The 144,179-nt window shown below is 38.3% G+C and overlaps 1 long non-coding RNA gene across 4 annotated transcripts, besides 4 other annotated features; it reads right to left on the bottom strand.

The window, feature by feature from the left end:
- Positions 25,015-25,309: an enhancer, noted in NCBI's record as "tiled region #11207; HepG2 Activating DNase matched - State 9:DNaseU". NCBI's record gives its function as "activates a minimal TATA promoter and a strong SV40 promoter by Sharpr-MPRA in HepG2 cells {active_cell/tissue: HepG2}" and the evidence as "EXISTENCE:reporter gene assay evidence [ECO:0000049][PMID:27701403]".
- Positions 37,921-102,553, bottom strand: LOC105377918 (uncharacterized). Of its 4 annotated transcripts, none has more exons than XR_001744272.2 (5): positions 102,355-102,553; positions 87,373-87,440; positions 78,586-78,682; positions 76,387-77,229; positions 37,921-38,204 (listed from the first exon to the last, which is right to left on the bottom strand). It is a non-coding gene; the product is annotated as an uncharacterized LOC105377918 (long non-coding RNA). The 4 variants fall into 4 exon arrangements; XR_001744273.2 differs by lacking the exon at positions 37,921-38,204 and adding an exon at positions 47,014-47,867; XR_942828.3 differs by lacking the exon at positions 37,921-38,204 and having other exon boundaries at positions 75,980-76,690; positions 76,992-77,229.
- Positions 38,002-38,202: a silencer, noted in NCBI's record as "peak5987 fragment used in MPRA reporter construct". NCBI's record gives its function as "represses an SCP1 promoter by STARR-seq MPRAs in K562 erythroleukemia cells {active_cell/tissue: K562}" and the evidence as "EXISTENCE:reporter gene assay evidence [ECO:0000049][PMID:32103011]".
- Positions 47,117-47,690: an enhancer, noted in NCBI's record as "NANOG-H3K27ac-H3K4me1 hESC enhancer chr6:104919911-104920484 (GRCh37/hg19 assembly coordinates)". NCBI's record gives its function as "activates a minimal SCP1, AML or CMV promoter by ChIP-STARR-seq in naive H9 embryonic stem cells {active_cell/tissue: H9 hESC(naive)}" and the evidence as "EXISTENCE:reporter gene assay evidence [ECO:0000049][PMID:30033119]".
- Positions 64,723-65,329: an enhancer, noted in NCBI's record as "H3K27ac-H3K4me1 hESC enhancer chr6:104937517-104938123 (GRCh37/hg19 assembly coordinates)". NCBI's record gives its function as "activates a minimal SCP1, AML or CMV promoter by ChIP-STARR-seq in primed H9 embryonic stem cells {active_cell/tissue: H9 hESC(primed)}" and the evidence as "EXISTENCE:reporter gene assay evidence [ECO:0000049][PMID:30033119]".
- Positions 102,554-144,179: the final 41,626 nt, after the last annotated feature.

Here is a 144,179-nt window from a genome sequence, read left to right on the forward strand (position 1 = left end):
AGCCTTAGGCAACTACCATTTCGTTCACACTTCGACCACATGCAACAGTCTGAATTCCTACCACTAATTCAACTCTACTGCAAGGACAGTACTGGTACCACTTCTGACAGAGACTAAGTTTTGCAGGCACCACTGTGTGCAAAACTCCAATGCTGTTGCTTTCTCCTTTGCCAGCAAAATGGATGCACATAAACCTCTTCCTCAGCATTGCTTACTTCAGAACTGAAATCTCATACAAGTGCAATTGATTAGTGAACCCAATAGCTTCTCAGTGAAAATCAGGTGAATAACAAAAAGTATGTACCAATTACAAGAATTATAAATTAGAATCATTATTATTAACTCCTGACACACAGAGCAACTTAGACTTTCTTTGCCTCCATTTGAATTACAGTCACACCCAGAGCCCAACATGTCTATGGCTCTATTACTGTTGTATACTTCCTGGATGAGCAGAGAAAATTCTATCAGCTACCAACTGGCACATATAGATTGGAATTTGTTTTTTAAACTTACGCCCAAGTCAGCTTCCTCCATGCTATGCCCATATGCTACCCCAGATGTTGTGCCTGTTTCATTTTAGAGGTTATTATGCTTGCCTTGTCTTTGCTTGCAGAACATCTATGCCTACACAATAATAATTCCTGCAGTCAGAAACATTTGAAAAGTTCTATAATAGTGAAGTGATAGTTTTTAAAATTTGCATAAGTCATATCCATTCATGGCTCATGTTTTCCTTAACATACATTCTATATTAGCATCAAACCAATGCAATAAAAACTCATTAATCCAAGCCCCTCTCATTTGAAACTCAGTCCCCACTAATGACTCCTTGTTTCTGCTTCTGTTTTTTTTCTCTCACCTAGAATGCCTTTTTCATTCAACTCAAATTTATGTCTATCAGCTCCTTCCAAACTGAATTCAAGATTACCTATTCCAAAAGCCTTCTTCGATTAAACCCACCTGATTCTGATCTCTCCAGGGTGCTGTACCCTATCAAGACTCATGAACTCTGTCTGTCCTTCACTTTTGCAGTTGTGAATGTGATGCTTTTATTGGTTTTATGTCATTTTCTATGTGTATGTTTTCTCCCCAGCTAGGGAATGAGCTCCTAGGGAGAAGGGGCCACATCTTCTGCTTCCTGTATTTCCCACCCCTAGAGCCTACCTCTGAACTACCCCTTGAAGAGGTGCCCTGGACATGCCTTCAGAGAGCAAAGATATACTCAGGGTAAAGGCAGAAAGTGCAAAATGCAATCCATTCTCTTGATAATGATTTCAAACCTTAATCTTACCAACAGTAGAAATATGCCACAGGGAACTAACAATATCTCCAATGTCATCTTTAAAGATGATGAGAAGCGATGAAGCCATATATGCAGCAGGCAACAACTAAATTATTTAAACAGAAAGAAACTATGTGTAGGGATTTCAGCAGTGAATCTCTGTTGTGATCGCTGACAGGAAACTTACTACACATCTTGATGAATTGTCATAACCCAAGTTGCTAAGAGAATAACATGTGGAATCTTTCATTCCACCAATACAAAGAAACAATGCCTCCACTTTGTGGGGCTGAAATTTTTAAAAAGCTACTTTTTTGTAAATTATCTGTTTGGCAATTTTTTATTATATATAATTTATAACTTTTTTCCAAAATAAACTCATAAAATGACATTTTTGTGAGACAACATGAAATTTAAACTCTGAGAAGATACTTGATTTTAAGAATTTTTTTGTCAATTTGAGGGACTGTCGTAATGGTATCATGGTTGTATTTTAGCAAAAGTTCTCATCTTTTAGTAACACACAACTGAAATTCTTACAGATGAAATAATGGCTGTGATTTACTTCATATAATTAAAAATTCCTATATATACATAAGTTTAATTATTAGAACACCCTGTAAATAGATGTTGTTTTGCTTAGTTTATAAATGAAGAAATAGGTTTAGAGAAGTTGTTTCTTGCCTGAGGTCACACAGCTAGTAATTGGCAAAGTAGGAATTCAGACTGAGAACTTATTGACATTAAATACTTCTTCTTCCTGTAGGAGACCATAGGGGAGGGTCTAGGGCTAGCAGAGAAACTCCATCTTCCTAACTCATGAATTCCATGGTTGCTCCAGACTTTGACATTTTTCAGCCAGAAGGAAGGAGGAAATAGAAGTCCACAGCAAACAATCCTCTCTAAGTGGCAAAGTTAAAGATGTACTGTTACTTCTACTCACACCCCATAATCTATAGTTTATTTGCATGGCTGTTCCTAGCTGCAAGGGAGGCTGGCAGAGGTAGTCTCTCTATCTGTGCAACCACGTGCCCAGCAAAAACACAGACAGTTCCATATTCAAGAGGAAAAAGTGGAGAACTGACACTGAATAGTACTCAATAAACCTCTGGCCAATCAAGTTTCCATGTTAACCCTTGTTCCTGCATACAGAACACACTCACCCCCTGACCCAAAGAGGTAACTCAAAACCCATTCTGACATTGCAGCCAGTTGAGAGCCCACATTCTGGGGGTGATATGCTGTCCTTCTCGTAATGTTTAGATGTACCTTGTCAATCTCTAGGGACCTATAAACCAAATGACAAGGTATCTGCTTCCCAACATCTAATAAGCAAATAAAGAGCAATGGAATAGAAAAACCATACTAATCACTCCCATATGGAAAAGGGAAGAATAGAGGATCAACCAATCATGGCAACTATCAAATCCTCCTTGATAGGAACCACAGATACTCTCTGCAACATCCATGACCTAAGTTCCTCGATTGTTCCTTTCCACAGTCCCTTGTTTTGTTCTCTTGAAGTAACTAATTGGTCATTGCCCAGGGTCCTTGGCTTTGTTCTCTAGGACAGGGGTTGCTAAACTTTATTTGTTTTTACAGGGCCATAAAAGAAATATTTTAGACTTCATGAGCTCCATATAGTATCTGCTGCATATCTTTCCTTTCTTATTATTTTCTTTTATCTTTTATAATTTTTTCAAACTGTAAAAACCATTCTTAGCTCCCAGGCCACAGAAAATAAGACCCAGATCTATTTATAATTTATTTTTATTTTTATTTTTATTTTTATTTTATCTAGTTTGAGGGCCACAGTTGGCCAACATCTGCTCTGAAGATTTTCTTTCTCCACTTTCACCATGGCCCTATACACACTGGGTGTTGGAGAATATGCTCTGCTTGAGAACTACACAATTTTTAGACTATTTCCTCTTCATACAGTTTAGGAAACCCATTAGTTGTGTTAGGTATTGAAACATCACAGAATTTCCAGGCCCATCATTGGTTACTTTGGCAATACAGTTTCCCCCAAAACATACTAGCTTTCTAATCTATTTGCTTTTCAGTCAGTTCTGTGCAAAAGTAAACACAGGCAGAGCTCTCTTCTGGGTTTTAAGCTTACACTCTCCTCTGTCAGTCACTGACTTCTGTGTTTATTCCATCGTTCTCTTCCTCAGTTTCATGGAAGCTGTCCCATAACCATCTGAAACAATAGGCTGGCCAGTACCTTTAACCTGATCTTTCCTGCTAGAAATCCCTAGGCAACAATCTGTTTGCTTGCTGTTTGGTGGACAAAAGAAGTTGGCTTGTTTAAAACTGCTGAGCTCCCACTCCTTTTAGATTGTAGGCCATAGGGAGAGAGAGCCTCTCTTAACAAATTTCTATTGCTTCCCATCTCCACCTGCAAAATGGCCAGCCCTTACTTGAACTGAGCCTTCTTATGCAGTAGTTTCTACAAAAACCAAAAAGCAGCCAAAACGCAACATACTACCTTTTCTAGTCACTTCTCCTAGAACCATCAGCTGCAGAGGCAGGTGATCTGCCTTCCAAAGTACCACGGGAGAGTTTTGCCTTTCAAAAAAAAAATAGTTCTATAATTAAAAGAGCAGTTAAAAAGGATTCCATTGATGTGCATCACAAAACACCTGAAGATCAGGTAACTTCCTGGTAGAAGACTTGGAGTTTCATAGAGTGAAGAGAAGAGAGGCTATGTGTAGGCTATGTGTTCTTGTGATTTGGTTCAGATAAAAGTGTTTCTCTGTCAGTGCTACAGAATTAATGGTTTGAATGTTTGTGTTTACCCCAAAATTTATGTTGAAACTTAATCCCCAATGCAAAAGTATAAGAAAAGAGGCCTTTAGGAGATAATTAGGCCATGAGGACTTTATTCTAATCAACGAAGTTAGTGCCTTATAAAAGGGCTGGAGGTAAATAGCTAGACCCTTTTATGCCCTTCTGTCCCTTCTACCATGTAAGGACACAGCATCCATCTTCTTCTCCAAAGGACACAGCAACAAGTCACCATCTTAAAAGCAGAGAGACACTGAACCTCTTGGCACTTTGATCCTGGACTTCCATCCCCCAGTTCCTCCAGAACTGTGAGAAATAAATTTCTATTATTTATAAATTGCTCAGTCTTAGGTATTTTGTTATTGCAACAGGGACAGACTGAAATAGATTGGAAGTCTGTTGTTTTTTGTTTTTTCACGCCTCTTGTTCAGGATCATTGGTGCAAACCCATTCCTACAACTCTAAGAACAGTACTTACCCATTTTTGCAAGACTTTTAGTTGTTCTTTAGGTGAGCTTCCTGAGTCATGGAAGATAACCTAAAGAGAGAAGCAGAGAAGGGGGCAAGGTTCAAGACCAAGGGAGAAACTGCAGACCACTTATCATGCCTGCTTTAGTTCCTTTATATACCGAATGTTTTGCCACAGCTTAGCAAGCACTTGTAGCCACACATTATGAATGTTATATGTCTGGCCTACTATTAACACTTGTTCCAGGAAAAAGTGGAAGGACCACAAGGTTTTTGTACAGGATATAATATCATGAGATCCATCCCTTAGCAAAATAAGTGTGGACCCTGGGAAGAGGATAAACAGAAATGGAGAAAGAAGAATTTTCAAAAAACACCTGAAATAAGATGAAGGCAGGAGGAACAGAAAAGAGAGAGATGGGGCCAGGCGCAGTGGCTCAAGCCTGTAATCCCAGCACTTTGGGAGGCCGAGGCGGGCGGATCACGAAATCAGGAGATCGAGACCATCCTGGCTAACACAGTGAAACCCCGACTCTACTAAAAATACAAAAAAATTAGCCGGGCGTGGTGGCGGGCACCTGTAGTCCCAGCTACTCGGGAGGCTGAGGCAGAAGAATGGCATGAACCCAGGAGGCAGAGCTTACAGTGAGCCAAGATCGCGCCACTGCACTCCAGCCTGGGCGACAGAGCAAGACTCTGTCTTAAAAAAAAAAAAAAAAGAAAAGAGAGAGATGGATATGAGATAACAAAAAACAGAACAAGCAGAGTTTGAAAGTCAAGTCAATTTTTTAGGCAAAGTGGACATACTTTGCCTGGGTAACAGAAAGGACAAGGTACCATTAAGAGAAACAATAAGGGCAAGGTACCAGATAGAAATTACTTTACGGAAAAGAAAAGGAGTTCTAGTTTGGAAACAGTAAGGTTAAATTGCTAGTGAGCAACCTAGAAACAGATGTTGAGCACACAGCTTTAAATAAAATTCTAAAATTCATGAAGTAAGCAAAGGTGAGCAATAGAGATTGAGAAGCCATATGAAAGGAGATGATGTCTGCTGTTATGAAAGTAAATAAGATTTCTGAAAGAAAGATAAGTGAAAGAAGATGGCCCTGAAAAACGCTTACATTTGGATAAAAAATTATTGTGGTATATGGATAGAATAGAATACCACTAGGTAGTAAAAAGGAATGAACTACTAACACACGGGATAACTTAGATGAATTGCAAAATAAGTATGCTGACTGGAAGAATCCAAAGAAAAAAAGAGTACATAGGTATGATTCCATTTATATAAAATTCTACAAAAGGCACACAAATCTGTAGTGACAGAAAGCAGATCTGTGCTTGGCCAGGGTGGGGGAAAATGGACCACAAAAGGCACAAGGGAAACTTTTGAGATGATGGACATGTTCCCTATCACTTCTTGACCTTTTGGCTAAGATCAAGTGTGAAAATGTTCTCTAGTGGGATTGTAGTGGTGGCTACCCAGGTATACACATTTGCCAAAACTCATAGAACTGTACAATTTAAACAGGAACACTTCGTTATATGTAATTTATACCTCAACAAAATTCACTTAAAAGAAATAAAAGCTTATATTTAGTGGTTACAAGGAGGAAAAAAAGGACAGAAAGGATTTCAAAAGGAAGTGTTCTGTTGAATTAAGTTTAGCCTAAAGCTGTTTCCTTACATATTTTAAGTTCAACCTAAAGATCTCTCCCTACATAATGAACCGTACCTAACTGGATGTGTAAACAGACTGTAACCTACTCTTGTGCCAATCATCGAGTTTCAACCACTCACAAGTGGCCATCTGTTCAAACTGTGTTCAAATAAGGCAAACACTGAGCTGTCACCTATATGGCAGTTTCTGTTCCTCAATTCCACTTTCTGTACATCACTTTTCTTTTTCTGTCCATAAATCTTCTTCCACCGTGATATGGTTTAGCTGTGTCCTCACCCAAATCTCATCTTGAATTGTAGCTCCCACAATTCCCATGTGTCATGGGAGGGACCCAGTGAGAGGCAAAGGAATCACAGTGGGGAGTCTTTCCCATGCTGTTCTAATGATAGTGAGTGAGTCTCACGAGATCTGATGGTTTTATAAAAGGGAGATCCCCTGCACAAGTTCTCTCTTGCCTGCCACCATATAAGACATGCCTTTCACCTTCTGCCATGATTGTGAGGCCTCCCCAGCCATGTGGAACTGTGAGTCCATTGAACCTCTTTTTCTTTATAAATTACCCAAGCTCAAGTATGTCTTTATCAGCAGCCTGAGAACAGACTAATATACCCCACATGGCTGCACTGGAGTGTCTCTGAGCCTACTCTGGCTCAGGAGGCTGCCAGATTCATGAATCTTTCTTTGCTCAATTAAACTCTGTTAAATTTAATTTGTCTAAGGTTGTTCTTTTATCAATTCAGAGAGGCAAGGGGTCAGGTTGGCTTTGATAGATGCCAAAGAAAAGATACAGCCGGGCATGGTGGCTCACACCTCTAATCCCAGCACTTTGGGAGGCTGAGGTGGGTGTATCACCTGAGGTCAGGAGTTTGAGACTAGCCTGGCAAACATGGTGAAACCCCATCTCTACAAAAAATACAAAAATTAGCTGGAAGTGGTGGTGCATGCCTGTAATCCCAGCTACTAGGGAGGCCGAGACAGGAGAATTGCTTGAACCTGGGAGGTGGAGGTTGCAGTGAGCCAAGACTGCACCACTGCTCTCCAGCCTAGGAAACAGAGTGAGACTCTGTCTCAAAAAAAAAAAAAAAAGTGTAAGCAGCTTCATTGAAGGTGATCCCACATAGGGAGGAGGAGATGAGAATCAAGAACCAGATGGGGCAATCAGAGGTCCACTTTTGACTGCCAGAAGATTTGTTTTAATAGAGAGGGTAGAGGAAGAATCTAGATTTCAAGGAGCTAAAAGTTAATTGGTGGTGAAGAAATAAAGGAAATGATGCAAGACTTCTCTCATAGTGAAGAGCAATGCAGATATGGAATCATAGCTTGAAGAGTAGAAGGATCAAGGGAAGATTTTCAGTGTGAGAGAAAGGTGTCCTATCTAGAAGACAAGGAGCGACAGCTTTGAAGAATGGAGAAATGGCAAATGTAGGTAAAGAAAATGAGTAACTTTTTCTTACAATGAGTAAGTTTGTGACAAAGCAAAGAGGAAATAACAACAAGAGGTCAAAGAGAACATTTGCCTATGCAAGAGGCAGACCATGAGTTAAGAAGGTAAGAAGGGGAAGTCACAATATAGACAGAGCTCTTCAGGTAAACAGGAGGAAAGTGAAGGAACTCATACCAAAGGGTTTGAAACATCTTGTCAGCATAAAAAGCAGGGTCCTCCATTAAAATTAAGAAAGTAATCTCAGTAAAAGCCTGAAAGAAGTGGAGAACTATGAGAATCTTTGCTAAGGGGATTTCCATCAAAAAGTGTTTCTCCAACTCCAATATGCATAAAAATCACCTTAGTTTTTTAATAAGGTGCAGATATCTATTCAGTACCAGACCTAACACTGCATTTCTTTAATCAAGTTCTCTGGGAATGCTGTTAACCATAATCTAGATGGAGGCCAGAGGAAACCTTCTAGCTATAAGCAAAAGGACTGTGGAGTAGCAGTAGGGTTTCAGGGTGGGAGTAGTCACATGAATATATAGTAATCTCCCCACTAAATGTTAAACTTCAAGAACGCAGAAATTCTTGCTACTATGTTCTAACATCGGGCACCATGTTTGGCACATAGAAGGATCTGAATAAATACGTACTGAATGAATGAAAGAATGAGTAGGTTCTCTCTCAGGGAAAGTGGGCAGTGGCAATTACCCAGAGTTGGAGAATCAAAGACAGAATTGACAGAAGAACAAGGAGGAAGGGAAAGATATAAGAGCAAATACAAAGGAAATGGCTGCCCATGGGATCCAGGTAGAGAGAAGAGGTAATTGCTGTCAATACAGGGGAATTAACTGAGAGATGTGGAAAGAGCTGCAAAATTGGAGATTCCAATAAGATAAAAGTCAGGTAAGAGGAAATTAAAGAGATAGATATTTGAAAGAATAAAATTTGCAATCCAAGAGAGCTATATTTCAGTGCATAAGAACTTGACAATAAAGAAGTTTCAAATGAGGGTTAAAGCCTGGCTGAAAGACAGCTTATCATGAACTGATGAGGCTGAGAAATTTTTTAATAAATTTTCTTAGATCACATGTCTAAAAGGACATGAAGGTTAAGCGTAGCAGCCAGCATCTTTAATAACTAAACTCTCAGCAACAAATAGTTCCCACCCAGTTTAATTAGAATGCAGAAATACAATTTTAAAAATCTTATGCTATCAGCATAAGCATTGACTTGACTTAACTTGGGTAACATGTTCCTAGGTTTTACCAAAAATAATATCTGCTTAGGTGATAAGAACTTATATAGATGAGATCTGGTAATATTTCATGTCATCTTGAGGCAAATTTATATGGCTCCATTAAAAACCTTCAAGGTTAAAAATCAGAATGCATAATGAAAATGCTAAAATGAAGAATGGCTATTGGCAAAAGTATTAGGACACTGTGTTCTGTGAGAAAGGCATATGTGGGACAAATATTCAAAGAATCTTGATTTTCAAAATAATTCTTGATGCTTCCCCAAAAATTATTTTGCATCCCAAACGGTACTATAAATTAGTGAACTTTCCAGCTAATGTTGAAGTTAGTGTTGAAATCCTGTTATAAATGTTATCAAAAGGATGCAAGGTGGAAATAGTCTCTGTAACAAAGTGCATGGAAAAGTGCCTTTGTGTATATGTGTGTGTGCACAGACCCACAGACAAGCATTGCAGATATGTACCTGGTCCTTATCCTTGCACACTAATGAAAAAAACAGAATCTCAAGCCTTTCTGGGGATGGGAAGGAGGAAGGAACAAAGGAGAAGAAAATGTCACTGTGTGCTGAAATTCTGGTATCTTCACCTCTGTTCCTTCATGTAATCCCTATATTTCATTCCCATCTAACTTGGTGAGAATTATTACTCTCATTTTGAATACACAGAAACTAAGGTTCAGATAAGTTAAATAACTTCCAAGGTCATACAGATACGAACCTACATAGCCAGTGTATCCCATCATTCCAAGGTTCTTTCTTCTCTGCCACACAACCTCCCAGTGTGATTTTAATTATTCTCACCCATTCCATAAATATACATTAACGTACTTAGACTCCAGGCACTGGAAACAAAGTGCCTTCATTTGAATAACACATGGTCCATGAATAACACATGGTTCACACCATGATCTTATATGCAAATAATGACAGCACAGTGCAGAGTGGGCAGGTAGAAAGTGGTGTGGGAGTCTGTGGGAAGACTGCCCAGCTACAGGCAGAGGGGTGATGAAAGCCTGAAGACAAATGTCAGATATTTAAGCTGACACATAAAGGATTAGTTCACCTTGTGGGCTACAGGGAAAAGGGACTGACAGCCAGAGGAAACAAACTGGGTTTGTGTTCTGGGAGAAGCATACAGTTGAGATCGTTCAGAAAACAAGGCTCAAAGATGATGACAATATCTAAGTACAAACTTATGGCCATTATTTACTATTCCTGAGCCTGAAGTGCCCCAGGTACATCTACGTCCCTGGGTATGCTGACCATGAGGTTGTTCCACTTCTGAAATCTTTTACACGCTGGTGCCTATCATCCCAATACTTTTATTTTCGGAATTCCTAACAAGAGTCAGCATTGTGAACTCTTCTGGCGCAAGGTTTCTTGGTGGATAGCAAATTGTGATATCTTGTCAGTCTCTGAGCCCAGTAACTCAGGAGAAATTGGCTATCTATCCCTCAATTTTTGGATTCCTGAAAAATTACAGGAAGCTCACAACTGTAATGATCTGTAAAACAAAGTTTAAATTTGGTAAAAGAATTTAAAACTCTTAGGTGTATTAAACTAAGAAATCGAATGCAAACTTTTAAGACATGGTACCTGATCTCCAGGGGTTTAGTTGCAGTTACATTACAAAAGTACCTATTATGCATTTTTTCTGAGAAGTGTATTTCTCTAAATTTTGTGTGAGATATAATAATATTGCCTTTTTAACAATGTTAAATAATAACATCTCTCTCTGTTGTCTTTACTAATAAGATTAATAAAATTTTGGCTGCTCTAACTTTTTATCTGACTAATGCTAGCCCTCTTAAATTATCAAGCCCAGAGAAGCATTGAAATGTGACAGCAATCATGTCTCATTCCCCTCTTGAGCTAAGTAATTATCTCTTGAAGCCACTTGCTATGTGCACTCTAGACTGGTGCCAAGCATCTATAAAACTAACCTAACAACACCATGCTCTGGACACCATAACTCATACCCTAGAGTTCAACAATGTACAGACAACTACTAATCAATACTTTCCCTACAAGCCAGTGAGAAAGCCTGTCAAATAATTTAATATCAGCCCACTCCTTTTTCCTTTTTGCCTTTAAAAACCTGCTTGTATTCCTTTGGGTATATACCCAGTGATGGGATTGCTAGATCTAATGGTATTTCTGTCTTAAGGTCTTTGAGGAATCACCACACTATCTTCAACAATGGTAGAACTAATTTACACTCCCACCAACAGTGTATAAGCATTCCTTTTCTTTTTTTCCACAACCTCGCCAGCATCTGTTATTTTTTGACTTTTTAATAATAGTCATTCTGACTGGTGTGAGATGGTATCTCATTGTGGTTTGGGTTTGGGTTTGCACTTCTCTAATAATCAGTGATGTTGAGATTTTTTCATACGCTTGTCAGCCACATGTATGTCTTCTTTTGAGAAGTATCTGTTCATGTCCTTTACCCATTTTTAATGGGATTTTTTTCTTGTAAATTTAAGTTCCTTATAGATGCTAGATATTAGACCTTTGTCAGATGGACAGTTTGCAAAAAATTTTCTCCCACTCTATAGGTTTTCTGTGTACTCTGTTGATAGTTTCTTTTGCTGTGCTGTGCTATGCAGAAGCTCTTTAGTTTAATTGGATCCCATTTGTCAACTTTTGGTTGCAATCGCTTTTGGCATCTTGTCATGAAATCTTTGTCCATGCCTATGTCCTGAATGACATTGCCTAGGCTGTCTTCCAGGGTTTTTATGGTTTTGAGTTTTTACATTTAAATCTTGAATCCATCTTAGACACATACATGCATATGTTCATTGCAGCACTATTTGCAATAGCAAAGACATGGAATCAACCTCAATGACAGACTGAATAAAGAAAGTGTGGTACAGACACACCATGGAATACTATGCAGCCGCACAAAAGAATGAGATTATGTCCTTTGCAGGGACATGGATGGAGCTGGAGGCCATTATCCTTAGCAAACTAACACAGGAAGACAAAACCAAATACCACATGTTCTCACATAAAATAAGTGGGGGCTAAATGATGAGAACACATGGACACATAGAGGGGAACATCACACACTGGGGCCTGTTAGAGGGTGGAGAGTGGGAGGAAGGAGAAGATAGGGAAAAATAACTAATGGATACTAGGCTTAAGACATGGGTGATGCAATAATCTGCACAACAACCCCCATGATACACTCTTACCTATGTAACAAACCTGCACATGTACCCATGAACTTAAAAGTTTGAAAAAAATTACAAATAAAAATAAAATAAAAACCTGCTTGTGAGAGAGGCCAAGTGGAGCACTTTCTAAGGCAACTTGGAAATGTGCCCTGGGCAGCTATCCTCACTTTGCCTTAAGTAAACTATTTAAAATTATATTTTGTGCCTCAGCTTCTCTATTTAGGTAAATATTTTGGACATCTTTTTGATATGTTCATTGATTACTGGATTTCCACTTTTTTGAAATTTCATTTCCTGCCCCTTACCAACTTCAAGTTTGAGGCACTAATGCATTTCTTATCAGTTTTTGTTACCTATTGGTACTTGAATTATATAAAGCCTTTATTATATCAGTTAGGAATATTTTGTGAAACAAGAGAAGGTAAAGTTGATATTTGCCTATCTAAGTCCAACTAATTCATTCCGTATCATTTGAAACATTGCATCTTTTTTCTCTACTTTTTTTGATTGAGGTATAACATGCATATAGTAAAGTACACAAACATTAAGTGAAATTTTAGATATGCATACATCATGTACCCATGACCCGGATCTAGACACAGAACATTTCCAACACCCAGAAGCTTCACTTGGCCCTCCTGTTCGTGCACGCCCTCTCCCAAGAAATTCACTCTTCTAACTTCAATCACCATTGTCTATTTTTACCATTATAAGCAATACTTTCATAACATCTCATTTCAAATGTTAACAAGTTAATAAAAACTTTCAGTAAAAGTAGCCTTTGCATCATTCTTTTTTTTTTTTTTTTTAAATGGAGTTTCACTCTTGTTGCCCAGGCTGGAATGCAATGGCACAATCACTGCGACCTCCGCCTCCCGGGTTCAAGCTTTTCTCCTGCCTCAGCCTCCCAAGTAGCTGGGATTACAGGCATGCACCACCACACCCAGCTAATTTTGTATTTTTAGTACAGACAGGGTTTCTCCATGTTGGTCAGGCTGGTCTTGAACTCCCGACCTCAGGTGATCCACCTGCCTCAGCCTTCCGAAGTGCTGGGATTACAGGCATGAGCCACCGCGCCTGGCCCGCCTTTGTATCATTCTAAAAAATTAATTGGAGTATGCATTTAATAGATACTATAATAAAATTTTTTTAAAAAAACTATAAAAGTACATTCTGCTAACAGGTAGAAATTATTGAATGACAAAGGTTTTTTTTCTGATATGCCAGGATAAATGCCTACAAATAGGAACTTCTAAAGCACTTACCTGTGAACAATACACAATACCAGAATCATATAACACGAATCTAATCTCAAGATCATTGCTGGTTTTCCCATGACTCTTTTTCTAACTAAATTGAGATTACCCTTATTCCTCCTATGAATAAGATGTGGTTTTTCTTGTTCAGACAGAAAATTTACAAAGCGAAAAATTAAACCAAAGCTAACAGTCGAGGAAGGTGTTTACAAACAAAATTATTATAACATATCCAAGTAAACAGTGATACATTACCCCCAGGAATCAAGAAACAGGTCAGAAATAAGATTTTCCTATCAATTACTACGAATCTTTCATATATAACTAAATCTCCATTTAGAAAAGTTGTGTTTGTTGCTTGTTTGTTTGTTTGTTTGTTTTTTACTGCTATGGGGCCAATTTTCTTTGATAATATGTTTAGGGAAGAAGAAGATGCACATGTTAAGAGCTAGCAGTAAGTCCCAACATTTCAGTTTGTAGTCTCAACATTTGAAAATAGGACTTTACGTTACTTGCTTCTTTTTTTCATTCTAGAATATGCTAGCAAGCAAGTGGCCCAGAACACCAAGTCCAATAGAGAGAGAGAGAGAGAGAGAGAGAATGCAAAAGCAAGTAAGAAGCCAATGCATTTAACCAGGTGCCAAACCTGGCAGTTAAATGAGGGTTCTGGGAGGCTGCACATTCACCTGAGCCTGAGAACAACAACAAAAAAAAATTGAAAATGTCAAATAAAAGGTAGCCAAACATGAAAATGACACCTGATCCCAAGGAGTTTAGTAGTAAAAAGCACCTATTCCCCTTGTATCTCACTGGGTATTTCTGAAAAGCAATTTTATCTAAATTTTTTAATGTGGGAAATATAAATAACATTGCCTTTTTTAATATTAACACATAGAAAATCTTTCCCCCAGAAGAGGTTTGATTGCAGGGTTAGCAATGGAAGGTTCCAGCTGTGAACCTGCTTCCTAGTCCAGACTAGGCTTGACCAAAGGCATTATATTTCTTCTTCCCAAGCTGGAGGCAGAGGCAGAGGCAGCTTAGGCCCCAGCCTGCAGAAGTCACCAATTCAGTGGCTGCAGGTAGAGCAGAGAGATGATTATTGGTGGGATACACAGTCTTAAAGCTCTCCTTAAATATATATATTTATATATAATGTATATGATCAAATTTTCATCAGATTTAACTGGGAGGTTGTCAAATAAGAGTAAACATAATTTCAAAAACAGTCTACAGATCTGAGTAACTTATAAAAGTCAAAGCCAGATAGAAAAACTAGGAAAACGAGACCCATATTGGGCAGGAGACATAAAATACTCAAAAAAGTTACTATATGAGAGCTAGTGGGTCTTTGCCTTTTTATTACCTTTGCAAATATTGTTTTTATATATTTTACAATATTAGCCAATCCATAGGAGCTTTATCATTACCAATGCCATACTCTAGATAGTCTAGACAGTTTAGAAAATATTCAGTGAAGGTCCACAAAGACAATGGCAGTCATGATCTTCCCTTCCCTCCTGTACCTGCCAATCCCTGCAAGAAGACACAATTTTTTCCAGCTCTAAGAGGCATCTAGATGTGGGAGGCTATAGGGTACATAGATGCAGAAAGAGAGGCATTTTTAATTCCCCTAGAACAGATTTAAGAATTGAAGCTAATATGGCCCATCATAGTGGCTCACGCCTGTAATCCCAGCACTTTGGGAGGCCAAGGCAGGTGGATTACCCGAGATCAGGAGTTCAAGACCAGCTTGGTCAACATGTACAACTAATATAAAATATTAGTTGGGTGTGGTGGTGTGCGCCTGTATTCCCAGTTACCTAGGAGGCTGAGGCATGAGAATTGCTTGAACCCAGGAGGCAGAGGTTGCAGTGAGCCAAGATCGCAACACTGCACTCCAGCCTGTGCAACAGAGCAAGACCAGTCTCAAAAAATAATAATAATAATAAAAGAATTGAAGCTAGCATAATCTAAGTTGTGAGAATCAATTTTTAGAACAAGAAGAATATATATAAAGTAATTTTACATGGGAAGTTTTATTGCTTTGTGGAATGAATGCATTCTATTAAATTTGGCTCAAATGAGCCTACAGAATAGGTGAGAAATGCATGGAATTTAGAGTCTCTATTATAGTGTCTCCACTTCAGGAGTAAATAAATAACCTCTCTAATCCTTAACTTCTTCATCTGTGGAGTGGAGATACATATTTATATCACAAAGGAATGTTATCAAAATAAAATGCAGCATTATACTTAATGGTGATGTGTAAATTGAAAAGCACTAAATGGCAGTTATTATTATTTGTAAAAAGCACGCCCTTTCTTTATGTTTTCCCTGTGGTGTCACAGACATCTGAGTCATTCACTTTTCTTTGGTAGCACTTGTCTGGTTTCTGGATCTCCACTTAAACATGGCCAACTTTTACTTCTCCACTCTCTCCATGGAGCTCAGGAATTTATTCTGTTCCTGGTTTTTTTTCCTGATTCCATACTAGCTGAGCAAATAACTTTGCTCCTGCTGCTTCTCCTCAGGTCTGAGATTTGTAATATCTACTAAAGCTGGGTTGCAGTTCACACATTTCCCTAAAACAGGCCTCTGTCTGAAATATTGTGTACTGACCAGAAATCTCCACTCCCAGCCTGCAAATTGTACCTTATTTTATCATCCTTTTACGTTCTCTCCTACTTTTGAATTCACTCCAACTGAAAACTAGTCATAGCTTACAAGAAAATTAATTTCTTTACTAGAATTTGAGAAAATTTATCCACAAAGAAACAGAGGCAAAGTCACAAAACCGTCATCATCATTATCATCATCATCCAAACCTTGCAAGACAGCAGTTATCAATCAGTTGGAAGCAAAAATCAGAAACTTAGCTGTTAGATGTGGGAAGTAATTTAGAGACCACCATCTCACCTTCTTCAAATGGAAGATAAAGCAATTGGCCCAAGATTGGGCAAGAGAGTACTGAGTGTCCTAAACCAGACATATTTTCACTCTGTGCTGTGACTCAAATGCAGCAAGCTCCCTATTTCATGAAGATTCTCCTACTGGCAAGCATCAAATGAGACTGGACCAAATATTTGAGTTTTTGTGAAGTCATCATGCCTATTTTTCACATGCAGTGGACAATAAATGGTGGGGATGCTACCTCTTTGTGCTATTTTGCAAGTCACAAAATATGTCATGTCATAATTTCATTTGAACTTCACAACGTCAACATGCAGACAAGAGCAGAGCAAATAGAATCTCTGCTTTCAAATGAGGTGTCTGGAACTACAAGATTTTCTCAGGGTTAAATATAAGACTCAGGCCTTGAACCCACATCAGACTTAAAAGTTTATGCTCATCTTCATTTCATTCCATAGAAAAGGGTTTTTTAATCACTATTCAATATTTTATAATAGAGTAGTGATTAACAGTACAAGTTTTAGAGGCAACAACCAACCAAAGTCTGAATGCAGCCTTTACTGCTTTATTAACTCTGTGGCCTCACACAGTTATGGAGCCATTGCTTTATGCCTTGGTTTACTTATCATACATGTAAATAATAAACTAGGACTCTCATCATGGATATGAGAATTAAATAACATAATATATGTAAAGACCTTAGCACAGTGCCTGGCGTAGACTAAATCATCAAGTACAGCTGTTATTCATTTTGTCTTCCTTATTTAAAAATACTGAGTGCAAGCTTTCCATTAAAAAAAAAATTAACCTAAATTCTTCTCTTTATATAGGTAAAGTATATGTAAACGTAGCCAGACTTCCCATATAGAATCCTTAACAAGATTATACTTTCAAAGATTAAAATTTCTACACCCTTGCTACTCAAAAGACAGACCAAAGACCAGCAGTGCCAGCATCACCTGGGAGCTTGTTAGAAATCCACATGGTGGCTCACGCCTGTTATCCCAGCAATTTGGGAGGCTGAGGTGGGTGGATCATGTGGTCAAAAGATCGAGACTGTCTTGGCCAACATGGTGAAACCTCATCTCTACTAAAATACAAAAAACTTAGCCGGGCATGGTGGCGTGTGCCTGTAATCCCAGCTACTTGGGAAGCTGAGGCAGGAGAATTGCTTGAACCCGGGAGGTGGAGGTTGCAGTGAGCTGAGATGGTGCCACTGCACTCCAGCCTGGCGGCGACAAAGCAAGCAAGACTCCATCAAATAGAAAGAGAGAAAGAGAGAAGAGAGGAGAGACAGAGAGAGAGAGAGAGAGAGAGAGAAGAAAAAAGAAAAGAAAAGAAAAAAGAAAACCACAATCTCAAGCCCCACCCCAGACCTGATGTGCAGAGCATATCTGCATTTTAACAACAATCCCAGGTGATTTGAATGCATATAAAATTTTGGGAAGCACTGTCTCTGGCACCATGCTAGGGAGCTGAGTGAAGGTGTAACACACAGGCACTAATATACATCAACTGCAAAGCAAAAGGTTTCTATTTCATTCAGTAACAGCTTATTTAAATCACTTGTTTCAAAAATAGCTAGGATACTTTTTATGGTGTTTGGTTTTATTAACTCCTCATCAATTTGTTATTCTTCTTCAACCCTACCATTGTATCCACACATTTATACATGCTTAATAAACTGACACAACTCTGGAAGCTTGTACTAGTATGAGCTAAAGAAATGGCATGTTGCAGAAACTTTCTTTCCACATCTTTTTTTCCTCCCTCCCAATCCAACTCAACCCAAAAGGGAAGCAGCTGCGGAAAGTAAATGGGGAGGCTTCTAAAATTAAATCAGGAAAAAACTTACATTTATTACTGAGGTTGAGAGGGAAGGTGACATTTTTAAATGTTACATTAGGTAAATTAATTGAAAACAGAAAAAGTAAAAAGCAATCCTCCTTGCTGACAGTAAACAACCACTATTTTTCAGTTGTTTGATTTTTGTATGTCCTTTTATAGCTCTCCCTAAGGTAGAAGATCGCTTTGTGAATGATGGAAACTTCATTATTTTTCTTTAATTCCATCAGTGCCAAGGCTATATGGCCCCATTGCCTAGCAGAGCTATAATGTTAGAACAGACTAGAACCATGTAAAGAGGAGCTAAATGAGTCCAATCAACAACTTCAGCCAAAAGAACTTCAATATTGAGGACTGTGGACTAAGCAACAAGCTTTCTAAAGCAAGGAAAGGTCATTTCTTAGCAACAATGAGAATGTTCTTATAAAAAAGGGATTTAAGGATTTACAGAAAAGAATCATTCCTGGATTTCACTCATGGGCTTTGGAAGCATAATTGTGTTTGATACCTGGCTCCTCTATTTTCTAGGTGTGTGACTGTGAGTAAACTCTTATAACTCTCTGAACTTCAGTCTCTTAAACCATGGAAATATGATACTAATACTTAACACACTAGATTTATGTGAAAATGGATTGAATTTGGATGTATGTAAAACACTGTATTCTGTGGTACCATTCAGCAGAAGCTTAACAACTACTAGCTCCCTTTACCCCATGACATCATGTCTAGGTATAAAGATTTGATTATCACTAAACATGTTGGAAGAAAAGGTTTTGATTATGGACACAGACTTCAGGGAATTGATAATATCTGATTTATGTTCTCTGTGGTTATAAGCTACAGGTGGAGTCCAGCACTCAATTTGCAGAACTTCCTCATTATAACAACCTTTTGGGTTGTATACCACTTGTCACATCACACTTGCTCAAATACTTGATAGTCGCGACTGACCAAATTACACAGATGTTGCCCTTTTTCCCTAGAAATTTTGCTGCAATAGTTAGGTACCTTAAAAACACACAGTCTTCAGCAAACTAACACAAGAACAGAAAACCAAACACCACATGTTCTCACTCATAAGTGGGAGTTGAACAGTGAGAACACATGGACACAGGGAGGGGAACATCACACACCGGGGCCTGTCGGGGGATGGGGAGCTAGGGGAGGGATAGCATTAGGAGAAATACCTAATGTAGATGACAGGTTGATGGATGCAGCAAACCACCATGACACGTGTATACCTACGTAACAAACCTGAGAGTTCTGCACATGTACCCCAGAACTTAAAGTATAATAAAAAAAAAATACACAGTCTTGTTGGGAGGTGATACAAAGCAGAAATTTCTGCTACTGGCCGGGTGTGGTGGCTCATGCCTGTAATCCCAGCACTTTGGGAGGCCAAGGCAGGCGGATCACGAGGTCAGGAGATCGAGACCATCCTGGCTAACATAGTGAAACCCCGTCTCTACTAAAAATACAAAAAATTATCCAGGAGTGGTGGCGGGCGCCTGTAGTCCCAGCTACTCAGGAGGCTGAGGCAGGAGAATGGCATGAACCCGGGAGGCGGAGCTGGCAGTGAGCCGAGATAGTGCCACTGCACTCCAGCCAGGGTGACAGAGTGAGACTCTGTCTCAAAAAAAGAAAAAAAAAAAGTCTGCTACTGCAATATAAAATAACACTTTCCCTCTATTCGTATGCCTGCAGTAACCACATCAGAGACCATATGCAGTTACATTATTGTAACTGGGGTATTTGTGTTCAATGTGTTTGAGCTGCTAAATTTCCCATGTGAGGTGACTAAAATGTGCATATTTTACTCTTTTACTCTTGACCAATAAGAGCCAAATTCCCACTGGGTAGTAGAAACAAGCATGTTTGTCTTTTTGTTTCAAACACCTACACACACACACACACACACACACACACACACACACACAGTCTTGGAAAAATTAGATATCAATATGCAAAAAAAAATGAATCTCATCCCACACTGCACATTTTATACAAAATATTAATTCAAAACATATCATAGATATAAGTATAAAATGTAAAACTATAAAACTTCAGAAGAAAACATGGAGAAAATTTTTGCAATGCTGAATTAGGCAAAGATTTCTTAGATCTGACCCCAAAAGCATGAAATAGAAAAGAAAGTAATAATAACTTGGACTTAATCAAAATTAAAAATATTTCACTCTACAAAAGACACTATTAAGAAAGAAAAACCTTGAACTAGCAGAAAATGTTTGCAAATTACATATCTGATAAAAGGCTTGTATTCAGAACATGTTAAACCCTTAAAACTCAAGCATAATAAATGAAAAAAGTAAGAACATCTTTTTGTACTAACAAAGATGCAACGTAACTGAACTCTGGTGACAATGGAAATGGTGCAGACACTTTGGAAAACAGTTTAGCTGTTTCTTAGAAAGTTAAACATACATTCATAGGAATTTCCTAAGAGGAAAAACAACAACTATTCACCCACAGTGAAATTCCATTTTTGCAACATTCTAAAAAAGGCAAAACTCAGGGATGAAAAACAAATCAGTGGCTGCCAGAGTTTGTGGGAGAGGAGAAGAACTGCACACAAGTGTGTGGCACAGAGGAGTTCTGGATGATGATGAAACTATTCTTTATTTTGCTTGTAGTGGTAAACAGATGATTTCATGCATTTGCTGAAAGTAATAGAACTTTGTGCAACACAAAGAATAAATTTCACCATATGTAATTTTAAAATTAATCTTTAAAAAACATAAGCACAATAACAATAAAAATTATTATCTTTACAAATGATATAACTGCATACATACTAATAAAATACCCAAGAGAATCTCCAGAAAGAGTATTAAAAATAGAGTTTAACAAGTTAGATAAATCAATCCATATATAAAAATCAACTGTACTTCCCTACACCAAGAGGTGTTACTGCTAGAAAACATAAATTAAAAAGTAGACCAGTAGAGAGAAAATTGGTTTATAAAAAGGCATTCAATATGGAAAAATAAATATAAATAAATGGAGAAACCTACCAAGTTTGTGACAAGTGTGATGGTCAGTTTTATGTGCCAAATTGTGTCAGTTATTTCATCAAATATTATTCTAGGTGTTGCTGTTACCAGTGGAGGGTGTCCAGGTGAGAGGTGACAGCATGCTGGCAGCCCTCAGCCCTCGCTCGCTCTCCGTGCCTCCTCGGCCTTGGCGCCCACTCTGGCCGCGCTTGAGGAGCCCTTCAGCCCGCCGCTGCACTGTGGGAGCCGCTTCCTGGGCTGGCCCAGGCCGGAGCCGGCTCCCTCAGCTTGCCGGGAGGTGTGGAGGGAGAGGTGCGGGCCAGAACCGGGGCTGCACGGGCCGCTTGCAGGCCAGCGTGAGTTCCGGGTGGGCGTGGGCTCTGCCACCCCGCACTCGCAGCGGCCAGTCGGCCCCGCCACCCAGGCAGTGAGGGGCTTAGCGCCTAGGCCAGCAGCTGCTGTGCTCCACTTCCCGCCCGGCCTTAGCTGCCTCCCCGCAGGGCAGAGCTCCGGACCTGCAGCCGCCATGCCTGAGCCTCCCCCCTGCCGTGGGCTCCTGCGCGGGCCCAGCCTCCCCGACGAGCGCCACCCCCTGCTCCACAGCGCCCAGTCCCATCACCACCCAAGGGCAGAGGAGTGCCGGCCCACAGCGCAGGACTGGCAGGCAGCTCCACGGGCGGCCCACTGCAGGATCCACTGGGTGAAGCCAGCTGGGCTCCTCAGTCTGGTGGGGACTTGGAGAACCTTTATGTCTAGCTAAGGGATTGTAAATACACCAATCAGCACTCTGTATCTAGCTCAAGGTTTGTAAACACACCAATCAGCACCCTGTGTCCAGCAAACACACCAATCAGCACCCTGTGTCTAGCGAACACACCAATCAGCACCCTGTGTCTAGCTCAGGGTTTGTGAATGCACCAATCGACACTCTGTATCTAGCTACTCTGGTGGGGACTTGGAAAACCTTTGTGTCCACACTCTGTATCTAGCTAATCTAGTGGGGAGGTGGAGAACTTTTGTGTCTAGCTCAGGGATTGTAAATGCGCCAATCAGCACCCTGTCAAAAACGGACCAATCAGCTCTCTGTAAAATGGGCCAATCGGCTCTCTGTAAAATGGACCAATCAGCAGGTTGTGGGTGGGGCCAGATAAGAAAATAAAAGCAGGCTGCCCTACCCAGCCAGCTATGGCAACCAGCTGGGGTCCCCTTCCATACTGTGGAAGTTTTGCTGTTTCGCTCTTTGCAGTAAATCTTGCTACTGCACGCTCTTTGGGTCCACACTGCCTTTATGAGCTGTAACACTCACCACAAAGGTATGCAGCTTCACTCCTGAAGCCAGCGAGACCACTAAACCCACCGGGAGGAATGAACAACTCCAGACGCGCCGCCTTAAGAGCTGTGATACTCACCAGGAAGGTCTGCAGCTTCACTCATGAGCCAGCGAGACCACGAACCCACCAAAAGGAAGAAACTCCGAACACATCTCAACATCAGAAGGAACAAACTCCGGACACGCCACCTTTAAGAACTGTAACACTCACCGTGAGGGTTCGCAGCTTCATTCTTGAAGTCAGGGAGACGAAGAACCCACCAATTCTGGACACACGTGTTGCTGGTGTTTTGAACAAAGAATTGGACAAAACACACAAAGCAAGGAAAGAATGAAGGAATGAAGCAACAAAAGCAGAGATTTATTGAAAACGAAAGTGTAGTTCACAGGGTGGGAGTAGCTGGAGCAGTGGCTAAGGGGCCCCCTTACAGAATTTTTTGGGTCCAAATACCCCTTAGAGGTTTCCCGTTGACCACTTGGTTTTCATCCCATATCAATGAAGTGGTGGCCCACGATCAGTTTGGTTGCAGAAAGCAACCAATTAGAGGGTGAAGTTATAAATTTACACTCCTATGCAAATGTCTCATTGGTTGTACCAATCAGATGTACTTTCAATTTCCCATCAGAAAAGGTGGGAGTTTGCAAAGGGAGTAGTGGCCTCTGGTCCTTTTGTTACTTACGTGTAGAAAGTTAGGGTTTGCCTTTCAATTTAGTTCTCGGAAGTAAGTGTGAAATGGCCTTAGGTTCCCTGTCTCCAGACCCTATTCTCCTGCCTCATTGCTATAAAGGTATTTTTGTAAAGTCTAAATTCAGTTGACTTTAAATAAGGGAGATTATCCTACATAACCTTGGTGGGCATGATTCAATCAGTTATAAGGCCTTAACAGCAAAGCTGAAACTTCCTTGAAGTAGAAATTCCATATACGGACAATAGTTTCAGCATGTCCCAGAAGTTCCAGCCTGTTCTTCCTGACAGCATGTCCTAGATAGCCCCACAGTCATGTAAGCCAATTCCTTGCCATAAATCTCTTGACAGATATCTCCTGCTGGCTCTGTTTGTTTTGTTGTTGTTTTTTTTTTTTCTCTGATTGAATGCTGGCTGCTACAAAGAAGGCTGAAGTTTACAAAGCATTAATTTTCTTCAAAATTATTTTTGGAATGAGTACATTTTAATTAAATCCCAACTTTTTTCAAGTTACTTGAAAAACTCATACTAAAAATTTTGTAGAATAACAGAAGCTCAAGAATTGCCAAGATGTTCCTGAGGAATATGCACAAAATGGGAGTTTTGCCCTAGTGGATATCAACACTTATTACAAAGGACAATTACAACAATGTGTTATTAAAGTAGGGAATTTCGAAAGAAACTTTGACCCAATGCAACAGAATAGACAGCCCAGAAACAGGCTCCTAGATGTAAGAAAATGTAGTTTATGGCAGAAGTGGCATTGCAGAGTGCTGTGAAAAAGAATTAGCTACTGCACAAAACAGACTCTCTCAGACTGAGAGACAAAATACTGAGTGAAAATGTCAAGCATTATACAAATGTGTATAGGATTATATGATTTTTATAAAACCCAAAACAAGAAAGCAAAATATCTTGTTTAGAGACATACTCTTTTGTTGCAAAACTTTAAAAAAAAAAGGGAATAAATGAAATACACACAACTCAGGATAGTGGTCAAAGGCAGCAAAAAGATACATTCAGCAGTACTGATAATGCCCTTGTTCAAAACTTGGATGGTGATGGGGGAAATATCCAAAATGTTTAACCAATGGTGGGACATAATCCCAAAGTAATTAGAACAGAAAGAGCCAGAAATGACCTCAACAGCCACTAAGGTGAACACCTACTCACCGTCAGCCCAGGTAGGCATGTTCCCAGCTGCAGTCTATTATGCTTCATAATATACAAAAGTTTTACACATTTCAGTAGATCTTAAATAATATATAATAAAAATTATACATAGACAAATGAATTAGTCAATTCACAGAGGACAACTTTAAAAATCATTTAAATGCAACATTATTGTGGATTCAGAATGCATGAAGAAATTCAGGAAAACAGTTCTTTATCCACTGCCAGAAAAACTTTGTTAGCATTGTTTTGCAAGGCCCCATGAAAATAAAATACAATTTTTTCTCTCTAAAATGAACAATACAGAAATAATCTCTGTGTGATTTCATAGAGTATACTAAAATTTCAAACTTTGTTGTCTTTGAAACTCCATGACTCTGTGATTGACAATGTGAACAGAGAAGAAAAAAATATGCAAATTTAATATATTATTTCCAAAAATGGTGGCAAAGAATAAAATATACTAAACAGGTATTTCCACAGGATCTGTCAAAATTTCAAATGAAAATGACCTCCTGCAAGCAATGGTCCTATGATTTCCCTAGTCTTCATGACCTATACCCAAAGGAACAAAACTAAGGGTAGTCCTGTCAGATTATAATCATGCCTCCCTTTTCATTAAAGTATTCCTAGCACTTGAACAGTGATTTATTTATAGTAGATCTTCAATAAATATTTTTAAATTAATAAACAATGTCTCCATAACAGCTCTTCATAAATAAAAATACTATGTTTAATCAGGGCAGCCACAAGATCAACAAAGAGGTGCTATGAGGATAAATCTCTATGTTAGTTTCCCTGTGGCTCCTCAGTGCCTCTCCTAGAGAGGTCAGACAACATGCTCATATTTAGTTCTGTTACAGAAAAGATCAAAGGTCAAGGCTAAATGGGGAGACAGAAAACGTGTGCTGAATGTACACCACAAGCACAATCACTGTGGCTATTGTTCATGGGGTCACCAAAGAGCCAGAACCTACAGACTTGCCTCTCATCTCTAGGCCTTCCAGAGAGTCATGATTTCACAACTTTACTAAAAATTGGTTCCATCTTTGAACTCCAAAATGCATTTTACTAAACTCATTAATGTCTAACATAGAGAAGTTCAAATTCTCATAAAACATACTCTCCTTCCCTAACTGCACCCACACACCATAGTTGGATGTGATGCACATACACAAAAGAAGTTCAAATATATAGTATATAATGATATCTTACAGAAAAAATGGAAAGTTCAAATATACCAATGTCCATAAAAGAAAATTTAAAACCATCCTTAAGGACGCTAACGATGACCCTGACAATGAAGAAGGCAACGAGCACATAGGCAGTACAATATTCATAGGGAAACCTCATAGCTTCAAATGGTAAAAGTAAGGCAAAAAAAAAAAAACCAGGAAGCAAAGTGGTTGAGAAAAACAAGAGGAAGAAAACATAGGCATTGCAAAGAAGCATTATTAGAGTGTGGAAAAAAATGACAGAAAAAAAGGTTCTGAAACTAATTCAGATACTTGTAATATCAATGAAATAAATATCTATAACATCTTAAAGTTCAAAATGTTTTATGTGTATTATTTTATCTTTATAGATATTTATATTATGTTGTTCTGCTCTTACTTTACAGATAGGAAACTTGGGGTTTGAAATTCAGCCAAGATCTTCCAGAAAACTAAACAATCAGGAGAAAAATTCAATATTCAGCTTGATATTTCTTCTACTGTACACCATCCTGACTCTTTTTAAAGAAGCCCAAAAATTGAATAAAAATGATACTAAATCAATCAAGTCAAAAATAATTCAGTCATTTAATGAATAATTTGTAGATGGCTCCATCTCATCTATTCAAGGATTTTGCTTTTTACTGAATCAAATGGTGATGACTATTGCACCTTTAAAGAATACAGAGCAATCAAGTGATTTAGCCAACTGGAGTGAATTAAATTTTAAAAATGATGACTTTCCAAGTGGTTCAGTGGTAAAAAATTTCAAACTACTTAATCTAATTCAAAATAAAACAATATCTTGTGGGTGCTTTATAAATATGACTGCTCTTATAGTTTTAAGATATTTTTAGAATTATTCCTGAAACCATTCACTTTGTGACCCTCCTTTCCTAATGTTTACCTTCTGTTTTCAATTCTTTTAATGCAAAATACTTATTAATGCCCCAGGTGGCCTATATTAATTAAGGATATGATGTGTCTTGGGAAAAGAACAGTTCTCTCCTATATATGTATATATATATATATATATATATATATATATATATATATATATGAATGAGATTATTATATATAGGAGAGATTATTATGTATAATTATGCATTATATACAATTATATAATCATATATTTAATTAATATAATTATATATAAAATTATGGCCTCAGCAGGTGTTAGCAGAAAGAACACCATATATATATATATGATCATATATATATAATTATGGTTGTCTGTTAGTCACCTTAAATAAAAGAAGGCTGTTTTATTCTTTCTTTTTCTTTTTAATTCAACCAAGAAAGAAAATTCTATAAATATAGAAGGAATAAGGAAGGTTGTTCAGGTCACATAATGGATGGACAGGCTCAAGAGGGAATGAGTCTTAGAATAATGTTTGGCATTAGTAACATAAATAAAAATTGAACCCACTCAAAAACCTTAAAAGGTAGTCCATTATATCTCTTAGCCTTAATTTGAGTTGTAAAAAATAACATTACAATTTATAAGTGTACACATTGATAAGTGAAATTGAATTTTGCATTGTCTCTCAGGTTTTCCACATTAGCATGAGAACATATATTTCAGTTGCTAGGTGCCCATGGGGCCACTGTACCAAAGGAGGTCACTGTCTCCTGTGCATAAATTCATCCCTGTGCATTTATGAATGATTTGGAGCTTCCCCTTTTTCAGTGTGGGGTGGGGGAGCTTATTAATCATTTTCCAAACCACTAATGGACAGACAAGCACATTGCCAGCTGCTAGAAAATGGTAGCAGCAGCAGAATGTAAAGCACCTTTGACATGAATATGGAAGCCAGCCAGGGCTAGGAGCCACGGAAGAAAGAACATATCTTCAGTGACTTTGTCAATCAGTGGGATTAAAAGGTCAACATATGTCAATAAAGAAAATGTAAAAATAATTTTTCTTTGCTCTGATGATAGCCTTCAGACCGCTTAAGAATATCACTAACGACAGCTCCAGTCTCCAGCAATGGAACAAAGCTGGATGGAGAATGATTTTGACGAGCTGAGAGAGGAAGGCTTCAGACAATCAAATTACTCTGAGCTACGGGAGGACATTCAAACCAAAGGCAAAGAAGTTGAAAACTTTGAAAAAAATTTAGAAGAATGTATAACTAGAATAACCAATACAGAGAAGTGCTTAAAGGAGCTGATGGAGCTGAAAACCAAGGCTCGAGAACTACGTGAAGAATGCAGAAGCCTCAGGAGCCGATGCGATCAACTGGAAGAAAGGGTATCAGCAATGGAAGATGAAATGAATGGAATGAAATTAAGTGAGAAGGGAAGGTTAGAGAAAAAAGAATAAAAAGAAATGAGCAAAGCCTCCAAGAAATATGGGACTATGTGAAAAGACCTAATCTACGTCTGATTGGTGTACCTGAAAGTGATGCGGAGAATGGAACCAAGTTGGAAAACACTCTGCAGGATATTATCCAGGAGAACTTCCCCAATCTAGCAAGGCAGGCCAACGTTCAGATTCAGGAAATACAGAGAACGCCACAAAGATACTCCTCGAGAAGAGCAACTCCAAGACACATAATTGTCAGATTCACCAAAGTTGAAATGAAGGAAAAAATGTTAAGGGCAGCCAGAGAGAAAGGTCGGGTTACCCTCAAAGGGAAGCCCATCAGACTAACAGCGGATCTCTCGGCAGAAACCCTACAAGCCAGAAGAGAGTGGGGGCCAATATTCAACATTCTTAAAGAAAAGAATTTTCAACGCAGAATTTCATATCCAGCCAAACTAAGCTTCATAAGTGAAGGAGAAATAAAATACTTTACAGACAAGCAAATGCTGAGAGATTTTTGTCACCACCAGGCCTGCCCTAAAAGAGCTCCTGAAGGAAGTGCTAAACATGGAAAGGAACAACCGGTACCAGCCGCTGCAAAATCATGCCAAAATGTAAAGACCATCGAGACTAGGAAGAAACTGCATCAACTAACGAGCAAAATCACCAGCTAACATCATAATGACAGGATCAAATTCACACATAACAATATTAACTTTAAGTGTAAATGGACTAAATGCTCCAATTAAAAGACACAGACTGGCAAGTTGGATAAAGAGTCAAGACCCATCAGTGTGCTGTATTCAGGAAACCCATCTCACGTGCAGAGACACACATAGGCTCAAAATAAAAGGATGGAGGAAGATCTACCAAGCAAATGGAAAACAAAAAAAGGCAGGGGTTGCAATCCTAGTCTCTGATAAAACAGACTTTAAACCAACAAAGATCAAAAGAGACAAAGAAGGCCATTACATAATGGTAAAGGGATCAATTCAACAAGAGGAGCTAACTATCCTAAATATATATGCACCCAATACAGGAGCACCCAGATTCATAAAGCAAGTCCTGAGTGACCTACAAAGAGACTTAGACTCCCACACATTAATAATGGGAGACTTTAACACCCCACTGTCAACATTAGACAGATCAACGAGACAGAAAGTCAACAAGGATACCCAGGAATTGAACTCAGCTCTGCACCAAGTGGACCTAATAGACATCTACAGAACTCTCCACCCCAAATCAACAGAATATACATTGTTTTCAGCACCACACCACACCTATTCCAAAATTGACCACATACTTGGAAGTAAAGCTCTCCTCAGCAAATGTAAAAGAACAGAAATTATTACAAACTATCTCTCAGACCACAGTGCAATCAAACTAGAACTCAGGATTAAGAATCTCACTCAAAGCCGCTCAACTACATGGAAACTGAACAACCTGCTCCTGAATGACTACTGGGTACATAACGAAATGAAGGCAGAAATAAAGATGTTCTTTGAAACCAACGAGAACAAAGACACAACATACCAGAATCTCTGGGACGCATTCAAAGCAGTGTGTAGAGGGAAATTTATAGCACTAAATGCCCACAAGAGAAAGCAGGAAAGATCCAAAATTGACACCCTAACATCACAATTAAAAGAACTAGAAAAGCAAGAGCAAACACATTCAAAAGCTAGCAGAAGGCAAGAAATAACTAAAATCAGAGCAGAACTGAAGGAAATAGAGACACAAAAAACCCTTCAAAAAATCAATGAATCCAGGAGCTGGTTTTTTGAAAGGATCAACAAAATTGATAGAACACTAGCAAGACTAATAAAGAAAAAAAGAGAGAAGAATCAAATAGACACAATAAAAAATGATAAAGGGGATATCACCACCAATCCCACAGAAATACAAACTACCATCAGAGAATACTACAAACACCTCTACGCAAATAAACTAGAAAATCTAGAAGAAATGGATACATTCCTCGACACATACACTCTCCCAAGACTAAACCAGGAAGAAGTTGAATCTCTGAATAGACCAATAACAGGAGCTGAAATTGGGGCAATAATCAATAGTTTACCAACCAAAAAGAGTCCAGGACCAGATGGATTCACAGCCGAATTCTACCAGAGGTACAAGGAGGAACTGGTACCATTCCTTCTGAAACTATTCCAATCAATAGAAAAAGAGGGAATCCTCCCTAACTCATTTTATGAGGCCAGCATCATTCTGATACCAAAGCCGGGCAGAGACACAACCAAAAAAGAGAATTTTAGACCAATATCCTTGATGAACATTGATGCAAAAATCCTCAATAAAATACTGGCAAACCGAATCCAGCAGCACATCAAAAAGCTTATCCACCATGATCAAGTGGGCTTCATCCCTGGGATGCAAGGCTGGTTCAATATACGCAAATCAATAAATGTAATCCAGCATATAAACAGAGCCAAAGACAAAAACCACATGATTATCTCAATAGATGCAGAAAAAGCCTTTGACAAAATTCAACAACCCTTCATGCTAAAAACTCTCAATAAATTAGGTATTGATGGGACGTATTTCAAAATAATAAGAGCTGTCTATGACAGACCCACAGACAATATCATACTGAATGGGCAAAAACTGGAAGCATTCCCTTTGAAAACTGGCACAAGACAGGGATGCCCTCTCTCACCGCTCCTATTCAACATAGTGTTGGAAGTTCTGGCCAGGGCAATCAGGCAGGAGAAGGAAATAAAGGCTATTCAATTAGGAAAAGAGGAAGTCAAATTGTCCCTGTTTGCAGACGACATGATTGTTTATCTAGAAAACCCCATCGTCTCAGCCCAAAATCTCCTTAAGCTGATAAGCAACTTCAGCAAAGTCTCAGGATACAAAATCAATGTACAAAAATCACAAGCATTCTTATACACCAACAACAGACAAACAGAGAGCCAAATCATGAGTGAACTCCCATTCACAATTGCTTCAAAGAGAATAAAATACCTAGGAATCCAACTTACAAGGGATGTGAAGGACCTCTTCAAGGAGAACTACAAACCACTGCTCAAGGAAATAAAAGAGGATACAAACAAATGGAAGAACATTCCATGCTCATGGGTAGGAAGAATCAATATCGTGAAAATGGCCATACTGCCCAAGGTAATTTACAGATTCAATGCCATCCCCATCAAGCTACCAATGACTTTCTTCACAGAATTGGAAAAAACTACTTTAAAGTTCATATGGAACCAAAAAAGAGCCCGCATCGCCAAGTCAATCCTAAGCCAAAAGAACAAAGCTGGAGGCATCACACTACCTGACTTCAAACTATACTACAAGGCTACAGTAACCAAAACAGCATGGTACTGGTACCAAAACAGAGATATAGATCAATGGAACAGAACAGAGCCCTCAGAAATAACGCCGCATACCTACAACTATCTGATCTTTGACAAACCTGAGAAAAACAAGCAATGGGGAAAGGATTCCCTATTTAATAAATGGTGCTGGGAAAACTGGCTAGCCATATGGAGAAAGCTGAAACTGGATCCCTTCCTTACACCTTATACAAAAATCAATTCAAGATGGATTAAAGATTTAAACATTAGACTTAAAGCCATAAAAACCCTAGAAGAAAACCTAGGCATTACCATTCAGGACATAGGCGTGGGCAAGGACTTCATGTCCAAAACACCAAAAGCAATGGCAACCAAAGCCAAAATTGACAAATGGGATCTAATTAAACTAAAGAGCTTCTGCACAGCAAAAGAAACTACCATCAGAGTGAACAGGCAATCTACAACATGGGAGAAAATTTTCGCAACCTACTCATCTGACAAAGGGCTAATATCCAGAATCTACAATGAACTCAAACAAATTTACAAGAAAAAAACAAACAACCCCATCAAAAAGTGGGCGAGGGACATGAACAGACACTTCTCAAAAGAAGACATCTATGCAGCCAAAAAACACATGAAAAAATGCTCATCATCACTGGCCATCAGAGAAATGCAAATCAAAACCACTATGAGATATCATCTCACACCAGTTAGAATGGCAATCATTAAAAAGTCAGGAAACAACAGGTGCTGGAGAGGATGTGGAGAAATAGGAACACTTTTACACTGTTGTTGGGACTGTAAACTAGTTCAACCATTGTGGAAGTCAGTGTGGCGATTCCTCAGGGATCTAGAACTAGAAATACCATTTGACCCAGCCATCCCATTACTGGGTATATACCCAAAGGACTATAAATCATGCTGCTATAAAGACACATGCACACGTATGTTTATTGCGGCACTATTCACAATAGCAAAGACTTGGAACCAACCCAAATGTCCAACAATGATAGACTGGATTAAGAAAATGTGGCACATATACACCATGGAATACTATGCAGCCATAAAAAAGGATGAGTTCGTGTCCTTTGTAGGGACATGGATGAAATTGGAAACCATCATTCTCAGTAAACTATCACAAGAACAAAAAACCAAACACTGCATATTCTCACTCATAGGTGGGAATTGAACAATGAGATCACATGGACACAGGAAGGGGAATATCACACTCTGGGGACTGTGGTGGGGAGGGGGGAGGGGGGAGGGATGGCATTGGGAGATATACCTAATGCTAGATGACGAGTTAGTGGGTGCAGCGCACCAGCATGGCACATGTATACATATGTAACTAACCTGCACTATGTGCACATGTACCCTAAAACTTAAAGTATAATTAAAAATATATATATAATAATAATAGTAATAATAATAATAAATAAATAAATAAATATGTAAAAAAATAAATAAATAAATGCCAAAGTGTAATGAAATTAAAAAAAAAAAAAAAGAATATCACTAACGACACAAGGAACTTTTCACCCCCGAGTAATCTCAATGGATTTAATGCATAAACACCTATGATCAGCAATTGCTTGTAAATTTCATCAGACTTGTTTTCCAAGGATGGTAACCAGTAAATTTCAAAAAATTGGTTCAAAAGTACGAAAGAAGGCTTTAAAAACAGGATCAAAATTGTCATTTCATTTTATTTCATACAAAAAACTCAGGCGATGTTAGCAAAAATAACACCAGCCTAGAATCAAGGGATCTGACTTTTATCCCCATCCTAGGATTGACAAGATGGGTAACCTTCATCATTAACTTCATCTCTTTAAATCTCACACGTGAAATGAGAAGTTGACATATATTTAAGGTCATTTCTAATCTTAAAATATTGAGACCAGAATTTTCTTCATTTTAACTTCAGCATTGCCAAACATATATATTTATCTACCACACAATGTGGCAATCCCAACAAAAATAAATATGAAACTTTCAGAATTCAGGACTGTATTTCTATCAGTTTGAAACCAAAATAAACATTTTGCACTCTTCGCCAACCGTCTCCGCTCCTTTGTCTGTATACATATTCCTCGCACCTTGCATCTCTCGCCAAAATGTTTTCATCTCAACTCTCCTCCCAAGTCTTGCTTATTTTGCAAACCCAAATAAACCATAGTTTCTAAGAAGCCCTCTCCAGCAAATCATACTAATACCCCTTTTCTTGTCAAATTCTATGTCTCTTATAATCAATAGCCACATCACTTTATTTTATCGTTAATTTTTTAATGCCTGGTATGTCTTCCATGAGTAGGTTGCAAACTTCTTCTGCAACAAAGACCGCTAAGACTTTTCTGAACCCCATGTAATACCTGGCAAAGTGCCCATGTATTAGCCTTCCATAAACGTACTATTAACTAATGAGTAGTTCAGCTTATGGATGTCAGAAACAATTACCATATATTTACCTCATAAAAACTCTACATCACTTAACAATTTCAACCCAATTGACCCTTTTCCAAACTTTAACATCTATGATATGCTTTTATAAACTTATTTCCTTTAGCCACATGACTTTAAAAGCATATGAAACAAGATGAAGCACAACATCCGAGTAACTTTCTGACTGGTGTCAAGATAGATTGTTTTCAGGCCCATCTCTTTCTCTTCTGTCCTTAATGTAAGCTAGGAATATACTGGATTTGTTTTTTCACAACAGCTCACCAATGATGACTATAACTTGTACTTACACTCACAAATCTATTATTTGACTTTTTAATCTAGTAAATCTAAAAAGAGTCAAACACATTCATATATCTGAACATACTTTTTGGTCGATTATAGCAGCCAATTCTTTTTGTATCATGCTCATTCCTAGCCAGGCATCCTGCATTTTTATTTTTGCTTTTTATCCTTGAGTCTATTAACTTCTGCTTATTTTTTTAAGCCAATGTCGTTCAATCCTTGTAGGAACATTTTTTTCCATGATCAACATAAATCATTAAAGTGTTTCTTCTTTCTTTATTTCTTTCTGAACAAAGCTTCCCCTTACAAGCAATTTATTAGCATGTTATCATTAACTTCGTAAATGACTGATGTGGTTAAAAACTCTGCGCCTGGCTTCAAGGTAATTTCTATATTAATAAACCCAAATCTCAACTCCACTTGAGGGCAGAGATTCCTTTCAAGTCAAATTTATTTTATACATAAGAATCTCATTCTCATCAATTTTGTATTTAGAACATTCTCCTCCAAAAGGAGAAAAAAAACTGAATATCTTAATTTGTGATGTAGCTTCAAGATATTCCGAAGTACTTTGCTAAACAGCTTGTCTATATTTCCTATTTAAATAGAATGTATTTTATAAACAATGCAAAAACATCAGTTTGGTGAACTCAAAACCATCTATCAAACAAATAACTTACCACAATCTAGGGCAAGAGGTCATCTGTCTGCTTGTTTTGTGTTGGGTTGGCATTTATGTGTTCTGACATATGACCAGAACCTAAACTGCTTTTCCCCTTTTTGCTCTATTTTTTATTTAATAATTACATATGAAATAGAAGCTTATTTTCAGAAAGGAAATGGACTCAGCGAAGTCACTTTATATTACAGTGTGGTTCTCCATTTAAAGCTGCACTCCCACCTTTACCTTGTTTGTATTTTCACTTTTCCTTTTCCATTCTCAGTTTCAGTTGTCATGATTTTCTTTTCAAGCCATTGCAGATAGTTCAAGTAGTGTTCATAGTTAAATTCACAGGTGAGTTTTCAAGTTCCATTTACATATCCTCTAACACAATACACCATCACACTTTTCTTGCAAGAAAGCTAAAGTCAACTGCATACCATTTCTCTGCTTTGAAGAGAAGAAATTTTTTACATAATGAAAAAAGAGGTTAATATCCCCTTACCAGCTAAAAGTCCATTGAAAGATATAGTCTCCTGACAAGTGTAAGGCTGGACACAGGTATAACTTGGGGAAAGAGATCATTTGCCAAAAACTGCTTATGAAACAGCAGGGACATTTCTCCATTCAGTGCTTAACCATTTAACAAATGTGTTATGAAATGTCAACTATCTAATTGTTCCAAGGACTTTTCCTAATGTTTTGAAGGATTTTAAAATATTGTCTGTATGTTATTAAGATATAGTTTTATCTTTCTGCTAATTCCTTTACTTTCACAGTCTGAGGCATTCACTAACAATATCCTCAAAGGAGATAATTCAGTCAGTCAAGAGATACTTAGCTGCATTTAGAAAAAGTCACAATGCAAGTGCAACTATATATATTCTTATTATATATAAACTCAGCATTTACCCAGAAGAGACTAGAGAAAATACAACAATTGATTTTATATACACTACTTGATTGACTGGCAGAAGGCAGTCCTCATGTCTACTTCTTCAGAAGAACTGTTAAAGTTTTCATGTATTCTACATACAGTAAAATTAAAACAATATCATATTTGACTGTGCAAAGCATACATTTTAAGACAAAAAATGCACATAATTTTAGAAAAATAAGCAGAAACATCACTTCTTTCTCTGTGTGCCTTTGAAAGAACCTTGAACCAGACCATCTGTACTCCACAATGAAACTCAACAGGCAGCCACTGAGCTTCTTCTCCATAGGTATGAAATGAGAAACACAGAATGTTATTGAACATTTTCTCAGTGGAACAGCACACACATATTTAGTACAAGGGGTTCTGCCACTGAGACACACTGAGGGAATTCAGAGTGTTCAATGACTTCAACTTCCCACCCCATGGCACAGTGTCACTCATGCTGCTGCACTTAGCTCTGCATGTTCCATAAAACAAGAAAAAGCACTTTTAAAAAACCAGCAAAATGATAATGATTGGGGCTGAGTCGCTTCACTCTCAGACATGTGAAAAAACAAACAGAAACTATCACTTTCAGATGCTTGTCTACATACTGTCTGTTCTTTGCTCTGAGTCTCCAAAATTAGAGCAAGAAACACAAAAAAATTATCCAAATAATGTCCATTATAAATATGTTTGCCTTCACATTGTAGTTTTATAGCATTGAATATTTCTGTTGGCAGTTATATTAAACGTTCCCTATATTCCAGGCTACCACTTATTTTATCTGTTTATTTTAGCTAGAGCAAGTTCAGGCCTACAATAGCACACTCAGCATTTTGGCTCTATATCATTTGCAAACAAGATGCAAACCTGGCAGCTTAGGGCTTGACATTTTGCATACATGCAACAGTACCTCCTCTTAGCATCATCATATGTCTGGCATGATCTTATATTTCCACTGGTCTCAGACTGCAAACAACAGGAGGGAAAAACCCAGCAGAAAAGAGGAAGACAATACAAGATGACTTGGAAGTCATTTTGCTCCATCTTCACCATGGGAGTTAATTGTAAAGAAACATTTTTCTAAAGGGTGCCATCAGTAGGTCTACAACTACAGGAACGAATTACATAGTAGAGTATTTTGCAAGCATTACTTAGAAATAACTGTTCAGCATAGCAGCCATAACTACTGGCACATAATTTGATACTTATAAGAATGTATTGCTGCATCTAGGTAACAAATGATTTCAAAAATGTTTCATGTGAAAACCTAGCCATTTCACTACAAAAGAAAACAATTCTAAAAGAAAGTAAAAAATCAAAGTTCATTGTAACCTCAAGTTAAATCAATGTAATTAATGTATCTCTGCCTTGTCTGGTAAAACTCCCTGTTTTCTATGGTTCCTGGAACTTTTGCTCTTATATTTCCATTATTCTTTATTTTACAATGTACATTTATGCTTGTACATAGAATAGCAAAATCCAAAATCACATAATCCATATGATCTCTATAGTCCCTTTTCTAGTACCATTGAATAACTTTCCAAATAGGGAGGCCTTTGTGTGTATGTTTATGTTCATATGGGTGAGAGTCTATACAAAATTCCTATGGCCTAGCTGATTAGAGCATATTGTCTACAGGTTTGGGTAACATAAGATCAAGGTAGCAGATCTGAATGCCTGGTAAGCCACTTAGCTTGAAGCTGTTTCATGACCACATGCTTCAGACTTTAGTCTAGCTCACCATATAACAAATACTAGTTATTGATTATAAAGGACTATGCAAAATAAAGACTTCAGACATATACAGTAGTAGCTCTCGGCAGTCAAAGTAGTGTAGATGCTATCAATAGGCTGGCCATGGCAAAAAATGGCATAAGTAATGCTTACTATAATATCTCATAATATCTGCAATTTTAAATAGTAACCAACCATAAACTACTGAGATGCCCATCACAGGAAGCATTCATTTCTTAGCCAAAATTACTGTTGTTAAGACTATTTTTTCCCCCGGGGTAGTGGGTAAGACTCAGTCACCTCTATGTTGTGTAACACTTAAAGTCTAAGGTTTCACTGATTTCATTTTTTTTTTTTTTTTGAGAAGGAGTCTTGCTCTGTCACCCAGGCTGGAGTGCAGTGGCACAATCTCCGCTCACTGCAAGCTCCGCTTCCCGGGCTCACACCATTCTCCTGCCTCAGCCTCCGGAGTAACTGGGACTACAGGTGCCGCCACCACGCCCGGATAATTTTTTGTATTTTTAGTGGAGACGGAGTTTCACCGTGTTAGCCAGGATGTTCTCGATCTCCTGACCTCGTGATCCACCCGCCTCGGCCTCCCAAAGTGCTGGGCCTTATTTTAACAGACACCAATGTGATCAGAAAAAGTATAACATGTGCTGAAAACTGTTTATTGTGTGGACATTGTGTGGGAACCAATAAAAGACAAAGAGCTATAGAATAAATCATTTTTATTTAATTTTATTTACTTTTAAAGTTAGACTCGTATTCATTCTGGTCTCTCTGAGTTGTTTGCTCCCACCTGTTTGGTCTCACTTTTCTCTCTGTATCTCAGGAGCCAGAACTACAAGCTTCAGAAGTCAGTTCAGATGGTTATCTGCAATTTCTCTTTGTAGTGCTATTCGAGGTCAAATCCATTACAGCATATGTTCAGACTGACTTTGCACACTTAACTCCACTGGGCTTTCAGTGACATACTTGGCGCTTCACCTGAGAACCTGTTATCCATAGATACATGAGATGTTAAAAGTGATACATACAAAAAAAGAAAGAAAGAAAAACTGATTCATGCCTACATAGTACATTTATGGCTGACTAATCTATAGCTCTTAAAATGATCTAATAAACACCATGCCACCTTTTTTAAAGATTAAAATCATTTTGCCACTAAATGGTGCTATTATGTTCCCAAGCCACCTTAGATTCCAGTCAGAGATGCATGAAGTGTTGGCTCCACAGACTTCCCGGGGAGGACAGCAACATAATCTTGTCATTGCGTAATTTGCCACTCACTAAGGAAATGTGTGTCAGGAAACAAAGTGCACCAAACATTGGCAACTGATTCAGAAATAGCAAACACTGAGAAATCTTCTTTTCCCTTAAGGAATACGATAGAGTGAGCTTTGCAACTGTGCCCCTCAGATTTCATCAATGTGGATTCTCTTGGAGGATTTATTGTTCCAAAAATACAACCTAATATGATTTTCTGTACTGATAATTAATTAAAGCAGAGGAGCCTCGGCGATGATAATACACAAATAGATGGAATGTATTTGCCTTTCCTTTAATGTGTCTTTTATTGCTTCTTAGGAAACTCCCCCTCAAAATATTATATAGACAACAAAGGTAAAAATATTTAAATTGTTGCCTTTATTTTATTTTATTTTATTTTTTGAGATGGAGTCTCGCTCTGTCACCCAGGCTGGAGTGTAGTGGCACGATCTTGGCTCACTGTAACTTCTGCCTCCCAGGTTCAAGCAATTCTCCTGCTTCAGCCTCCCAAGTAGCTGGGATTAAAGGTGCGTGCCACCACGCCTAGATAAGTTTTTGTATTTTTAGTAGAGACGGGGTTTCACCATGTTAGCCAGGATGGTCTCAATCTCCTGACCTCGTCATCCAACCACCTCAGCCTCCCAAAGTGCTGGGATTATAGGCATGAGCCACTGCGCCCAGCCAAATTGTTGACATTATAAGGAATAGTAAATGACATTTTGTGCTTTCATTTAAAAAAAAAAAAAAGTTCATCCAAGTTTTTTTATTTAAAAAAAAGTTCACAGTTAAGAAAACAAGGCCGGGCGCGGTGGCTCACGCCTGTAATCCCAGCACTTTGGGAGGCCGAGGCGGGTGGATCATGAGGTCAGGAGATCGAGACCATCCTGGCTAACAAGGTGAAACCCCGTCTCTACTAAAAATACAAAAAATTAGCCGGGCGCGGTGGCGGGCGCCTGTAGTCCCAGCTACTCGGGAGGCTGAGGCAGGAGAATGGCGTGAACCCGGGAAGCGGAGCTTGCAGTGAGCCGAGATTGCGCCACTGCAGTCCGCAGTCCGGCCTGGGCGACAGAGCGAGACTCCGTCTCAAAAAAAAAAAAAAAAAAAAAAAGAAAACAAAGCAGGCCAGGTACGGTGGCTCACGCCTGTATCCCAGCACTTTGAGAGGCTGAGGCAGGAGGACTGCTTGAGCTCAGGAGTTCAAGACCAGCCTGGGAACATGGTGAAACCCTGTCTCTACAAAAACAATACAAAAATTAGCTGTACATGATGGCATGCACCTGTAGTCTCAGCTACTTGGGAAGCTGAGGTGGGAGGATTGCTTGACCCCAGGAGGTGGTGGTTGCAGTGAGCCGAGATCGCGCCACTGTATCCCAGCCTGGGCAAAAGAGTGAGAAGCTGTTAAAATTAAAAAAACAGAGAAAAATTTAAAAAGTAAAGCATTCACCCAGCATAGCTTCAGTGGTGTTTTTGCCAAAAAAAAAAAAAAAAAAAAACACACAAAAAAAACAGTGCTTAGGAGCCAAGCGCTCTCCTTAGGAGTGAGACACAGCCTACAGCCAGCCTGAGAATGTCTTGACATGGCCTCAAAAGCACCTGGGCCATTGCCCCAACCACTCTCTTCTCTTCCCCTCTGCAACCTCACACACACACAGATGCCAACCATAAGCAGCTACTTTCCAGGTCCTCTCAACAGCTCTAACTCACAGATTTGAGAATAAGTGAGGAAAGGGGAGATCTAGTTGATATATTTTATGCATGTTTTCTCTGTTAAAATCCTATGCAGAGAATTTTTAAATATCCAGTTTTTAACTTCAGAGAAGTAAAATTCTAAAAGCACAAAACAAGCTGCCACCCATTCTTCCAAGAACCAGTTTATTAATTTCCGTATTCATCTCTCAAGCTCAGAATTTTCATATCTCCTTTAACCTTATAATTTCTGACCACTTCTTACCCAACACTCCATCCCAAAATATTCTGTCCAAACCTTGTTTTGTCCTTTCTATTTCTTCCTTTGTACTTCTAGCATCAATTTTGTTCCTTTCAAACCATTCTAGTACAGGCCCTTGTCACCTAATAGTTGATTTCTGAAGCGTTTTAAGGTTGTTTCACCATTTAAGTTAAGAACTATGAATGGTCTGAGAAATTAGCCTATTTGCAAGTTAACAAGTTGGTTTGCCACAGTTTCATAAATACTAGAAGATACAAAACTCCTAGGTCAGAGACAAAGTATTTTGTTACTTATAGCAATAGCAGTAAGTACCTGAAGTGTGACCACTCACACCACTTCCCCAAGCCTCAGTTTCCACAGGGCAATGTAAAAGGGTCAGGTGACTCCTATACACACATACAGTAGGTAACACTATAGGAGAGGAACCCTGTATTCAGGCAAACTGAATCTTTTATAATGGACAGTAAGCCTGCTCATACTTGGCTCTAGATGGACACATTATCTCATGATGCCAAACTATAAATAAACCTGCCTTTTGCTTCAGAAGGAGACATGATCTCTATCTTTCAAAGCTATTTTCTATGCAAATATCCATGAAAAATGTGGTCCAGAACAAATGCAGTCAGTGGCCCTGCTGTCAAGATGTACAGAAATGCAAGAAACCCAGGAAGAATTGTCTCCCAAAACTTTAGCCTTGGGAAGACTATTTAACCTCTCTAAATTTAAGTTGCCTCATCTGTAAAATGTGATTGATAATACGTACTTCACTGGATTGTTGTCAAGATTAAATTCAATAATGTATGTCAAAAAATGTTTTAGCTCATTGCCTGACCCAAAGTATGCAATAAACAAATTTATGTTTAATGATTACTGTATTATTCAAGGTCTGCCCCTTCTTACCTAGTCTAGGCTGAGCATCTAAACTTACTTTCCAATTATTTCTCATCCACATACTGCAGTTTGTGTTCAATGGCCTATTCACTTCCCATTAAAGAGGATAGGTGCATTTCCATCTCTACAACTTTGTACCTCTTCTCCATCTAAAATCCCTCCCCACTTTTTGCCTTCATTCCAACTACTTTTCATAGCCAGTTAAAGCTCTGCCAATTCTTCAAAATTCCCCCAAGTCACTGCAGAATGCAAAGAACTTCCCTTCTGGCAACTTACTACATTTGCATATACCCCTCAATAAATGCCAGTTTCCCTTCCCTTTATTATATTTGCATATTGATGGATTTAATTTCTCTCAGCTGATCTCTCACTTGGCTTCTTTTTAACATTTCCATGTGGCTTTCTTGCTTCCAAAGTAAAAGTCAATTATATGTACAAAATAAATTACATAGCAATGTAGTACCATGATACAATTGTCAGCAAGAACCCTTCTTTTTCTCCAAGGTGATTAAGGAAACCTTTATTTACTTATTTATTTTAATTTACCAACCAAGTTTTACACCTTCAATCCTCCAAACAGTCCCCCTAAATTTTTTAATCTTGAAAATAACTGTTTCATAGTAAAAGAACCTGTACTTATAAGTTCAGCTATAACTCCCTGAGCAAAACTCAAGTTAAGTAGAAACTGGAAGTTAATATACTCTTTCTGGGAAAGTGATCTAAGTTGAATTGAATTGAAAATTCAGTACAGGTGTCTACCTGTCACCAGAAATGGCCATCATCCCTGATGTTCTGGGTTACAAAACCTTAGTAAAGGGAACAGGATGAATTAAGCTGTTATTTGAAATGGCATGAGTCACTCCTACAGGCAATCTCATAGCGAATACAGGTCACATCCCAGGGTAAGTTATCCGGGGAAACATGTGTGTCTCAGGTCTGGAGCAGTTTTCCAGCCATGTCCAATAAAACCAAGTATAATTCCAACCCTAGAGTCAGGGAGCCAGGGTAGGCAGCATGGCCTCAAGAGAGAGCTGAGGGTGGCATGTGCATGACAGCACAGAGCTGTATACGAGCTCTTGACTGACATCTCAGAGGGAAACTCAGTTTTGATCTGAGCCCATTTCCAAGTATTATTTTAAAGAATAACTTTTTAATATAATACAACATAGCACATACTATCAACAGATTAACTACATCAGTTAAGATGCTGATGCTTTCAGGAAGACAAGGAAACATCCTTCTAGAGCAGTGTTGTTTAATAGAATTCTCTGTGATGTCAATGTTCCCTATCAGGGCTTTCAAGTATGACAGCCACTAGCTACATATGGCTATTGTGCACTTGAAATGTAGCTAGCACATACCAGAAAGCCACTCTTTAAATTTTATTTAATTTTAATTAATTTAGGAAGCCACATGTGACTAGTGACTCTTGTGTTAGATGACATAGCTCTAAAACCTACCATGCAGCTGTCTGTACTGTCATGAGCACTGTCTCATGTAGCCCTCATACTAACCCTGCAAGCTAGGTGTTATGTTTATTTTTACAGACAATGAACAGAGACTGTGCTAGTTCTAATCATTAGCACAATATTATATAATGAGTAAGTGGCAGAGCTAGAATTCTATCAGGTTTTTCTAACCACAAAGTTCAAGTATTTCTTTTTTTTCATTTACCCCACCTTAGCTTCTCAGAATCAAATTCAAATTCTCTAACGTGTCACAAAGATGTTTTATACTATAATCCCAACCTATGCTTCCAGCCTCACCTCCACCACCATCCCCTCTACTTCCTCTATTTCAAAAATACATTTGCTCTCCAAACCCTGATGCATTTTCCTAACTCCCTGACTTTGAATTCATGGTGTTCATAGGCTTGAAAGGCCCTCCGTCTACTTCTCATCTCTCCATGCCTGGTAAGCTCCTGTATTGTGTGCTGATTATCTGTGTATGTGTCCATTTGCTTGTCTAGAATGTGAGCTGAAGGAATAGAGTCTTACTCAGCTTGTGCTCCCAGGATGTAGTATAGTACACAGTAGATACTCCAGAAGTATTCAGTAAAAAACAAATAAAGGGGAAATGAAGATGTGACATCATTAAATTCATCACACATTCAGAAAGCCTTACAGGGCTTGTCTTATTCTGGCCCTGAGAATTGTGTAGACAATGAGTATATTTAAAAAGCAAGATCTATTCCCCAATATGTTGAAAGACTTGCTTTACAATTTTGTGAGGAGAAAATGTATACATGACCAAGGCTGGCAACGAAGACCACCAGCGCTCACACCTAGGTTAAAGGAAAGCAGGATCACAGGGCTGCTGAGGATCAGCTACACTGGAGAAGCCGGCACTTTACACCTAAGCCCTAGGCGATCGGACAATGCACGGGTTGCCCAATGGGGGCCATAAGCATGCCTTCCCAACTGCAAGACTTGAATGTGTTAAACCATGAAGGAGGAGTCCTCAACCTATGGGGAGCACCCAGTTGGGATGAAAGGTAGTTTCATTCATCCATGGGGATACATGGCCAGTACAACTGCTTCCCGGAATGGATGTTCACCTTGACTGGACCAGCCAGCTGTGTGTTCCTGTCTGAGAAAACCTAGGAACTGGCTCCTGATTCAGCATATGTATTGCAGGTGGGCTGATTTACAAACACATTGCTATCCTGGAAAACAGGTAACCTTCAAACCTCTCTCCTTTCACCAACACACATGCACCTATATAAACATAACAAGACACCCTTGAGCTGCCACCACGATACAAAAGCTGAGTCACAGACAGGAATCAACAGATTTGGGTGGAAATTTTCCATATTTTCTTTGTTGTAGTTCAAATTTTCATGGAAAGCTTGGCCCACCTCTGAAAGTCTTAGAACAGCCTTAGATCAATGATTCTCTACCCTGGCTTGACATGATAATGACCTGAGGAATTTTTAAAATATACTTATGCCTGAGTCTCACCTTCGGAACTTCTGGTTCAACTGCTCTATGAGGAGGCCAAGGCACTAAGATTTTACAGATGCTGTCCTGTGACTACAACGTGCATCCGTGGTTGTGATCAAGAGGCCTAGCTCATGAGACCAGTAGCTTAATCACCAAAGCTACCCTAGAGAGAAGGGTAGTGTCAACGTCAGCACTGCAGTTGACTGTAGGAGCAGCCAACAGAGGGTGGTGAGGAAACTGCACGAAACAAAAGCAACAGTGAATTTCAGAAGAAAAATATTAGCCTATGGCTCAAGTATGCAGCACATTCTTAAATCAACTCATTTGCCTCCTAAACTACCTGTGACTTGGGGTATGTTTATTTTACAACATTGTGTGATTCCTGCTACTGTGACTTGTGTTATATTTCAATTCAACAAACAGTAATGGAATGTTTATAATGTGCATTCATTCTCTGGGCCAGAGAAGAACAATATTAGAAAATAACATTGAGAACCTAAGAGCCTAACAGGGGAAATGTGATGTGTTGCTTGCTGAAATAAATACAGTAGGTCCTCACCTAACATTGTGAATAGGTTCTTGGAAACTGCAACTTTAAGCAAAATGGTGTATAACAAAACCAATTTACCAATAGACTAATAGATATAAACAAGAATTAAGTTCCTATGGCATTATTTCTGGTCCCACAAATATCATCAAACTTCCAAATAAAGATCAAAAACACTTCTAATATCAAACATGGACATAAATGTGAGCTATACATACATTTTTAAAAGACTAATAAAAACAAGTAAAATAATTATTTATCTAATTATTCCAGTTTGCATTGTGGGTAGCCAGAGCCTATTCTGGCAGCTCAGGGTGCCAGGCAGGAACCCACACTGGAAAGGATGCCATCCCATTGCAGGGCACAACTACACACACACACACACACTCTCACCCAGACTGGCACCATGTAGACACACGAATTAACCAAAGATGCAAAGCTTTGGGATATGGGAGGAAACCAGAGGACCCGGAGAAAACCCACACAGACGTGGGGAGAATGTGCAAACTGCACACAGACCATGTTCCTGGCCGGAAATTGATTGTTTTCTCTCAACATTTTAATGAAACAACATTAAACAAAACGACATTATTTGAAGACCTGCTGGATAGGTATAAATGTGTTATGGGAGTTCCAAGTACAAAGGAGGGAGTGAATTAAATTAACTCTCTCACTCAGCTTAAGTCAAAGGCCTTATGATTGTCTGCCAAACCCTGAATCAGCCACTCCACTACCTGTCTGACTTTGGTTCCTGCTACACTCCCATTATTTGCCTCAATCCAGGTGTCCTCCTGGCAGTTACTGGGACACTTCGGCATGCTCCCAACCTAGGTCCTTTGCTCAGGCAGTTCCATGCCTTGAATGCCCTTCTCACAGCCACATGGCAACTTCCACACTGACTTCAAGTCTTTTCCCAAATGCTGTCATCTCAATGAGGCCTACCCTGCTGACATTATTTAAAAATGAAACCAGCCATGCAAAGTGGTGGCTCAGGCCTGTAATCCCAGCACCTTGGGAAGGCAAGGCAGAAGAATCACTGGCAGCCAGGAGTTCAAGACCAGCCTGGGCAATGTAGCGAGATCCCGTCTCTATAAAAGAAAATTAAAATTAGCAGGGCATAGTGGCACACACCTGTAGTCCCAGCTGCTTGGGAGGCTGAAGTGGGAGGATTGCTTGAGCCCAGGAGATCAAGGCTGCAGTGAGCTATGATGGTGCCACTGCACTCCAGCCTGGGTGACAGAGCAAGACCTTGCCTCTAAAATAAGAAATAAATAAAATAATATTGAGGCCTATCTGTACCCAAATTCTACCCCTAGTACCCCAATCTCATTTCTTCTGCTTCATTGTTTTTATTGCATGTGTCCCATTCCAGCACACTACTCAAATTACTTATTATGCTTATTATTATCTGACTGCTTGAACTAGAATGTAAGCTCCACAACTGTATGAATCGTAATGACCATTCACAAATCTCAAGAGCCTGAAATGATGCCTAGCAGATGCTAAGAATTCAACAAATTATGTTGAATTAATGAATGAGGAATTTAGCAAAACTTTCATTTAAGAGTAATGTGCTTCCTTTTCCTTTTAGTAGAATCTAATTTGCAATCCTGTAGCCAGTGTCTTTATGAGTTGGGACAGATTATAATAGCCCACTGGACCTATGGTGGAGAGATTTTTTTCCCCTGACTCCTGTGTGAGCAGTGTCAATTATCCATCCATTCAATCAACAAATATTTATTCAGCAACTATTTTCTGCTACATGCAGGGGACTGTGAGCATCCAAAATTCTGACCTCTAAGGACTTAAAGCTCGGTAAAAGAGGTGAGGTTGACACACAAATTTGTGCAATAAGAGGCAGGACATTCTGAGCCCTGAGAGGAGTGCAGACAGCAGCGTGATTTGGGAGTCCTCAGATAGTACTTTAAGTATGACACCCAGGACAAAAACTTCAGCCATTCTTGCTGTGGGCAGCAAAGACACAGGATGACACTAATCAGTTCATTTACCAAAGATGGGGTTTCTAATTTTGGCCTCCTATAACCTGCTCCCCTTCATGAGATGCCTGCCAAGGGAGTTGAGAGATGTCATTGTGCTTTCTAAGCACACTTGAACTGACTTTTGATAACCTTTACCTACCAAATCAGGCATGAAAACCACTGAACAATGGTTAAAACACTGTTTATTTTCCTTTTTTCCCCCTGGCTTTAAGGCTTCTGGCTATTTGTTCTAAACTATATACAGTACAGTATGTTTCACGAGAAGGCTGCAGAGCCGCACTCAACCACAGCTTAGCAATTGGGCTATTCTTTTAAAGCTTATGCAAGTCCTTACTGTAAATGCGTAAATGTAAAATAGCTTGGATCAAAACGCATCGTTGTTTTGACATGAAGGTGAGCGAATGATTTGTTCCTAGGAATAGAAGCCCTCAGACAAACAGTGTTAATGGGCCTCACCACAGAGCAGTTGGTGACAATAACAGAGTTAATTTTAAAGAAGGGGAAATTAAATAGTGGTTGCAATAGTCCTAGCCACTCTTAATTATTGTGATGGCAAATTATGAACAATTGCCTGTCACTTTCCCTTCTAAAGCAATTATTGATGTTTGCCTTATGGCTGAACTGTGCTGAAAACTCTCTAAGCAGGAGGCTGTCTGATTCAATGCTTTGTGGGCTCATATTCAGAACGCCATTTGGCCTGCAAAGTTGCTGGATTATCTGTAAACACAGTGAAAGGAGACAGTGATTGCATGAAGCAGAGGGAATGCACCTGAATGCCAATAAGGCAAATGTCATGACAGGAACACAAAGCCAGCATTCCATGTGACCTTTTAGATAGAAACCAATTTAGTTTGGTACCATCTCAAACAGAAAATTATGGTGTAATTCCTCATGTCAATACATAATTTATTTTGTAATAAATAACTACCCGCATATTTATGGAGCGCCTCTCCCCTCGTGTTTATGATGCTCTCAGGCACTGTCTCTCCAGCACACACTGCCGAATCATTGCAGAGCTTTCTGTTTTTCAGGCTGTTCTCTTCACTAAAGCTTGGTGATGACTGAAGAAAACATTAGAGGATTAAAAGCCACTTTCTATCTCTGCAAAAAAACCTAAGTTGTTTATTTTCTTATTTCCAAATTACCTAACATCAGGCTGAAGGATTCATGAGATCAAGTTTAAAAAAAAGAAATCAACGAAAAGCAATATTAAGCCCTAGTCTACAGTACATTTCCTAATAAAGGAAAGCTTCTGCCTTTAAAGTAGCATTAGCATCGGGCAGTGAATCAACAAAGGAAGAGAGCTCTGTCTTTCCCCCAGTTCTCCTCCCCTTAAATGCATCTGCTTCTTTGTGGGAGGTCTGAAGACAGGGGCTGCCTCCCAAAGTCACCTCACTCTCTATCATTAGGATGCAAATAGGGCAAGTCTTGAGAAGCTCTACCTTTTCCCCTCCAGGTCAGAGCTCCGAGTCTCCCCCAACCTGGCACTGACAGGGGACTCTTCCCACTGACAGCTGGTCACCGACCTAGCTGAAAGCCGTCGGGGGTCTTCCCTGAGCCTTGAGCCACAGGTGACCTCATCACTAACTGAGCCATCACAGTGCACAGTTAGCATTTTCAGTCCATGGCCTCTGTCAAGGACAAATGAGACCTGAGCTCTCATTGGAAGTGTGGTGGAGACAGCAGGGAGTGGGAAGAGGCCTGGGGGCACTGCGGGCACTCCCTATCACTGATTAGCCAGCATCAGATTCTTGGATAACTGAAGAGATTTGGGACCTTAGTGGCTAAGGCCCAGCATCTTTAACAAGTTTCAGAAAAATGGAAGAGGAGGATAATTTACAAGACAGAAAATAAAGAATAGCATATATGCTGCTTAGAACAGACTGTATTTGCATTTTTTTAGCTTCTAAATACCTATTTTGAGATCATTTTGGTATTAAGGATTACAAACATTTGTCTGTAATGTGGTTTCTGTCTCTGGCTAACTTCTGTAGTTTAATAACACAAAGAAATGACAAAGTTAATATGAGACACCACAATCATTCCTTTGAAAATTATCCACCATGCCACACAAATAGACACACACACACACACACACACACCCCAAACCAAACCAAATAAACACATTTCTTTGGCTTCACGGATGAAGCGATAGCCCGTAATGTGGAAAAAATAAGGGCTCTGGCTCAAATACAACATATTGAGAAGTAGAAATCAATACCCAGAGAAGATTTTACATAGCACTCGTATTATTTTTAATGAGTTGCTGTATAGAACTACCATGACAGAATAGAGTCCAGGATTTTCTGAGGACTAATTGGCTTCATTCCTCCAGCATGCCAACAGAGTACTTTCTGTTCTGTTTGGAAAACATATGCTGGGATCTGGATCAATGAATTGAGAAAATATTGGCCACCTAATGGGTGTCCAGAAGGAAGACCTCTGCTGCATGTTTAGGGGAAATCTTTTCTGAGAACATGGTCATCTCCATGTCACACTCACTTTGTCCAAATAGATACTGAAAACAAACTTCTGAAATCATCTTCAGGGGGCTCAACTTATCTAGGGTCAATAGTCTGAATCTCTGAGATTGTTTTGTCAAATTAAGAACCAATCAAGATGTTTATATCTTTGAAATAAAAGCTTTGTAAAACCATTGTCACATCATATGGACAAAAATGCATCTATGTGTTTTTTTCTTGCAGAATTTTATGTGTAATAAGATTTATGTGACACAGCATTTGAATGTAATACTATGGTTTAAAGAAATAAGTAAATTTAGCACTGGAGAATAATAAGATAAAACCAAATCTTTAAAATTTCATATTATTTAATAAAGAGTTATTTTTGGAAGAACTGTGGCTGAATATTCTTCATCATTATTGAAGATAGAATTAGTAGAATTGGCTTACAATAACACATGAGGAATTTAGGTAATTGTGTATAGATAAGTCACCTCAAAGATCATCTAATTCAGAACTGGGGAAAATACATGTTTTGGTGACATCTTTAAGCTGCTGGGTCAAACCTCCCTTTCTACCTCTAGACATTCCACTTATGCATCAATAAATTCCCTTGTTATTCAGAAATAAAATCATCTGGTTCAACTGTCAAACACATACAAGTGAAGAAACTGTGGCACAGAAAGGCTAGGACTAACACAAAAGTATGCTACCAAACCAGCTTAAAACAATAAACATTTGTTATCTCACTGTGTCTGTGGGTTGGGAATAGGGGCACAACTTGACTTGGTACCTCTGGCTCAAGGTGTCTCATGAGGTTGCAGTTCCAGCTAAGTTGTCAGCCAGGGCTGCAACTTCACTTGAAGGCTCAACCCTTTGGGCAAGTGAGGGATGGAGAAGAGAGGAGAAATCCACTTCCAAACTCATTCCTGGGGTTGTGGGCAGACCTTGATTCCTCCCCACATGGATCTCTCTACATGCTGCCTCACAAAATGGCAGCTGGCTTCCCCTAGAGGAAGCAATCCAAGAGAGGGCAAAGAGAATTCTCAAGATGGGAACCACAGTCTTTACAGAACCCAATATTGTAAATAACATTCCTGTACTTTATCCATATTCTCTTCATTGGAAACAAATCACGAGGTCCAGCCCACACTCAATGGGAAGGGATTACACACAGGCATGAGTATGAGGAGGTGGGGGAATGGGGACCATCTTAGAGGCTGCCTTCCACAACTATGATCACAACCCACATCTTATCCCAAACCCACTGTTCTTTCCACTACACTTTGCTGAATTGAAATGGATAATTTCCAGACATTAAAGGTTAGTAAACACTGGACAGGGTATTTGAGAAAATTGTAGGGTCTCCATCTCAGAATATCTTTTATAATAAGACCTTCTTTTACCTACTGGAGAAGGTTGAATTTGAATGTCTCTAGCAGATAAGAAGAAGTGCAGTGTATACTGTGTGGTATACACTGGGGTTTAAGAAGCTGTCCACCCGCGTTATTAACTAGGTGAAGAACTCATTTTGTTTTCAAGGCTTACTTTCCTTACCATGAAAAGTCAGAATGGGATTAAGTTTCTAGTATGTTTCCAATTTTGTTACAGCTTTAAAACAATAACTTTTATATCTGGTCTTCAGGTTTGACCCTACATATAAGTAAATTAAGTGATGATCCCCAGGATTTGACAGTGAGAGAAAAAAATGTTCTGCACCAAAATATTTCTCTCTCTGGCTTAAATTTCTACATTAGATGTTCTTTTCTATTTGTTATTAAAAGCCTCTGCTAAAATGCAAATGTGTTATCTGGAATAACATATTAAACTATCATCCCAAATTAATATTTAACTGAATTTGTTTCTCTTGTTAACTAACATATCAGCTGGTAGGGATCCAGGGAATGGGGCAAATAAACAAGTAAATTTTAATGAGAATGGATTTTTCCAAGAGGATTTTAGGGCAAGAAAGGACAGATTCATATGGAATGGGGAATGAGGGGTGACCAGTAGCCCCAACAGTAAAATATTAGGGAACATGGGATAGTTAAGAAAAACCTAGAGGACATAAAACTGCCAATATAAGCAAACTTCTTTTTTTTTTTTTTTTTTTGAGACAGGGTCTCGCTCTGTCACCCAGTCTAGAGTGCAGTGGCACAATCATGGATCATGGCTCACTGCAGCCTCAACCTCCTGGGCTCAAGCAATCCTCCCACCTCAGCCTCCTGAGTAGCTGGGTCTATAGGCATGCACTACCACACCTGGCTAATTTGTGTGTGGGTGTGTGTTGTTTTTTTTTTTTAAGACAAGTTCTTGCTATATTGTCCAGCATGGCCTTGAACTCCTGGGCTCAAGTGATCCTCCCACCTTAGCCTCCCAAAGCGCTGGGATTATAGCCATGAGCCACTGCACCCTGCCCATAGGCAGACTTCTAAGGACACTACAACACCTAATCTAAGTAGAAGGTCTTTACTTTAAACCCCTACTGTATTCTTGACTTCTCATCACCAAAAATGCCTCAGCATTCTCACAGTCATTGCTTAAATGTTGTCTTTACCTCTCCAGCCACAGACCATCAGTTTATTTCCCCTGCTCCTTAGTCTTTACAAGTCCTCCTGTCTGTACTTCCATCCTTCATTTTAGATCATAAGGTTGATTCATTAAATTATTCCTTTGCCCTCCCTTGCACTTCCCCCAAATCCCTGCCTCTCCCTTCACCATCACACTCACCTAAGAAAAATTCATTTTAATCTGAATGAACCTGACCTTGTCTGTCTTGTCCATACCTTTACCTGTGTAGCTAAATGATGCTAGAGGAAACAGTAAAGCTGGACATGTTCGCATCACTATAAATTCATGATGACCGAAGTGAATGACCAATGCTGCCAAGCAAGTCAGCTTGCTGTGTCTCTTGACACTCCAAATCCCCTCCTAGTCTTGGGAACTTCAAATGCGCAGGTCTCTGACTCAAACTTGCCTACCATTCACAACTGCTTTTCACCCTTCAAGTCAGTTTAGACGTCACCACCTGAGATGTTTCACTGCTTGCATCTCCCCATTCAGTTAAAGTTTTTTCAGCAGCTGTTTATTTCTCTCACAGTTCTTAATCACAATTAGTAATTACCTATTTATTTATGTATTATTTACTTATCATTTGTCTTCCACTCTAGACTGTAAGCTCCATGAAGATCTAGGACTATTATTTGCTAAACATTTATATCATGCATAGTAACTGGGACTAAGAAGTATTCAGTAAATAGTTGTTGAATGAATGAATGAACAAACTTATGTACCATCTGTATCCATATGAACAGGAGTGGTCACATCTACATTATCTTCAAAACTCTTCGACCCTCTTTCTTTCCCTTTGTTTCTTTGCTCAATCAGTATTATTTTAAACAGATTTCTAATGGAAATGCTGATACAGACTTTACTTCAGCAGTATAAATGGCATCAGTCGCTGACATGACCCCCTGCTGTTGCCATTGGCAACAATTAAATTAGCTATATAAAACCTGACACAAGAGCTGCAGCATCCATTCAGTGAAATAACCAGGCAGTCTTTCAGCAAACACAATAATGACCCGTGTGGCTGTGCTTTTAGTACAGGAGCAAGTGCTGAGCATTGTCTTGCCCAAGACAAGGCATTAACACAGTTCCTGACTCCTGTTTCCATTGTTGCTTAAAAGGGTTGCCTAATTAATTGATTTTATTGAATCTCAACCAAGGCACATTTGTTCCTTGGTAAACCAATGAAAAAAGCTGAGGAGCTGAAGAGCTACTCCTGTAAAATATAAGAAAGGAGTTGTGGAGGTCCTGTTTTATGCTACATATTATTGTAAGTAAAAGTATAGTTCACATGGTTATTGACTGCTTAATGCCAAGAGATAGACATGAGCACATTTGTTGATCTCTGTGCTCAGAGAAAGGCATTTTACTGGATCCAGCAGAATAGTCTCACTCCCTTACTCTCCATATGCACTCACTCTCTCCTGAACACCCTGGCAGTGTGTGCTTTGTAAAAGCAAAGAGCCAGTATAAGAGGTGAACTTCTAGAAAAGTAGAATAAAGCAACTAGCATCCGTATAATCCTCCACAGCTACCAAAATCTGCCTGGTACCTTTCCTCATCTGATGCTCACAAATATCCTTATATGCATATTATGATGCTCATTTTGCAAATAAGGAAATTGAGACTCAGGGATGTGATGACTGCCTTAGTCCATTCAGGCTGCTATATAAAATACTTTATATCTGGTGACTTACAAACGATAGAAATTTATTTCTCATGGTTCTGGAGGCTAGAAAGTCCAAGATCAAGGCAGTAGCCGAGGACAGACCCACTGTCTGTTTCAGAGATGGACATCTTGCTGTGTCCTGCATGGCAGAATGGCCAAGAGGTCACTCCACGGCTCTTTTTATAAGGGCACCAACCACTTCCCAAATGTCCCACTTCCTCATACCATCACAAGGGGATTTGGTTTTAACATATACGTGTGGGGACATCACAAACATTCAGACCATAACAATGATTCACCTGATTTTACAAAGCCCAAGTCAAGACCCTCTGAGTCTAAAATCTGTAATATGGTTAAGTAACCCAGGCAAGGAAATAAAACAGTTTAAATTAAATCAATAGATATAAAAATGGGAATAAAAATGAAAGAACAGATGACAGGCATTTACAGAATTGTAGGAATTATGACTGATATGAGGTAGAGTGAAGGATAAATGGTTCCTGACCCAGCTACATAGATGGACTGCAACGTCATTCCCCAGAATCAAAAGGAGGGAAGAGCATGTTTAGCAAGTGAGGAGTAGAGAGGAGGGGGAGAGACAACATGATACATTTAGTTTGGAATCCTGTGATCACAGGATGCCTGTAGTATGTGGCAAATGCAAAGTTAGATAGAGAAATCTGGCTCAGAAGAAAGTTTTCAAAACAGTAAACTGCTGGCAAACAGTGAAGTAAGGCTGGGCACTGTGGCTCACACCTGCAATCCCAGCACTTTGGGCGGCTGAGGCAGAGGATGAGTTGAGACCAGGAGTTTGAGACCATCCTGGGTAAGCTTGAGTTTGAGACACAGCAAAGCTCCATCTCCACGAAAAAGAAAAATGATAATTATCCAGATGTGGTGGTACTTGACTGTAGTCCTAGAAAGAAATGTAGTATGATAGCTTGTTTTTTACCTTTTTATTCCAAAATAATTTGAGACTTCCAAGAAAGCTGTAAAAAAAAATAGCACAACGTATTCCCATAAATCCTCCACAGATTCTCCAAATCTCAACATTTTATATTTGCCATATTCTGTGTGTATTAAATTTTCTGAAATACTTGAGAGTAAGTTGCAGATATGATGCACCTTTAACCCTAAATAGTCTAAGTATTCAATATGTGTGTTTTAGTAAACACATTTCCTCATTACTTGACCACAATAAAATTACCAAAATTAGGACATTAACATTAATACAAAATTATAATCTAAGCTACAGATCTCGTGCAAATCTTTTCCAACTGTCCTACTAATAAGATTTGGCATTTTTTTTTAAAATACTGGTCCAGACTCCAACCCAGAACCCAGAATCACAAAGAACTTTCTGTTAGTTGTCATATCTCTTTTTTCTCCTATAATCTAACAATCCCACATTCTTTCTCTTTTGTGATTTCATGGTCTTGACATTTTTGAAGACTGGAGGCCATTTATTGTTGTAGATTTTTACCTTAACTTAGGTTTTTCTGAGGTTTCCTCATGATTAGATTCAGGTTATGCATTTTTGGCAGAAATACCACAAAAGTGAGGTGTGTCCTTTTCATTGCATCATATTTGGAAGGGTAGACATCTATTTGTCCCATTGCTGGTAATATTAACTGTGATCATTAGTCAAGGTGGCATCTGCTGGTTTTCTTTTCTAGTTACTCATTTCCCCTTTGTATCTTGTGGGGAAATTCTTTGAGAATATGTGAATTTACTGTTATTCCTAAAAACATTATCCCAAATTGTGATTTTTCTAATTCAATTTTGCCACCTATTAGTTGGTATATAAGAAATACCTTTTTCTCCACTATTTCTCTATTTTTAATGTGTTTACTTACATCAGTTTGGACTCGTGGATTATTATTTAATTATGCTGGTTTTTTTATTTATTTAGAGTCTCAAATTAACTCAGATTTGCCCAGTGGGAGCCAAGAGAAAGAAATGTTTTGTAAGGGATCCAGTAAAGAGGAAGAATTGATAAGAGAGGTGGGAGAGAATACTACTGATGGACAGAGGTGCATAAGAGGCAAAAGGGAATGGTATGCAGAGCACAGGTCAAAGAACAATTTCATGTAAGAGTAGAGACAATTCATCCACTGAACTAGCAGAAAAAAAGCAAAGAAGAAATAGATGGGGTCGGGAGCACTCAAGAAGTTCAGAAACTTGTGATAACTTCTAGATCCTCTAGGACGTGGGAAGTGAAATGGTTTGCTAGGTAAAGAGGCTTTAGGAGAACATGAGACCAAATGAGAGTAGTCACAGTGCATGTGACAGTGTCATGGGGATTGGAGAGGCAGATGACAAGCAACATGGAAGGAAATCGCTGGTCTTTGCAGAGGTCTTCCTGTCCCCATTCTGTAAAGTTGTCCAGATCTATTAGATCTGTTTACTGCACCTCTGTCTCCCACCACCATCTTGTTCAACAGCAAGTTGTTAAAACAATTGCATTGATACACAGTTGGAATATTTTAGGTGAGTGAAATAAAAGTATGAAAGGGATAAGTAAGAGGGTAAAGTTTTAAAAATAATGTAATTTAAGCTATGGATCATGTAATTTTCTCAGGCTAGAGAAGAAAATAAAAACAATAGAGGCCAATGACAAAGAAAAATTGAAGAATCAAGGTCCTGGGAGTTTAATGAGGTTTGAAAAGAGACAGAGAGAAGGAACAGAAGTCAGATGGTTTAATGGAAGTTTAGGTTCAAAGAAGAAGATACTAAAGTTGAAGACAGAGGTGCAGCATTTCTAGGCAATGACAATGTCCTCTCGTTTAGTACATGGCATGTCAAGTCTCTCGCTCTTGGTCTAACAAGAAAAGAAGATGTAACACCTCATTGACTCAGATATATCACCTGTTAAACTTCCATCATCCAGAACACAGCCAGCATCAAGAAGGTGAGCAAAAAATGCCTATGAGCAGCAGTGAAAATAGGTGAGAACGTATGCACCAAACTCATGCTGTTTACCTGAATGCTCTTGAAGGAGTAAAACAGAAAAGGTGTTTGGTGCTTTAAAGGAGATAAATTTCAGTTATTTGCAATAGTCACTTCTAGGGAACACTGTGAATCTCCGTGAGACCAAATTCACAGATCTACAGAAAAACAGACTTCAAGATAATGTTATTGGACATTTCTATCATATGGGCACTGAACCAGGTCCTAATATGTTTTATTTCTTGTAATTCTTACAACAGCACCATGGGATCGGTGCTATTGTTTTCCCAATTTAACAGGTGAGAAACTGAAGATTTAAAGGGGTTAGTTTGCTTGAAAATGGTATAGTCTGGATTCAAATCAATTTCCCTAATTCTTGAAGCCATTTCTTTAACTTCCAAGATAAAGAAGCTCTTGTGCATTTCTCTGTTAATGTTTTTTACCCCAAACATATTAATAAGGTTGGTATATACAAATTCAGCCTAAATAGTCACTCAGTAGTAACTGTATGTGCAAAATGACAAAAAAAAAACCTGACATTTTTTTAAGTTGCAAACTTTCTATTTTATATTTCTTCAGGAAAACTGCATTAATAAATGATATATCATAATCATTGGTGATATTAAAAAGGTATTAGATCAACAGGGCTGTTTCCTTGGCAAGATAAGATTAATTCCTTGATGTATTGATTCAATAGTCGATCTCAGCCAAAGATGCAGAATTAAAAAGAGTGTAGAAATGATTGTTTTGTTTCGTTTTGTTTTGTTTGAGACAGAGTCTCACTCTGTCGCCCAGGCTGGAGTGCAGTGATGTGATCCTGGCTCACTGCAACATCCACCTCCCAGATTCAAGTGATTCTCATGCCTCAGCCTCCCAAATAGCTGGGACTACAGGCACACGCCACCATGCCCAGCTACTTTTGGTATTTTTAGTAGAGATGAGCTTTCGCCATGTTGGTCAGGCTGGTCTCAAATTCCTGACCTCAGGTGATCCACCCACCTCAGCCTCCCAAAGTGCTGGGATTACAAGCATGAGCCACTACACCCAGCCTGAGAGGATCTTTACTGTCTCTTTTGGAAAACAGCATACCCAGACTTTTATAAAAAATGAAATGGAAAGAAAATCACAATTCATTATAGTCTAATTTTTTATATTCCTTTATATTAATTAAAAGATTAAGAACTATGAATGATCTGGGTTCAAAGAGACAGCTATTTGTCATTGTTAATGGTATATCAACGTTCTATTTACCAGAATAGCATTTACATCCTTTTCTCCTTCACAAAACTAGAAAGTCCTATAAGATGCAGAGCCACAGAAACTCCTGTGCAGAAACTAGGTGTTATTCAGTATCTTCCCCAAAGTTCTTCTAGTTCACCTCATTTTTATATTGCCACATTTCTAATAATTTAGTCCTGGCTTTTGCAATGAACAGTCTAAATTTGTCAAGCTATAGCATAGAGTAGTTTTCAACTATGGAGAAACATCAATGAACCAAGAAAACTCATTTCATGTGTATTCCAAGTGTCACCACGGAATACTAGATGGGTTACTGGATTGTTAGCTTAGAGAGAGAGAGAGAGAATGGGTGTCACACTGCCAAAATCCAAAATTCCTTTTGCAGAAGCTGCTTGATGTGGTAAAAACCTCAGCTAAAATAAAAGTTCCATTCCCTAATACTAAAACAATCTCTCATTTCAGTAATGTCAGTAATTAATAATCAAATGAACTGTTGGGGACCGTTTGAGTATAGCAAAAAGAAAGGTGATTGTCTCCAATTCAAACTGGTTATTTTGGTATTAAGTGCACATGACCATCAGTAATACATAGGATTTTATATTTGATTTTCATTTAAAAGGCATTTCAGAGATGTTGGGGAGGGGCACATGTGCAGATGTTATACATATTTTAATAGATGATCATGGTACTATTTAAGACTAATTTTCTAAGCCTCAGATTTAATCTTACCATTTTTAAGGAAATTATAATGACCGATGAAATCTCAAAACCATAAAGCAATTTACTGGTTTGTCTATAGGAAGCTGTCTTAGAGCAACACCTAGTGGTTCCTTTGACCCTTCAGATAAACATTTAGGATTAGGAAGGAGCAGTTTTAAAAAGTCTTCCTTTTAAGAAATTTTAAATAAGACACAGATTGTTAGGATAATGTGTGCTCTCTGCTTTCTCATGCTTCTTTAAAGTTGTGTTTAATTTCCATTTTGTACAAGTTTCACCAAAACACTCATCTCTATTAATTTAGTGATTCTATTATGAGGTTAAAAAGGGTCGATGGCCAAAGAAGGTTGGTTATTTTGCATGAAGACATTATTCTATAACCAAAAATGATTCCATGAAAAGCTAGTGGTAAAGAGAGTCTAACTATAAATCTTAAATAACATATGTAACTACAACAGAAAGATTAAGTTTTTTTAATTCAATAGAAACCACAAGTTTAATTTGAATCAAAATACTATTATATGAAGGTCTTTCTTTGAAAATTACTGGGCTTGTTTTATATACTTTGCAGGAAGATTCGAGAAGAAATCTCACAATGATGTGAAAATGTCTTACTCCTCAGAATGTGGTGGTGGGTTTTAAATTCTTTTTTGTCAGGTATTATATTGAAATTTCTTCACCTCTTCCAATAAAGTAATCATAAGTGGGGAAATTCTACTCTAGTCATTTGCGGTGTCTGCGGAGGTCTGCAAGATCACAATCTTCAAATCGATTCGAGAAATGTTGACATTTATACCATTCCCTGGTCGTGTTATAATCATTGTCACCAGCACAAATTCGTGAGGTTTTTATTTTATGTTCCTGTCAAAATCTGTCACAAAAAATGAGACTGAAAATGTTTAATGTTTTATTTGCTCTCTGAGAGATGATAATAACCCCAGCTTCTCTGACCTCCTTGGTGTTTCAAAATTTAGTGGCTGGTTAGTTTTCACTCCTTTTGCAGCCTCGGCAGCCTCTAAAGAAGCCAAATCATCAACCAATCAAAATGCAGAGGACAAAAATGGTTCAGAGCCTTCTCTCCTGCTTGGTACCTGTGTGACATTTCTGTTCTCTCCACAGGCAGGAGGGTTGTTAGGCACATTTAAACCTTTCCTAATGACACCTTTACTATAATGGAGAGCAAGCAACAATAGCACCTCTATCAAACACATCAAAATGTTCAATGGGCTTCATAATCAAAATATCTGATGTTAAAACCAGCAAACGCAGTTTCAAATTGTATGTATGTCACTAAATTCACTACAGTGCCTTACAATGTGTGGCCCAGACAAAGATATCTTCTGTCTCCCTTCCTTTCTCACATAATTGTTTTGTTAAATTATTGCTTACTGAAAATGTTATTGTTCCTTGCTGATGTCCCTTCCTGGCAGGGTTGGCAGAACCAAGGAGGCTGTGCCACTCCCTGCCGTGCTCACAGACGAATGAGATGGCTGACAGGACAGCAATGGGCCTCAAAGGCTGGACCAGAGCCCCAGTCACCCTGTTCCCAGGACCCTGCAGGCACAGATGCTCACCTGAGACCACACCAGTCCCTTTCAATGACTTCACTGAGACACCATGATGACAAAGTAATGCTGCTTCCCATTGTGAAACCTGCAACCTGGAGCAGGCATCGTGGGGGTGCTGGAGCCCTGCCCAGGACTCTATTTATTCTGATTAAATAGGTTTTGCAAAATGGAAAATAAATAAATAAAATGTCAATGCCAGATTCATGGATTTAGCATTTGGACAGATAGGGTAACTGTGTGGACTACTACACAGCAGCTTTATTTTCATGTCGGCTGCTGGAAGGCCCTAACGTCATTGTTAAGGAATCTTTATTGGAAAATGTTATGCCTACCAACATTACCCTGTTCTCTTTAAATACCGAAAAGAGTTTCTTTACCATTCTTCCACCCAGGACTGAATGCCAAACCCCTTCGCTGCCTATCTCATTACAGATTCAGTGGCATCCTTTTAACACTGCCATAGGTCAATTTTCAGGCTAAAAACAGGTGAGTCTATTCTGCGTAGTCCATCAAAAAGTCAACTGAAAACAGTTTCAGGAAGCATAAGAAAAAATTCAATTTTTTCCACTAATTCTTTTGTTATGTACAATAAACTGTTATTTTGACTACATAAAGACAAAAATCAAGACTTTTTTCACAGGTGATTACACTACCAGTGTCATTGATCCTGCTGCTGCCTGTTTACCTCTCCAAGGTGCATTCATTTGCTCTTATTCCAATATATTTTTGGATAAAATTACTGTGACTCAGATATGAAACCATTTTTATTGTAATGTAAATCTAAAGGATAAGCAATGTGAGTTTTCATCCTATTTGCCATAGCCTAGAAATAGACATTTTACCCTAGCATTTTCTTTTATACATAACTCGGCATAGGATACGTAAGTTTAAAAAATAAGATATAAATACAACTGCAATGTCAATTTCCTTATTCTACATGAACTGCTTAAAATCAGTGTCCATACTTGGTTATACTACAAGATGATGCTCTAAGATTAATTCCTTATACTCTGGAACACACGTATATATTGAGAGAATGAAGCCTGTTTAAAAGCTTCAAATGAGTTTAGTGTTCTGCATTTAGAGAAGCCCTAGTAAAATAGCCAAAAGAAACAGCAACTGGTCCTAAAACACATCTATTGAATTCATACTCTCCAGGCAATGCTTTCTAAAATGTAAAATTTCATCAGTTCTGAATTGAAAAGATTGATCTGCTTGTCATGTTGAATAGACTCTAAAAGTAGTTTAAGCAACAATTGACCCTGAGCACAGTACTAGCGGATTCTTCTGGGCATTGGGCTGAAGACAGCTCCAGATTTCTAAGATAACTGAAATTGTCTGTGTTGTGAAAAACAGCAGAGCAGCTCACAGCAGGCTGGAATGCTCAAGAGGATTTTCATAATTACGGCTAAGAAAAATGAGATTTACTGGAAGCTGCATTTGTATCAGTACGGCTATGTCTTTCCTCACAACTCCTTATGCTTAAAAAAATCAATTCCATCCACTTTTCATAATTCCATTTGCTTTTTTTGTCTATCAGCCACTAAATTTAAGCTACATTACAGAAGGCAACTGTGAATCTTTTTTATTAGTGATTAATCTATTTCTACTACCGACTTGCAATTTCTGTCAGATATTTCAAGTTCCACTCACCAAAAAGTCATAGGCATGTGCTAGAATCCACATGCTTAGCCACTGATGAAATGTGGAGGTGAGATTCAAAGAACAACAGGTATAACAACAATGAGCAAAAGTGCATCCTCTAAATGAAGAGGAGTGCTCCACAGAACTATTCAAGAGATGTGCACTGAATACAAAATGCACTGCATATGCCAAAATGTGTGTCCATAAATGTTATGTTAAGAACATAAACCACACAAGGCTGGGCACAGTGGTTCACGCCTGTAATCCCAGCACTTTGGGAGGCCGAGGCGGGCGGATCACGAGGTCAGGAGATCAAGACCATCCTGGCTAACACGGTGAAACCCCACCTCTACTAAAAATACAAAAAAAAAAAAAAAAATAGCCAGGCGTGGTGGCGGGCGCCTGTAGTCCCAGCTACTCGGGAGGCCAAGGCAGGAGAATGGCGTGAACCCGGGAGGCGGAGCTTGCAGTGAGCCGAGATCGCGCCACTGCACTCCAGCTTGGGTGACAGAGCGAGACTCGGTCTCAAAAAAAAAAGAACTTAAACCACACACTTACATTCCTTTATATTAATAACCTTACATTCCTCTTTTCTGGCCTAGGACCAGTTTCCTCATTCTGTTATCTCAGCTTCTTACGAAGGGATTTACTTTTTCTCTGTGTGAGCTTCTTGGAGCAGCAGAAGTGATGCAGCCATTCTGTAGCTCACACAAACTGTTGCTGAGCTCATGGCTCACTGTCATGGTATTGAGCAGCATCTGGGCCCAAACTCGATCCACCTGCCCTGAATCCTCCTTCAGCGCCTCTGACTCCTGGGCCAGGTGTCAGGTTAACTCCACGATGAAGGGCCTGGCTTCTGCAGGACACACTCATCACTAGGGTCAGAGGCAACAAGAACAAACAGGGTTTCAGTCCATCTTTGCAGGGTTCCAGCTCATGCTTGTGGGTTCCAGCCTGCTTATGACCTTCCCTTCCTAACTGCTTGTGCCTTAGGCTTCGAGCTTCAGCATCAGATGTGGAGACAACAGTTCACAGTTCTGAAAGCTCCTTGTAACAAAAGCAAAGAAATTTAATTTACTCTTTCTCTCGTCTATATATATATATATATATATATATAAAATGTATATTAAACACATATACATACACACACATATAAAATAACTGTATATATGTTGTCTATAGACACATATAGTTTACATATACATAGTGTATGTATACATATTATATATATTAATATTCTACTTCTGTGGCTAAACCCTGAGTAATAGAGAATTTGGTTTGAGAAAAAAGTTTTTGAAAAACCTTGTGTAATTTTATGACAGGCTTAATAGAAGGATTTCTGAGGTCTCCAAGACTGACACTTACCACATTAACTGAAACTCCAGGAGGCATGGTATAGCCATGATCCAAGGACCAGAACACCGATGTTTGAAAATACATAATTTTCAAAGGAACAAGAGGCTTTGGAGAATACCCAAGCACAAAATTACAACTACAAGGACAGTGACTGCTCAGGAGTAAATAGTGGGCCCACTCTTGTGGTACTGAAGATCTTCAAGCAAGAAAAATGGCAGTTGTTCAGTCTTATCTTCTGAGCTCTTTTTGTGCCTTATATAGTAACCAGGTTAGATACAGCAAATGTTGCCATCTAGTAAAAAGTTACAGAAAACATACAGGGGGATAAATCTATATTTTCAACACACTGCTTTGTATGTGGATAATTGTATTTTTCATTTAAGCACAGCAGATTGGTTCACTTTATAAGTATCAGTTAGGAACATTAATGTGATTTCTACCAAAAGGTGATTACTTTCCATTAAGTCACAGTGATGTTTCAGATCTTACCAGCAGCACCATAGTCCTTTCTATAAAGGAGTTTAGTCCTCTTAACAGGAGTTTATAGTTTGGCAGTGACACTTCTGATGTTCTGTTTCTTAAACTCAGAAGCAATTGTTCTTCAACTGTTTTCCAATTTTTTTTCAAAAGTTAAATTTGATAACTTTTAATTTTACACAAGTTAACAGAAAAACAATTTTATTCAATATAGCTCTTCCCCAGATAAATTCTGTATAAATAATACTGTGAGAATTTTAATATTCTGATTAAACCATGCCATAAACTATACTGGGTCAGGCACGTTTTAGAGAGGAAAAAATGTCCTCCTCTCCAAATTTAATTTTCCCTTTTATGTTTGGAACACATCTTTTGGCATCATAGATAAAATTCATATGAAAGTACATCCAGCTTATTATAGGCATGCAGCTAACTGTCTTTTCAAAGATCTTTCCATCTTATTCCTTATTAGATTATTAAACTATCATAAACTGTTTTAATCATACCACTACAAAATGACTATCCTCCAATCCACAATGCTGCTGTTATTCTGATTAAAAAGGAACTATGATGAATTAAAGTTTACTTTTGGCTCTAATACACTAACAATCAATCAAGTTTGTCTTATTTTTGACCAATTTTATTAAAATGTTATACTGATATGGCTATACTGAAACTGAGTTTATATTCCACTTTCACCATTAGTAAATTTTACTGTAAATACGTCTATCTTTCTGACATTTCCGTAATTCTTTATGCTTTACCTAGATGTGTAGTTTATCCAAATTCAAACTAAACTATTGTTCAGTGTTACGTTACTTGGCATGGCATCTGTATTATTAAATTATAGCATTTTTTCTAACGTACTTATCATTTATGCTGTAAAAGTTCAGATTGTACTTTTTAAGAAAAAGAATTATTATTCAATGTCAGCCAACATTGAATTGAACATTACTTTTCATTTTACAGAAGTAAAAATGAAAACATCCACGAAAAAGAAAAAGAAAGATCATTTTCGAGAGGAGGAGCCAAGATGGCCGAATAGGAACAGCTCCGGTCTACAGCTCCCAGCGTGAGCGACGCAGAAGACGGGTGATTTCTGCATTTCCATCTGAGGTACCGGGTTCATCTCACTAGGGAGTGCCAGACAGTGGGCGCAGGCCAGTGGGTGCGCGCACCGGGCGCGAGCCGAAGCAGGGCGAGGCATTGCCTCACCTGGGAAGCGCAAGGGGTCAGGGAGTTCCCTTTCCGAGTCAAAGAAAGGGGTGACGGACGCACCTGGAAAATCGGGTCACTCCCACCCGAATATTGCGCTTTTCAGACCGGCTTAAAAAACGGCGCACCACGAGACTATATCCCACACCTGGCTCGGAGGGTCCTACGCCCACGGAGTCTCGCTGATTGCTAGCACAGCAGTCTGAGATCAAACTGCAAGGCGGCAGCGAGGCCGGGGGAGGGGCGCCCGCCATTGCCCAGGCTTGATTAGGTAAACAAAGCAGCCGGGAAGCTGGAACTGGGTGGAGACCACCACAGCTCAAGGAGGCCTGCCTGCCTCTGTAGGCTCCACCTCTGGGGGCAGGGCACAGACAAACAAAAAGACAGCAGTAACCTCTGCAGACTTAAATGTCCCTGTCTGACAGCTTTGAAGAGAGCAGTGGTTCTCCCAGCACGCAGCTGGAGATCTGAGAACGGGCAGACTGCCTCCTCAAGTGGGTCCCCGACCTCTGACCCCCGAGCAGCCTAACTGGGAGGCACCCCCCAGCAGGGGCACACTGACACCTCACACAGCAGGGTATTCCAACAGACCTGCAGCTGAGGGTGCTGTCTGTTAGAAGGAAAACTAACAAACAGAAAGGACATCCACGCCGAAAACCCATCTGTACATCACCATCATCAAAGACCAAAAGTAGATAAAACCACAAAGATGGGGAAAAAACAGAACAGAAAAACTGGAAACTCTAAAACGCAGAGTGCCTCTCCTCCTCCAAAGGAACGCAGTTCCTCACCAGCAACGGAACAAAGCTGGATGGAGAATGACTTTGACAAGCTGAGAGAAGAAGGCTTCAGACGATCAAATTACTCTGAGCTACGGGAGGACATTCAAACCAAAGGCAAAGAAGTTGAAAACTTTGAAAAAAATTTAGAAGAATGTATAACTAGAATAACCAATACAGAGAAGTGCTTAAAGGAGCTGATGGAGCTGAAAACCAAGGCTCGAGAACTACGTGAAGAATGCAGAAGCCTCAGGAGCCAATGCGATCAACTGGAAGAAAGGGTATCAGCAATGGAAGATGAAATGAATGAAATGAAGCGAGAAGGGAAGGTTAGAGAAAAAAGAATAAAAAGACATGAGCAAAGCCTCCAAGAAATATGGGACTATGTGAAAAGACCTAATCTACGTCTGATTGGTGTACCTGAAAGTGATGCGGAGAATGGAACCAAGTTGGAAAACACTCTGCAGGATATTATCCAGGAGAACTTCCCCAGTCTAGCAAGGCAGGCCAACGTTCAGATTCAGGAAATACAGAGAACGCCACAAAGATACTCCTCGAGAAGAGCAACTCCAAGACACATAATTGTCAGATTCACCAAAGTTGAAATGAAGGAAAAAATGTTAAGGGCAGCCAGAGAGAAAGGTCGGGTTACCCTCAAAGGGAAGCCCATCAGACTAACAGCGGATCTCTCGGCAGAAACCCTACAAGCCAGAAGAGAGTGGGGGCCAATATTCAACATTCTTAAAGAAAAGAATTTTCAACCCAGAATTTCATATCCAGCCAAACTAAGCTTCATAAGTGAAGGAGAAATAAAATACTTTACAGACAAGAAAATGCTGAGAGATTTTGTCACCACCAGGCCTGCCCTAAAAGAGCTCCTGAAGGAAGCGCTAAACATGGAAAGGAACAACCGGTACCAGCCGCTGCAAAATCATGCCAAAATGTAAAGACCATCGAGACTAGGAAGAAACTGCATCAACTAACGAGCAAAATCACCAGCTAACATCATAATGACAGGATCAAATTCACACATAACAATATTAACTTTAAATGTAAATGGACTAAATGCTCCAATTAAAAGACACAGACTGGCAAGTTGGATAAAGAGTCAAGACCCATCAGTGTGCTGTATTCAGGAAACCCATCTCACGTGCAGAGACACACATAGGCTCAAAATAAAAGGATGGAGGAAGATCTACCAAGCAAATGGAAAACAAAAAAAGGCAGGGGTTGCAATCCTAGTCTCTGATAAAACAGACTTTAAACCAACAAAGATCAAAAGAGACAAAGAAGGCCATTACATAATGGTAAAGGGATCAATTCAACAAGAGGAGCTAACTATCCTAAATATATATGCACCCAATACAGGAGCACCCAGATTCATAAAGCAAGTCCTGAGTGACCTACAAAGAGACTTAAACTCCCACACATTAATAATGGGAGACTTTAACACCCCACTGTCAACATTAGACAGATCAACGAGACAGAAAGTCAACAAGGATACCCAGGAATTGAACTCAGCTCTGCACCAAGCGGACCTAATAGACATCTACAGAACTCTCCACCCCAAATCAACAGAATATACATTGTTTTCAGCACCACACCACACCTATTCCAAAATTGACCACATACTTGGAAGTAAAGCTCTCCTCAGCAAATGTAAAAGAACAGAAATTATAACAAACTATCTCTCAGACCACAGTGCAATCAAACTAGAACTCAGGATTAAGAATCTCACTCAAAGCCGCTCAACTACATGGAAACTGAACAACCTGCTCCTGAATGACTACTGGGTACATAACGAAATGAAGGCAGAAATAAAGATGTTCTTTGAAACCAACGAGAACAAAGACACAACATACCAGAATCTCTGGGACGCATTCAAAGCAGTGTGTAGAGGGAAATTTATAGCACTAAATGCCCACAAGAGAAAGCAGGAAAGATCCAAAATTGACACCCTAACATCACAATTAAAAGAACTAGAAAAGCAAGAGCAAACACATTCAAAAGCTAGCAGAAGGCAAGAAATAACTAAAATCAGAGCAGAACTGAAGGAAATAGAGACACAAAAAACCCTTCAAAAAATCAATGAATCCAGGAGCTGGTTTTTTGAAAGGATCAACAAAATTGATAGAACACTAGCAAGACTAATAAAGAAAAAAAGAGAGAAGAATCAAATAGACACAATAAAAAATGATAAAGGGGATATCACCACCAATCCCACAGAAATACAAACTACCATCAGAGAATACTACAAACACCTCTACGCAAATAAACTAGAAAATCTAGAAGAAATGGATACATTCCTCGACACATACACTCTCCCAAGACTAAACCAGGAAGAAGTTGAATCTCTGAATAGACCAATAACAGGAGCTGAAATTGGGGCAATAATCAATAGTTTACCAACCAAAAAGAGTCCAGGACCAGATGGATTCACAGCCGAATTCTACCAGAGGTACAAGGAGGAACTGGTACCATTCCTTCTGAAACTATTCCAATCAATAGAAAAAGAGGGAATCCTCCCTAACTCATTTTATGAGGCCAGCATCATTCTGATACCAAAGCCGGGCAGAGACACAACCAAAAAAGAGAATTTTAGACCAATATCCTTGATGAACATTGATGCAAAAATCCTCAAAAAAATACTGGCAAACCGAATCCAGCAGCACATCAAAAAGCTTATCCACCATGATCAAGTGGGCTTCATCCCTGGGATGCAAGGCTGGTTCAATATACGCAAATCAATAAATGTAATCCAGCATATAAACAGAGCCAAAGACAAAAACCACATGATTATCTCAATAGATGCAGAAAAAGCCTTTGACAAAATTCAACAACCCTTCATGCTAAAAACTCTCAATAAATTAGGTATTGATGGGACGTATTTCAAAATAATAAGAGCTATCTATGACAAACCCACAGCCAATATCATACTGAATGGGCAAAAACTGGAAGCATTCCCTTTGAAAACTGGCACAAGACAGGGATGCCCTCTCTCACCGCTCCTATTCAACATAGTGTTGGAAGTTCTGGCCAGGGCAATCAGGCAGGAGAAGGAAATAAAGGGTATTCAATTAGGAAAAGAGGAAGTCAAATTGTCCCTGTTTGCAGATGACATGATTGTTTATCTAGAAAACCCCATCGTCTCAGCCCAAAATCTCCTTAAGCTGATAAGCAACTTCAGCAAAGTCTCAGGATACAAAATCAATGTACAAAAATCACAAGCATTCTTATACACCAACAACAGACAAACAGAGAGCCAAATCATGAGTGAACTCCCATTCACAATTGCTTCAAAGAGAATAAAATACCTAGGAATCCAACTTACAAGGGATGTGAAGGACCTCTTCAAGGAGAACTACAAACCACTGCTCAAGGAAATAAAAGAGGATACAAACAAATGGAAGAACATTCCATGCTCATGGGTAGGAAGAATCAATATTGTGAAAATGGCCATACTGCCCAAGGTAATTTACAGATTCAATGCCATCCCCATCAAGCTACCAATGACTTTCTTCACAGAATTGGAAAAAACTACTTTAAAGTTCATATGGAACCAAAAAAGAGCCCGCATCGCCAAGTCAATCCTAAGCCAAAAGAACAAAGCTGGAGGCATCACACTACCTGACTTCAAACTATACTACAAGGCTACAGTAACCAAAACAGCATGGTACTGGTACCAAAACAGAGATATAGATCAATGGAACAGAACAGAGCCCTCAGAAATAACGCCGCATACCTACAACTATCTGATCTTTGACAAACCTGAGAAAAACAAGCAATGGGGAAAGGATTCCCTATTTAATAAATGGTGCTGGGAAAACTGGCTAGCCATATGGAGAAAGCTGAAACTGGATCCCTTCCTTACACCTTATACAAAAATCAATTCAAGATGGATTAAAGACTTAAACGTTAGACCTAAAACCATAAAAACCCTAGAAGAAAACCTAGGCATTACCATTCAGGACATAGGCATGGGCAAGGACTTCATGTCCAAAACACCAAAAGCAATGGCAACAAAAGCCAAAATTGACAAATGGGATCTAATTAAACTAAAGAGCTTCTGCACAGCAAAAGAAACTACCATCAGAGTGAACAGGCAACCTACAACATGGGAGAAAATTTTCGCAACCTACTCATCTGACAAAGGGCTAATATCCAGAATCTACAATGAACTCAAACAAATTTACAAGAAAAAAACAAACAACCCCATCAAAAAGTGGGCGAAGGACATGAACAGACACTTCTCAAAAGAAGACATTTATGCAGCCAAAAAACACATGAAAAAATGCTCATCATCACTGGCCATCAGAGAAATGCAAATCAAAACCACTATGAGATATCATCTCACACCAGTTAGAATGGCAATCATTAAAAAGTCAGAAAACAACAGGTGCTGGAGAGGATGTGGAGAAATAGGAACACTTTTACACTGTTGCTGGGACTGTAAACTAGTTCAACCATTGTGGATGTCAGTGTGGCGATTCCTCAGGGATCTAGAACTAGAAATACCATTTGACCCAGCCATCCCATTACTGGGTATATACCCAAAGGACTATAAATCATGCTGCTATAAAGACACATGCACACGTATGTTTATTGTGGCATTATTCACAATAGCAAAGACTTGGAACCAACCCAAATGTCCAACAATGATAGACTGGATTAAGAAAATGTGGCACATATACACCATGGAATACTATGCAGCCATAAAAAATGATGAGTTCATGTCCTTTGTAGGGACATGGATGAAATTGGAAATCATCATTCTCAGTAAACTATCGCAAGAACAAAAAACCAAACACCGCATATTCTCACTCATAGGTGGGAATTGAACAATGAGATCACATGGACACATGAAGGGGAATATCACACTCTGGGGACTGTGGTGGGGTGGGGGGAGCAGGGAGGGATAGCATTGGGAGATATACCTAAGGCTAGATGACGAGTTAGTGGGTGCAGCACACCAGCATGGCACATGTATACATATGTAACTAACCTGCACAATGTGCACATGTACCCTAAAACTTAAAGTATAATAAAAAAAAAAAAAGAAAAAGAAAGAAGTATCAATATTTTTAAAAATAAAAAGGAAATATGAGTCATAATGTAGTCATTTTTGAGGGAAGGCACTGGTATCCAGATATCATAAAACTATGAAATATAGAAAGCATTCGTCTTCAACATTCTCAAGTTTCTTACCACCAACTTTATTTTGTATAATAGTTGGAAAATAATCGGATAGTTTAAGTTGAAGTTAGAAGAACCCAACTTTTCTATTCATGTTTTGGTACCTGTCTTGCCTAAGGGGAAACAGTATGAATCTTCCATTATTTAAAAAACGAATCTTTTTTGTGACGATGGCGACTGCCATATATTAATTGCCTCCTGGCCATGCTTAGGTAAAATTTACCTAGAAGTCCAACCAGGGGATGGAATTCTGGGAATTTACCAAGCCTGCTCCATAGAGGTGGTATGAATGAATCTTTCTCTTCAATTTGAGAGGTAGCACCTTCACTTCTTCTGGATACCACAGCCGTAGAGTCACTGTAGACCTTTTTATTAAGGTGCTCAAAGTACTTGATTAAATCAGCACACTTATTCTAAAAAAATACCAACTCTAAACAACAAAACGAAAACAATTTCAAATAATAATATCCTGCACACCAGACACTTTGAAGAATATAGTAGACTTTTTTTTTTTTTTTGCTTTCAACAAAGGCATGCTAAGTTTAAGAAAACAGGACATATATATTTTTCAACTTTGGCTCTAGTCATAATTGGAAACAAAGTACACTTTTACTTATATATTTGTTAGAAGAATGAACAAAAAGATAATTACCATAGAAGAACTGCATAGCAATATGGAAAATAAGCAATGAAGAAATTCAGAGACTGGAGACAACAAATTGGTTTGGGATAATTAAGAAAGGCTAAACAGCAATGAAGCTTGAACTGAATCTATAAATATGGTAAAACTGAGATTAGTAGAGAGGAATAAGCAGGGTTTTCTAGGAAGATGAAAAGACATAGATAAAAGTGTGGTAGTGGGGAGCCCCAAAATTTCAATGTAAAACCATCAGATTTGTTTCTTGGTAATGTAATAGATCAATGTAGATATTCCTGATTGGTATATTTTCTCCACTTCATGATTCAGGTATCTAGGGTCGTTCCATGTTGGAGTCCCGCTGTCTCCCAAGGCCTCAGAGTCTTCTCATCTAGCCAGGATACACCCACTTGTCAAGCTCCTTGGCCTGGAACAGATATCCATCACTTCCATTCACACTCCATTGGTGAGAACTGGACACATGGTCTCACCTGGATTTAAGCAGAAACTGGAAAATGTAGCCCCGAGCTAGGCTGTCACTTGGTGACAATTCCAGGCTATGAAAGAGGAGCATGCATTTTGATGAACTGCTCTCTATCTCTGCCTCACCAAGCCTGCCAGCCTGCCAAGAAAGTACAGAAGATGAAATGTCCATCTTTTTCAAAGTCACCCAATCGAGCAGAGGGGTGGTTCTTAAAGATTTTACTGAGTTATTGGAAGCTGGGGAAATTTCTAAGTTATAGAATTAAACAATCAGAGCAGCATTTTAAAAAGAGAATATGCACAGCAATATTTAGCAGGATTGCAGGTAGAATAAATGTTTCCAGACAAGACAAGAGGGCTGGCGGAGGGTATAGAAAACACTGGTAAAAATTTAAGATACATTTCTAAGAATGAAACAAATCTGGTGCATAATTAGAATGGGCTTGGGGAATGGAAAGAAGGCAGACAAAGGAGAGAGGTAAGTTAAGGAAGATTTTGAACATTCAAACTTACATGATAGTACCCCTGAGGACAATTAGGAAGTAATTTTAGAGTGAAGAAGATGAGTTTGAGAACACGTTCAGATGTCCCATAGAAGCATCTACATGGAGCTATATAGCCAGTAGTCACACAAGGCAAGACGAAGATAAGAAAGGATCATGAAAAGATGCCGCATTTCCTGATTTTCACCACTGTGAAATTTTTTCCGGACTACTATAGTATCTACAAGAGGCAAATGAACTATTCCATGACATGGCAAATCCATTCTTTTTTGCCCATCTACACAATCGATACCAATCGCCACAGCCAAATTGATCTGGCTGCAATTCACATCAATTCTTAGAAGGCTGAAAGGAATGGATTGGCTGTGCCATAGGCCAGCCATTTCACATCCTCAGACATGCCCTCTTCTGCCTCAAGAGTTGTTAGGCCAGTGGAAGAAGGGACCAAGGTTGCCACTCTATTCATTCATTCAGGCTCTAATATCACATTTAACTTCTAACCTAGAAGTTAACTTAACCACAGCTGCTTAAGTAATTTTGATGTGAAAATTAAGTATCAATTTGTTTCAATGTTGTAAAACTAATAATTTTTTAGCATCTTCTGTGTGTCCCGTCTTGGACAAAGTAAAGTTTATTAAATGGAAGATACTCTAATGGGAAACAAAGAGAAGCATGCCAACATACAATTGCTATGCAACTCCATTCAAGCCCCTACAGTCCTATCGGAGAGAAGAAAGTTATGTATTAAATATGTCCTTTATATTAGGTCTTGCTCTACTGTGGTTCTGTCATTTGCATCTCAGATTAGCCTTGACATAAGCATTATATCTTTATTTTAAAAGAACTTAATAGGCCAGGCGTGGTGGATCACACCTGTAATCCCAGCACTTTGGGAGGCCATGGCAGGCTGATCACGAGGTCAGGAGATCGAGACCATCCTGGCTAACATGATGAAATCCCATCTCTACTAAAAATACAGAAAATTAGTCAGGCATGGTGGCAGGCACCTGTAGTCCCAGCTACTTGGGAGGCTAAGGCAGGAGAATGGTGTGAACCCAGGAGGCAGAGCTTGCAGCGAGCCAAGATCATGCCACTGCACTCAGCCTGGGTGACAGAGCAAGACTCTTGTCTCAAAAAAAAAAAAAAAAAAAGAACTTACTAGTGTACCTAGTGATAGACCTAGTAAGTGATAGAGATGGCACTTAAAGTTTTGAAAATGTGACCCAAAGCCAGGGTGTTTTGGCACTACAAAGCCTTTCCTAAGGCTCTAACTAGGCCCATTAAAAGAGCCATGTAAAGAGCCAATTCCTGCTGCCATATAACCAAAACTCTCAAACCAGCATTCTGCACCCCTTTATTTCTGACACAGAGAATCAATTCAAGAGTTAAAAACAAAAAATATATTTCCTGGACATGTAATCATATGAAGGTGGAATTGAATAATTATTTTGAAACCAAAGTAGAGTGAAGGGCAAGAGTGTAAACTCCAGTTTACTCCTGGTTCATCAGTTTTGTCTGTGAAGCAGTCTTGAATTTGCCAAATGTGGTAAGATGTGTTCTTGACAAGGCAGAAAAATATATAGCCATCTACTCAAGAAAGCAAATCTCCTGTGAGGTCCAGGTCAGTCTTTGACCCACAGGACATTTTTCTATGCTCCTGCATAGACAGGCTGAACCAAGAGAGCACAGAGGATGTCAGCAGGTGAAGTCCTTAATGTCTGAACAAGACACGGTAGTATCCCCAAGATCGCCTCTAGTAGGTGTGCTATGTGGCATCACAGTGCAATTCCCTGGGGGAAGTGCCAAGGTCAGGCTGGTTGGCCAGTTTGAAATCTGATTGCCCATCCAAATAAGGTTAGGCAAAAGAGTTCAAGGATCAAAGTCAATGTGGACAGAGATTAAGGAAAAACTGAAGAGAGAGGAAATGTGAAGCACAAGCAATGGGAAACAAAGGCTGTTTTGTTGTTTTTTTAATCTAGTGTCATAGCAGAGCCAGGGAGGATTTTAAAAACTGGCCATGGAGCAAAAACATTATTTAACCTTGCAAGCTGAAATATCCACAGGCTGTGAAAGATCAAGGAAAATAAAAAGAATATTGTTATTGCGAGAACATCACAAAGAGAGGCACCATCCTGGAGTCACCCCTGAAACAAATAACAGAATGAGCTCAATCAGTTTCTCTATAAGCCTTTGCTATTTCCTCCCCCCACACCCCCAGCACACACTCCAGGTCAAGTAGCAGATCATTTCTTTTATAAAATTCACTAGAATATGTGCCCTTTCTTTGTATTACATTTCCTCAAAACCACAAAATAAACTGTACTATGGAGTGTTTTAATTTCCTATCATCTTTGGAAAATCATGCTAATAAGATATTTAGTGAAGAGAGTAGTTGCCCAATAAGTGGCAATAATCTTTTATGAGTGCCACTGTGAACACGATGAACAAATATGTTGACCTTGAAAGTTCTAGTCTTACCACGAGTGCAAGAACAATGACACAAATATTCATTTAGATGAATGCTTACCATGCTTGGCCTTATCATTTTGAGCTACCCACATTTCAATTTCCCTAGTTATGCTCAGAAACTATAGTTTGTGATGGAAAGCAAGAGAAGGATACTGTTGCCATGGTAGCAAAAACATTTTTTTCTTCCTCAAAAATAGTATGTTAGAGACCAGTGGGGGTAAAAAATGATGCTAACTGTACTTGCAGAGAAAATTAAATTTAAATACAACTTCTTGTAATTTTATCAAGTGCTGTTTAGATATATTTTCCAGTTAAATGTGCAAGGATGCCTTACAATGGGCTTACCAGTTAAAGGACAAGTTACTTTTCTCTGCTTTGAGCAGGTTGTTCAACATGCAGAATATAACTTTTAAAATGCATGAATGAAAGGGTGCAGATTTACAATTGTATAAAAGGATATTCAAAATAAGTTTTTAAAAGCTGCCTTAGCTTAATATAGCTAATAAAAAAATGACAAACAAGCAACTAGAACAATAACAACAATAAAGAAAATGACTGTTATCCTTCTGAATTCCTTTGCCTGTCATTCAAATGGGATATTACCCTTTTCGGGACTGGCTGAATAACTCAAACTAATGTACCAACCTGTGCTGCTTACATTCCCTAGTGCATTCCATTTTGGTGTTATTACTTTTGCAGCCACTACATTGGCTTCTTGCAAAATAGAATCTCTAAAATTTTCCTGCATTCAATGAGCTGTTGAGGTTTTCTAATAAGAAAACACAACACTAATGCTGCTGTCTTAATTCTGTGCATTACTTTCCCGCCAAATTCAGAAGCATGCCGATGTCACTACAAGCAATCCATTAGAATTACAGTCACCTCTGCAGCTGTTGCTGTTATAGTTCCTACTCCTACATTGCCCATCCTCAGCATATTTTCTCTTTTATGTACTAAGATGAATGTCAGTGTTAGGTCTTCAGAGGAGCAGGTGATCTTTTTACTGCATATTCGAAAACATGTTCTTACCTCTTGTTTCTATTCCATGACAAAAATTCTAATTCAGAAATGTTCATTTTTCACACAAATGCCCTTGAGAAAATCAGCCCAAGACATGTCTTAATGTAATGATCACTTGCAAATTATCACATGTAAATGTACTTAAGATATTCCTAATTGCATTGTTTATTCTTCCTACTGTGTTCATTTTACCAATGTATTTATTGAGATTTATTTAGAAACAAATCTATTCCCAGTCTTTATTATCGTGAAGCCAGCATATTATGTGAGACATATCTCCCAAACATTTTCTACTGAACAAAGAATGAACAAACTGTTTACTGTAATACAGTGACCAATTATATTACTATTTCCTGGGAGAAATGAAAAGCACGGTCATTACAGCTCAGTTTGGCTATGGGGAAGACTTTCTGTCTGGTCAATGTTTTTCTTCAGAGCCAACACAGTGCATCACTGTCTTTTCTTTTGTGATTACAATCAAGTGCATTTACAAATACAGAGAAACCAAAATGATCTTTGGAAAATAGACATATGAGATTTATCCCAAACCAGGATCCTATAGGGCCCAAGAAAAAACAAAGCATATTTTGGTTCTCTGAGGAAGAGTCACAGTTAAAAGGAGGTCTGTTTACCTGAAGTAACTGCAACTAGAGGCAGTGAGGTAAAATCTAGGAAGGCAGTTTCCTGCAGCAGGGAGATTTCCCAAGAAGATACTATCAGGGCTTCCTAGGAATTATATAGACTGTGTCTCAAAAGATCACTCTGTCTTTCTAAAGTCATTTTCTGCTTCCCCCATTGTTATGATGTATTTATTCATTGTTGGTAATTGCACTTTGGAATGTGATTTAAAAACCATGTTTCTGCCAGGGCCTAAAAGCAGTATAGGCTCCAAGGGCATTCAAGCTTTGGCCTCATCTGTGGATGCCGTCATTGGACCTGCCAAAAATGATGCAAATAGTTAGAAACAATGGGCTATGGTACCCTTCTGCTATTAGACTATACTCAGTACTCCACAGATTATTTTTAATTTCTCCTAGAGGCTAAGGGAATACATTAGATAAATTGGGTACCAGTTGCTAAGATATCTTAAATAGGAAGAATTGTTTCTGCTGGAATTTTAGGGGATGAAGATAAATTATCTAGAATGAAAAGTGCTCGGAAAATTAGTCATATAGAAAATAAGTATACAATGTTTTCTGAAACCAAAAGGTATGTATTATCACAAAGACCAACTTACCAGATTTCACCATAACCAAACTATACCTGCTTCTACATTAAACTACGAAGAGACAAGTCAATTTCTTTTTGAAAATAACCATTTTCCCAATTGCCCATAGTGATTAGAGAGTCATGTCATGAACACAACAGATGAGACTGAAGCAGAGCTCAGGGTTAAGAAGATTCAAATATCCAGCCAGGTGCCTCTTTCCACAGTACTTTCACTGAGTTCATCTCATTTTTAGCTTTCAGTGAACCTATGAGGATGATATGATACAAGCTCATCAGTCAACAGCCATACAGAGAAGAGCCAGTAATTCAACAGGTGAAAATGTGGCCATTTATAAACCAGCTTACAGAGTTATTACTGACTCTAACTTCCCAAAGCTGGATGCATGCAACACCTGGGGAAACAATGGCCAATGAGGTAGCATTCAATTTCTCTTGTCAAGGTAGCCAAGGGTTTACCACCAGGACCAAATTTATCTTTACAACAAATCTCCAGACACATCCCTCAGATCTTGACCATCCTTAAATTTTCCCATACTGGACTTTTATCCATTTCCTATTCTATCACACACTCTCACATCGCCTTTCTTTCACTCATGCAGATTCTTGTATCAAGAATATGCTCTTCCCCAGCTTCATCTGATGAGCTCTTGTTCATTAAGGATTAGGTCAGATGTGACCTCCTGTGTGTAGCCTTCCTGGTTCATGTTATATACTTTTCTGTCACCACATTTAGCAGCTTGTATTATACAGTAGCCTATTGTTATTTTTTTCCATGGACTCTCAACTCTGTGGGTTCAAGGGCCACATCTTATTCACCTGTGTGTCCCTCATTGCACCAAGCAGTATACCTGAACCATTAGAACAAAGATGAAAAGGCCTTTCTAACAAATCAAATAGTTCTAAACAAAAAGTGGCTCTAGACAGTTGTCCTATAAGCTCTCTAGATTATATAACAGAAATAGGAACATAATTGCTTTTTGTGTTATTAATACCATTTCTAGAAAATATACTGTTAAAGCAGTAGAGATCTTTTTTCCCTAACTCTGAACTCAAAAAGCAATTTATTGTTGAAAAGAATAGCAATTGCTCAATAGAAGTTTATAAGCATGCAGAAATATTCTCCATTTGGCTATTTTAATACTCACCCTTGAGTTTAAAAAAATTCAAGGCTATATTTCAAATCATAGTCTCTTTAAAGCATTTATTCATACAGTGAGAGTAATATAGTACAGGTCTAGGATTTTCTAGTGGTCTAAATTTTAAAATGAAGTATTTATTCTGGCTTGGTTTCCTTCACAGTGACTGGCCCTTACATGAGCCAGGCCAAATACAAATGCTCTAAAAAAGACCCTATAGCTTTACTCCAGAACTTCAAGGAATCTGTCCAGCCTTTGCCTTCAACCCTCCATTTCAAACTTGTTTGTTCCATCTGGGTCTACCTGGTATTCATTCTCTTGCCTTATAACTAGTCTTCACCTCTCTGTCATTTGGCCTGTTTGCTTAGTCTCAATTCCAGTTTCACCTGGAACCCTCAACCGACCTCCAGGTCTTTTGAATCTTCCTTGGCTCCCTGCTCTAAATCTATCATAGTTGCACCATACCTTAACTTTCAGGCCCAGCTTCCAAAATATTCATGTTGAGTATGAATATTCAATATTCATTCTTCCCACACCTCCAAGGACAAAATTCAGAAGAAATCTAGAAGATGAATGATAAGCATGTTCATTTTACTTGCTTTCCTGAATTTCAATTCAATCTAGCTTAGAGCATAGGACAGTAGACTTTTCAAGAATGAAGTTGCTAATTAGTGCCCAAAATTTGGATTTCATGGTCAATTAAAGCAATTCTATTTGTTTTTAATAAGAAACACTCAGAAATAGTTTTGTTTATGTTATAATAATCAAAGTAATGGATTTGTGTTGCTGTCCTGATTGAGATTATATTGTTGCTCAAATCATATCAAACCAGACTAGAGATAAAACTGCAGAAAAAAGCTAAAAAAATTATTCAAGATTTTTCAAATCCAAAATGAACCACCAAGCACTAGGTAAAAGTCCTGGGACAAGAGCCAGAAGCAAGGAAGAGATTGTTTTGATCCAGAATCTCTAACCATTTGATATGGTTTGGCTGTGTCCCACCCAAATCTCAAATTGTAGCTCCCATAATTTGGATATGGGAGGTAATTGAATCATAAGGGAGGGTCTTTCCTGTGCTGTTCTCATGATAGTGAATAAGTCTCATGAGATCTGATGGTTTTATAAAGGGGGGTTCCCCTGCACATGCTCTTTGTCTTGCCTGCCACAATGTAACACATGACTTTGCTCCTCCTTTGCCTTCTGCCCTGATTGTGAGTCCTCCCCAGCCACATGGAACCATAAGTCCCTTGAGCCTCTTTTTCTTTATAAATTTTCTAGTCTCTGGTATGTCTTTATCAGCAGTGTGAGAACAGACTAATACACCATTTCTCTAGAATGCTTGACTTTTTTTTAATTGGGTGCCCCTAATAGGCATACTGATTTACAAAATGCAAAATATATTCCCAGTTAGCTAAAAGCATCAACCTGGTGAGGGTTATATTGACTGTTGTGGACACAATTGCCAAAACATCTCTCAAAATGTCTCAAGTTTTGGCATGGCTGGTTGTGGGGTGAGCTTTGATCCCAATCTACCAACAGCCAGACACTTCCTGATGCTACTCCTAGCAGACAGCCAAAAGAGACTTGCCTTTCCATTTTCTATGGTAAAATTATATGCATTTTACTATATCATTGATACCTATTCTAACCAAGGTCTTAATCAATTTTTTAATTCCTGGTCTGTGACTAGATAAATACAGAAACTGAGAGTAATCATTTAGAAACTCACACGGCAATCTGACACTGCTACAACATCCAGCATTTCATTTTTCTACTAATTCATTTTTATCATATTTTTAATGACCGTCTGCCTAGATTATAAATTTTAAAAAGAAAGAAACTGTCTCTTAAGCATAGATAATTTGAAAAGCTCTAATCTAAGCCATTTGGCCATCTTAACCGGATGTCCTTCGAGACTGTCAAGGGAAACAGTGGACACTCTCATGGGGAAGCTGAGTTATATACTTCAAAGCACAATTCAGTAAAATCCAGATTCCAAAGGGATGAAATAAATAGTCTCTGGTACAAGCTCTTTGATGACTTGGCTTAATCCACATATAAAATTTGGATATGCAGGTGTTGGCAGACTAAGTCTTGTCACCTGTTTTTGGAAATACACTTTTTTGGAACACTGCCACACTCATTTGTTTACATATTGTCCAAGGCTGCTTTCAAGAGTTGAGTAGTGATGACAGAGACCATTTGGCCCACAAAGCCTAAAATATTTACCATATGACCCATTACAGAAAAAGTTTGCCAGTCTCTGATCTAGTAGATATATAGACTGCTATCATTAGTTCTCTAAAACCGAGTTTGGAAAGCACAGAGTTCAAAGTCATATTTTCAGAAAGTATATGCAAAACAGATGCATTGTCAGTGTAGGGCAGATCCGTATAATTTGATGACACGTATGTGGAAAGGCAGTGTTGATAACCTCTGTTTCAGCCTAGCCATTGAAAGTTTATTTTTTCACTCTATGTATAACCCCTGAATAAACTTGTAGATTTAAAAGCCTTATATAGGTAGTTAGCTCTACCAATTAAATGTCTAGTCCATATTTTTATCTTATATATAGAATTAAACCCAAGTGACTAATGAACCTGAAGATGTAGAATGAAAGACCGCAGAGAAATGGAATCCAACAGTCAGAGTAGAATGTAAACAGTTCTGACAAGAAGAACTTGAGGTGATTAATTAAATGTGTCACTAGAGTCTTGATTTACCTAACACAGGGTGAACTTCACACAGTCAAGATAAATACAAACAAAGCCTTAAATTGTTGATATTTTTATAACAATCCACATTAGTTAAGGGAAAACATAAACCCAAACATCTCAGCAGTTCAACATAAGAAAAGTTTATTTCTCACCCATGAAAGAGTCTGATATAAATGTTCTTAGTCAGCGAGCAGCTTTTCACTCTGTGGTGATTTAGGGACCAGGCTCCTTCCATGATCACAGAAGTACATGCATGAATGGTTCCAGGAATGAAAATTGCCCGCATCACTTCCACACATGGCCATACCTGACAGCAAGGGAGTCTGGGAAATGCAGTCCAACTGTGAACCCAGACTGTAAACAGTTAGCCAAGCTCTTCCATACCCACTTAAATGTGGAACCTAATTTAACTTTACTGTGTTTGTCTGAAAGATGCCAGCAATTTTCCAGGGAATTAAATCAAGAAACATCTCCAGAAGGTATGCTAATATTACTAGAATATGCAGGGATGAAATTTTACTCTATGGACTCTAAACATTTCATCCAAAACAGTGGTTGTGTGTATGCTAACCCTATCTCCCAGTTGGGCAACTCAGAATATGTCTTAGCTGCCCTCTTTCATATTTTACACCTGGCATTATATTTACCTGCAGAATTTAACTCTTTTAACAAATTCTAGCAAGGCTGGTAGATCTGCCATTAGTGAATCAAAGTGAAAAACTGTGATCCCCAACAAATAAGCCCCAGGGTCACTGCAACTATTGTGTTGTCCAAGACTTACAGACCCTGCCAGCTTAATAGAGATGCTCTTTGCTCTGGCTCTTGTCCTCTTTGTAATTAATCAATGTTTAATGCCTCAGCAAGGTCCTAAGCAGATTACCACAGCCTTATCTTTTAGTGTCAGGATAGCCGTTTACTTCAGCTGAACAAAATGCTTAGATTCCTCTGATGGACCAGGGCCAGGCTTGCTGTAGGCCCAATGATGCATTAGGAAACAGGACATGAAAGTGTATCACTGTGGCACAGCTAGGTTTGTCTTATATGGTGATGGGTAGACCCTAGCATGCTAAGATGAGACATCCATAGGCCTAATAGCACAGAAGCAGTAAGTACACAGCCCTGGCCTTCTTTGACCTGGAAAATTTCTCTTTCCATGAGGACTTCATTGACCACTGAATTGTGGACTCACCTCCAGAAGGAAACAAGGAGGCACCTGGGAGCTGAGTCTACTCATTCACCTGTATTATTATCTCATACATCCTTTGCTTGTTTGTTATTTCAATAAAAAAAAACTGAGATGGAGACAATTTAAGCTGAGTCCTCTTTATCATTCTTCCAAACCTGCTAGCCCAGCACAAACGTGAAGAGTCTGGTCTAGCTCAGGTCCTTTATATACTTAACTCTAGCTTCTCCCACAAGCTCCCAGCCCCTGTCATCACCAGTCTGCTAGGTTTTTCCACTAGGATGTCCTACAACACATCATGCCTGACTTGCCAGCTTCTGTGCCATGTTATTCTCTATCAGAACTTAATTAATGGTGCTATCATTTTTCCAGCCACCCAGTCTTAGAACAAAAGTCATATTATCCTCCTCTTTGTCCTTGGTCCTTTTGCATTCCAGCAACCACCAAGCTAAACTGATCCTTCTGAATCCTTCAGAGAGCTAAGTTACAAGAAGCTGAATTAACTCTGGTTAGTTTCAATAGAATCATAATTTGCTCAGTGATGCTGAGTAACTCACAGAATGTTTGGGAAAGCAAAAGAATGAGACCAGAGAACCAAGAACAGTTCTTAAATTGTGCACGCTGCACACATCCTAGCAGGATGCAACTGCCACCACCTCAAGGCATAGTTCCAGCAGCTCACACAAACACCCTCTGGGCCCAGAGTGCTGCCGCCAGAACTCTAGAACTATCATTTCTATGTGATACCTCTGGGAAGTGGGTACAGATCCCTCCACTACTGCTACTACTGCTACTGTCACCCTTACCAGAATGGATCCTATACCATCCTTATCTCTTCATGTCACTAATGTTCAGTTTAATGTCTTGGGTGGATGGATCTGATCAGTGGAGCTCAGTCTTCATGACTGAGCCACAGGAGCATTGAAAACATAAGAAACAGGTTCAGCTGCTATGTGTCTGAGGCAGGTACTAGGTATTCAGCACTCAGTCTAACCCCCTTCTGTCTTCTAAACCTTACTTGCTTAGAAACCCTTACAGCAACACCATTCTGGCCAGGAAAATGGAAGCAGTACGATCTCTTCCACTTTCTCCTCCTTTTTGTCCATTATGAGGCTGGCTCTTGGTAGGGCATTGGTCACATGTATGTTGGTGTTATGTTCACATAATACCAAATCTGGAAACTGAAAGTGGAAAATATGAACTTAGCTCACTGACAACTAGGAAGCTGCTGACCTTTAATATGTACTGGGGTGACCTACTATTAGGGTGGTGCAAAAGTAATTGCAGTTTTTGCTATTCCTTTTAATAGTGAAAACCCGCAATTACTTTTGCACCAACCTAATAGATGCTAAATGCAGAGCAGGCATCACTGAGGGTGGTAGTGTTAGAAGGTATGGAGGAAAATTCTTCATAAAGTTGGCATCTGCTGTCTCCTTGCTATTTTCAGCCATGTCCTAAAAGAAAAGGATGAACCAGAGTGGAACTACCAGTCTGCAAACAGAGATGGAAGGAAATACAACTTTGTTAAAGGAGATGCTTTTTGTCTGAAGCCCACAATCCTAGCTTCATTAAGAAACTCACAACACGGGGTCCTGCATATTGAAAGAGATAAGTCTCTTGAACCCTGACATATAATTGTTATAAGCAATGGCTGGGAAGGGGCAGGCCCCCGCAGTCGATAGCTCTGGGGCCCCATGGTTTTCTCAAGCATGACAAAGGACAGCATAACCTGGTTCCTTGACTGCATTTTTGAGGAACCACCCTGCTCTCCAGACTTCCAGACTTCTTACTGCATGAGATAAATAAGCCCCTATTTGGTCTAGGTTGCTCTTATATACAGTTGATAGTCCTACTGATGCAGGGCCAACAAGAATGACAAATGTCCATAAACCATCTTATGAAATATCCCTCACATACATTCCTACCATTCTATCCCAGCTGCTTTGCCCTGGGCCAGATCCTTCTGGATCTCAGCTTACAACCAATCTGTTAGTTCCCTGCCTGTTCCTTCATTCTGTAATGTGTTTGTCGCCATAATGGATCCTCAGCCCCTTAAAACAATGCCTAACACATAATAGGTAATCTTTACATGTTTGTTGCAGATGGAAGATGAACAAGTGGATATAGTGCTAGCCAAAGAATCAGAAAATTATGCACCAACCCCACCTGGGAAGTTCAGCTGCATAAACTGCATGAAATGACTCTGGTAATACTTCTGGATTTTTGTGTTTTTTAATCTGGATCTGGAAGAGTCATCTATCTGTTGCCTATCTGACAAAAGGTATGTGTAAAAGTCCTTTCAAAACTACAAAGCATTACAAGAGTATTATTTTGGTCATCCATGTAAGAAATTGCATAGAGCCCCAAATTAAGTTGAAAATAAAACAACAGCAATTTAGAAAACATTACCACCTATATAATCTACTATCAGGTAGAATATTCAGAAAGAGTATTGAAAGATATTATAAATGTAATCACCATTTAATTTTCAATGTTAAGACATGATCAAAAGATAATAGTTCAGGAGGCGGAAATGATATCTGCTACTTATATTGTCATAACATAATATTTACTCTATAATTGCATGATCAATATTTACTCGGTGATTATATAGCTTTTCACATGGTTGCTTGGACCCAATAAAATAAAGGAAAAGCAGTTATCTTTATTGTCCCAGGGGCAGATTTGACGAAGATAAACTTTCTGGATGATCTTCCTTATTGGCTTATTTTACCCTGAAAATCACTATTATTTTCAACCCACAAGCAGCTTTTGTGGCATAAGCTTTCATTTGTGAATCTCACAGATTTCAAAGTCAATCCCTCAAAGTCAATGCCCAGGAGAAAGGGGTTACCCCTTTCTCTGAAATTCCTTCTATCTGTCTGCACTCCCAATATACAGAACAGTATTTTTCTAGATAAATAATAATGCTTGCATTTTTAAACTCGTCACATAATGTGATTGAAGATAAAAAACAAAGTATTTGAGGCTGCCTCCAAATCCCAAATCCCAAAATTCTGAAAGGACTTACACATTTGTGGTTCTCTAAAACTATGTGTCTCACAGATTATGGGAAGAGATGCCTTAAAATGTGTTTTTATTTTTTAGCTTTGCATTGTGAAAACATCCCTTGTAAATTCACTGGAGGTTTATTAAGGGATGTTGGGACCATTATTTACTTTTAGAAGATGAAAGGGTCTGCAAAGTGAAAAAAATCAAGTGGCTTCTGAGAGGCACCTTAGAATACAAAATATTTCCAATCTGAAATGTGCCATCGTTATCAACTGATGTCATATTTATTGTTTGGTATGTATAGTGAAATTTACTACTCTTGAATTTTGGAAGCCATCTGCTCAACTTAAGGCACTTTAGGAATTCTAGAACTAAAGTAACTAAATTTGGATTAACAAAACTGAAAGAAATCTTTTCAAAGGAGGGGAGTTCAGACAAGAAGGAAAAAGAATACTGTAAAGCTTCTATGCACATGAAAACCCAGTTCTGTACTCAGTAGACTTGAATTAAAGGAAAAAAAAGATTTAATTGCTTGAGTCTAATTTGGAATATTATTGCATCTTGCTACATTCAATAAATCTACATATTTTATGATCACGCTAATTGTTTCTGTTTATGAGATGGGCAGAGTAAAACAGTTCAATATTCGATGAAAAATACAGCCTAATGGCATATATGACATCATGTTTATTGTTGAAATAAGAGCAAATAATATATATACCGCTAATGGCCAATGATTAAATTTCCTTCATATAAAAAAAAGCTAACTGGTATTGATCACAGAACTATTTGTATGCTTCAATGACACTTACCAAAGATATGTGCTTAAAAAGGCTAAAAGTTGGTCCTAAACCAATCTCTTATCACAATAATCACAGCAGAATTAAAGATCTGCAACACCAATGCACCATCTGTATTCCTATAGTCATTTATTTATTACTCATACTCCGTTTATTTCCAAAAAGGAAACAAAGCAGAGTAAGAGAAGCTGCGCATACACAAGCGCATGTGTGTGTATGTGTGTGATGTACACATATTGGGGCAGAGGGAAAAAGGAGATTGTAAGAGGCTATGGAGTTCTGCCTATGAATTGAGTGTAGCGAAATAATTATATTTCTTTCAGAAAGGCAAAAACGGAAGCATAATGATTTATAAAACTTTTACTTTATTAAAAGATTTTAAAACATAAAAGTGTGTTACCAGAGGAATTAATAGATAACATGTACAATCACCAATCACCTAGCACAAACTCTAGCAAATACTAGACTCAATATATACTAGTTCATTCATCCACTCATTCAGCAAATACTTATGTGGCAACTACCATGAGCCAGGTATACTCCTGCTAAATGGGAATTCAATATCCAAATAAATTTGTCACCTGTATTTTTAGGGAAGAAAAAAGAAAATGTTAATGATTAAGCCTCAAATGTAAGTTTACAAAAGACTCAGAGGCTTCCTTATGCCCATCTTTTATAAAAGTCAGAGACATCGTGTGAAATCCTGATTCTGTGAAGGCATTTCTACCTACAGCTGAAGTATTGCAGTCCAGACATGAAGGTTTCTAGATCTCCTACTAGACCCAGTGTGACAGCTGAGAGAGTCTATTCTGCAGAAATAGATGCTAGGCATGAAGCCACTGAAGAGAGCTCCCAGCATTGATCTTCTGGCCCTTTTCTTGAAGTTCAGTTGCTTTGGATTGCTGACTGAAATATCAGTTTGCTTTAGATACCAGCAACAGACATGGAGGTGTGATTTAAAAGCCTCCTTACCAGAAATATCTTTCTAGTTATGAGCCACCTGAAACATGAAACTCTACTATAGGAGATTTATTAGAGTGGAATAGAAATCATGTTTTTCAAGCATTCTTTCTGGAATTTCAATTATGGTACTTCTTATACATAGTCTGTTTGCCTTTCTTTAATAGACAAAAGCATGTTTTGCTTCCTATACCATAACCCCAGTACCTAGCACAATGCCAAGCATATAGAAGGGAGTCAATGAATATTTATAGTGTGAATGAGTAAGTATGCAATTACCAAAGGTGAAACTCCTTAACAAATGGCAGAGATCCACCCACAGAGTGCCAGGGACAATATGAACATTATTTTGTCAGATACACCCTTGTCCTAATGGAGTCCTATCAATGTACCTTCCAGCAGCACCAAACTGCCTTCAGAAAGGGCATTAGACCTGTTTGGGCACTCGAACAAATTTGTCATTAAAGCCCTAGAGCCGGACAATACAAAGCATGAAAAATATTACCTTTTCCTGGAGAAGTTGAAAGCAGGTATTATCAATCATTTATTTCTACTATAAAACAATCATCATACAACTCACCCTGAACTTTCATGGGCCCCCTGGAAGACTGGCCACCAAATGCATTCCTGACCATTAAATCAATTTACCTGTGAAATGAAATAGTTTGTTTAGATTCCTTTGTCTTAGACAAGACTAAGAAAGAAAGGGCCAAAGAGTCTAAAACATATTATCCATCTCCTGGCTTAGTGAAAATTAGGGCATCTAATTAAAAGTGAATTTTTATTCTGTATCCTAATGCCAACTTACAATAACTCATCATTTAACTACATTTAACAAATTTAAAAAAAAATTTAGTGCCTACTAGGTGCTACAAAGATTTTTTAAAAACTAAGAGCCTCCATTTTAAAGGACCTAATAATATGAAGGAGTTATTTCCCACTGTTGTGACAATGCAAGAAAACAGATGTTTGGGAATTTCTGGTCTCATCGAAAAAATAAGGCAAATCCACAAGAAACAGTCAAATGAGGTAGAAATACACTGTCAAAAGAGAGGTATCAACTAACTATTTTATGAATCATCTTTTTTAGGATTTTTGTGACATTTTTAAAAGACACTTAAGCAGAGAGATAGAATTATTATTTTTATTAAAAATAAAATATGAGGCCAGGCACAGTGGCTCACGCCTGTAATCCCAGCACTTTGGGAGGCTGAGGCAGGCGGATCATGAGGTCAGGAGATCGAGACCATCCTGGCTAATATGGTGAAACCCCGTCTCTACTAAAAATAAAAAAAAAAAAATTAGCTGGGCGTGGTGGTGGTTGCCTGTAGTCCCAGCTACTGGGGAGGCTGAGGCAGGAGAATGGTGTGAACCTGGGAGGCGGAGCTTGCAGTGAGCCAAGATCGCACCACTGCACTGCAGCCTGGGTGACAGAGTGAGACTCCATCTCAAAAAATAAATAAATAAATATGCAAATGCTAAAGGCTTAAAATAAAAGATAGCACTGGCTTGCCCCACTACATGGTCTTATGTCACTTATGTCACAGGGCAGTGACTTTTTCTTGGAGCTAAATTATAATTCTGATCTCCCTATTTCTAAATAATTATGTTAAACTATGTCCTGGTTTGGCAAGTTTAGACAACACCCATTAATTCCCTTTATGGTAGATGAGAATTTAGCTCTTGCCCCACTACCATATTTCTCTTTCCAATTTTCTCAGGTCAGTTATTTCATAACATTTTGTTAAGTTAATTGCTATGGTTTGAATATGGTTTGTTTGGCCCTGTCAAGTCTTATGTTGAAATTTGATCCCCGGTGTTACAGGTGGGGCCTGGGGGGAGGTGTTTGAGTTATGGGGCAGATCCCACATGAATGGCTTGGTGCCTTCCTTGCAGTAATGAGTGAGTTCTTGTTCCATTAGTTCCCATGAGCATTCCACTAAGAGCTAGTTGTTTAAAGGAGCCTGACATCTTCCCTCTCTCTCTTGCGTCCACTCTCTTGCCATGTGATCGCTGCACATACTGGCTCTCCCTCTCCTTTTGCCGTGAATGGAAGAAGCATGAAGCCCTCACCAGAAACAGATGCTGGTGCCATGTTTCTTATACAGCCTGAAGAACCATGAGCCAAATAAACCTCTTTCCTTTATAAATTACACAGCCTCAGAGATTGCTTTATAACAACACAAACAGACTAAGACATCAATCGTCAATGTTCATTGCAAAGCAATATTAGATAGGTGTATTATGATTATACAGTTGACCCTTGAACAATGCAAGGGTTGTTTAAACCCCCAGGCAGTTAAAAATCTGCGTATAAATTTCGACACTCCAAAAACTTAACTACTAATAGCTTACTACTGACCAGGAGCCTTACTGATAACATAGTCAACACATATTTTGCATGTTATGTGTATTATATACCATATTTTTACAATACAGTAAGCTAGAGAAAATAAAACGTTCTTAAGAAAATCCTAAGGAAGAGAAAATGTGTTTACAAATCATTAAGTGGAAGTGGATCATCATAAAGGTCTTCATCCTCATAGTATTCATGTTGAATAGGCTGAAGCGGGCAAGGAAGAGGGAGGGTTAGTCTTGCTGTCTCAGGGGTGGCAGAGGCTGAAGAAAATCTATATATAAGTGGACCTGTGCAGTTCAAACCCATGTTGTTCAAGAGTCAACTGTATTTCCTTTCTTGTACAACTTTGTTTTTTCTCTGAACTACAAAACTGTGTAATGTTTCATTTACTTAGTTTTCTATGTATCCCATGTCTTGTTGGGGGTTCTAAAATCTCCCTATAATAAACTCCCCAATCAAGAGTCCTAGACTATTTCCTATTTTTCAATGTGGATTTTAACTTTCTATTTACTTATTGGCTTTCCCCCACTGGAATACACTGGTTCCTATTTTCTAATCTGGATTTTAACTAAAATCAGCTCTATTTTCTTATTGGCTTTCTCCTCCTGTTTTCAGGTAGATTATATCCCTTACTGGAATGTAATCTACCTGAAAACAGGAACTTTAGTGCCTAGAACACTGCCTGAACTACACTGGGTATGCAATAGATATAGTAATAAGCATTTTTTTCGAAGCAACAGGTCATTCAGATTTTATACAGTTAAAACCATCATAACTATGATAAAACTCAGAAATTTACAAGGCTTATCAGAAATTTTTTAAGTTTTATAGAGAATCTGGAGTATTATAACTAGGGTAAAGTCATCAAAATTAAAACAGAAAATCAAATTAAAAGTAAATAAATAAAAACAAGAAAAGGGCTAAAATGACCCAAGTATAAAGAAATTACTTTCTGAAGGTCATTTCATTACATTAATTTGGGTACTAGCTTCAAGTTATTTTTTAAAGTTTATTTTATCTATAAAATACATGCTTTCATTAAATGCATCATTACTTTTATGATCCTTGTAATCAATCTCCTTTTTCCCCTTCTAAACATGAGAAACAAATAAGACAGACACAAACATTTATATTGATGAGCTTTTAAAAATACATGGAGATGGCTTAAGGGAAAAGGAATTAAAGATAGCTTTATGATAAAATCTACATTCAAGGCAGAACTTAAATGACTAAGGATTCTGAGTATATTTCACAGCTCAGAAAATATTCAATCCAAAGTAAAATGGACCCAGAACAGGGTTTGTATAAAATAAGAACAGATGAGTAATTAAGGCCTACTTTAAGGCACTAAACTCTTTTCAAAAAGAAAATTGTGATCATGGAATTTTTCTTTCTCATGAATGTAGAGATTTTTTTAAAGCAATAAAACAGAGACTGCAATTCAAAGGCTATCTGATTGCACCTGCCTCACAGGCTGGTTTTGTTTGATGCACAAAAAGTTTTTTTTTTTTATTTCATTCTGTTTGGGTTGTTAATTTGAATTTCTTGCCAACGTTAAAAAATCAAGCAATTTCACATAAAAATCTGGAATCCTGACATCTCTCAAGAATTCCTGAAGAGCCATGATCAGCTGTACCTGATCAGTGAATACCCCTTAGACAGGCATAATCTCTCAAAGTAGCAAGATCACTTCCTCCCAGGCCTTCATATTCATTCATCTTCTTTAAATTAAGTCTCCTGCTTGGCTCACTGAGGGTTTGCATTTGCACACCCTGCAGGAGAATATCTCATTGCACTTTCGCTAATTTGAAAAGTCTTATAAATTCAAATCAGGATAACTTTTACTGTACACTAAGGCGGTTCCTAAGATGAAATCCTTGAGTTAGAGACATAATGGCTGATGTCTACAAGCTCAGGTTGGGGAGTCAGGAGGATAATGACACCTTACAATTTTACCCCTTCCTTCCAAAGGTAAGGCCTCCTCTGGCCACTTTAGCACATGTGTGGGAGACCACTGCTACAGCTCCTTACCTCTGGGCAACAGTGTAAACCTTTATAACACCAAGAGGCATGTCCTGGATTCTCAGAGTATTAGCATATTTGCTATAAGGAAACACTTCAGTCTCTGCAGCACACTACCCAATTAGCTTCAAGAAGATGACTGTTTTAACAGTAGTATGGATTTCATCTAATTTTCAAAGCAAATATCAAAAATACTAAGTCCTTCAAACTCTCTATATTACATACCTACTGTCTTTAATAAAAGATCATGTGATTTTTCTCATATTCAGAAATTCCCTTTTCTGCTATGAAACATTCACTGATCCCAATATTCATTAAGACCCATTCTTGACATTTGAAACAAACCTTTTTTAAAGCTAAAGACTAAGTCTCATAACAGCCCTCATTTATTTTTGCATTAATTGGTGGGTAGTTGACTTTAAAAATTGGCTTTAAACCCACATAGAAATCGAATTTTGTAAAGGCTTAATGACATTAATGCATATAATTTACAATCCACACAAAAGCTTTTGTCTCTTGTGGTCCCCTTTTTACTTCCCTTGATTCTGCAGTTTTATAATGATAAGCATTATAAAAGTGCCCAGACAGCTAAAGAGATACTTCCTGAATCCATATTTGGGTGTACAAAGGGAAACATGCTGCCAATTAAAAATGCAGTAGAGCCCACTATTGTTGATTTATGGCTGTGGAGGACATAACTTTTTCTCATTTTGATTATTCAATTTGGATAACAACCCAGTTGCTATGTGAACTAACTTGATTTTCCCCTTTGATGTGCAATTCTTCTAACACCATCATTTGGCATACTGACTGATGATTGGATAAATTTGCTCGACTTTTACTATGAATCATTTAAATTACTCCTTTGCATAAAGGTTTAAATTTGCTTTGGAGGATGCATTAGGGAATTATTTTAAACACTGTTTTTGTTTTTTTATGATATTGTCTTACTTTCTGATATTGTCTTTTTTCCCTCTCAAGGTTATCATCGTTCCCCTTTCACTTTACTAAAGTACAATAAGACACACCTTCCAAACTGAATAGATGGAGGGCAGGGAAAGTGGAGCAGCTAGAAATGGAATTCTCCCATCTACCTCTGAAACCTGAACAATAACAACTCCACCCCTCTGAGGACCTGGACCATTTGGTATTCTAGGTTTTGGCTGAATAGGTTGGATCAGAAATTGATCAGATCTTTTATAAAACTATAACTCCAACAATCCCCAAAGCCTAGAAATTCATATGCTGCATGCCACAGCAAAGCCCTAAGATCCATTTCTAATTTCCTAAGAAGAGCCTGGGTCACAGAGTCACACCAAAAGGAGTAGAAACCAAGGCCCATCTTCAGGCAGATCTACAAAACCACAGGATTAGACACAATAAACATGCAGCTACAACAGAGATCCTTCTCCTCTGAAATCCTATCTGTCAGAAAGTCCTCACCAAAGTCTCTTGGTTAAACAACAGAAGCACGTGCATTATATCCAGGAAACTGCTACAAAACAATCGTATATTACCTGGAAGGATCAAAAATGACATCAGAGGAGGAGATTTTTTCCCTCTCCTATTCAAACTGCCTGTGGATTGATTGGACGTTAAGGAACTGTGCTATCCAATACAGTAGACACTAGACACGTGTAGTTATTAAATACTTAAAACATTTCTGCATTAGTTTGCTGAGGATAATGGCTTCCAGCTTCATCCATGTCCTTGCAAAGGACATGATCTCATTCCTTTTTGTGGCTGCACAGTATTCCATGGTGTATATGTACCACATTTTCTTTATCCAGTCTATCATTGATGGGCATTTGGGTTGCCCATTGATGGGCATCCATGTCTTTGCTATTGTGAATAGTGCTGCTTATCCTCAGCAAACTAATACAGGAACAGAAAACCAAACACCGCATGTTCTCACTTATAAATAGGAGCTGAAAAACAAAAACATATGGACACAGGGAAGGAAACAACACACACTGGGGCCTGTCGGGGGAGGACCAGTTGGGGGAGAGCACCAGAATAAATAGCTAACACATACCGGGCTTAATACCTAGGTGATGGGTCAATCCAAACCACTATGGCACACATTTGCCTATGTAACAAACCTGCACATTCTGCACATGTCTTAATAATGTTTATATTGATTACATGCAGCAATGAAATCTTAGATATATTGGGTTTTGTAAAAATCTGTTATAAAATTATTTTCACCTATTTCTTTTTACTTTTCTAACAGAACTTCGCTTTTTTTTTTTTTTAAACAGGGTCTTGCTCTGTCATCCAGGCTGGAGTGCTGACATCACAGCTCACTGCAGCCTCAACCTCCTGGGCTCAAGCAATCCTCCCACCTCAGCCTCCTGAGTAGCCATGCCACCACGCCTGGCTAATTTTCGCATTTTTTTGTAAAGATGGGTTTCACCATGTTGCCCAGGCTGGTCTCGAACTTCTGAGCTCAAGCAATCTTCCCGCCTCAGCCTCCCAAAGTGCTGGGATTACAGGCTAATGTGGCTTTTTTAATGTAGAAAAGTTTAAATTACATAATGCAGCACATATTATATGTCTATTGGACAGTGCTATAATAGAATATGAGTGAACTTTTGCCTTATACCTTCTAGAATCTGAGCATGAGAGCAGATAGGATAAAAGAGGGGTTAGGTAAAGAGGTGAGCTTGAGGTGGCATCCTAGGAGCTAGAAAAGGTGAGATCCAGGGGCCCAGGGCAGTCTGGATGTGCCCTTTTAGTAGTAGAAGTCCCCATGCGAGAGGATCACAGAGGGAGGAGAAGGGGGCTAATGGGAACTAAAGAACCATTTTGCCAATGTTCGGAGCTAGGCCAAAGTGTTCTCAGGTTCAGCTGGCAGCAGAAAGAAGATTTTGATAAGCATCCCAAACTTGCAGAAGCATCCTTAATTATTAGCATCCTTCTAAATAGCACTCTTGAGATTTGCCAATCATACAGAAGAATTCTTTGGTTTTGTTGCCTTTTCAGAATGGCCTCTAGGTTGAATTTATTCCAGGCATCCATATGCTCAAAACATATGGAAAAGAGAAAAAAGAAATGTTTTCCAAAGTATTATTAAATTTTACTTCTAAAGAAATATTTTCTTATTATAGGATTTTTTTCAATGTTTTCTCTTAAACATTGAAAGAAAAAATAAATTTTGGAATTTTTACCCTACTGATATCGGTGGTAAAAGAGTTTGATTTTTAACTATTAATTACAAAGAATAAAAATGCAATATTTCCTTCTAGGGCTTATGGAGTTAAATATTAAGTTTCTGCACTTGGAGAACTAGAATTCTAAATTTAAAAATGAGACAAGGCAAGAAATGTTGCTTTAAGTAACGATGACTAGCCATAGGTAATGCTACAGAGTAAGAGAAATTTCCTCCTAAGGACCCTTACTCCTTCAATTTGCCTTTCTCTGCCACCAATTAATGCTTTCAGAAATTCTTGTCCCCGTTTTCCATTCCCCTTTCCAAAGATTTAGAGACCTTCTCTTGGCCCAACCTCATGTGTGTTACAGAAATGAAGTCTGACAAACTTACTCCAAAGAGATTATTTTGGTAAAAGATGTATCACATAGTCACTTGGATACAAGAGAAGCCTTCTGGACACCTGTTCTGTGACTGCAAACCTACACTCATCCAATCTGCCTCCAGACGATGCTAACGCTATGAACACAAACATGCTGACAGGCAGTCACATTTCCATGAGATCATATTCATAAGGGTGCATAATCACATGCTATGATGAGCATAATCACAGTGCTAGAAGATGACGTGAGCATTTATGGATTTGGATTAAGTAGTGTTTTAAAGTCAAAGACCTAAAGGACAGAAACGCAAGAATCCCTATACATAATCATTTCAAGAAACTATAGAATTTAAGCCTGTTTAGTGAAATCAGGAGGAATTCTACTATCACTGCTGAAAAACTTTATTCCAGGCAGGACATAAAGCCTCTGATTTCTGCTTTTGCCTAAATCTCCAGAAGTACCTACAATGTTCATGATGGGAGATGTGTATTCTACCCTCAGGTAACTTGGCAATTAAACTTGAATGTCATTGCTGCCCAATTACTGCCTTCAAATGTGTTCGTTTATTTACTTACCCAATTATTTCCTCAACATTCAACTATCTCAAAATTAAAAGTGAAAAATGAAAGTGGAATTTGAGTCACATTCACAACAAGTGAATACTTTAGGCTGAAAAATATGTTCATATATAAAACAGTCAATTAAATTTGAATTCAGCTGAACCAGTGGACTTTATAAGTCACCCTTAGGGTGGACACTTCTCAGGTAATGGACATCCATGCTGAATGTTCTTTTTCATTTTGTTTACAAATGAAACCAAATAGCTTCAAATCCATTAAAAGAGCCAATATATTATGGTAATATATTGTTAAGAGACATAATCCAAATGCTTCTGAATATAAATTCTCTGTTATTGGTGTCATTAATATCTGCATGATTCTAGACTTATTTTCATACTTCTTTTTCTTTTTTATTTTGCCAGAAACACCTGAAATTTAAGAAAATCCATCAAGGAGGATATGCAAAGCAAGAATATTAGGTGTTACACAACCAGAAGACAAGAGCAGAGAGGCAAAAAGAACCAACATAGAACTAGTAAAAGCAACAGTATAGCCTGGACAGTTCAAGGGATATGCTGACGCTTATATTGCTAAGAAATTTACCATGGTCTAATTTAACCTTCAAGAACAGCAACAGTTAAGAGCACTACTAGTGGTCTCCTTGAAAGGGCAAGATCGAACTCTATCACAGTCCCTGATCATTTCTAAAACAAGTTTCCCCTGAAAAATGGAAAGAAAGCTGTGCTTCAAAAAGCTCACTAATGAAACATCCTCTCTCTCTCTCTCTAAGAAAAGAGCTTCACAGGGGGAACCAAGATAAACATACACATACATACATAATATATCTATCAGGAAAGAAATCCTATTCTCTCCTTCCCATTTTTTTTCTTGCTGCACACCCTTAATAGTATCATTTACTCAGCTTTAATAAACCTTTCAGATATTTTTGTAAACAAAGGTCATCTAACATAAATTGGTATAATAATTCTTGAATCTGAAAAGGGTAAAATTGTAAGCCATTCTCCCACAGGACCGTTGTTTCTTAGGCACTGCTTCTCAGCTATTCAATTAAACTAGAAGGCAGAAAAGCACCCCATGCAGCACTTAGTCTTGCACTCCTCCTGCATCCAAGTAAGCCTGGATATGCCAAGTTTCTGAGCAATTGATTCAGAACCAATTTGTGGCAAAGAAATGCTCTCCCGCTACTTAGAGTGGAAAGATCTCTCCATGCACTTTTGTCTAGACAGTCTCAACTACAGGAATATAATGTGTTCGCTGGCCCTACAGTGATTTATTAAATGCCAAATCCATACAGCACAGGCACTAAAGCTTAAGAAATGGAAAAACAGCTTACCCAGTGGACTTGTAATGACTTATTAAGATTATGTTGGCAGCAAGACTTAGACAGTATCAGTAAATAATAGTGAGCTATCAAACAACTTTGGTTGAAATGGTAATGTTTAGAAATATCCCATTTAAGGTGGGGAAATGCATCCGCTGGGAATTAGTGACATGGAAAATATTCCCATGCAGTGATGTGAAAGAATCTCAGGTCCACTACAGCAATTCTGCTGGGAATGTCAGTTTCCTTTAAAAAATAAAAATAACCCAGAACTAAAACTCAGTTTTAAAAAAGAAAGGTACAGGCCAAAATCTACCCAAGAAAAAACAATTTTTTTAACTATAAAAAACCAAGTACCTTTTTCTATTTTTAGTTCATAAATCGAAAAAATCAGATGCTTATTATAAAATGTAAAATTGTGTATAAATATATTATTATATTTATATTTTCCATTGAGGATCCTATTACAAATAGACTGCTTCTCAAAAATTCCCTAATCAAATGCTACATGCCAGCAGACATTTCAAATAATTATAATGGAGAAAAAAAGAAGGTGAAAAAAATGTGTTTTCTGTTAAAAAGAAAAATCTTGTTTGATGATAAAAATACCTTTTGCTAGATGTTTGCTAAATACAGTTTTTCCATATGATCAGAATCAAGGTATGATGTTACCAGATATTTATCAATTATCTCAGCTATCCAGCAATGAGAAAAAAAATGTAATTGTTCTTTTGCAAACCATAAAATATACTTTTAAAAGGCAGCATATGATACGTGAAACTGACCATTACAGTACTTCCAGCAATATACATTATTCATGAAGGTATTAACTACTACTAATTTCTAACTTATATCAATATAAGAAGCACTATTGCTAAGAAAATAGATGTTTATTTACTTTCTGTAGAGGATATTATTCAGAAATCATCTAAAAATCCATTAATCTTTAGAGGAAAAAACCATTCTTTTTTATCAATTTGATGCAGCCGAAGCAATTTCCTCAAAATAATATATGACTGATTTCCTCAAATTGTTCTTTTTAATATTTAAACATTCATGATATCCAAAAATTGTAATGAGCTACTTGACAACTATTAGATACATATATTATTTCTCTAAAGTTCTTCAAGTTTTTCCTACGGAAGAAAAACAGGAAGCTGTGAGAGTGCCATGGGTCTTGTCATTGCCTCGTGCCTCCTGCCCGTCACACTCCATGTTGGAGCAGGCGACCAGAACTGGCCCGCGAGACTTTCTCAAGGGTGTACCAGGTGGCAGGTTCAAGGCAATTTGAAGTTTATTATTTTGCTATTCCTAAAAGAAACCATTTAAGGGGTGGCACTCAATGAGGTTAAATGAAATTATTGAGGAAACCAAAATTGAAAAGCCTACTGGAATAAACTTCAGAGTCCTGACCTCATGATCCACCTACCTCGGCCTCCCAAAGTGCTGGGATTACAGCCGTGAGCCACCACGTCACACCTGAGCTTTTCAAACAGGAAAAAAATTTTAATTCAGGTATTTTAAGTAACATTGGCCAAAACCAGGTATTTTAAGTAAACTTTGGCCACAACCAGTGTTTAGTGTTTTTTTCTGCTTTTCACAAAGATTCACGTTGGAAAACAACAATTTTAGTTTAATTTTTAGAACTTTAGATTTTAAATTTAAACTGAATTTAAATTTCAGTGGGATCGGAGGGTGTGCAGTGACAGGAAAAACTATGAGTTGTATTCCAAAAATATTTGGGATACTTATTAGGAATGACCTCAGTACTATATTTTTTAAGTAACAACCTTCTGCGTAATATTACATAATAAGAAAAAACTATACTTTGATTATTTCAAGGTAACAACAGAAAAGTTGACGTTCTGGTGGAAATTTGTTATGAATGTTATTTATTGGTTGACTAATTTTGAATTTTTTTTCTAATATTTTTCTCTGGAGGCTGAGGTATCCATCAAGATTCTAGAACAACAGATGGACATTGGCCCATGCTAGGGCAAACACATAACTGTAAAATTTCAGAACACCTGGGACCAAAAAAAAGGCCGATTTCAAATGGCATTTCACTTCTCAACGGCAACATTGTTAGAAAGTAATATAACAGTGCCTTCAAAATAAATCCCAACATATAATACTATTCTTAACCAAAAGGATAATCAGGAGTGAATGTGGAACAAATTCATTTCCACATATGCAAACTCTCAATCCATTTACCATCCAGGTAGTAAGCTTTCTCATGGAGTTCCCACCAAAATATAGGAGTAAACAAATATAGAGGAACACGTGGGACCCCAGAGACAGACAGAAGATCACTCATAGCAAAGCAATGGCAAGGATCCTAGGAGGAAGGAGACGGGAGAAACCCAAGACACAGGCTGGACAGCAGGTCCAGAGAAGTGAAATGATTGGATAATATATTGAGTTGAGAATTACACAATGGGAGAAGTTAGAAGATAAATTAGTGTAAATTAGGTAAATACAAAGAAAATTGAGCAAACCTAAAACCAAGCAATTTTCAATCCAAGAAAACAAAAACAAAAAATAGGAAGCAAAATGAGTGATATTTTATATGTTACCTGGCTCAACAATGATTAGCATTTGCATGATCCTCAGAACATAGACGATCAAAGAGTGATTAAGCTGAAAGTGAAATGTAACTAAATTTAAAGGTTTCAGCAGGAAGTATTCATGTGTATGGTTAGGGATTATGGTTATAAGATTTAGCAAATAAAAATACAGGGCACCCACTTAAATGTGAATTTCAAATAGTTAATAATTTGGGAGGTTCCAAGTATTTTATAGATAGTAGTAGAGGGATGAAAACACCTATATCCTCATATTCCATAGTAGAGAATCAAAACTAAAAAAATCAGTAAATAGCATTATAAGTCCAATAAGCAAATAGCAACATATTTGAAATGGGTTGCCTCTGACGAGCAAGAAATTATGACAAGGGGGATTCAGGTGGTATTGTTTATTATACCAATTATATGTTTTTAACAATTTTGTTCTTTCCATGCACATAGAATCCGATCAAAATACAAACTAAATTATTTAATAACTGAAGCAAATATGACAAAATGTTATAATTTGAAAAAGCAGCATACATAGATGTTTATTGTTTTATTCTCAATTTTTTTTCTTGGAAATAATCAGAGCTATCTAAGGAAATTTCGACAAATATTTAAAGACTAATGTTTTGCAAGGTTTCCATATTATTAAACTATTTGGGATTATCGTGATGAAAATTACGGAATAATTTGCAGTCATGTCTTTTTATTTACTTATTCATTCCACATATATTTATTGTTTACCTATGATGTTGGAGAAGCAGACAAGGTTACAGCAAATCAGTTTGCTAGCCACAAAACAGCAAGTATAGACAGATCAACAATGGAAAATTTCACTCCATTCAAGGCAGCTCACGACATGACAAGTCACTCCTCCCTTCCCCAGAGGTCCTACAGACTCATATATTCTTGAGTACAGAAGTGGCACAGGAACTCCTTGAGGGTAGTAACCCACTTCCATTATCTTTAAGGAATCCTTCCTAGTCTGACACAGCCTCTAAAACAGTATCTGAAGAGGAGCTCATGAAATTTGTTAAAGGAGTAGATGAAATTAATCAATGAGTAAATGATTGAATAAACTATATTTTAGAGGCTGTGACAGTTTTCCTTACTGAAAATGATTTTTAAAGTTCATCTAAAAGGCTACTGAATTAACCTTGATGTAATTACTATTTAAGTAATTTTATTAAATAATTTTATTTACCATTTAAATAATTGTATTATGTACTTTTAAATGCCACAGAGGTTTTATGATCGTTTAAATAATTGTATTATATACTTTTAAATACTGCAGAGGTTTTATGACACTGGAATGGAAGAGGAAACAGGGGACCCAGAGGATACCTTAAAGAAACAAACTACAGGACGTGATGGTACAATAGGGGAGAGGAAGAGAGAAAAATCAAAGATGTAGCACAGAAAACACTCAGCTCTGGAACCTGGAAAACAGGCGGTCCCGCTAAGAAAAACGGAAATGTAAAAGAACAGCCAGTTTTGAAGGAAGGCGAGAATTCATTTTTGTGTATATTAATTTATCTATCGTACCTAGGGCCCAGCGACAGTCATGCCGGAAGCATCTCAAATTTTTAAAAATGTAAATGTGAAAAGCAGACAAGCAGTTCCTGCATTTTGTCATCGCAAATATCATCGATTTGATTTCATGAAAGTCTCTTTTACACAACTCTATTTGAGTTTCTGCCTCCGTGAGTTCATTTATCAGGCTCAGCCATCACTTTCAGGAGTCATGGGGGACTGCAGCCCCGCCCTTAGTAAACCGGGTAAGTCCGGGCTCGGCTCGCCTATGCAGGAGTGCCATCTAGTGGTCAGAGAATGTCACTTCAAGCTAGACTACAGGAGGAATAAACAGAAGGGGACCTCAGGAGGAATAAATAGAAGGGGACCTCAGGGACATTCTGCTTTTGTTTCCAATTTCCAGGCGTGCTGTGACTGAAAAAAAGGAAAAACATTCCATTCATTGCCTAGATATGACTTTATGATAGCACGTCCAGTTACAGTGCCAAAAAGTGAAATCCAACGTCTGCTTTTAACGTATTCTTAAATGAGACTGATGTGGTCTAAAGGAGAAAACAGTAAAATCAGCATCGCTTTTTATTTTGAAGTTGTTTATATTTGGCAAAGAATGTGTTTGTGGCCATAGACACCATTTGGCTATCTTCAAATCAAGGCAAAGGTTTACAAATAACGAATTTGTAAATGTCTCACGTATGAATGGGCCCCTTTTCTTTAAAGTCACGCCCTTCATACGGTCTTATGCATACACCTGATTCTCTCTGAAAAAAGCAGCCGTTTTGCTGCCTGATGCCCAAAGTCATCCCTTTGTCTCAAAACGTCCAGAACACTTTGTCAAACCTTTAGAGCTATTTATGTTTGTGTCTTATCTCCCTCGCTAGGCTTTCAGCTTCTTGGGGCAGAGTCCATTTCTGAATCATGCATTAAAAGCTCCAAACAGCTGATTACCAGTGTTTCTAACACCAGGGAATCAAAGCCTCCTTTCAGAACTCAATACCAGCTGTGGATTTCCTCACCAGAAAATACGCACTGTGCACACAACATGCAAAATTTTGCTCGCACTCTCGGGAACTTCAGTAGCCCCTGGAAGCCCATTAACATGCTGTTCAGGTTCAGAAACCTGATCCAAAATAAACTTCTGGAACATAGCCTATTCATAAGTTGAAGTATCCTGTATGGGAAAAACAGGCACGTGTGGAGATACAGAGTAAAGCCTATAAAACTTGACTTCCCCTACATTGTCAACTATTCACCAGAAAAAAGAAAAAAAAATCTATTTCTGCTGATTGAAGCCGAAAAAGGCACAGCTCAAACCTGTGGAAATGAATACAATGTGAAAATGCACCATCCAAAGAGCCAGACATGCCCAAGACCCCTTCCCGTGCAAGGATACTAAGGAAGGCCTGCTACTCCCCCCAGCCCCACCCTTCAGGGCACTCTGGTGTCCTAGTTATCTGACCTAAGTTTAAAAAGAAAAAAATCTTTCCCCCTGTACTTGGCAATATTCAAATTTTTCCAAGGTGCGCTTGCTTACACACTCTCTCTCTTTCTCTCTCTCTTTCTTTCTTTCTCTCTCTCTCTCTCACACACACACACACACAATTAGATGAGGGAAATGTCCAAAGCACAAAAATAGATTTCTTACCCTAAATCTGATCTGGCCATGGGTTGATTTGGATGGCAAAACTGAGATCTTTTGTTTCTACCTTAAGCCTCCCCCAAATCCCCTTCTCAGACTCAGAGCACGGATAACCTATCCCCAGTTTTGGAGCCCTCCTTCCTTCCAAGAAAAGAATGAGACCAGAAAACTCAGTGACATCTGAATCACATGCACAAGAGCTCATTTCGATTGATGGGCCCTCCCGGGGGAAGTTAGGAGAGCTATGTTGGCACTTCCCTCAATCCGTGTCAGGATGTCGATAAAACCACAGACCCCTCACTACCCGCTCTGCACAACGCTTCCTCCTTTTCTCATGGAAGTAGAAGTGTCTTCTCTCCACAGGACATTTTGATTTTCCACAGTGTTTTTCAATAGGCTTTTAAAGTATATATCTATCTTCACAGCAGGGTTCAAATACAAACATTTCATCAGAAGTTAGGCAAATAAAGTTTGGAGAGTTTACAGGAAGAGCATAGCTCCAACCCTCACTCATCAGTTCTGGCACGTCGCAGAGAGAGAAGATACTTAGTGAACACAAAAGTCGGAGTTCTGAGCCTCATTGTGGTTCTCAAATAACTGAGGCTGTGTTATAGGAGAGATGGTACAACCTTGGGCAAGAACACTCCAGAGGAAATTCAATTTCCACATCCGATAGGGGGCGAGGTTGGGCCACATCAGTGTCAGCTCTGACACTGTTAAGCGGATGGTCATCTCAGAAACAAATAAAGCAAAGGGAGGTTATGCAGGAGGCAAGGGGAGAGTTGGTGGTCAGCAGATGAGAGCTGGAGAGGGTCAGACACAAACAGGTAAACCAGAGTATAGACCGGGGCGCTCCTAATATCACCTGGAGCAGGGATGGTTGTCAGGATCATCTCTGGCCAGCATGACACTGGTGTGACATCTTGAAACAACATCCAACCAATCCAAGCAGGCACAGTCCCAAATGCGGGATGCACTGCCAAGGCTCAGCCCAGAAAGGAATGACCAGCTGGAACGATCACAAAGAAAACCATGTGTAAGCAATGGGAATTTCTCCAGCCTTAATGTTAACATGGGGCTGTATGCTGACTTGGTAAGACAGGACTTCTCAGTCTCAGGACTATTAACACCTTAGGTTCAAAAATTCTTTGTAGTGGGGGGCTTACCAGTCCATTTTAGGATTCTTAACAACACCCCTGGCCTCTACCCATTAGATGCCTTTTACGCTCCTGTCATCCCCAGTTGTGACAACCAAAGCATATTCCAACATTGCCGAATGATCCTGGGGCAAAATTACCCCTGTTGAGAACCACTGTTCTCAGAGCATGTTTCATGGCCACCAGGTGGACTGAAATAATGCTCTGGCTTTTCATAGCGTCTTTCCCTGTGCTCCCTCCTTGACTGTTTGCGTACCCCCCTGTTCTCTTGGCTCTGCCCTCAATTTGCTCTCTGTCCTACACTTTGGCCTTGCCATTTCTAGCCATCATTTACCCCTAGCTTCATCTTTATCTAGGATTTAAGGAACTATGGGCAAGCTTTAGATCAATGCCTTCTCACCTGAGGCTCAAACACTTCCCCCAAAGCCCCCTGGCCAGGATACAGCCTCTCCTTCTCTAGAGCACAACACTGTCTCCTGAGACCTGAGCCACAGAACAGGGAATCTGATGAGCACCAGTTGAAACACAGGTATCTGGGAGTCAAAGGAAGGGGCAAAGCTGTTTTATGCTTATTCCTAGGGGTCCTAGAAGCTGAGAAAACTCTCATTCCTCTTCCTATATCATCTTCTAGGCAGACAGGGCAATGAGGTCACCCCTTCCCTATCACCTTCACGAGGTGCTGAAGCAGAGACCCTCTGGAGACTTCCACAGTACTCCTCTCCTCTCTCAAACAACCGAAAAGTCAACCCGCCCCATCCTCTCTGCTCAGAGGAGCTTTGTCCAGCTCCACATCTGTAGTTTTGCTGTTTGTGGATTAACTTTGCCAATTGCACCATCAGAAACTACTCTGGGCCACAGGGACAGGGTTCTTGCCCCTCAAAGGAGTTTCAACTACAGGGAAACCTATTCTTTTTTGGTAATTTTGACCTGTGATGAGAGTTTATTTATTCAAAGAGCCTTCCTTACCAGGCACTTTTTCTGATGTTTCAAGTAAACATATTCCATATTACCAAAATGCAACAACTTGGTGACTGACGTAACCAGATTCTAGAAGACATGCTTTCTTACTATGATCTCACTTCTTAACCCCCACTCCACTGAAAAGGCCCTCTGCCATCTGCTCTCAACCTTGCCATTGATTCTGTGATACTGTGAAATTTACTTCTTTCTGCTTCAGTTTCTACATCAATGGAAAAGACAATAACTTTTCTTCTTTCTCACAGATAGATCTTTAGGTGTTAATAGGATACTATATCAAAAATGCAATAAATTCCACCCAAATATATGTCCACTAAATTAAAAAAAAATCCTTCCTAGCTTGCTAACAAGTAGGGCCTTCAACTCAACTCCATAATGCATATGTCTTATTCCAGATGGAAAAGATACAGACTGTAAAACTAGTGGTAGGCAGTAGGACAAAGATCTTAGCAACCAGAGGTATCAACAATGAAAAAGATGGGCATATGAATGAGGAGTCACTGGTGAAGCTATTCAAGGAGAAAGTATAATCAATGACAAATGCCAGGTCATATGTGGTATAGTGAGGATTCTGGTGTTGAGTAGAATGTGAAAGAGAGTGACCTCTGAAGTCCTTTGTGCATCTGCAATTCTAACATGACTTCTCTGGCCACCAGTGAATGTTCATCACAATCTAGAATGGGCAATTCATTTACAATGGAATGTTTATCGCCCCAGTACAATGTTTTTCTTGTTATTTTAAGATATCTTCTTGGCCAATGGGAGTGAGAGTCACTCGTGGAATTGACTTTTTGTCCTACACTTAGAAGGCCAAAGAAGACTAGTATGAAACCTAAAGGGAATAAGTTTTCTCTACTTTCAAATCCTTTCCATGAATAAGTCCTGGTGACTTTTTGTTCCATCATCATCACTGTCCTTCTGGGGACCAAGGAACTCACTCTCTGGGTCAGGAGTCTTCTGAGACCCCAGGCACATTAATAAGGGCATGTTCATAAGGGTAGCTTAGATAAAGCTCAGTGAGTTCAGGGCACTGGAGAATATCAATTCTGTTTCAGAATTTTTAATTTTCAAGACCTCTTCTCAACAAAATATCTAGCAAATTAAAAGTATTCTTCCTACTATAAATCTCTTTGCATCTCTGCTATAAACCTATTTCTCTTTAGGGCAATGGGAATACCTATAGCAGAATAAGGGGAGGGTCACATACAAGAAAGTTCAAAGATTAACATTGCAAGAGCTCTCGCCACATATAATTACATCATATAAGAAATTATCCTGAGGCAGAGGATTGTCATTCATAGAAGAGTTTGGCACTTCGAGGGTGATAAAGACATGCCTTTAAATAATTATGTGAAAACACTCAGCAAAGAGAAAGAGCAAACTGTTGTGATATCAAACCTGTTAGAAAGCACGCCTTCATTTAACAATGTAGGTCAGGTCGGAAAGGACCAGAAAAGCTGCAGGTGGCTGTCTTCCAAGTGTTAGAAATTATTGGTGCATTTTTCAAAAGCATGAACTACATTTTGAAAATAAAAATGCTGCTTCTTTAATTAATAAGATATATTCAGTTATATGCAGCCTTTCACCAGACCTTTAAGTACTCTATTTTTTTCATCTTATTATCAGACTACAGAGAGAATAGTGGTAAGCTGATAAAATGCTCTATGGAATTTAGTATTCTTTTATCTGTCCTTCCCTGGCCTTCAGTTTACTCAATTTTTTGTCTCTCAATAGTTTAATTACATGTGAAAAGACTCCCAATAACATACTTGTGTTATAGCATATTAGAATTAAATGAGGGGAAAACTTTTCATTATGTGGTTTTATTGTTGTTCATTTGTACATTCATTTGACAATACTGACTCAAGTTGCTGTGTGTTCTCTTAGGCTCCATGTATTTTATATCCCAGAGCTCCATCCAGGAAGCTACATAATTAAAAGAGTAGCTTATTTTTCTCATACTATATAGAGATAATATAATTTCAACAGATTCTATTTTCATCCATTATGAAGCTGTCTAAACTTAAGGACACCATTTTCTTTACGAATAAACTGACTCTTAACATTTCAGTACCCAATCAGGCATATATGTTAACTAACATCAAAATTAAATGAAAATCATCGGTCAGACAAATCCATTATGTATGAAGTTAACTATTACAGATGAAAACAAAATCTAACCTAGTCAATGATTTAAGGAATTATTCTCACTTTATTAAAGCACACACACAAACCAGCTAAATTCTTGGAAGAGTTTAACTATGAGTTTAGCCATTGAAGCAACAATTTTCCTCACCATAAACTGGAACCTTATTCTGAGTAAGACTGTAAGAGGAACTAAGTCTTAAAGGAAGGCCATCGGAAAGTTACTTTTATACTGGAAATAGTCCATCCCTATTCTCAAATAGTTTTGCCCTTATGACTCTGCTCCCAAGGCAGGCTTTTCTGGCATAAGTAAATTTAGCTTTATTTCTGGAACAAGTAGTCTTTCTTCATAAGTGTCATACAGAGCTGGGCTGATTTAGCTTTCTGTCTGCTTTATACAAGCCTTAGCAAGTTTCAAAATATATGGCCATTCAAAGCAAGTTGTATTGCAGGCTTTTCTCATTTGTTTTCACTTATCAAAAAGTTAGAACTATGTGAAACCAGTTATTCGGGTACACTAAGTCAAGGTCAGGATTCACTAGTTAACATGTTTTTAATGCAGATAACATGCAAATTCCCAATCAAGAAATTAGGCCAGAACTTGTAGATTCAGAAATGTTCACTAAAACTGAAAGTACATGAACCCCAAAGCTCTCTCAGCAAGGAATTGAGGGGATAAAACCATACACACCCAGAGTTTCCAAATCACTACCTACCTTGAAGATTTTAAATATGCCGTTTTAGCAAGGAGATTTTAATTTATGCTGGTAATATCTACTAGTAAAGAAAAGAGGTTACCATTAAGGTCACTACATAGCAAATGCTTTTATTTCTTGAGTATTTTAAGTTTGGCTTCCTGACATGATTTTTATACATATCTGTGTCTAGGTTTTTGTCTGCCTTTGTATATCTGCCGAATGCCAGTTCTTTTTCACAAAGTCTCTGGCTGATGTCGTTCATGACATTCTGTGGTGGAGATTTATTCCCTGACCTTATACTTTGGAAAGGACAGCCTGAAATACTCAAGAAATTGTGGGCCTTAGTAGATTATACTATGAGCTATTTCTCTTCCCCAGAGGAAGTATTACCAACCAAAGCAGAGGCCAAAAGAGGAACTCTTCTGATTGCCAGTATCCTTGCAAAGAGCCATTTGGGTAGGACACTGGTTTAGATTTTCAGTTTGAGGCTAAGATGGTGGTCGTGATACAGGGATAGTGCTTTGGCAACTTTTCATCCATTGTTGAAACCTTGTGATACCTTGGAAGACAGTGAATCTAAAAAGGCATCAGCATGTAAAATTAACAGCTGGTGCCAAAAATCACAGTAATACCTTGTTTGACTTTTGAAAAATATTACAAGCAAAGAAATTCCTCCCAAAAAATTTCTAAATTGCACTCAAACTGAATTCTTAAGACCTACTTCATGTTTAACATGTTTTGACACTCTGGTTCCGTGCTGATAAATAGATAGCCTGCTATTTACTACACCACAAGTCAGATTAAAGAATAGGACCCGTATTGGCTAACTGATTAGGGCTACTAGGAATTGTGTTTATTTTTAATTCATTAACCATATACTGCTTTGTGATGATGTTTTAACATCAACATAAAAATTGCACCATTTAATTTTTATGGTGCAGTGTCTTCCTTAACGTTTTTCCAACAACTAGTTACTAAGCACCTTCTATGAGCCATGTACTGTGTTAAGTACTAGAGAGGCATTGGGGTCTGCAAAGCAGGGATTTTAAAACTCTCTGATAAATGTAATCAAATGCTTAGGGTTAAAACGGATAATCCAAACTATAAATTCAACCCTAAATTAGTATGGCGTATGTCACTCGACTCCCACTCCTTCACATCCCCCCAAGGACAGCCTCTGCATTTACATCCTCTAAAGGGGATAATCACAAAGGAAAATCACCCATCATCACGTGTGCGCTCATCACTCATCATCACATGTGTCCTCAGCACTCCTCATGCACCAGGTGCAAATGCAACTGCAGCTTTAACTGCTCCCTAAGACGTTACCAATACTCAAATCCATCCCTGTCCTGGCCCCTCTCATGAGCTTCAGACTTACACATCCAACTGCCTCCTGGTGTTCTACAGAAAGCTCACCCTACACAGTCTAAAACTGAACTGACCATTTGACCTACAAACCTAATTCCCCTCCAAAGGAGCTCATCTCATTGAACTTGGCTACCAGCAGCACAGTTAGGGCCAGAAGTGTGAGTCATCCTCCACACGATTCCCTTTCTCCGTTTCTCCCTTTCTCTTTCTCTTTCTCTCTCTCTCTCCCTCTTCTCTCTCCTCTCTCTCTCTCTCCACCCCTTCTCTCTCCTCTCTCTCTCTCTCTCTCTCACACACACACACACACACACACACACACACACACACTCCACACTCAGTTACCATGTCATCAGTTCTGATGATGGGGCCTTTCAATGTAAACAGAGGAGCTCTTATTCTGGATTCATCATTTCAGTGTAGGAGTCTGGAGTCAGAGCTGTTGGGGCTACTGTCTTTCTTTAATTCTATGATGCTATCAAATGTAAGACCCATGTTCATCTCAGCAACATTAAATTGCGGGGGAGGACATGCATTATTTACAATCGAGGACATACTACATTTCTTTCCTTTTATTTTCCAGGAGAATGCCCTGTTATAGCTTTATATCTTTTTGGCTTTCTGTATCTATTAAACATAGAGCTAAGTGGGGCTCTCTTTTGTCTTAGACCACATTGGTGTCCCATTTTTACTAGCTGAATGTAGGATTTATATGATTAATTTATTCATGGAGGACATGCGTGAGAACTCAAATTGCAGTCAGGATATTGAGTAAAACCTGGACAAGTCTGAGAAATTCTGTAGCAGAAAATACTGAGAGCTGACAAGAAGAAGATGAGACATCCAAGGATGAACTTAGAACACAGATGTCCCCCACTTTCTTTGTGATAAAGATTTGACTACTTATTACAGATATAGGTTACTCTAGTCATGGGAAGAAAATATGAAACAAACTGAAGAAGAGCAGCAGCATGCAGTGCAATAAAACTTGGATGGTATTCTGAATATTTTTTTTTATGGAGATAGAGTCTCGCTCTGTCGCCCAAGCTGGAGTGCAGTGGTGCAACCTCAGCTCACTGCAACCTCCACCTCCTGGGTTCAAGCAATTCTCCTACCTCAGCCTCCTGAGCAGCTGGGATTACAGGCATGCACCACCACACCCAGCTAATTTTTTGTATTTTAGTAGAGACAGGGTTTCACCATGTTGCCCAGTCTGGTCTCAAAACTCCTGTGCTCAGGCAATCAGCCCGCCTTGGCCTCCCAAAGTGCTAGGATTACAGGTGTGAGCCACCGTGCCTGGCCTTTTAATATTATTAATAATATAGAAGATGTGGTTAAGCCTTGATAAAAATATAATCCATTTGAGTTGGGCTAGAGACAAAACCTTGCTCCTATGCCACAGTTGACACAGCTGAATAAAAACATGAACCAAACAGGGCTCTCTCTCCTTTTCCCTTTCCATCTCCCCCTCCCCCAGGATTCCAGAGGACTACAGAAGAGCATGCTGATGACATTAGCAAATTTTTTTTCTAAAGCCTTTTTCTAAAGGCTTTTTCTCAAGCCGTCCCTGCTTCCCAATGCCTCTCCACTAGCTTGAACTCTAGTCTAAATTGTGGCTATTTGTCTGTCACCTGCACCTCTGCTAGTCTTGCAACAGGTTTCCCTACTTCCAGTCTCTCTTCTCACAAATCAGTTCTCTTTACTTTTGCACTCATCACAAATTGTAAATACACATATATATTTATTTACTTTCCTAGGATCTTTACTTCCAATGCTTGTCTGTAAGTTCCATGAGGGTCTATGTATAATTTGGCAGCATTACAAAGCTTTAAATATGTGAGCTAAATGAATAAATGAAGGACACTATCAACATGGCCTTTCTTAGACAAGGTTCTTAGCTATTTTTGTGGCAGTTTCATCATATATAAATAAGGATCACAATACTGTCTACCTCAAAAGTTGTTAGGGTGATTCATAAAACAAAACTGATATATGTAAAACAGTTAAACAGCATCTGCCACATTAGACGAATTTACTAAGGTACAGCTATTCTAACTTATTATAATATTGCTGTTATCATCATTTAACTCCCCATAAAATAGAAACCTCTTGTTTCAAGTGACCTTGGCAAGGTATGTCAAATCCAGCATGATGAGGTACAGAAACGATTCAGGGCATTCCACCCTCCTGCTTTACAGATCCACCTGAATTCTTTTTCTCACCTGCATGCCTTGGTGAGAACACCTTTCCTCTTCTTCACTGGCTATTTAATCTCTACTCATTATTCAAGAATATCTTCAGGCATCCTTCTTCTAGGAGGACTGCTATAAGAAGGGCACTACACATATTATAAATGTTCCTCAAATACACATTTAACTAAAAAAATAAATAAAACCCAGATGTCATCTTGGATGTTCTTGATCTTCTGCTGACAGACTAACATCATAGCAATGCAAAATTTTTTTTCATATACAGCATTAGTCACACCTGTTACTAACATGGTCTGGACATCTTTTCAAAGAATTTGGCTCTCACTTCCCTTTCATCCTTGTCCCTCACTTTTACCTGTCCATCTCTACCACATAACAGAAATGTTATTGCTAACTCAAAGCATCTTAGCCATCTCTTTCTTGCTTTACCTCTAATGAATGCCTTTAAGCTATAAGCTTCCACTGAAATGCAATTTCCCCAAAAAAGACAGTTCCCTTCTTATTGGAAACTCTTGTAACTTCTGCCTAGAAAATATTTATTTACACCTGGCTATAAATTAATGATGGAGACTGGCAATTATATTCAACTTAGCAGTGCCAGCTGAAAGTGTTCGGTCTCCAGGAAATGCACAGCCCTGGGGGATCCAATCCTACTTGGTGTCAAGAAAACAGAACCGAAATGTTCCAGACTTCAAGAAACATTATAATAGCCAAAACAAAAGGATGAAACAAATTGAAGAGAGACAATTTAAGAGAGGTGCAGGAGAATCCAAAATGCAACTGCAAAGGTGAAACCAGTCAAACCACCTCTTTCTTTTTTTTTTTTTCTGCTTTAAGTTTTAGGGTACCTGTGCACAACGTGCAGGTTTGTTACATATGTATACCTAATGTTAAATGACAAGTTAATGGGTGCAGCACACCAACATGGCACATGTAAACCACCTCTTTCTTGACCAACTCCTTCATTTGAGCCAAAACATGAAATAAATGGAAAAATTGTGTTATAAACATGACTAGAAAAATATTATGTTACAGACACAGCTGAAGTAAGTCTCTAAGTCACATGTGATAGAAAAACTAACAAGCAACATTGGGGAACAGAAAGATATAATTAAAGTGTTTACATTGCAAACTATATTCATTTATACAATCAAGTCAATAACAACGTCAATGTACATAATTTCCTTCCAGCTCTGTCTTCTGTGAGCTCCTTTTCATCATCCTTGGGTTTCTCCTTTCTCTTCACAATCTCATTCACAATATAAAAACGATAAGGACTTAGTGCAGTTACAAGAATAATGGAATATTTTCCAACATGTTAATATCATATAAAATGGTTACCCCATACAGCATCCATTTTTCTAATTGGAACCAAATTTTCAAATAAGTGTACACATATCACTAAGCAACCCATCTAACTTTTCAATTCTTGGTTCCATTTTCATAATAAGAGAAGCATATTTTCTTATTTCCACTTTAAAATAAACATTTTTCCCTGGAAAGTATTTTTAAACAAGTGAGTCAATACATTCTAGACAGAGGAATTACAACTATGACTCAGGGCTATGGAAAAAGTTTCCCACAATAAATTACGATGATTAGTGCTGGTAGACAAAGTGCTTCAGCTCCTGCAGCAAAGTCTTCCCTGCTCCTTTCATTAATCAGACTGCTTACCTGGCTTTATCATTAGTACTAGGCCTTTCAATGTGATGCCTGAACCAATTAATACATAATTTAAATCAGAAGCATGTTTAAAATTCTCTCAGAGTATCCTATAGTGACTAGGGTGAAAGAACTCAAGTATGTAATCCTGCATTAATTCCATAAGTTTGTTTGTAAAAGTAATTGATTATCACTGGCAGCAATAAGTTTTTTGAAGCAAAAGCTACCTTTTTTCCTTTTCAATGTCCCTTTTTACATGCGAGATAGTATTATCCACAGAGTTGAATGATCGATAGCCATGGGATGAAAAATATCTTTCTAAACCTACATCAACACGGCCTGAAAGATTTTTCTTGAGTTTTTCTATCATATCAACCTCTCAATATTGGTATTAACAAAGGATAAAACTTACGAAGATCCTGAAATGTACTAGATAATAAGTTAAACTAGGTAAACCACTGCTAGCTCCTTATTCACTGATTTCATGAATGGACAAGAGAATGACAAAGACCCACTCATCATTTTCCCACATGACCTGCAGGTGCATATGTCCCCAAGACATCTATATAGACTCCAATGACAATCTACTTGCCAGGAATGAAAGTGAAAATAAAGGACTTTGCTTGAAAGGTGTCAGGCACTGTCAACTGCTGATAATAGCCTTTGATCATCCTTATTTCAATTCTCATTGTAGCCAAATTGCCACTAATAGTGATTTAGATCCCTACTGCCATGTTAAAATGATTGTCCCAAACTATTAGTTCATAAACTTGAGTATCTGTGACAATCTTCCCTTGGATTTACCCTGCTCAAAAAAATAATTTTAGGCATTACTTTTAACCCAAGAGACATACACACCCCTAGCCCCAGTACTCTTTCTCTCTCTCTCTCTCTCTCTCTCTCTCTCTCTCACACACACACACACACACTCTCTCTCTCTCTTCTTTTTTGTGAAGAACCTTTATTTTTTTCACTTTCTAGTGACAGTGTGTCTTAGGAGAGCCTGGACTCCTTTGCTCCTTTGCAGGCTTGGGAGGTGATCATAACAGGTAGTGAGGAGATAAAGCTGAACTAGTCTAATCATAATCAATCATGATCATTCCATTCCCCTTCCTAGTGACTGAGTTTTAGATGGTCATCTGATACAATTAGGGCAAAAGCAACATTAAGGGGGAATGCACAGGGGAGTTCTGGGGACATTTTTCCTTACTTCCATAGCTGGATATATTCCAGAAAATGATTCTTCTTTCTGCCTTTGAGTTTGTAGTGATGCTAGGAGATGCTGCAGCCATCTTAAAGCAATGAGGATCAAGTCAGAGGGTAAGTACCAATACACTGAGGATGGCAGAAAGATGGAAAAATCTGGATTCTTGATGACATTGACCAGTTCAGTTATTTGATCTTGGAACCACTTTACCTCAGGGCTTCTGCTTATGTGAGATAATATATAATAAATTATTTGAGCCCATTTTGTTATAACAAATTTATATGCAGTTAAAAGCAGCTTATCTGATACCACAACCAGGGTTGTTTTCTCAATACCTTCCAAAGACACCATTTTTCCAGAGCAAAGGGACCTATATAAATGTAAAAAAAATAAAGTACAAATTGAATCAAATAATCAGAACAATCTCATATGCTTACTTTTTTGCTAAATATAACTCTACTTGTCCTTGTAATTTTATGTGAAGACATAAGAATTCTCTCAAGAATATACACAGTAAGCAACTATTTGCAGCACACAGTACAACATGGAGATTAAGGCCCTGGACTCAAGCAAACAGAAATTTAGTCCTTGATCTGCCTCTTCCTAGCTATGTAACTTAGGCAAACAATATAATCTTCCTCACCTTCACTTTCTTTATCAGTACAGTACTGAAAATGATAGTACTTAAGTCTCTGGGTTAATATTGTCATGATGAGCAAATCATGTACCTAGCTTAGCACTTAGCATATAATCATGATTCAGTAAATATTGGCTACAAAAATAGTACAATATATGAACACACCAATATTACAAAGAAATAAGAGTTTAGATATTCAACATATTAAAAACATCAACCTACAAAGCACAGCTACATATTTTTGTGTTGCTAATGTTATTAAGAAATCAAAAAGTCAAAGCAACTGCAGGAGGACTTAGAAAGAAGTCTAAGTCTCAGTTTTCCTTTCAAAAGAGCAAGGTCAGATTCAATTAAATGAGAATTATTCAGGTAACACTATGCTAGCTTTATTTATAGGTAATATTCTTATCTTGCTCTGTTTTGTGTTGCTATAACGGAACAACACAGACTGGGTAATTTAAAAGATAAATAAATTTATTTCCCACAATTGTGGATGATGGGAAGTTCAATATTAAGGTGCCAGCATCTTGTGAGATGATCTTCTACCTCATCCCATGGCAGAAAGCAGAAGGGAAAAAGAATGCAAGAGAGGGCTGGGAAGGGGGCCAAACCCATCCTTTTATCAGGAACCCACTCCCACAACGACGAGCCCATTCCTCTGCGGTATTAATTCTCTAATAAGAAGTCTTATTCGGTCCCACTCCCCAATACATTTGCATTGAGAATTAAATTTCCAACACATAAACTTTGGCAGACACACTCAAACCATAGAATTCCACCCCAGCTCCCCAAATTTATGTCCTTCTAACAATGCAAAATACCCTCATACTATCCCAAGAGTCCCAAAAGTCTTGTCTCACTCCAGCATCGACTCAAAAATTCAAAGTCCAGAGTGCCATCTAAATCAGATATGGGTGAGACTCAAGGCACAATTCATCCTGAGGCAACTCTCTCTCTAGCTGTGAGCCTGTGAAGTTAGCAAATTACATACTTCCAAAAAACAATGATAGAACGGGTTTAGAATAAATATTCTCATTCCAAAATGGAGGAATAAGCAGGAAGAAATAAATAACTCGTCCCAAGTAAGTCCAAAACCCAACTGGGAGAACAACATTAAGTTTGAAAGCTCCAGAATAATCTCCTTTCACTCAGTGCTCCACATCCTGGGCACACTGGTGTAGGGGTTAGACTACCAAAGCCTCAGGCAGCCCTGCTCCTATGGCTTTGCTAGGTTCAATCCACTCAGCAGCTCTTCTGAGTTGGAGTCACACTTTTTTATTCTTCATAAGGTCAGACTGAAAGTTTTCCAAATCTTGCCATTCTGTTTCCATTTTAACTATAGATTCTGTCTTTAAATTATGTCTGTCTTCTTGCATCTTACTATAAGCAGTTAAAAGTAGCCACATAGCTCTGCCAATATTTTGCTTTGAAATGTTCTGCCACCAGATATCCTAGTTCATTGCTCTTAAGTTCTGCCTTCCATAAAGTCCTCAGGCATGAATACAATTCAGCCAAGTTCTTCACCACTTTGTTCAAGGATGACCTTTCCTCCAGTTTTCAATGCCTTCTTGTTCCACATTTCAATCTAAGACCTCATCAGAATGGCCTTTACTGTCCATATTTCTACAAAGATTCTGACCACAACCACTTAAATCATTCCTAAGACAGGCTTTCCTTGTAGCTCTTATCTTCTGAGCCTTCACCAGAATTGATGTGCTCTGTTCACAGCATTCTAGGCTTTTTCCAGCCTGCTCCTCTGAATTCTTCCAGCCTCTATTTACTACCCAGTCCCAAAGCTGCTTCCACATTTTCAGGTATTTATAATGGCAACAGTCCCATCTCTTGGTAGTCAATTTTCTGTCTTAGTCTGCTTTGTGTTGCTATTACAGAACAACACAGACTGGGTAACTTTAAAAGAAAACTAATTTATTCCTCACAGTCAGTCCTGGAGGCTGGGAAGTCCAATATCAAGGTGCCAGCATCTTGTGAGAGCCTTCTTACTACAATACACCATGGCAGAATAAGCAGAAAGAAATGAACAACTGGTCCCAAGTTATTCTGTGTCAAAGGGGATGAAAGTGTAACAGAGAGTGGGGAAGGGGGCCAAAAAAGTCATTTTAGCAGGGACTCACTCCCAAGGTAACCAACCCACTTCTGGAATAACAGCATTAATCCTCTAATAAGAGGTAGCCTAATAACCTCTTATTAAGCCCCACCTCCCAACACTTGCTTTGGCGATTAAGTTTCCAACACATGCACTTTGGATGATACACTCAAACCATAGCAGCACTTCCTCATTTTTTAAAAATAGGATTGAATCTAAAACCCATTGGGTAAAACATAACACAGTACATGAAAAATATAATGCATACTCTGCAACTTTATTTAAACCATGAACCAAAGCAGTTGAGTATAAGAAATACTCAAACAGGTTCAAATGAGGGCTCTCCTTTTAACTCTAGAAGTAATCTCTGGCTGCCTCTTAGAAACAGAGATGAAAATCATTTTGAATTCAAATTAGAGAAATAGAATTCAAAACAGAGAAATAAAAGAAATACATATCTAATAATCACTGCTGTATACTTGCCAAAACCTACTAAACTGTAGAGACAGAGAAAAATAGTATTCAATTGTTAAGGATTCTGGACAATGATTATGGATTGTTGACAATAAATACATATGTGTAAGGAAGTAAATGCAATAAACAGATTCTTAAATTAGAATCTGATGTAGACATATATTGTTAGCAATAATTATTTATATTTTTAAATGTTTTGTTCCAATACTTCAAATCATTCAACAAATATGTATTCAATACCTATCAGATATCAGACCATATAGTTTCCAGACACTACAGATGAATAAAGCATGACCCTACCTCAAGGAAATCACAGTCCACTTAGGGGGACAGATATGTGCTATAATATGGATATGCTCCCAGTATTATAGATGTTTATGGCAATGAAATTTGAAGATTTAAGTGTATGTCTAGTTTACCAATAATGACACCAAAATAATTGCTCTAGGTAATGATTGTATCTACAAACAGATATGTAAACAAACATTAATAGATGTACTAGGTAATTAGTTCCTGGACCATTAACTAGCACCTGAGACCTGTGTGTGGGTCTTCCTTACTGAACCCCTGAAGCCAGTTTCATGCATCTCTTTAACACTTGCAGTGCCTGGTTTGATGCCGTACTTAACACCGGGCACTCGATGTCCCTTGACTGAATTTGGTATAACATTCTGAAAGCCCATTTGTTTCTTTATTGAGGCAGTGTTACATGGACATGCCCTGTTTAAACAAATGCCCTGCCATCTATATATCCTGCCTATTATGTAACGCCCCTGTCATGTAAACTCATTGCTCTCGAGTTCCTTCATTTTTCAAACAGAATGGCTCTACTGACCTCCCAGGGTGGTAATGAATATGAAGATGGCATATGAATTTTCTGGCAAGCAGTTGGCACTCAATAAATGTTATTGCCTTTTTCCTTGTCTTCATCCTCTCCCCTCCCAATTCTATAAGCAAATATGACCAAAAATTTGCTTCAATTAATATATACAAGGGACAATTAACAATAACTAAGTACTTTTGAGCCTGCTTAGGTTACTGTTAATATTTTCATATCAAACATATTAAAGGTAGGTAGAATTATTTTACATCCTATATTTACTTTATTAAATTATGGATTATAAATTAGAAATAAAGCAAAACTATTTTGTCGAAGGAAATTATTGCACATGCAAATAGGACTAACATTTCTGTTGCTAGAATAAATATCTTTTTATAGGGCTTAAGCTGATTTTTTTATAGCCTGGAACCTAAGAATGAATATTAATTACAGAAAATCTTATTAAAGAACTGACATGCCTCTGTGCCTGAAGAATTCTAAGTTTGAAGCCATTTTACCCCAGTCATAGTAAATAGATGCAGGCTGAATGCACCCAATCTCTGATCTCAGAAGCTAAGCAGGGTCAGCCAGATGGAAAATAGATGTGGGCTGAGGGTCTAAAAGAAATATGTGTGCCTATGCCTGGCAAGCTGCACCCTTTTGGGTCCATTTCAGTTGCCAGTGTTTGGACTTGTGATACCTGCTCCATGAAGCTGCCCCCAAATTCCCAGGGAGAGTTAGGCATAATAATAGGAATGACTTCATAGAGGAAACACACACATATTGGATAAGTGTTCTCGGCCACTAGGCTTAGACATCTATGAACACTTTCTCACGTAATTCTCACAATGAACTTATGAAGTTTGCACTATTGCCTGATTTACACAATAGAAAACTGAGGCTCTGAGGTTACTTTCTCAAGGTTACAAACCCAAGTCTATTGGATGGCAAAGACTATTGTATTATTCAGGGTTCTTCCAAGAAACAGAACCAGCAGGATATATACAGATATATAAGAGGAGATTTACTTCAGGAACTGACTCACTTGATTATGGAAGCCAAGAAGTCCCATGATCTGCCATCTGCAAGTTGGAAAACCAAGAAAACTGGTGGAATAATTCAGTTTGAGACCAAAGGTCTGAGGACGGGGAGAATTTGCCCTTTCTGCACCTTTTTGCTCTATCCAGCCCCTCAATAGACTGGATGATGCTGCATTGAGGAGGGTGATCTACCCATTCAAATAGAGTGATTATGGAAGCCAAGAAGTCCCATGATCTTAACTCACTTGATTATGATCTCCGTCTACTCATTCGAATAGATGACTAGTTGCTCTAAATATGAATCTCTCCCAGAAACACCCTCACAGACACACCCAGATATAATGTTTTACCAGCTATCCGGGCATCTCCTAACATATTAGTTGACACATACAATTCATTACCACAGCTTTGTTTCTAACCAAATATCATTTTGTCCCCTTGTTTACCTTCTGGGGTTTTTTAGAACAATGCCCTTAAGAGAGCCTGTCACCAACTGCTGATTACCCATATGCCTGGAGTAACAGGGTTTGTGCCTCAATGTAGTCTGGCTACCCACATTGCTTAAGCCCATTGACACTTTTTGTGGCAAGATTTTCAAGACAGAGGAAGCAGTGCATTGATTTGCTTTCTGGTGCATGTTCCTTATTGCCTGAGACCATTTTGACTAGTTGCTCTAAAATTTTGCCCTGTGTGCCTGCCTTCCTTGCTGCCTTCCTTAACTTCTCTGTTTGTTTGCCTCTGAAGTTGGACTACGGACTCCTTGTGAGCAGCGATTTGAGCTGACTTTGTTCTGCTGGAGCCATTACCATTTAATTAAAAATGACATGTGAGGTGAAACCTACTTACCATCCCTGTGCTTCAGGGTTTTCTGGGGGCACCTTCAGGGCACCTCTAGACTGTTGTCCAAACAGCAGGTAGGGAATGAGGACAACTGGATTAACAGACATCTTGGAGAGTCCCACAGTAATGGCATCAAGGGTCCTTGTCAGGTTGCCCCAAGGAAAATGCTAAAAATTAAAAACTGTTGCTTCTGGATTCCACTGAAAGTCACATGTAGCAGCTCACAATGAACTAAATACTTAACTGGGTAATATTGAGTCCTACATACACCTTCCCTGAAGTCTTTGGGGGAAAAGCATCAAGTCAGCTAGGGAGGGACTTTTTAAACCAAAGCTGATAATGTTTTCTTAGCCAACCAACTAATTGCCTAGTTTTTTTACAATAGCCTTGTGTAGTGGGGGGCAGGGCAGGTTGGGAAGAAAGGGAGTAGGCAGCAAAATACCTCCACTGTCTTAATAGTTGAATTTCAACCTGCACCTCACTCTGCATACTGATACACTCTGCACACTAATACACTCTGCTGCCCTCTGAGAGGATTCTAGGACCACATAGTTCATTTTAATTTAAAAAATAGGTTTTGCTTGCCTTCCTTTGACTGGGAACTCTGCTAGGAACTGAGAAATAAAGGATAATTATGTGTGGATCCTGCAGTTTGGAATATTGCAGCTTAATGGATGAACAGGTCATTTTAACACAATATGTTAACTGGTGTGAGAAATGCATGCTGAGAGTGGGGGGACATGCTGCCTAAGCGGAGTTCTGCAGAATAGATGAGAGTAAGTCACACAAAGAAGAGGAAAAGAGAATGCTAGAAAGAGGGAACAGCATGAGCAAAGGCACAAGGTCAGCAAAGTGTACGTGTAGTTAAGAAAACCGGGCATTTCCTATCAACAGAATGAAAGATGGGAGATGGCATAACATGGGACTTGAGGGGTAGGCAGAAGGAAAGATAGACGGGCTCTGTCACCCTGAGGAGGTGAGGCTTAACTTCATCCTGTGGTTGAAGACCAGCCTTTAGGATACACTGGAGCGAGAGAGGAGCCAGATCATATTTGCATTTTCAATAGGCCATTCCAGCAACCAGGAGACCATTAGGAGGCTGCAATCACAGAAACAGATGATAAGCAGAAATTGAGGATGAACAGAGGAATATTTAGGAGAACCTGGGAGGATCTAGTGGCTGACTGAAGGAGAGTTGAGCAAGATAGTAGTATCCATATGGGCCATAGTTGTGTCATTGACTTTGAACAGAACACTGGGCCAAGGGAAGGAAGTCTGGTTGTAGAGCAGGCTTGGCCAAGAGCAGGGAAGCCCATGAGTGCTGTTTTGAACATATTAGTTAAAGGCATATGCAGGAAAATGTCCACCTGGCAGATTTATATATGATACTGAAACTTAAGACAGGAGAAATAGCTTTGAGCATAATTGGCATATAGACCAGAGCCTGCCGGATATGGGCCAAATCTGGGCTGAAGATACGTTTTGATTGCCCTCTTAAGCACTGACTCATGCAATGTACAAAAAGATTTTTAAATCCATTTTATATTGCCAATGTGTAAAGTGTGAAATATTTTCTATAAAAACCCAAATTTATGATCCCTCTTGAAAAACTGGGAGATCTGGCAACATTAAGCCCACATTCCCTTGTGGTATCAATTGTGAAAGCAAGCAGCCACTGTCCTCCTTCCATCGCAGCTTGGCCCTGACTATGGTTCATCCTCTGCTGGGATCAGAATCAGCTGCTGCTTATCATCATCAGGTTAAAAGTAAAATATGTAGTGAATTTTATTACTGTAAAACATTAGAATTAATACATTATCTCCCTAGTTCCTGAAGCAGTAGATTTGTAATTTTTATTTCAGGCCTTGGCTTAAGAAAATAAATGCTTAGAAATGCACTCAGTTTTTTAAAAGAACAAACACTACCAGTCTGTCCATTGCCTATGTTAGTATCTGTAAGTTACCAGGTACTGTTCTTAAAAAGAAGAGTGTGTCCGCATGTTCTCACTCATAGGTGGGAATTGAACAATGAGAACACACGGACACAGGAAGGGGAACATCACACTCTGGGGACTGTTGTGGGGTCGGGGGAGGGGGGAGAGATAGCATTAGGAGATATACCTAATGCTAAATGACGAGTTAATGGGTGCAGCACACCAGCATGGCACATGTATACATATGTAACAAACCTGCACGTTGTGCACATGTACCCTAAAACTTAAAGTATAATAATAATAAAATAAAATAAATAAATAAAAGAATGAGAATGAACATGCCATGAAGAATTAAAGGAAATTAAAAACAAAACAAAACAACAAAAAAAAGAAAATACAGTTTTTAAAATTGAAAAGCAATATTTTCAATAAACATATAATAAATATTTTTTTAAAAATATCTATTAAAATATCAAATTCAGAGAAAAAAAAAAGAAGAGTGTGTGTTTGGGGATGGGCAAGCATAAATAATTTCCTGAACTTGTGCATAGTTGGAACTTAATAAAATCTGTCAAGGCCTTTCATTCATATATATTTACCATTTACATCAAACTATTTGGGAATGAATATAATTATACAGATCAGACATTTTGGTCAAGTCATTCAAATTCAAGTAATAAAACTTCATCCTACAGAATATAACAACACATAAACAGCAACAAAAAGCCCCACAACATGAGCTAGTGATTGATAACAATGGCAAAATATTTAGAATACCTGATGTTCAGTGTTGTCTTTCTGTTTCACCTTGGGAAAACAGAAATATAAATGTAATTTGCTGAAATTTATTTTTATATATAACTAGGGAAATAATCTCGTAGCTAGAGTCCAACTGTGTACCATTAGATTTCATTATCTACTACTTGAGACAAAAGAAAATCTAGATACATTAAAACCTATGTTGTTGTTGTTGTTTAAAAAAAAAAAAAAAGCCTTTAGTTAAGCTGACCATTTTGTGTTTCACTTTCATTACTTTCTCTTTACTCCATCCCCAAAGAAGTATAAATAGCTTATGAAGGGATTGAAAGACAATCCTCAGGATGGAAAGGAAAGGGACAGATACTCTGCCATCCCATTCTCTGGCTGCCTAAAATTGCAGTTTCCAAATCTGATGGTGGCAAAATGGCTCAAATCATTCTCATGGAAAAACCAGGATTCCTGTTATGGTTCAATTTTAAACAAGGGTTTTCTTTATTCAATGGAATCACCCTGGCATGTTTTGACCTTTCTTTTTCCCTTTATATTAATACAGTATAGTTATTTCTAACACTTTTCCATAGTTGTCAGCAAAAGAAGTAATGTACAGTATTTGCAAAACTTTCCAAAGATAAGTTTGCGGTATTTCATTTACACATTTAACTTTTTCCCAAAAATAAAGAAAATCTAATGATAATTTTGTCACTTGCCATGTTTGGGATGAAGTTTTTGAAAGAAAATAGAATATAATTTAGAAATATAATGAATACATATATACGTGATTTATACAATATTTCCTGAATCCTCTCCAAGAAATTCCTAGAAGATTTCCAGGTCATACCTAGTATCCATAGTCACATCAGAAATGCTGGACAAAGTCTCTTGCATATTGTTCAACTGAGATGTCTAATTAATAGAAAGTATAATAAAGTGCACACATCAAGAGTAAGAGAACAAATCATATAGAAAGGTTCATAAATAATGAAACAGCATAGCCCGCAAGTTCATTCAACTCACCTGCAAATGCCCATGCTTTTACTCCTCCCTTCACATAACGTTCATAGGGTACAAGCTGTCCTTGCCTCCAAGATCAACCCCTAACCTTTTCCAATCACACCATTTTGTCCTGCTCTTCACCCCCAAAGGCTTCTGGTTGCTTTGGGATTGGTTCGCTTCTGCTTTCTAGGAAACCACCAGCCCCATTATAGATGCCGATGGTTGAGTCTCCTCCCCTCCTGAGATAAATGACTCACCAAAGGATTGGCAAGATCTGGTTAAGGGCCCTAATCTCTCCTAAAGTCACTTGCCTTGTTATACCTCCCCACACGTTTTTTTTTACTGTCCTGTCTGAAATTTTTTTCTGTCCTCACATGAATGTCCTCTGTATTCCTCTGCCTTCCAAATTGGATAGTCAATACAGCATATCACTCTTTCATAATTTATTGCACATAGAATACAGTGGGAGACCATTTCAGGAAATAATAAACAGAAAATGATAAACATCTTTGTTAATAAACAAAGATTCCAAAACATATTTGACATCCTAGGTACTTCCTTCACTATCAAGTTAATCATGAAAAAAAAAACTCAGATCTTCTGAAATCAATGATAGCTTGAATACCCTTGCCTGAAGTCTCAGAACATTGATTTCCACATACACTATTAACTTCAGTTAGACTAACCCGTGACTTTTTGAAAAATCATTAATCCCAAATCTTTATTAGCTCCATCACCTTCATTCTTGCTTCAGTTTTTTGTGCACAGAAGGAAACACTTGTAATGACATTTAACAGAGATGCTGTAAGCCACACATGTCACTGCAGATAGGCTAATGACAATGAGAAGACAACAGCCATGCACTTATGAATCAGCCTTTGGTAGGGGTTGTCCAAAGAAGGAAGGACCCTATCACAATATAAGAAGTGGATGTTGTGATTCACCTGGAATTCTTCTTAACAAAATAACTTCCTATTCACATACTACTCTCTACTTTTCTATGAGAAGGAATAATAAAATATAAATCATATTATACAGTTACTTGTACTAATAAAGCTAAAAGGCACCTAAAACATTTTAAAACACTTTGGAGCACTTATTCTGTTGTGCCTTTCCTTCTAAAACATATTGGCAACTGTGATGCTAGCAATCTTGTCTTTCAAATCCATAATTATAAGGAAGAAAATGACTTAAAACATAAATTGTCACTGCATTAGCCATCATATTTACATGTCTTTGCAATCCAGTAATTGCCATAAAAGCCTATCTTATTTTTAAAACCAAAATGTAAAATAATCAAGTTGCTGTTTTTAACTCTCTTGAATGAGCAGATTTATTATACAGCAAAAGTTTTAATAAATAAAAAAAAATAAATCCAGTCTGTACCATTCAGTCTTGAATGACAGCCTGTTAACAAGGCAAGGAAAGAACAGGTGAGTGTTTCATTTAAAGATTTCTGTAACTGAAATGAGCATCACGCCAACCAGATTGGGCAGCCACAAGAAACTGTATCTGAGAAAACAATCCAAAGCTGCCCGGGTGTGATACAACTGCCCTGACTTATTTTGAGAAGGAAAAACTCCTGCTGTATTTTTCCTTAACTCAAAAATTAATCCCTTCCTTTGAAAAAAAAAACTTATTTATAAATGAGGACAGGCAGCTTTAACTGTGACAATAACTATTCTAACTCACCACAAATTCAACGGAAGCCTGCTTTTTTCACCTTAAATTCCATGGATTTTATTATCCCCTTTCTGGCTATCTTTGAAATAAGAGAAAAGGAGACACAATAAAACACATTCTCTCATAAATTCTAAAATTCATTCCCTGACTTGGGACTGAATACTGGCTTGCAGAATTTTGCCTGGCCAAGCCAGGACATGGGAATACCATGTGGACAGGTGAACTCTTCTGCCTACTCACCTGGCTCTGCCCTGAGACATGATGGAGAAGGGGCAAGATTATGTTCTCCTGAAATCCTTCACCAACATTTTCTTCCACTACTGAGTACATATTATATATATATATATATATATATATATATATATATATATATATATGGACCAAATAAACAATTTGAGACTTAATTGATATCAAAGAGAGTATTCAAAAGAAGATCATACAAAATAAAGGAAAAATGCAACTCTTTTTGTGAGGCCATTACTGCCGTGAATAATTCTAGCATAATAAATGCCTATCTAGCACTCTGTCTTGATCATTTACCTCCCTGTAATTAAATCATTTAAATAAACATTGTCTCCGACATAATTTTTTAAACTTTGATTCAAAGAGCAATGCATTTGACAGCTCTTAACCTTCATATGCCACCAAGATACCTCCTGTTTACTTATTTTTGTTACTGTGATTATACTGCTACTCTGTAGGAAAATGTCACCCTCCATTGTATTAGCACAGTAATAACCTTTTCTTGCATTCCAAGTGAAGGTAAGTAGCAATAAATAATGTCAACTTTAATTTTCTGGTACTTTACACTAAATCACAGAGAAACCAAGTGTAAAATGCTTTGCCCCACTTTCTTCCAGCATAGAAATTTTGAGAGTTAGTGCAAACTTAACAAACTGTCAAACATCTAACCCTCCAATTACAGAAATAGAAACTGAGGCACAAAAAGAGCAAATGACTTATCCTAGATCACTCACATCATTAGTGGAGAAGCAGGCATGGACTCTTGGACTCTGACTCCAAGCTGCTAGGGTAGTGCCTTTTACTTCCAATCACCCTTATTTACTTATTTATTTATTTTTGGAAACTACCGAAAGCTTTAATTTATTTATTCAAAGTAACCATACTATTGATGAAAAAATGAAGATGAAAACCAACAGTTACCCCAATACTATTTCAAAACAAACATAAAAATTAGAATGTGGTCATTTCTTCACACAAATAAGTCCAAAACCAAGACCCACATTATTATATATATAATACAACCTAACATCTAGCCAAAAGACTAGGAAAAGGAAGCCAAGAAAGACAGGAAACTTTTAGACAATAATAGCCCTACTCCAACCAAAAAGCATGGAAAAAACTGCAACCCCACTTATAGCCCTGTCAGCAAAGACCAACTGGGAAGCCTAGCCTTCCGCCTTTGCCAGGCTATAGTGAGGTGATCAACATCCCTACAAGGTGGTGTCAGAGAAGGCTGAATAGGGAACCAGAACTTCCATTCTCATTTGGCAGTAACAAGGTCCCTCCCCCATGGTTTCATAGGAGGCCACATGGAGAACCTGAACTTCCACCCCACCAGGTGACAGGGAGGTGACCCTCCAACAGTAATGAGGCCCAACCCCACTGTCCCAGTGGAGGCCAAGTAGAGAGAAGTAATGAGGTGCCCCTTCTCCTCCCAGCTAGGGTGATGGCAATGGTGGCCTAGTATGGAGCCTGAACCACTATACCCAGCTGGCATTAATGGGGACACCTTAATCAGTCCCCCCCATTGACAGGGTGTCAAGGAAAACCAAGCGGGTTTTCCACCTCACCTCTGATGGCCTGATATCAGAGAAAACCTTCTAAAACACAAGATTTGAGTAAGATCCAATGTCTCAAAATGTAATACCCAGAATGTCCAGGATACAAACAAAAATTACTCATCATACCAAGAACCAGGAAAATCTCAACTTGAATAAGAAAAGTTAATCAACAGATGTCAACACTGACATGGCATAGATGTTGGAATTATTTGACAAGGATTTTAAAGTTGCCATCATAAAAATGTTTCAATAAGCAATCACAAACACATTTAAAACAAATGAGAAAAGCAAAACTCTCAGCAAAGAAATAGAAATTCTCAACAGAGAAATAGAATAAAGAAAGAAGCAAAAGAACAAAGCTGAAGGCATCACACTACCTGATTTCAAAATCTACACAAAGTTATAGTAATCTTGGCTGGGCGCAGTGGCTCACACCTGTAATCCCACCACTTTGGGAGGCTGAGGCAAGTGGATCACCTGAGTTCAGGAGTTCGATACCAGCCTGACCAATATGGTGAAACCTCATCTCTACTAAAAATACAAAAATTAGCCAGGCATGGTGGCATGCGCCTGTAGTTTCAGTTACTTGGGAGGTTCAAGGAAAATTGCTTGAACCAGGGAGATGGAGGAGGTTGCAGTAAGCCGAGATCGCACCGCTGAACTCCAGCCTGGGTGACAGAGCGAGACTCCATCTCAAAAAAAAAAAAAAAAAAAATATATATATATATATATATATATATATATATATGGTAACCAAAACAGCCTGTTACTGGCATAAAAAACACATAGACCAATGGGACCAAACAAAGAGCCCAGAATAACTCCACTCATTTACAGTCAATTGATTTTTGACAAAGGTGCCAAGAACACACAAAGGAGGGAAGAACAGTATCTTCAGTAAATGGTATGGGAACAACTGAATTTTCATATGAAGAAGAATATAATTAGAACCTTATCTCACACTACATACAAAAATCAACTCAAATGGATTAAATACCTAAGTGTAAGACCTAACACTGTAAAACCACTAGAAGAGAACGCAGGAGAAAAGCTTTGTGAAATTGGCCTAAGCAATGATTTTTTTGGATATAACCTAAAAGCACAGGCAACAAAAGCAAAAACTGATCAATGGAATTGCATCAAAGTAAAAAGCTTCTGCACAGCAAAGGAAACAACCAACAGAGTGAAGAGACAACCCATGGAATGAGAGAAAATATTTACAAACCACACATCTGATAAGGAGCTTAATTTCCAAAATCTATGAAGAATTCAAACCACTAAATAACAAGAAAACAATCCAATTTAAAAATGGGCAATGGACTTGAATAGACATTTCTCAAAAGAAAACATACAAATGACCAACAGGTATATGAAAAATTACTCAGCATAAGTAATCATCAGAGAAATGCAAATCAAACCATAATGAGATATCACCTCACACCCATTTGAATGGCTATTATCAAAAAGACAAAAGATATGTACTTGCAAGAATGTGGAGAAAAGGGAACGCTTGTACCCTGTTGGTGGGAATGTATATTAGTACACTGATTATAAAAAAAAAGTAGAGGTTTCTTAAAAAATTAAAAATAGAACTACCATATGATCCAGCAAATCCACTGCTGGATATATAGCCAAAGGAAATGAAATCAGTAGTCAAAGAGATAGCTGTACTCCCATATTCATTGAAGCTCTATTCACAATAGCTGAGGCATGGAATCGACCTACCTGTTCACCAATAGATGAATGGATAAGAAAATGTGGTACATATACACAACAGAATACTATTCAATCTTTAAAAAGAAGGAAATTCTGACATTTGCAACAGCATGAATAAAACTGTAATACATTATGCTAAGTGAAATAAGCCAGGCATAGAAAGACAATTACCGCATCATCTCACTTATACATGGACCTAAAAATGTGGAACTCAGAGAAACAGAGAGTACAATGGTTGTTACCAGAGGCAGGAGGGTGGAGATATTGGGAGCTATTGGTCAAAGAATACAAAATTTCAGTTAGACAGGAGGAATAAAATCAAGAAATGTATTGTAAAACATGGTAGTACAGCTAATAACCATGTATATACTTGAAAATTGCTAAGAGAGTAGATTTGAGGTGTTCTCAAATAAATGATAAGCTTGTGAGGTAATGCATATGTTAATTACCTTGATTTAGTCATTCCACAATGTATACATATTTCAAAACATCATGTTACATACCATGAATACATACATGATTAAGTTAAAAAAAGAACCAAATAAAAATTTTAGAACTGAAAAATACAGTAACCAAAATTGTTAAAAAAAAAAAACCCAAGGCATGGGCTCAACAGCAGAATGGAGAGGAAAGAAGAAAGAATCAATAATCCTGGGGATGGGACCATGGAAATCACCCAGTCTGAGCAACAAAGAAAAAAATAGATGGAAAAAAATGAGAACAGCCTCAGAAAACTGTGAGAATATAATAACAATCTAGCTTTCAAGTCACTGAAGTTTCAGAATGAGAGAGAACGAGCTCCCTCTGCTCATGTTTCTTACATCCCTGGTCACTGTGTGCAGTGGTTGCCTCCTCACCTTTTTCTTCACTAGACTCAGCACTAGGAGGGCACACATGATGTTTTCCATCTCTGCATTCCCAGTTCCCAATACAGTGCCGTGCACATGATGAGCAATCAATCCATGTTAAGTGCATGTATGGATTCGTTTCTGTACTTTCCTAGGTATTATGTACAACATCAAATTTTGGAAATTTTAGTTTATTTCATATTTGCTAGAGAATATCAGAGTGGCAAATTCTTTTGAAAATCTACCCATCATCAAATAAATTATAAAAAGTACAGAAATAATTTTGCTCACAAGGGAAATCTTCCACCTGAATCCAACTCAACATTGAGAATGATATTTTCAAATGAATATTTCTGTTGCAGGGCACTGAGGGTCTTCTGGACTTTTTAATATACAATGATGTCATTAAAGCAGAGTACAAGGTTATGAACGCATTTTAAGAAGAAATGGGCTCTTTATTCAATTTCTCATTTAGATTGTGGTAATAAAAGTCAATTCACATTCTGAATTTTTAGAAGCACATTGGAAAAATCTATGAAGTAACTTCATGTTTTATGGATTCAGGAAACTATAGTTCAAAGATATATCATTTATTATCTTTACTTTGATGCACTTGCTTTATTGGCACCTAGATCAAAGAATACTAAAAATTTCAGAACAGAACTGGGTTCAGTATGAGATGTTTTGAGGAGAAATGTCAAGTAAGTTCCATCAACTTGTTCCTATTATATTTTGGAAGGGGTCCATGTTAAGATTTGAGTGTCACCAAGAGAAGACCTGATGACCCGTCCCCTAAGACAGCCCAGGAGCCTTAGCAAATTTACTGTGATCTGACCTAACTGTATCAGAGATATAGAACTGATGGGATTCACCCAGATGACTTATGCTTCTCAAACTCACAAATAAATGATATCAACTGTTGTTAAGTATTCAGAGGAGACATTTTTCCATTGACCAGAATATTCATGTCCTCCACTCATAACATACATAATGTCCTATTTTCTTTCCCCTTTTGCCCTGCTGATAGGGGTTGACCTCTATAGAGTTTATCAGTAGATCCCAGACTCTCTGAATTCTGGTTGAGGAGCCCCGGCAGGAGATCAAAGAAAAGGAGGAGATTGAGGTTAGGGTATTCATTCCCTTACTCCCTCCCCTTGAGGTTGCCTCTGTCTGGTTAGGACTCTTGACAAAGTCACTGCATCTCTCAAAGCAGCCCAAGCCCCAGGACTCTCTCCGTCCTTCTAGATTCTCATAAACTCTTCCTCCCCTCTATCCTTCAAGCCTAGGGGTGGTGAAAATTTCATCACTAACACAGGGTACCTGCACCATCGTTTGTCATTTCCTGATACCCTACTCACACCTTTATAATTAGTCTTTTTGAAAGACACCTCCTTGCATTATCCTGATTTGAGAGTATCATCTCTGTTCTGTTGGGACCCTGACTGAGAGACACCACAAAAGGAGGTGGCTAATCCCAAAAGGCACAAGTCATTGTAAGTCCTCAGTAATTATCACAGTTCCACAAAAGAGCACCTCTCTCCTTTCTTGTAAGTGTGTCCACCCCATTCTGCATCTCTCTGTCTCTGGTTCTCTTCTCTCTGTCTCTGCATCTCTCTGTCTCTGTTCTGTTTACAGAACAGGCACTGCCAACTTCTGGCTCTTGGGATCTCCTTTTTCTATGAGCTTTGCTGACTTTCTGCCCCTAACCTGGATTTGTTCACAGTGTCTTCCTCCAGAAAGGATACAATATAGGTGATTACTTTTCTCATGCTGAATTATAATCAGTTTTTCCCAGGCTTGCCTCTCTGACATTTCACGTGTTATTATATGGAATATGAGATGTTTCTAAACTCTTCAGTCAAATATTGAAACCTCTTGGTTTATCATCAAAGGCAACTGCGATGTTGTGAAATATATGTATTTGGTCTTTGACTCCATTTCCTGGCATACAAATTCTAAAATCCTTAGAATCTCCAAAGTGATATCTTTTTGTGTGCTAATGATTGATTAATGGCTGACAGCTCCTCAGTGACTTGAGGACAGAGCTGGTTACCTGAAAGACCAAGGCCTAAATAAAGGGTTGGGATTTTCAGCCCCACTCACTAGCCTCCAGGGTGGGGAGAGGGGCTGATAGATAAGTTGATAGCCAATGGCCAATGGTTTAATCAATCATGTCTAGCTAAGGAAGCCTCTATAAATAGCCAAAAGGACTGTGTTCCGAGAGCTTCTGGGTGCTGAACACATGGAGGTTCCTAGAAGGTGGCACACCCAAGAGGGCATGGAAGCTCCATGCCTCTTCCCACATACCTCGTCCTATGCATCTTTTCATCTGTATCCTTTGTAATCTCCTTTATAATAAACCGGTAAACGTGTTTCCCTGAGGTCTGTGAACCACTCTAGCAAATTAATCAAACCCAAGGAGAGGGTTGTGGGAACTCCAATTCATAGCCGGTTGGTCAGAAACATAGGAAAAACAACCTGGGGATTGAAATGGGCATTGGATTGGGGGTCCATCTTGGGGACTGAGCCCTCAGCCTGTGGGATCTAACACTATCTTCGGGCGGATAGTGTCAGAATTAAATTGGAGAATGCCCAGCTGGTGTCTGCTGCAGAACTGATTGCTTGCTTACTAGTGGGGAGAAAACGCACATATTTTGGGATCACAGAAGTGTTCTTTGGTGATTATTCTTGCTGAGTGAGAGAATAGAAAAAGCACTCTGAGTTTGAGTGAGTTTTTTCTCCAGAGAAACTAATTGCTTTCATATTTTTTGTGGATTTTACTAGTTTAAAATTATGTTAATCTTATTTTCTTCATCTTAAAATTTAAAGGAAGAAAGATACCATTGCCTCATACAAATAAGAACCTAAAACATAAAAAAAAAAACCATATTCTAACTGAAGTCCAACAAAATAAATCTTTTCCTAATGGGGATTAAAGCCAAAAAGAATATTGACAATTAAGACAGCAAGATTAGAAAATCTTTCCTTTACAATTATGGCTGTTCACAAAACCAAAACGTCTAAGGTCTCCTGCCTAATTGGAAAAAGAATTCTACCTATGCCTGCAATTTCAGTAATTGTCACTCAGTGAATTACATCTGTCCACAAAAGCTTAGACTTGGTGTGTAGAGTTTCTTCAGGCACGTACAGAGGAAAGTGGGGATAAAATTTATAATTCATGTAGCTGAGTTTTTCCTACAAAGATATAATTCCTTAAGAAAGTGACACACATATTTCTAATTATAAGACATGTAATTTAGATCAAGAGCCAAATGAAATATCAAATTCTAACTACAAATCAAGAACCTATCCCTTTAATAAATTCTGCTTGCTTAACATTTGCTTTTCTTTATATAGTGAGAAGCACTACTACTTTTTTTCGCCCTGAGACTTTTCTGGGTCATAACTGTTTGAAACTTTTCCTTGCACAGCTTCACAGGAACCAGCCCCTTAATGTCTCCTGGTAAACCATGACCTCAGGAGGCTCCTCATTTTCCTTCAACCTTAAGTTTCTTCTAAAAATGCTGAGCCTTTTTCTAGTCTATCTCTTGAGCCTGCTTTCTCTTTAAAATGCGTAAGTGTGAGATCTAAACATTAACTGGCAATCTAGCAATTAGGTGGTCTAAATATGCAGAATTGGTCTTGTATATTTAGCCTGACTCGTTTATGCACCAATGCATAAGAATTTAATGCACAAGCAAAAATAGAAAGGTTTCTGTCCACAAGTCATTCTACAATAGTAGAAATATTTACCACTGCAACAAAATAGAATAGGTATTCCTTTTTTCTTTTTCCTTTTTTAGCCATAGCAAGATATTAGTAATATTTAGAGGGAAAAAATGATACCTACTGAAAAAAGCAGTTAAGTTATCATACAGTTTGTTAACATGAAGATTTATTTTTGCTTGAGGCAAAGTTAAGATTAAAGATATGATGTCACTAACACCACATAAGCTCATAAAACACTAAGCTATTACTATGACCTTAATATGGAATTTAGGATTCAAGACATCAATATTGCTTTATAATAGCCTCATATTTGTTTAAAAGTCAATTGTAGTTTCTCATAGTTCCATTTCCCATTTTCATCTAAACTACCTTGAACTTTGGTTGTACAAAAGTATTCCAAACAATTTTTGTATTTCTTTATTGTATACTTTAAAAATTCACAGAGTCCAAAGGTGAAAAACAATAAATTACTTAAAATATCAAGAAACATCCACCCCATTTTCTAGTGTGTTCAGTATCTTTTCAGTGAGAAAGGGACTGCTGTGTGTACTAATATTAGCCAATATGATAACAAGAAAATATTATGGAAAATTACTGGACAATTTTTTAATTACATTTTTTCTCAAAGTTTCCCATCTGCACATATTCAGCTATTTATCCAAAAATTCCAGCTCTGCTATGTCTTGTGCAACCTAAGGATAGTGTCTTAGCCACTCAGATTCTCAATTTCCCATCTGTAAAATGAGGCTGGTGACACTTCACACAATTTTTGTGAGGACTAAATAAGTGAAATAACATGTAAAAGGCTTAACATACGGTTTTACTCCACTCATTCCATTCTACACCAATATATCTAGACACTGAGCCAAGATTAAGCAATAAAGAGTTCTAACGCTGTAATGGGAATGTTATGGTTTGAATATTTGCCCCCTCCAAAACTCATGTTGAAATTTAATTCCCAATGTGGCAGTCAGTATTGAGAAACTGGGTCATGAGAACTCTGCCGAATGGATTAACCCATTCATAAATCAATGAATTAATGGATTGTTATCATGGAAGTGGGACTGGTGGCTTTACAAGAAGAGAGACCTGAACTAGGATGCTCAGCCCCCTCACCATGTGATGCCCTGTGCCACCAAGGGACTCTGCAGAGAGTCCCCACCAGCAAGAACGCCCTCAGCAGATATGGCCCCTCCACCTTGGACTCCTTAGCCTCTGTAACTATAAGAAATAAATTCTCTTCCTGCATACATTGCCCACGTTAAGGTATTCTATTGTAAGCAGCAGACAATGAACTAATATAGGGGAACAAACATTATCACATTTACTCTGTACCTGTATAAATATTACAAAAAAATTATAGTTTTATCCTTTATACTTTAAAACATTTTGCATATTCCTGTGCATTAATTGACAGAGAGAATTTTGTTTTGTTTTGTTTTTTCTTTTTTTTCTTTTTGAGACAGTCTTGCTCTGTAGCCTAGGCTGGAGTACAGTAGTGCAATTACTCACTGCAGCCTCGAACTGCTGGGCTGAAGCCATCCTCTGCCTCAGCCCTCCCATGCATGCACCACCACACCTGGCTTTTTTTCCACAGTAACTACACTTTATCAATCCAAAAAAAGATTCAGTGTCCTTGGTTGAGTCATTTCTTAGCTCTTGGACTCAACTTATCTATAAAATTTGGCAGCTGAACTAGAACATCTCTAAGTGTTTAAATTCAAGGTTATAGTAAGACAAAGTCTCTGAACAAGCTATGAGGGAAATATCCATATAGTCCTGGGCATAAGACATTTAGCGTATTTCTTAATTAGTTAAGAGAAAGCAAAGCTTTTGGAAGAGAGACTTAAAAATAAAAAGACTTAAATAAGACTTGAGTTCTTGTCCCTCTCAGGTAACTGTCCAGCCACTGTAGCTGGCACGGGAGCCTTGATCCTGACATCATTTAGGAACTCTGGTTACTTGTTCTTCCACTATCCCCTAGGCTGGGGTTTCCAAGGGGAACTCCTGCCTAGCATTTCTTGGAGGAATATATATGTTTTCCCAAATCATGAATCCTTAAAAAAGATTAGTTGAGAAGTGAGAAAACCAGGAAAATGTGCCATAATTTTCCCATAATAATTAAAACATATCACCATTTGTAATCATCGGTTGGAAGGACTCTAAAGGAAAAGTGGTAGCTATCAATCAGTCTTTTTTTTTTTTTTTTTTTTTCCTGAGGCAGAGTCTTGCTCTGTCGCCCAGGCTAGAGTGCAGTGGCGCGATCTCAGCTCACTGCAACCTCCGCCTCCCAGGTTCAAGCGATTCTCCTGCCTCAGCCTCCTGAGTAGCAGGGACTACAGGCATGCACCACCACGCCCGGCTAATTTTTTGTATTTTTAGTAGAGACGGGGTTTCACCATGTTAGCCAGGATGGTCTCAATCTCCTCACCTCGTGATCCGCCTGCCTCGGCGTCCCAAAGTGCTGGGATTACAGGCGTGAGCCACCGCACCCGGCCAATCTTTTTTATAGTCATTGTCATGTTATAAGTGTCTATTCCTGTCCCTGCCTGCTAATGAGTCATTTCTGCAAATAAAATAAATATTAATCAGTTTATATACATAGTACAAATCTTATGGATGATATTAGAAGAAATAACAAGTTTTAGTAGCAAAATAATTCCTTAATTTGGCAATTTCAACATGTGATTTAATGTAATAGTTCTGAAGCTTGCAGGGAGAGCTCAATGTTATATTATTCTACTACTACTCAAATAATGTTCATTGGCATATGCCAGTGTTTGAGTCTTCCTTATAGGCTAAAATTCTTTATAATTATGTTAACAGAAAAAATGCAAAGAGAAAAAGATATGAATGTTGTGAAATACTCCAACATGAGGCCAGGCTCGGTGGCTCACACCTGTAATCCCAGCACTTTGGGAGGCCGAGGCGGCCGGATCACGAGGTCAGGAGATCGAGACCATCCTGGCTAACACGGTGAAACACTGTCTCTACTAAAAATGCAAAAAAAAAAAAAAAAAAAATTAGCCAGGCACGGTGGCGGGCACCTGTCGTCCCAGCTACTAGGGAGGCTGAGGCAGGAGAATGGCGTGAACCCGGGAGGCGGAGCTTGCAGTGAGCCGAGATCGTGCCACTGCACTCCAGCCTGGGCTACAGAGCAAGACTCTGTCTCAAAAAAAAAAAACAAAACGCAATACTCCAACATGAAATCAGAAACTGATCTAAAGTTTGAATTAGAAAAAGCAACTCCATTTCAAAGCAAAACTAAAACCAGGGCAAGGCCGCCAAATATTTTAATCACTTAACAAAGCAAATGAGCTAAGTGGGAGTTGAACAATGAGAACACATGGACACAGGGAGGGGAACATCACACACTGGGGCCTGTTGTGGCAGGGCTAGGGGAGGGATAGCATTAGGAGAAATACCTAATGTAGATGACGGGTTGATGGGTGCAGCAAACCACCATGGCACGTGTATACCTATGTAACAAACCTGCACGGTCTGCGCACATGTATCCCAGAACTTAAAGTATAATAATAAAAAAAAAAAAGCATATGAGCTTATGTGAAGCCACATGTACCCTAAAAATCAAACTGAAGATGCTTTTGGATGAAATTTTAATCATTCAAACAATGTCAATACAATATGAAAGAAAAGTTTTTGTAACTTCAGTATTTATCACAAAACAAACTGTAAGACTATCAGGACAGTTGGTGCTTTGTGTGTTTTAAAATATTTTTAAATCTCAAATATTTGTGGTCATATCTTTTCTTTTTGATAATTTTGATTTGGAATTATTATTGTATCAATATTCCTTTTTTAACATTTTCCATTATCAGGGTCTATATCAGGTAAAGATTATTTCTATAAGCTACAGAAGTATAAAATCTTGTCACTACATATTGGCTCATGGTAATAATAAATCATGTATTTATCATCATGTCTTCTTAACAAAAAAATCTCTGAAGCTTTTAGCATAACCTTATCATTAAAAATATATACTTTTGGTTGTTATTATTATGATCACCCACTAAATTTAAAAACACACAAAGTGTGATTTTAAAAATATAGAATAACTTGTGACTCGGGGAATTCCTGAGGTAACTTCATCCTGAATCCCAAACATTAATATCCATGGGAAATTTGAAAACATTATCCATTGTCCTCATTGCAAGTCGAAGTCAAGAAGAGTTACATCCAGATTCCAGCTTGCATGAATGGGAAAGGGAAAGCATCCAAGACAAGCAACTTTCTTTCAAGCAAGTGAGATGGAAGTCATACACATCTTTCAATCACATTTCGGTGAGAACTTAGTCAAGTGACCACTCCCAGCTTCTCTAGCTAGGCTGCCGTGAGCCAAGGAAGAGCAGGGTAGACTATGGAAGACACAGCAATCTCCCACAACATACTAATGCCTTATACTTAAACCTCTGTCATGTTTTCAAAAGTAAATGAAGGTAGTAACGAATTTGTATCCAACTGAATATTGTGTTTTGATATATACAGCAGGTCAGACATCATTTTCTTTGTCTTTGATTGCCGTGAAACTCAGGAAAAAGAAGGTACTTAAAGAGTAACATGACACATATTTTAAAATACATAGAATATTTAAGAATAATTTAGAGTCAAGACTGTATCTGTAAAAGTCATAATGAGAAGCGATATAAATATAGATGCACAGATGAAAATAAGAAAACTGGGAAAACATGAGGCAATAATGAATGATAAAAGATATCCCTCCAGTATAATGAAGAGAATAAAAAGATCCTTGTATCTTTTTACTTGCAAAGAAATTTTAAGCTGTTTGGATCCAAAATGTTTGCGTTTATAATGTGTAGCACATTCACATAAATATAAATGGTATATGGGTCATTGCCAACCCTAGGTTAGGTTGCCACTTTAGACATTAGAGTCTTGACCTGAATAATCAAGTAGGGACCAAGACAAGTCCGCCTCTCACCTTTCCTGCAGGAATTCTTTCACAGAGTCAGTAGACTACTGACAGCCTTGCTAAGAAGGATTGAGCCCAGACAGTTATAAGAATTATACTCACTTATGTGTTAGCACTAATTAACACCAAAAAATGAATAAAATTTTTACAGTGAGTGTCTGCTATCCATTTCCTGATCATCTTAGCCAAAAAACTGGTAAAAACCATTCTTTAAGAGTAGCTAAAGGAAATATCTGTTCAGATTTGGTATTAATTAATTTTTTTTCTCTTTGTCTTAGCTGAGCCTCCTCTGTGTGTCGCACACTGTGTTTGTCCTTGTTGGTCTAAGCTGACATTGATTTCATCTCCATATATGTTACAAGTTACCTCAAATGCGCAGACCTCTGCCACTGCATTTTTAAAGAGCAAAGAACTATAAGATGCTGCATGTTTCACTTATTTACTCAGGAATGCCCAGAATCCACAATGCCATGCTCTCTGACTCTGTGCTACATTTTCTGTATTCTCGACTACTGGAAGAATGTTTTCTTAATTAGAGTTAAAGCAAAATGAAAAATATGCCCACTATGCAGCAGGAATATGGTAGTAGTGACACTTCCTGAAGATTACTAATAAATATACTCCTCAGTTATATTTCTTGAGTTTTTGTATTAACCCTGTTTTTAAAACAGTCTTTAGTGATAACATTTTGCCAACAGTCCTATTCAACATAAAAAGAAATTAGCTGAGTCTACACAAAACGTTACTTGAAATACGTGTTAAACTGTTATATTTTGCAACTCTGTACATGTGTAGTATGCAGCTATGAAAGCAGCCTAAGGTAAGGACAGTGAATGCCCACATGTGTACAGTCCCTCTTGTATCTACGCAACTATTAATATCCTTTACACTCCTCTGTTTCAGCAGATTGGCCACTTTTGTCAATAAAGCATCATTCAGTGGTTGCTTAATTCAGAAGCAAATGCTAAAGCCTTAATGGGGGGCAGTCAGGAACCTGAAAAGCTACAGAACCAATCTCTTGCCATGTCTCAAAATTCAGGGAAAATATTGTACAAATTGTCTGATGTTGATGGTCTCCCTTTACTTTCCACCCTTTGAGGGCTGCTGTACAGGTTGAATGCCTGGCCTCGGACTGCATACTGAATCCATGCCTCTGTGATTGGAATGCAAAATTGGACACGTTGACCTCATTTAACAGTCTTTAAATAATGCTGGTCGCTTGTAGTTTTACACTGATTCACTATTTTAAGAAAAAATTATAATCCTAAGACTGCTTCATTTCTAACCAACTTAAAGACAGGAGAAAAACAGTGTAGAGACAGAAGATGTCAGGACAGGAGGTGAGAAAACCTTTGTTTCATTCCCAGAGCTGTCTCTAGGTGACATTTGGTGGCCACCTATCCTCTCCAAATCACTGTTTTCTCATTTACTACATGAAAGGCTCAGACTAGATGATGGCTCAGCTCCCGTTAAAAGATTCTAGATAGAAAGAACCTTTACCAAACAAATCAAGTAGAACAACAGCTGTGATGGAAAGCAATCTATCCTAGGGCTCAGAGTATGAATCTGAAGTCAGAGAGGTTTCAGGACCCAGCTGCACGAACTTGCGAGAACCAGTTGTCATCATCCCATAATATGTTGACCATCCCAGATTGCGAAGGAGAATTCAAACTGATAATTCATGTCAAGCATGTCAAGCACTTAGCATAATGCATACGTGTAGCTAAATAAATGATAATAGTTATTAATATTTTACATGTATAGTATATAGTGTAGACTCTGAATGGTATACTGGGTTTTTACATTCTAAAGTATAATTTAAGAGGTATTAATGTGACCCACAGTTTATCCAAATTCTAAGAAAAGGGTGGTAAGAGAAGACAGGTCTAAACACTGAGGCCCAGAGTACTTCCTTAAACTGCTGCGAGGACTGGAAATTAGGTATGCAAAACCCTCATATATAGAAACCCATTAAATAGTAGCTCTTAGTTCATTGCTGCACATTGAAAGAGGTTAAATAATCAAAAGCCTATTGTCTTGGTTCACAATATATAATTATATTTACAATGCATACACTATCATGCTTTAAAAAATGTTTTTCCTCATTTAGATTTTACACTCAGTCCCTGGTCTAAAAAGAAATTCAATCTAAAAAAGGGATAATACAAAGCTATCAGAGGACCAAAGTAGTATACTGCCAAAAAAACAGTTGTATTTGATTCCTTTTTTCAAATCATCCCCCAGAGAAACTTAATTCAAATACTTTCGGTCTTACACACGAATTGAAAACTTGCAAAGGAAGTAGATGTATAAAAAATGTCTTAAAAAGAAGTTAGAGTAAAGATTTATTAAGATTGGAAAAAGTAAAGGAAAATAGTTATATTTTTCATTACAAATATTGAAAGATAGCCAATTTCTATTTCCCGGATTTAATACCTGTGGTTGCCCAACACAGCCATTTCACATTTGTTGTTGAAGCAACTTTTTCAGCTTCTGGTGATGTATCAGGACTGAAATAATAACCTAACTTTGCAATACAGGTTAATGTGGTCCTTACATATAAAAAACATACTTTCTATGATGATAATCACACTCTTCTCCCTCATTTTTAAAATCAGTTTCAAATATTGCCTACAAAGTAATCCTCTGCTGTAATGATTTTACATATCTAAAGCTCTCCTTTGATTTTGTATTGCCTTCAAAATCAAAATTAAGTTTCTGGCCTGGTTGGTCAACATCATCCCATCATGGTGCTTCTGGGAATTGGCCTTTCAAAGTTTCCTTAACTCAGATTGAGCTTTCTATCCTGCTTCCCTCTTCTTCCACTCTCCAGTCATTCCCTTCTCCTTAGACACTTCCTTTTTGCCCTGTATATCTGATTATGGGTTGTCTATTCATCTGCCAAACCACTTCCTTCCAAACTTTGTCCTTCTCGTCTTCCATCTACTAAGAAAATTTTCAAGCTGTGAACTTGTCTATTGCAAACATAGTTCATGAAAAGAATCTCTTCTGCACTCTTTCTTGAGTGTAGTCTCATAGTTCACTAAGAATTGTTTTAAGTTTTACCCTATGTTTTTTAAGTTGACCCTATGTTTATCTCTGTATTATTGGTAATGCCTACCTCACTCTACCTCACTCTAGTATACAGTCCAAATATGTAATTACCCCTAGTGGCAGTCAGTCAATAAATATTTACTGAACCAGTCTGTTTTAGGCACCAGGCATCCAGCAGTAGATAAAAGTCCCTGCTCTCTTAAAGTTTACATAACAGTGGAAGAAAAAGAGACAAAGACTTAAGCAACAACAGCAACAAAAAAAGGTGATTTTAGATAGTGATAATATTGTATGTGCCCATAAAACACAAAAGCGATTTTGACCATCATCATTTCCCTAAAGCCCATGAGATATTCTGTAAGCAAAACATCCTAAATGTGCTGATCATACTGACTCATAGCACATTCAGCCATCTTACAGAAGATCTTAACCAGGTGCATCATACTCACTTACAGAATTTTGATAGCCACAAAAATCTAGTAAAAGATATGCAGCGTGATGCAATTCAGTGCCACCTGGTAACATTTCTTCTTTTTTTTTTCTTTGTCTTGCAGCCAACCCAAGATATCCATTTTCTCTTTTGCCTAAAACCTAACCGCTAACAGTAAAGCCTCAGCCACTCTCATGGGCACCGATTTGCAGCCAAGGCTAGCCTCATATACAGTCAGAGATGACATTCTAATACAGTCATCACCATCAAAGGTCAGAACTTTTACAATTTCCTTTTGCTTGGCTTTGATCCAGGTCAAAAGAAAACCAAAGCCTGAAAAAAGGGCATCACCTGCATGTTTGTGTTTATTTAGAGCATGCTACTTCAGTGGAAGAAGTCGAGAACTATTTAAGGAATATCAACAATACTAAAAAGAAGTATTTTTTTAAGTTATATGTAAACTTAAGTCTTACAGGCCTTATGTAAAGAAGTTTGTATGAGGAGGTTTTCACTGTATATATAAGAAAAACCTCAGTATTTGAAAGTAATGTAGTTTTGTATTTTCTCAAATAAAATAAGGGATATGGTACAGATATTATTATTTTTTTAATTCTGTGGTCAAAATTTGTCAATAATAGAATAAAATTATGCCTTCTATTAAATATGCAAATAAACTAAGCTCAACCAAAAATAGTCACTTTTATCAAATTTATATAATATTAATGAAAACAAAATACAATAAATATTTTCAATTAAATATTTAGAACTTCTAGCCCCTCTGCTAGTTATATTTATTAATTTTCTAAGACTTCAGGAAGAAATTCATTTCTAAAAGACCAACATTTCACCAGAGTCCTCTGGCAAAATTCAATTTTAATTATAATTCATAATTATTAAGAACATAATTTATCTTTTTTGGGAGAGTAGGTAGAGTCTTCTAATCTAGGCAAAACCATTTGGGCCTTGGGGATCTATAATTTATTTCCTCTCAGCAAGATAATTAACCTAGAAGGATGCACTTATTTTCTTTAAAACTGTAGGGAATATTCATAGATTTTTTTCAATAGTAAATTCATTTCCCATGTGAACATTTTATACAGCATGTTTTGGTGTGAAATTCCATCCTACCACTTTTCGGCTTTTATTAATATATCAGTTATGTCACTAGGCCCTACAGCAACCATGGGAACAAGTAAATATTACACCTGATTTTAAGACAAGAAGCTGAAGACAGAGGTCAAGTGACCCATCCAAAATCATTAAGTTTTCAAGCAGAGTTGGGCCCTCAATTTCTTGCCCCAACCACAGGCCCTGTCCACTCTGATAAAATCTTAGGTGGTAGCACCAGTACACAAAAAGAAGGAAAATGGATGGGGATTTTGCAGATAACCCAACCATAGGAACCCCAAGTGGTCAGTCAGAGTCACAGGGAATAGCTCAGATCCATACATAAGCCTGTGGTCACAAGGTGAGGAAGGGATCAAAGGCCAGCAGCTTACCTACCTGGAACTCTCATTGCAACCAGCGGGTTCCCTGGTCAAGAGCAGACATTGGGTACGGTCTTTCAGGAATGGAGAGGCAGGGTGCAAAGGGTTTATACCTACCTTCTGTGGGTAGGTGATAGGGAAAACTTAATGGGGTGGTGGGGAGGAATGTTAACCCCAACAGGAGCTTTACACTCATCTGCCTCTGTGAAGTGCAATGTCTGATGTTCTTTTATTTCTTATATTTATGTTAAATTTAATATGAAAGGTAAGCAGAAAAGTTCCAAGTTTTCTCTTTTGATGCATATTAAGACATCAGTACAAGAACTACAGAGTTCATCAGCTAATTCAGTTTGGGAAAAAAATATATGAAGGAATGATGAAAAAGACTGAGGAAAAAGGTTGAAAATATATGAAGGAATGATGAAAAGGAAATTTGGTAATCATAAGATTTTATCAAAAATTCTGACCTAACAGTCCTTAAGAATAATTACCACTAAATGGAAAGAACACTTAATTGTTTTTAATGGAACTTTCTATTTTTGTTTTTTATTTTCTTTTTATAATTTACATGTTTACTTTTTATTATGGAAAGTTTCAAACACATAAAAGATGAAAGAATAGCATAAACCTCTACATAGGCACCACCTTCCTGCAATAGTTCTGGTCAATCTTGTTTTATCTATAACACACCAATGCTCCAAGTCCCAGATTACTGAAGTAAATCTCATATTATCAATTCATCCATAAATATTGCAGGATTCCAAAAATTTTTACCCGATACCATTATTACATTAGAATTCATAGTCATTACCTAACACTCACAAATATCCAGTTACTGTTCAACATATGTCAATTAGCTCAACTGAGCTATTCTACAATGTATACATATTTCAAAACATCATGTTGTACACAATAAATGTATACGTTTTAAAAAAATAGAGATGGGGTCTTGCTGTGTCACGCAGACTGGAGTGCAGTAGTACCATCATAGCTTACTGTAGCCTCGAACTCTTCGGCTCAAGCAATCCTCCTGCCTCAGCCTCTAGGGCAGCTGGGACTATATCCAGGTACCACCATGCCTGGCTAATTTTTAAGTTTTCTGT

The sequence above is a fragment of the Homo sapiens genome, chromosome 6 (genome assembly GCF_000001405.40).
Source record: "Homo sapiens chromosome 6, GRCh38.p14 Primary Assembly".
NCBI classification, from domain to species: Eukaryota; Metazoa; Chordata; class Mammalia; order Primates; family Hominidae; genus Homo; species Homo sapiens.